Raw genomic sequence first — 128139 nt, 5'->3', positions numbered from 1 at the left:
AGAGAGAGAGAGATGGAGCAAGAGAGTCTTCAGTCATTCTTCAGAGTAATTCCAGACAGACTGGGTAGTTCATGTCAAAGCCCAGACCTTATACACACATGAGTGATCACACACACAATGTGAATGGAAGTGCTATTAGGAGCGCCGGCCCCCGGATGTTAGAAGGTGTTTATGTGTGGGGCTGCTGGACTGTGTGTGTGTGTGTGTGTGTGTGTGTGTGTGTGTGTGTGTGTGTGTGTGTGTGTGTGTGTGTGTGTGTGTGTGTGTGTGTGTGTGTGTGTGTGTGTGTGTGTGTGTGTGTGTGTGTGTGTGTGTGTAATGTCTGGGTGGGTGGTAGGGCTGCAGGAGTGTGTGTGTGTGTGTGTGTGTGTGTGTGTGTGTGTGTGTGTGTGTGTGTGTGTGTGTGTGTGTGTGTGTGTGTGTGTGTGTGTGTGTGTGTGTGTGTGTGTGTGTGTGTGTGTGTGTGTGTGTGTGTGTGTGTGTGTGTGTGTGTGTGTGTGTGTGTGTGTGTGTGTGTGTGTGTGTGTGTAATACCTGGGTGGTAGGGCTGCTGGTGTGGTGCTCTCCTTTGTTTGGCTTAGTGCTTCCTCTGTCCTGGAGATAATGGAGCCACTGTCTTAACATGTGAATATAAGTCACACCAGCATAGAGAGGGAGAGGGGGAGGAGGGGAGAGGGGGAGGAGGGGAGAGAGATGGGGAGAGAGGAAGATGAGGGGGAGAGAGGAGGATGAGGGGGAGGAGGGGAGAGAGAGGTGGAGAGGGAGAGGTGGAGAGAGGGGGAGGAGGGGGGAGAGATGGGGAGAGGGAGAAGGGAAGAGAGGAGGAGGGAGAAAGGGAGAGGAGGGGAGAGAGAAGGGGAGAGGGGTAGAGAGGGGGAGGAGGGGAGAGAGATGGGGAGAGGGAGAGGTGGAGAGAGGGGAGGAGGGGAGAGAGATGGGGAGGGGGAGAGAGGGGGAGGAAGGGAGAGAGATGGGGAGAGGAAGGGAGAGAGATGGTGAGAGGGAGAGGGGGAGAGAGGAGGAGGAGGGAGAAAGGGAGAGGAGGGGAGAGAGAAGGGGAGAGGGGTAGAGAGGGGGAGGAGGGGAGAGAGATGGGGAGAGGGAGAGGTGGAGAGAGGAGGAGGAGGGGGGGAGGAGGGGAGAGAGATGGGGAGAGGGAGAGGTGGAGAGAGGGGAGGAGGGGAGAGAGATGGGGAGGGGGGAGAGAGGGGGAGGAAGGGAGAGAGATGGGGAGAGGGAGAGATGGGGAGAGGGAGAGGGGGAGGAAAGGAGAGGGATGGGGAGATGGAGAGGGGGAGAGAGGGGGAGGAAGGGAGAGAGAGGGGGAGAGATTGTATTTCAAGTCATAGCTTCAAACTCGTGTGACATCATGGGAAATTAGCCAAGACCTCATAAAAAAAAATTGTAGACCTCCACAAGTCTGGTTCATTCTTGGGAGCAATTTCCAAACGCCTGAAGGTACCACGTTCATCTGTACAAACAATAGGACGCAAGTATAAACACCATGGGACCCCGCAGCCATCATACCGCTCAGGAAGGAGACGCGTTCTGTCTCCTAGAGATGAACGTACTTTAGTGCGAAAAGTGCAAATAAATCCCAGTACAACAGCAAAGGACCTTGTGAAGATGCTGGAGGAAACAGGTACAAAAGTATCTATTTCCACAGTAAAACGAGTCCTATATCGACATAACCTGAAAGGCCGCTCAGCAAGGAAGAAGCCACTGCTTCAAAACCGCTATAAAAAAAGCCAGACTACGGTTTGCAACTGCACATGGGGACACAATCGTACTTCTTGGAGAAATGTCCTCTGGTCTGATGAAACAAAAATATAACTGTTTGGCCATAATGACCATCGTTATGTTTGGATGATAAAGGGGGAGGCTTGCAAGCCAAAGAACACCATCCCAACCGTGAAGCACGGGGGTGGCAGCATCATGTTGTGGGGGTGCTTTGCTGCAGGAGGGACTGGTGCACTTCACAAAATAGATGGCATTATGAGAAAGGAAAATTATGTGGATATATTGAAGCAACATCTCAAGACATCAGTCAGGAAGTTAAAGCTTGGTCGATAATGGGTCTTCCAAATGGACAATGACCCCAAGCATACCTCCAAAGTTGTGGCAAAATGGCTTAAGGACAACAAAGTCAAGGTATTGGAGTGGCCATCACAAAGCCCTGACCTCAATCCCATTGAAAATTTGTGGGCAGAACTGAAAAAGCATGTGCGAGCAAGGAGGCCTACAAACCTGACTCAGTTACACCAGCTCTGTCAGGAGGAATGGGTCAAAATTCACCCCACTTATTTTGGGAAGCTTGTGGAAGGCTACCCGAAACGATTGACCCAAATTAAACAATTTAAAGGCAATGCTACTAAATACTAATTGAGTGTATGTAAACTTCTGACCCACTGGGAATGTGATGAAAGAAATAAAAGCTGAAATAAATCATTCTCTCTACTATTATTCTGACACTTCACATTCTTAAAATAAAGTGGTGATCCTAACTGACCTAAAACAGGGCCTTTTTACTAGGATTAAATGTCAGGAATTGTAACGGTTTTCTTCCTGGGATGAAGGAGAGGACCAAAACGCAGCGCGGCTAGTGTTCAACATGTTTAATAAAGAATATATTAGAACACTACAAACAACAAAACAAGAAATGTGAAAACCGAAAACAGTCCTATCTGGTGCAGAACACAAAGACAGAAGACAACCACCCACAATCCCCAACACAAAACAAGCCACCTATATATGATTCTCAATCAGGGACAATGATTGACAGCTGCCTCTGATTGAGAACCATATTAGGCTGAACACAGAAACAGACAAACTAGACACACAACATAGAATGCCCACCCAGCTCACGTCCTGACCAACACTAAAACAAGCAAAACACATAAGCACTATGGTCAGGACGTGACAGGAATTGTGAAAAACTGTGTTTAAATGTATTTGGCTAAGGTGTATGTAAACTTCCGACTTCAACTGTATTCACATTCCCTCAGTCCTAACTTTGTAGAAGCACCTTTGGCAGCGATTACAGCTGTGAGTCTTTCTGGGTAAGTCTCTAAGAGCTTTCCACACCTGGATTGCGCAACATTTGCCCATTATTCAAATTGGCTGTTGATCATTGCTATCTTCAGGTCTTGCTGTTGATTTTCAAGTAGATTTAAGTCATAGGTGCATATCGGCCACTCAGGTACATTCACTGTCTTCTTGGTAAGCAACTCCAGAGTAGATTTGGCCTTGTGTTTTAGGTTATTGTCCTGCTGAAAGGTGACTTCATCTCGCAGTGTCTGGTGGAAAGCAGACTGAACCAGGTTTTCCTCAAGGTACAGGCTTCCTTCTTTTCACTCTGTCATTTTGGTTAGTATTGAGAGAGTAACTACAATGTTGTTGGTCCATCCTCATTTACCTCCTGTCACAGCCATTAAACTCGGTGACTGTTTTAAAGTCACCATTGGCCTCATGGTGAAATCCCTGAGCGGTTCCTTCCTCTTCGGCAACTGAGTTAATAAGAAGGACGTCTGTATCTTTGTAGTGACTGGGTGTATTGATAAACCATCCAAAGTGTAATTAATAACTTCACCATGCTCAATGGGATATTCATTCATTTTTTTTACCCATCTACCAATAGATGCCCTTCTTTGTGAGTTATTGGAAAACCTCCTTGGTCTTTGTGGTTGAATCTGCGTTTGAAATTCACTGCTCGACTGAGGGATCTTACAGATAATTGTATGTGTGGGGTACAGAGATGAGGTAGTCATGTAAAAATCATGTTTAAACCCTATCATTGCACACGGAGTGAGTCCATGCAACTTATTATGTGACTTGTTAATAACATTTTTGTTCCTGAACTTATTTATTCTCCAACAAAGGGGTTGAATACTTACTGACATTTCATTTTTTCATTTTTTATAAATGTATACATTTTTGGAAAAACATAATTCCACTTTGACAATATGGGGTATTGTGTGTAGGCCATTGACCAAAAAATCTCAATTGAATACATTTTTTGATTCCACACTCAACCCCCCCCTCCCCCATTAAAACCCCAACCCTCTCTAGACAGTCCATACCAACCCCAACCCTCTCTAGACAATCCACACCAACCCTAACCCTCTCTAGACAATCCACACCAACCCCAACCCTCTCTAGACAATCCACACCAACCCCAACCCTCTCTAGACAATCCACACCAACCCCAATCCTCCCTAGACAGTCCACACCAACCCCAATCCTCTCTTAGACAGTCCAAACCAACCCCAACCCTCTCAAGAAAGTCCACACCAACCCCAACCCTCTCTAGACAGTCCACACCAACCCCAACCCTCTCTAGACAGTCCACACCAACCCCAACCCTCTCTTAGACAGTCCACACCAACCCCAACCCTCTCTAGACAGTCCACACCAACCCCAACCCTCTCTAGACAGTCCACACCAACCCTCTCTAGACAGTCCACACCAACCCCAACCCTCTCTAGACAGTCCACACCAACCCCAACCCTCTCTAGACAGTCCACACCAACCCCAACCCTCTCTAGACAGTCCACACCAACCCCAACCCTCTCTAGACAGTCCACACCAGCCCCAACCCTCGCTAGACAGTCCACACCAACCCCAACCCTCTCTAGACAGTCCACATCAACCCCAACCCTCTCTTGGACAGTCCACACCAACCCCAACCCTCCATAGACAGTCCACACCAACCCCAACCCTCTCTAGACAGTCCACACCAACCCCAACCCTCTCTTGGACAGTCCACACCAACCCCAACCCTCCATAGACAGTCCACACCAACCCCAACCCTCTCTAGACAGTCCACACCAACCCAAACCCTCTCTAGACAGTCTACACCAACCCCAACCCTCTCTAGACAGTCCACACCAACTCCAACCCTCTCTAGACAGTCCACACCAACCCCAAACCTCTCTAGACAGTCCACACCAACCCCAACCCTCTCTAGACAGTCCACACCAACCCAAACCCTCTCTAGACAGTCCACACCAACCCCAACCCTCTCTAGACAGTCCACACCAACCCCAACCCTCTCTAGACAGTCTACACCAACCCCAACCCTCTCTAGACAGTCCACACCAACCCAAACCCTCTCTAGACAGTCCACACCAACCCCAACCCTCTCTAGACAGTCCACACCAACCCCAACCCTCTAGACAGTCCACACCAACCCCAACCCTCTCTAGACAGTCCACACCAACCCCAACCCTCTCTAGACAGTCTACACCAACCCCAACCCTCTCTAGACAGTCCACACCAACCCCAACCCTCTAGACAGTCCACACCAACCCCAACCCTCTAGACAGTCCACACCAACCCCAACCCTCTCTCGACAGTCCACACCAACCCCAACCCTCTAGACAGTCCACACCAACCCCAACCCTCTCTAGACAGTCCACACCAATGCCAACCCACTCTAGACAGTCCACACCAACCCAAACCCTCTCTAGACAGTCCACACCAACCCCAACCCTCTCTAGACAGTCCACACCAACCCCAACCCTCTCTAGACAGTCCACACCAACCCCAACCCTCTCTAGACAGTCCACACCAACCCCAACCCTCTCTAGACAGTCCACACCAACCCCAACCCTCTCTAGACAGTCCACACCAACCCCAACCCTCTCTAGACAGTCCACACCAATCGCCCAACCCTCTCTAGACAGTCCACACCAACCCCAACCCTCTCTAGACAGTCCACACCAACCCCAACCCTCTCTAGACAGTCCACACCAACCCCAACCCTCTCTAGACAGTCCACACCAACCCCAACCCTCTCTAGACAGTCCACACCAACCCCAACCCTCTCTAGACAGTCCACACCAACCCCAACCCTCTCTAGACAGTCCACACCAACCCCAACCCTCTCTAGACAGTCCACACCAACCCCAACCCTCTCTAGACAGTCCACACCAACCCCAACCTCTCTAGACAGTCCACACCAACCCCAACCCTCTCTAGACAGTCCACACCAACCCCAACCCTCTCTAGACAGTCCACACCAACCCCAACCCTCTCTAGACAGTCCACACCAACCCCAACCCTCTCTAGACAGTCCACACCAACCCCAACCCTCTCTAGACAGTCCACACCAACCCCAACCCTCTCTAGACAGTCCACACCAACCCCAACCCTCTCTAGACAGTCCACACCAACCCCAACCCTCTCTAGACAGTCCACACCAACCCCAACCCTCTCTAGACAGTCCACACCAACCCCAACCCTCTCTAGACAGTCCACACCAACCCCAACCCTCTCTAGACAGTCCACACCAACCCCAACCCTCTCTAGACAGTCCACACCAACCCCAACCCTCTCTAGACAGTCCACACCAACCCCAACCCTCTCTAGACAGTCCACACCAACCCCAACCCTCTCTAGACAGTCCACACCAACCCCAACCCTCTCTAGACAGTCCACACCAACCCCAACCCTCTCTAGACAGTCCACACCAACCCCAACCCTCTCTAGACAGTCCACACCAACCCCAACCCTCTCTAGACAGTCCACACCAACCCCAACCCTCTCTAGACAGTCCACACCAACCCCAACCCTCTCTAGACAGTCCACACCAACCCCAACCCTCTCTAGACAGTCCACACCAACCCCAACCCTCTCTAGACAGTCCACACCAACCCCAACCCTCTCTAGACAGTCCACACCAACCCCAACCCTCTCTAGACAGTCCACACCAACCCCAACCCTCTCTAGACAGTCCACACCAACCCCAACCCTCTCTAGACAGTCCACACCAACCCCAACCCTCTCTAGACAGTCCACACCAACCCCAACCCTCTCTAGACAGTCCACACCAACCCCAACCCTCTCTAGACAGTCCACACCAACCCAAACCCTCTCTAGACAGTCCACACCAACCCCAACCCTCTCTAGACAGTCCACACCAACCCCAACCCTCTCTAGACAGTCCACACCAACCCAACCCTCTCTAGACAGTCCACACCAACCCCAACCCTCTCTAGACAGTCCACACCAACCCCAACCCTCTCTAGACAGTCCACACCAACCCCAACCCTCTCTAGACAGTCCACACCAACCCCAACCCTCTCTAGACAGTCCACACCAACCCCAACCCTCTCTAGACAGTCCACACCAACCCCAACCCTCTCTAGACAGTCCACACCAACCCCAACCCTCTCTAGACAGTCCACACCAACCCCAACCCTCTCTAGACAGTCCACACCAACCCCAACCCTCTCTAGACAGTCCACACCAACCCCAACCCTCTCTAGACAGTCCACACCAACCCCAACCCTCTCTAGACAGTCCACACCAACCCCAACCCTCTCTAGACAGTCCACACCAACCCAACCTCTCTAGACAGTCCACACCAACCCCAACCCTCTCTAGACAGTCCACACCAACCCCAACCCTCTCTAGACAGTCCACACCAACCCCAACCCTCTCTAGACAGTCCACACCAACCCCAACCCTCTCTAGACAGTCCACACCAACTCCAACCCTCTTCTAGACAGTCCACACCAACCCCAATCCTCTCTAGACAGTCCACACCAACCCCAACCCTCTCTAGACAGTCTACACCAACCCTCTCTAGACAGTCTACACCAACCCAAACCCTCTCTAGACAGTCCACACCAACCCCAACCCTCTCTAGACAGTCCACACCAACCCCAACCCTCTCTAGACAGTCCACACCAACCCAAACCCTCTCTAGACAGTCCACACCAACCCCAACCCTCTCTAGACAGTCCACACCAACCCAAACCCTCTCTAGACAGTCCACACCAACCCCAACCCTCTCTAGACAGTCCACACCAACCCCAACCCTCTCTAGACAGTCCACACTAACCCTCTATAGACAGTCCACACCAACCCCAACCCTCTCTAGACAGTCCACACCAACCCCAACCCTCTCTAGACAGTCTACACCAACCCCAACCCTCTCTAGACAGTCCACACCAACCCCAATCCTCTCTAGACAGTCCACACCAACCCCAACCCTCTCTAGACAGTCCACACCAACCCTATATAGACAGTCCACACCAACCCCAACCCTCTCTAGACAGTCCACACCAACCCCAACCCTCTCTAGACAGTCTACACCAACCCCAACCCTCTCTAGACAGTCCACACCAACCCCAACCCTCTCTAGACAGTCCACACCAACCCCAACCCTCTCTAGACAGTCTACACCAACCCCAACCCTCTCTAGACAGTCCACACCAACCCCAATCCTCTCTTAGACAGTCCACACCAACCCCAACCCTCTCTAGACAGTCCACACCAATCCCAACCCTCTCTAGACAGTCCACACCAACCCCAACCCTCTCTAGACAGTCCACACCAACCCCAACCCTCTCTAGACAGTCCACACCAACCCCAACCCTCTCTAGACAGGCCACACCAACCCCAACCCTCTCTAGACAGTCCACACCAACCCCAACCCTCTCTAGACAGTCCACACCAACCCCAACCCTCTCCTAGACAGTCCACACCAACCCCAATCCTCTCTTAGACAGTCCACACCAACCCTCTCTAGACAGTCCACACCAACCGCAACCCTCTCTAGACAGGCCACACCAACCCCAACCCTCTCTAGACAGTCCACACCAACCCCAATCCTCTCTTAGACAGTCCACACCAACCCCAATCCTCTCTTAGACAGTCCACACCAACCCCAACCCTCTCTAGACAGTCCACACCAACCCCAACCCTCTCTAGACAGTCCACACCAACCCCAATCCTCTCTTAGACAGTCCACACCAACCCTCTCTAGACAGTCCACACCAACCCCAACCCTCTCTAGACAGTCCACACCAACCCCAACCCTCTCTAGACAGTCCACACCAACCCCAACCCTCTCTAGACAGTCCACACCAACCCCAATCCTCTCTAGACAGTCCACACCAACCCCAACCCTCTCTACACAGTCCACACCAACCCCAACCCTCTCTAGACAGTCCACACCAACCCCAACCCTCTCTAGACAGTCCACACCAACCCAAACCCTCTCTAGACAGTCCACACCAACCCCAACCCTCTCTAGACAGTCCACACCAACCCTCTATAGACAGTCTACACCAACCCCAACCCTCTCTAGACTGTCCACACCAACCCCAATCCTCTCTAGACAGTCCACACCAACCCCAACCCTCTCTAGACAGTCCACACCAACCCTATATAGACAGTCCACACCAACCCCAACCCTCTCTAGACAGTCCACACCAACCCCAACCCTCTCTAGACAGTCTACACCAACCCCAACCCTCTCTAGACAGTCCACACCAACCCCAACCCTCTCTAGACAGTCCACACCAACCCCAACCCTCTCTAGACAGTCTACACCAACCCCAACCCTCTCTAGACAGTCCACACCAACCCCAATCCTCTCTAGACAGTCCACACCAACCCCAACCCTCTCTAGACAGTCCACACCAATCCCAACCCTCTCTAGACAGTCCACACCAACCCCAACCCTCTCTAGACAGTCCACACCAACCCCAACCCTCTCTAGACAGTCCACACCAACCCCAACCCTCTCTAGACAGGCCACACCAACCCCAACCCTCTCTAGACAGTCCACACCAACCCCAACCCTCTCTAGACAGTCCACACCAACCCCAACCCTCTCCTAGACAGTCCACACCAACCCCAATCCTCTCTTAGACAGTCCACACCAACCCTCTCTAGACAGTCCACACCAACCGCAACCCTCTCTAGACAGGCCACACCAACCCCAACCCTCTCTAGACAGTCCACACCAACCCCAATCCTCTCTTAGACAGTCCACACCAACCCCAATCCTCTCTTAGACAGTCCACACCAACCCCAACCCTCTCTAGACAGTCCACACCAACCCCAACCCTCTCTAGACAGTCCACACCAACCCCAATCCTCTCTTAGACAGTCCACACCAACCCTCTCTAGACAGTCCACACCAACCCCAACCCTCTCTAGACAGTCCACACCAACCCCAACCCTCTCTAGACAGTCCACACCAACCCCAACCCTCTCTAGACAGTCCACACCAACCCCAATCCTCTCTAGACAGTCCACACCAACCCCAACCCTCTCTACACAGTCCACACCAACCCCAACCCTCTCTAGACAGTCCACACCAACCCAAACCCTCTCTAGACAGTCCACACCAACCCCAACCCTCTCTAGACAGTCCACACCAACCCAAACCCTCTCTAGACAGTCCACACCAACCCCAACCCTCTCTAGACAGTCCACACCAACCCCAACCCTCTCTAGACAGTCCACACCAACCCCAACCCTCTCTAGACAGTCCACACCAACCCCAACCCTCTCTAGACAGTCCACACCAACCCCAACCCTCTCTAGACAGTCCACACCAACCCCAACCCTCTAGACAGTCCACACCAACCCCAACCCTCTCTAGACAGTCCACACCAACTCCAACCCTCTCTAGACAGTCCACACCAACCCCAACCCTCTCTAGACAGTCCACACCAACCCCAACCCTCTCTAGACAGTCCACACCAACCCCAACCCTCTCTAGACAGTCCACACCAACCCAAACCCTCTCTAGACAGTCCACACCAACCCCAACCCTCTCTAGACAGTCCACACCAACCCCAACCCTCTCTAGACAGTCCACACCAACCCACCTTCTAGACAGTCCACACCAACCCCAACCCTCTCTAGACAGTCCACACCAACCCCAACCCTCTCTAGACAGTCCACACCAGCCCCAACCCTCCCTAGACAGTCCACACCAACCCCAACCCTCTCTAGACAGTCCACACCAACCCCAACCCTCTCTAGACAGTCCACACCAACCCCAACCCTCTCTAGACAGTCCACACCAACCCCAACCCTCTCTAGACAGTCTACACCAACCCAAACCCTCTCTAGACAGTCTACACCAACCCCAACCCTCTCTAGACAGTCCACACCAACCCCAACCCTCTCTAGACAGTCCACACCAACCCCAACCCTCTCTAGACAGTCCACACCAACCCCAACCCTCTCTAGACAGTCTACACCAACCCAAACCCTCTCTAGACAGTCCACACCAACCCCAACCCTCTAGACAGTCCACACCAACCCCAACCCTCTCTAGACAGTCCACACCAACTCCAACCCTCTCTAGACAGTCCACACCAACCCCAACCCTCTCTAGACAGTCCACACCAACTCCAACCCTCTTCTAGACAGTCCACACCAACCCCAATCCTCTCTAGACAGTCCACACCAACCCCAACCCTCTCTAGACAGTCTACACCAACCCTCTCTAGACAGTCTACACCAACCCAAACCCTCTCTAGACAGTCCACACCAACCCCAACCCTCTCTAGACAGTCCACACCAACCCCAACCCTCTCTAGACAGTCCACACCAACCCAAACCCTCTCTAGACAGTCCACACCAACCCCAACCCTCTCTAGACAGTCCACACCAACCCAAACCCTCTCTAGACAGTCCACACCAACCCCAACCCTCTCTAGACAGTCCACACCAACCCCAACCCTCTCTAGACAGTCCACACCTAACCCTCTATAGACAGTCCACACCAACCCCAACCCTCTCTAGACAGTCCACACCAACCCCAACCCTCTCTAGACAGTCTACACCAACCCCAACCCTCTCTAGACAGTCCACACCAACCCCAATCCTCTCTAGACAGTCCACACCAACCCCAACCCTCTCTAGACAGTCCACACCAACCCTATATAGACAGTCCACACCAACCCCAACCCTCTCTAGACAGTCCACACCAACCCCAACCCTCTCTAGACAGTCTACACCAACCCCAACCCTCTCTAGACAGTCCACACCAACCCCAACCCTCTCTAGACAGTCCACACCAACCCCAACCCTCTCTAGACAGTCTACACCAACCCCAACCCTCTCTAGACAGTCCACACCAACCCCAATCCTCTCTAGACAGTCCACACCAACCCCAACCCTCTCTAGACAGTCCACACCAATCCCAACCCTCTCTAGACAGTCCACACCAACCCCAACCCTCTCTAGACAGTCCACACCAACCCCAACCCTCTCTAGACAGTCCACACCAACCCCAACCCTCTCTAGACAGGCCACACCAACCCCAACCCTCTCTAGACAGTCCACACCAACCCCAACCCTCTCTAGACAGTCCACACCAACCCCAACCCTCTCCTAGACAGTCCACACCAACCCCAATCCTCTCTTAGACAGTCCACACCAACCCTCTCTAGACAGTCCACACCAACCGCAACCCTCTCTAGACAGGCCACACCAACCCCAACCCTCTCTAGACAGTCCACACCAACCCCAATCCTCTCTTAGACAGTCCACACCAACCCCAATCCTCTCTTAGACAGTCCACACCAACCCCAACCCTCTCTAGACAGTCCACACCAACCCCAACCCTCTCTAGACAGTCCACACCAACCCCAATCCTCTCTTAGACAGTCCACACCAACCCTCTCTAGACAGTCCACACCAACCCCAACCCTCTCTAGACAGTCCACACCAACCCCAACCCTCTCTAGACAGTCCACACCAACCCCAACCCTCTCTAGACAGTCCACACCAACCCCAATCCTCTCTAGACAGTCCACACCAACCCCAACCCTCTCTAGACAGTCCACACCAACCCCAACCCTCTCTAGACAGTCCACACCAACCCCAACCCTCTCTAGACAGTCCACACCAACCCAAACCCTCTCTAGACAGTCCACACCAACCCCAACCCTCTCTAGACAGTCCACACCAACCCTCTATAGACAGTCTACACCAACCCCAACCCTCTCTAGACAGTCCACACCAACCCCAATCCTCTCTAGACAGTCCACACCAACCCCAACCCTCTCTAGACAGTCCACACCAACCCTATATAGACAGTCCACACCAACCCCAACCCTCTCTAGACAGTCCACACCAACCCCAACCCTCTCTAGACAGTCCACACCAACCCCAACCCTCTCTAGACAGTCCACACCAACCCCAACCCTCTCTAGACAGTCCACACCAACTCCAACCCTCTTCTAGACAGTCCACACCAACCCCAATCCTCTCTAGACAGTCCACACCAACCCCAACCCTCTCTAGACAGTCTACACCAACCCTCTCTAGACAGTCTACACCAACCCAAACCCTCTCTAGACAGTCCACACCAACCCCAACCCTCTCTAGACAGTCCACACCAACCCCAACCCTCTCTAGACAGTCCACACCAACCCAAACCCTCTCTAGACAGTCCACACCAACCCCAACCCTCTCTAGACAGTCCACACCAACCCAAACCCTCTCTAGACAGTCCACACCAACCCCAACCCTCTCTAGACAGTCCACACCAACCCCAACCCTCTCTAGACAGTCCACACTAACCCTCTATAGACAGTCCACACCAACCCCAACCCTCTCTAGACAGTCCACACCAACCCCAACCCTCTCTAGACAGTCTACACCAACCCCAACCCTCTCTAGACAGTCCACACCAACCCCAATCCTCTCTAGACAGTCCACACCAACCCCAACCCTCTCTAGACAGTCCACACCAACCCTATATAGACAGTCCACACCAACCCCAACCCTCTCTAGACAGTCCACACCAACCCCAACCCTCTCTAGACAGTCTACACCAACCCCAACCCTCTCTAGACAGTCCACACCAACCCCAACCCTCTCTAGACAGTCCACACCAACCCCAACCCTCTCTAGACAGTCTACACCAACCCCAACCCTCTCTAGACAGTCCACACCAACCCCAATCCTCTCTTAGACAGTCCACACCAACCCCAACCCTCTCTAGACAGTCCACACCAATCCCAACCCTCTCTAGACAGTCCACACCAACCCCAACCCTCTCTAGACAGTCCACACCAACCCCAACCCTCTCTAGACAGTCCACACCAACCCCAACCCTCTCTAGACAGGCCACACCAACCCCAACCCTCTCTAGACAGTCCACACCAACCCCAACCCTCTCTAGACAGTCCACACCAACCCCAACCCTCTCCTAGACAGTCCACACCAACCCCAATCCTCTCTTAGACAGTCCACACCAACCCTCTCTAGACAGTCCACACCAACCGCAACCCTCTCTAGACAGGCCACACCAACCCCAACCCTCTCTAGACAGTCCACACCAACCCCAATCCTCTCTTAGACAGTCCACACCAACCCCAATCCTCTCTTAGACAGTCCACACCAACCCCAACCCTCTCTAGACAGTCCACACCAACCCCAACCCTCTCTAGACAGTCCACACCAACCCCAATCCTCTCTTAGACAGTCCACACCAACCCTCTCTAGACAGTCCACACCAACCCCAACCCTCTCTAGACAGTCCACACCAACCCCAACCCTCTCTAGACAGTCCACACCAACCCCAACCCTCTCTAGACAGTCCACACCAACCCCAATCCTCTCTAGACAGTCCACACCAACCCCAACCCTCTCTACACAGTCCACACCAACCCCAACCCTCTCTAGACAGTCCACACCAACCCCAACCCTCTCTAGACAGTCCACACCAACCCAAACCCTCTCTAGACAGTCCACACCAACCCCAACCCTCTCTAGACAGTCCACACCAACCCTCTATAGACAGTCTACACCAACCCCAACCCTCTCTAGACTGTCCACACCAACCCCAATCCTCTCTAGACAGTCCACACCAACCCCAACCCTCTCTAGACAGTCCACACCAACCCTATATAGACAGTCCACACCAACCCCAACCCTCTCTAGACAGTCCACACCAACCCCAACCCTCTCTAGACAGTCTACACCAACCCCAACCCTCTCTAGACAGTCCACACCAACCCCAACCCTCTCTAGACAGTCCACACCAACCCCAACCCTCTCTAGACAGTCTACACCAACCCCAACCCTCTCTAGACAGTCCACACCAACCCCAATCCTCTCTTAGACAGTCCACACCAACCCCAACCCTCTCTAGACAGTCCACACCAATCCCAACCCTCTCTAGACAGTCCACACCAACCCCAACCCTCTCTAGACAGTCCACACCAACCCCAACCCTCTCTAGACAGTCCACACCAACCCCAACCCTCTCTAGACAGGCCACACCAACCCCAACCCTCTCTAGACAGTCCACACCAACCCCAACCCTCTCTAGACAGTCCACACCAACCCCAACCCTCTCCTAGACAGTCCACACCAACCCCAATCCTCTCTTAGACAGTCCACACCAACCCTCTCTAGACAGTCCACACCAACCGCAACCCTCTCTAGACAGGCCACACCAACCCCAACCCTCTCTAGACAGTCCACACCAACCCCAATCCTCTCTTAGACAGTCCACACCAACCCCAATCCTCTCTTAGACAGTCCACACCAACCCCAACCCTCTCTAGACAGTCCACACCAACCCCAACCCTCTCTAGACAGTCCACACCAACCCCAATCCTCTCTTAGACAGTCCACACCAACCCTCTCTAGACAGTCCACACCAACCCCAACCCTCTCTAGACAGTCCACACCAACCCCAACCCTCTCTAGACAGTCCACACCAACCCCAACCCTCTCTAGACAGTCCACACCAACCCCAATCCTCTCTAGACAGTCCACACCAACCCCAACCCTCTCTACACAGTCCACACCAACCCCAACCCTCTCTAGACAGTCCACACCAACCCAAACCCTCTCTAGACAGTCCACACCAACCCCAACCCTCTCTAGACAGTCCACACCAACCCAAACCCTCTCTAGACAGTCCACACCAACCCCAACCCTCTCTAGACAGTCCACACCAACCCCAACCCTCTCTAGACAGTCCACACCAATCCCAACCCTCTCTAGACAGTCCACACCAACCCCAACCCTCTCTAGACAGTCCACACCAACCCCAACCCTCTCTAGACAGTCCACACCAACCCCAACCCTCTCTAGACAGTCCACACCAACCCCAACCCTCTCTAGACAGTCCACACCAACCCCAACCCTCTCTAGACAGTCCACACCAACCCCAACCCTCTCTAGACAGTCCACACCAACCCCAACCCTCTCTAGACAGTCCACACCAACCCCAACCCTCTCTAGACAGTCCACACCAACCCCAACCCTCTCTAGACAGTCCACACCAACCCCAACCCTCTCTAGACAGTCCACACCAACCCCAACCCTCTCTAGACAGTCCACACCAACCCCAACCCTCTCTAGACAGTCCACACCAACCCCAACCCTCTCTAGACAGTCCACACCAACCCCCCTCTCTAGACAGTCCACACCAACCCCAACCCTCTCTAGACAGTCCACACCAACCCCAACCCTCTCTAGACAGTCCACACCAACCCCAACCCTCTCTAGACAGTCCACACCAACCCCAACCCTCTCTAGACAGTCCACACCAACTCCAACCCTCTTCTAGACAGTCCACACCAACCCCAATCCTCTCTAGACAGTCCACACCAACCCCAACCCTCTCTAGACAGTCTACACCAACCCTCTCTAGACAGTCTACACCAACCCAAACCCTCTCTAGACAGTCCACACCAACCCCAACCCTCTCTAGACAGTCCACACCAACCCCAACCCTCTCTAGACAGTCCACACCAACCCAAACCCTCTCTAGACAGTCCACACCAACCCCAACCCTCTCTAGACAGTCCACACCAACCCAAACCCTCTCTAGACAGTCCACACCAACCCCAACCCTCTCTAGACAGTCCACACCAACCCCAACCCTCTCTAGACAGTCCACACTAACCCTCTATAGACAGTCCACACCAACCCCAACCCTCTCTAGACAGTCCACACCAACCCCAACCCTCTCTAGACAGTCTACACCAACCCCAACCCTCTCTAGACAGTCCACACCAACCCCAATCCTCTCTAGACAGTCCACACCAACCCCAACCCTCTCTAGACAGTCCACACCAACCCTATATAGACAGTCCACACCAACCCCAACCCTCTCTAGACAGTCCACACCAACCCCAACCCTCTCTAGACAGTCTACACCAACCCCAACCCTCTCTAGACAGTCCACACCAACCCCAACCCTCTCTAGACAGTCCACACCAACCCCAACCCTCTCTAGACAGTCTACACCAACCCCAACCCTCTCTAGACAGTCCACACCAACCCCAATCCTCTCTTAGACAGTCCACACCAACCCCAACCCTCTCTAGACAGTCCACACCAATCCCAACCCTCTCTAGACAGTCCACACCAACCCCAACCCTCTCTAGACAGTCCACACCAACCCCAACCCTCTCTAGACAGTCCACACCAACCCCAACCCTCTCTAGACAGGCCACACCAACCCCAACCCTCTCTAGACAGTCCACACCAACCCCAACCCTCTATAGACAGTCCACACCAACCCCAACCCTCTCCTAGACAGTCCACACCAACCCCAATCCTCTCTTAGACAGTCCACACCAACCCTCTCTAGACAGTCCACACCAACCGCAACCCTCTCTAGACAGGCCACACCAACCCCAACCCTCTCTAGACAGTCCACACCAACCCCAATCCTCTCTTAGACAGTCCACACCAACCCCAATCCTCTCTTAGACAGTCCACACCAACCCCAACCCTCTCTAGACAGTCCACACCAACCCCAACCCTCTCTAGACAGTCCACACCAACCCCAATCCTCTCTTAGACAGTCCACACCAACCCTCTCTAGACAGTCCACACCAACCCCAACCCTCTCTAGACAGTCCACACCAACCCCAACCCTCTCTAGACAGTCCACACCAACCCCAACCCTCTCTAGACAGTCCACACCAACCCCAATCCTCTCTAGACAGTCCACACCAACCCCAACCCTCTCTACACAGTCCACACCAACCCCAACCCTCTCTAGACAGTCCACACCAACCCCAACCCTCTCTAGACAGTCCACACCAACCCAAACCCTCTCTAGACAGTCCACACCAACCCCAACCCTCTCTAGACAGTCCACACCAACCCTCTATAGACAGTCTACACCAACCCCAACCCTCTCTAGACTGTCCACACCAACCCCAATCCTCTCTAGACAGTCCACACCAACCCCAACCCTCTCTAGACAGTCCACACCAACCCTATATAGACAGTCCACACCAACCCCAACCCTCTCTAGACAGTCCACACCAACCCCAACCCTCTCTAGACAGTCTACACCAACCCCAACCCTCTCTAGACAGTCCACACCAACCCCAACCCTCTCTAGACAGTCCACACCAACCCCAACCCTCTCTAGACAGTCTACACCAACCCCAACCCTCTCTAGACAGTCCACACCAACCCCAACCCTCTCTAGACAGTCCACACCAACCCCAACCCTCTCTAGACAGTCCACACCAACCCCAACCCTCTCTAGACAGTCCACACCAATCCCAACCCTCTCTAGACAGTCCACACCAACCCCAACCCTCTCTAGACAGTCCACACCAACCCCAACCCTCTCTAGACAGTCCACACCAACCCCAACCCTCTCTAGACAGGCCACACCAACCCCAACCCTCTCTAGACAGTCCACACCAACCCCAACCCTCTCTAGACAGTCCACACCAACCCCAACCCTCTCCTAGACAGTCCACACCAACCCCAATCCTCTCTTAGACAGTCCACACCAACCCTCTCTAGACAGTCCACACCAACCGCAACCCTCTCTAGACAGGCCACACCAACCCCAACCCTCTCTAGACAGTCCACACCAACCCCAATCCTCTCTTAGACAGTCCACACCAACCCCAATCCTCTCTTAGACAGTCCACACCAACCCCAACCCTCTCTAGACAGTCCACACCAACCCCAACCCTCTCTAGACAGTCCACACCAACCCCAATCCTCTCTTAGACAGTCCACACCAACCCTCTCTAGACAGTCCACACCAACCCCAACCCTCTCTAGACAGTCCACACCAACCCCAACCCTCTCTAGACAGTCCACACCAACCCCAACCCTCTCTAGACAGTCCACACCAACCCCAATCCTCTCTAGACAGTCCACACCAACCCCAACCCTCTCTACACAGTCCACACCAACCCCAACCCTCTCTAGACAGTCCACACCAACCCAAACCCTCTCTAGACAGTCCACACCAACCCCAACCCTCTCTAGACAGTCCACACCAACCCAAACCCTCTCTAGACAGTCCACACCAACCCCAACCCTCTCTAGACAGTCCACACCAACCCCAACCCTCTCTAGACAGTCCACACCAACCCCAACCCTCTCTAGACAGTCCACACCAACCCCAACCCTCTCTAGACAGTCCACACCAACCCCAACCCTCTCTAGACAGTCCACACCAACCCCAACCCTCTCTAGACAGTCCACACCAACCCCAACCCTCTCTAGACAGTCCACACCAACCCCAACCCTCTCTAGACAGTCCACACCAACCCCAACCCTCTCTAGACAGTCCACACCAACCCCAACCCTCTCTAGACAGTCCACACCAACCCCAACCCTCTCTAGACAGTCCACACCAACCCCAACCCTCTCTAGACAGTCCACACCAAACCCAACCCTCTCTAGACAGTCCACACCAACTCCAACCCTCTTGTAGACAGTCCACACCAACCCCAATCCTCTCTAGACAGTCCACACCAACCCCAACCCTCTCTAGACAGTCCACACCAACCCCAACCCTCTCTAGACAGTCTACACCAACCCCAACCCTCTCTAGACAGTCCACACCAACCCCAACCCTCTCTAGACAGTCCACACCAACCCCAACCCTCTCTAGACAGTCCACACCAACCCCAACCCTCTCTAGACAGTCCACACCAACCCCAACCCTCTCTAGACAGTCCACACCAACCCCAACCCTCTCTAGACAGTCCACACCAACCCCAACCCTCTCTAGACAGTCCACACCAACCCCAACCCTCTCTAGACAGTCCACACCAACCCACTCTAGACAGTCCACACCAACCCCAACCCTCTCTAGACAGTCCACACCAACCCCAACCCTCTCTAGACAGTCCACACCAGCCCCAACCCTCCCTAGACAGTCCACACCAACCCCAACCCTCTCTAGACAGTCCACACCAACCCCAACCCTCTCTAGACAGTCCACACCAACCCCAACCCTCTCTAGACAGTCCACACCAACCCCAACCCTCTCTAGACAGTCCACACCAACCCAAACCCTCTCTAGACAGTCCACACCAACCCCAACCCTCTCTAGACAGTCCACACCAACCCCAACCCTCTCTAGACAGTCCACACCAACCCCAACCCTCTCTAGACAGTCCACACCAACCCCAACCCTCTCTAGACAGTCTACACCAACCCAAACCCTCTCTAGACAGTCCACACCAACCCCAACCCTCTAGACAGTCCACACCAACCCCAACCCTCTCTAGACAGTCCACACCAACTCCAACCCTCTCTAGACAGTCCACACCAACCCAAACCCTCTCTAGACAGTCCACACCAACCCCAACCCTCTCTAGACAGTCCACACCAACCCAAACCCTCTCTAGACAGTCCACACCAACCCCAACCCTCTCTAGACAGTCCACACCAACCCCAACCCTCTCTAGACAGTCCACACCAACCCACTCTAGACAGTCCACACCAACCCCAACCCTCTCTAGACAGTCCACACCAGCCCCAACCCTCCCTAGACAGTCCACACCAACCCCAACCCTCTCTAGACAGTCCACACCAACCCCAACCCTCTCTAGACAGTCCACACCAACCCCAACCCTCTCTAGACAGTCCACACCAACCCCAACCCTCTCTAGACAGTCTACACCAACCCCAACCCTCTCTAGACAGTCTACACCAACCCCAACCCTCTCTAGACAGTCCACACCAACCCCAACCCTCTCTAGACAGTCCACACCAACCCCAACCCTCTCTAGACAGTCCACACCAACCCCAACCCTCTCTAGACAGTCTACACCAACCCAAACCCTCTTTAGACAGTCCACACCAACCCCAACCCTCTAGACAGTCCACACCAACCCCAACCCTCTCTAGACAGTCCACACCAACTCCAACCCTCTCTAGACAGTCCACACCAACCCCAACCCTCTCTAGACAGTCCACACCAACTCCAACCCTCTTCTAGACAGTCCACACCAACCCCAATCCTCTCTAGACAGTCCACACCAACCCCAACCCTCTCTAGACAGTCTACACCAACCCTCTCTAGACAGTCTACACCAACCCAAACCCTCTCTAGACAGTCCACACCAACCCCAACCCTCTCTAGACAGTCCACACCAACCCCAACCCTCTCTAGACAGTCCACACCAACCCAAACCCTCTCTAGACAGTCCACACCAACCCCAACCCTCTCTAGACAGTCCACACCAACCCAAACCCTCTCTAGACAGTCCACACCAACCCCAACCCTCTCTAGACAGTCCACACCAACCCCAACCCTCTCTAGACAGTCCACACTAACCCTCTATAGACAGTCCACACCAACCCCAACCCTCTCTAGACAGTCCACACCAACCCCAACCCTCTCTAGACAGTCTACACCAACCCCAACCCTCTCTAGACAGTCCACACCAACCCCAATCCTCTCTAGACAGTCCAGACCAACCCCAACCCTCTCTAGACAGTCCACACCAACCCCAACCCTCTCTAGACAGTCCACACCAACCCATTCTAGACAGTCCACACCAACCCCAACCCTCTCTAGACAGTCCACACCAGCCCCAACCCTCCCTAGACAGTCCACACCAACCCCAACCCTCTCTAGACAGTCCACACCAACCCCAACCCTCTCTAGACAGTCCACACCAACCCCAACCCTCTCTAGACAGTCCACACCAACCCCAACCCTCTCTAGACAGTCTACACCAACCCCAACCCTCTCTAGACAGTCTACACCAACCCCAACCCTCTCTAGAGAGTCCACACCAACCCCAACCCTCTCTAGACAGTCCACACCAACCCCAACCCTCTCTAGACAGTCCACACCAACCCCAACCCTCTCTAGACAGTCTACACCAACCCAAACCCTCTTTAGACAGTCCACACCAACCCCAACCCTCTAGACAGTCCACACCAACCCCAACCCTCTCTAGACAGTCCACACCAACTCCAACCCTCTCTAGACAGTCCACACCAACCCCAACCCTCTCTAGACAGTCCACACCAACTCCAACCCTCTTCTAGACAGTCCACACCAACCCCAATCCTCTCTAGACAGTCCACACCAACCCCAACCCTCTCTAGACAGTCTACACCAACCCTCTCTAGACAGTCTACACCAACCCAAACCCTCTCTAGACAGTCCACACCAACCCCAACCCTCTCTAGACAGTCCACACCAACCCCAACCCTCTCTAGACAGTCCACACCAACCCAAACCCTCTCTAGACAGTCCACACCAACCCCAACCCTCTCTAGACAGTCCACACCAACCCAAACCCTCTCTAGACAGTCCACACCAACCCCAACCCTCTCTAGACAGTCCACACCAACCCCAACCCTCTCTAGACAGTCCACACTAACCCTCTATAGACAGTCCACACCAACCCCAACCCTCTCTAGACAGTCCACACCAACCCCAACCCTCTCTAGACAGTCTACACCAACCCCAACCCTCTCTAGACAGTCCACACCAACCCCAATCCTCTCTAGACAGTCCACACCAACCCCAACCCTCTCTAGACAGTCCACACCAACCCTATATAGACAGTCCACACCAACCCCAACCCTCTCTAGACAGTCCACACCAACCCCAACCCTCTCTAGACAGTCTACACCAACCCCAACCCTCTCTAGACAGTCCACACCAACCCCAACCCTCTCTAGACAGTCTACACCAACCCCAACCCTCTCTAGACAGTCCACACCAACCCCAATCCTCTCTTAGACAGTCCACACCAACCCCAACCCTCTCTAGACAGTCCACACCAATCCCAACCCTCTCTAGACAGTCCACACCAACCCCAACCCTCTCTAGACAGTCCACACCAACCCCAACCCTCTCTAGACAGTCCACACCAACCCCAACCCTCTCTAGACAGGCCACACCAACCCCAACCCTCTCTAGACAGTCCACACCAACCCCAACCCTCTCTAGACAGTCCACACCAACCCCAACCCTCTCCTAGACAGTCCACACCAACCCCAATCCTCTCTTAGACAGTCCACACCAACCCTCTCTAGACAGTCCACACCAACCGCAACCCTCTCTAGACAGGCCACACCAACCCCAACCCTCTCTAGACAGTCCACACCAACCCCAATCCTCTCTTAGACAGTCCACACCAACCCCAATCCTCTCTTAGACAGTCCACACCAACCCCAACCCTCTCTAGACAGTCCACACCAACCCCAACCCTCTCTAGACAGTCCACACCAACCCCAATCCTCTCTTAGACAGTCCACACCAACCCTCTCTAGACAGTCCACACCAACCCCAACCCTCTCTAGACAGTCCACACCAACCCCAACCCTCTCTAGACAGTCCACACCAACCCCAACCCTCTCTAGACAGTCCACACCAACCCCAATCCTCTCTAGACAGTCCACACCAACCCCAACCCTCTCTACACAGTCCACACCAACCCCAACCCTCTCTAGACAGTCCACACCAACCCAAACCCTCTCTAGACAGTCCACACCAACCCCAACCCTCTCTAGACAGTCCACACCAACCCAAACCCTCTCTAGACAGTCCACACCAACCCCAACCCTCTCTAGACAGTCCACACCAACCCTCTCTAGACAGTCTACACCAACCCCAACCCTCTCTAGACAGTCCACACCAACCCCAATCCTCTCTAGACAGTCCACACCAACCCCAACCCTCTCTAGACAGTCCACACCAACCCTATATAGACAGTCCACACCAACCCCAACCCTCTCTAGACAGTCCACACCAACCCCAACCCTCTCTAGACAGTCTACACCAACCCCAACCCTCTCTAGACAGTCCACACCAACCCCAACCCTCTCTAGACAGTCCACACCAACCCCAACCCTCTCTAGACAGTCTACACCAACCCCAACCCTCTCTAGACAGTCCACACCAACCCCAATCCTCTCTTAGACAGTCCACACCAACCCCAACCCTCTCTAGACAGTCCACACCAATCCCAACCCTCTCTAGACAGTCCACACCAACCCCAACCCTCTCTAGACAGTCCACACCAACCCCAACCCTCTCTAGACAGTCCACACCAACCCCAACCCTCTCTAGACAGGCCACACCAACCCCAACCCTCTCTAGACAGTCCACACCAACCCCAACCCTCTCTAGACAGTCCACACCAACCCCAACCCTCTCATAGACAGTCCACACCAACCCCAATCCTCTCTTAGACAGTCCACACCAACCCTCTCTAGACAGTCCACACCAACCGCAACCCTCTCTAGACAGGCCACACCAACCCCAACCCTCTCTAGACAGTCCACACCAACCCCAATCCTCTCTTAGACAGTCCACACCAACCCCAATCCTCTCTTAGACAGTCCACACCAACCCTAACCCTCTCTAGACAGTCCACACCAACCCCAACCCTCTCTAGACAGTCCACACCAACCCCAATCCTCTCTTAGACAGTCCACACCAACCCTCTCTAGACAGTCCACACCAACCCCAACCCTCTCTAGACAGTCCACACCAACCCCAACCCTCTCTAGACAGTCCACACCAACCCCAACCCTCTCTAGACAGTCCACACCAACCCCAATCCTCTCTAGACAGTCCACACCAACCCCAACCCTCTCTACACAGTCCACACCAACCCCAACCCTCTCTAGACAGTCCACACCAACCCAAACCCTCTCTAGACAGTCCACACCAACCCCAACCCTCTCTAGACAGTCCACACCAACCCAAACCCTCTCTAGACAGTCCACACCAACCCCAACCCTCTCTAGACAGTCCACACCAACCCCAACCCTCTCTAGACAGTCCACACCAACCCTCTATAGACAGTCCACACCAACCCCAACCCTCTCTAGACAGTCCACACCAACCCCAACCCTCTCTAGACAGTCCACACCAACCCAAACCCTCTCTAGACAGTCCACACCAACCCCAATCCTCTCTTAGACAGTCCACACCAACCCCAACCCTCTCTAGACAGTCCACACCAATCCCAACCCTCTCTAGACAGTCCACACCAACCCCAACCCTCTCTAGACAGTCCACACCAACCCCAACCCTCTCTAGACAGTCCACACCAACCCCAACCCTCTCTAGACAGGCCACACCAACCCCAACCCTCTCTAGACAGTCCACACCAACCCCAACCCTCTCTAGACAGTCCACACCAACCCCAACCCTCTCCTAGACAGTCCACACCAACCCCAATCCTCTCTTAGACAGTCCACACCAACCCTCTCTAGACAGTCCACACCAACCGCAACCCTCTCTAGACAGGCCACACCAACCCCAACCCTCTCTAGACAGTCCACACCAACCCCAATCCTCTCTTAGACAGTCCACACCAACCCCAATCCTCTCTTAGACAGTCCACACCAACCCCAACCCTCTCTAGACAGTCCACACCAACCCCAACCCTCTCTAGACAGTCCACACCAACCCCAATCCTCTCTTAGACAGTCCACACCAACCCTCTCTAGACAGTCCACACCAACCCCAACCCTCTCTAGACAGTCCACACCAACCCCAACCCTCTCTAGACAGTCCACACCAACCCCAACCCTCTCTAGACAGTCCACACCAACCCCAACCCTCTCTAGACAGTCCACACCAACCCCAACCCTCTCTAGACAGTCCACACCAACCCCAACCCTCTCTAGACAGTCCACACCAACCCCAACCCTCTCTAGACAGTCTACACCAACCCCAATCCTCTCTTAGACAGTCCACACCAACCCTCTCTAGACAGTCCACACCAACCCCAACCCTCTCTAGACAGTCTACACCAACCCCAACCCTCTCTAGACAGTCCACACCAACCCCAATCCTCTCTAGACAGTCCACACCAACCCCAACCCTCTCTAGACAGTCCACACCAACCCCAACCCTCTCTAGACAGTCCACACCAACCCCAACCCTCTCTAGACAGTCCACACCAACCCCAACCCTCTCTAGACAGTCCACACCAACCCCAATCCTCTCTAGACAGTCTACACCAACCCCAACCCTCTCTAGACAGTCCACACTGTTCCCACTAACTCCACCCCCCCCCCCCCCCCCCCCCCCCCAGACCATCCCACCAGTCTAAACACACCTGACTTGTAAATATTCTTTATTGCGTTCATAACGTAAACGCTCTCAGCGCTGAGCCCGGCCCAGGACTTTCCCACACTCCTCTCTGTCGAGACCAGACCCTAACACTGAGCCCTGTCGCCCCAGTCACTAGCACTGTAAACAACTAAACTGGGACTGGGGGGGGGAGGGAGGGAGGGAGGGAGGGAGGGAGGGAGGGAGGGAGGGATTATACAGTGCCTTGCAAAAGTGCCCTTGGCATTTTTCCTGTTTTGTTGCATTACAACCTGTAATTTAAATATATTATTATTTTGATTTCATGTAATGGACATACACAAAACAGTCCAAATTGGTGAAGTGAAATGAAAAAAAATTACTGTTTCAAAAAATTCAAAAAGGAAGTTGTGCGTGCATATGTATTCACCCCCTTTGCTATGAAGCCCCTAAATAAGATCTGGGGGAACCAATTACCTTCAGAAGTCATATAATTAGTAAAATTAAGTCCACCTGTGTGCAATCTAAGTGTCACATGATATGTCACATGATCTCAGTATATATATATACAGGTGTATATATACACCTGTTCTGAAAGGCCCCAGAGTCTGCAACACCACTAAGCAAGGGGCACCACCAAGCTAGCAGCACTATGAAGACCAAGGAGCTCTCCAAACAGGTCAGGGACAAAGTTGTGGAGATTTACAGATCAGGTTTGGGTTCTAAGAAAATATCAGAAACTTTGAACATCTCATGGAGCTCCAAAAAAGCCATTATTAAAGAATGGAAAGAAAATGTCACCACAACAAACCTGCCATGAGAGGGCCGCCCAACAAAACTCACGGACCAGACAAGGAGGGCATTAATCAGCGAGGCAACAAAGAGACCAAAGATAACCCTGAAGGAGCTGCAAAGCTCCACAGCGGAGATTGGAGTATCTGTCCATAGGACCACTTTAAGCCGTACACTCCACAGAGCTGGGCTTTACGGAAGAGTGGCCAGAAAATAATAAGCAAACATGTTTGGTGTTCGCCAAAAGGCATGTGGGAGACTCCCCAAACATATGGAAGAAGGTACTCTGGTCAGATGAGACTAAAATGTAGCTTTTTGGCCATCAAGGAAAATGCTATGTCTGGCGCAAACCCAACACCTCTCATCACCCCGAGAACATCGGCAGGGACTGGGAAACCGGTCAGAATTGAAGGAATGATGGATGGCACTAAATACAGGGACATTTTTGAGGAAACCTGTTTCAGTCTTCCAGAGATTTGCAACAGGGACGGAGGTTCACCTTTCAGCAGGACAATGATGCTAAGCATACTGCTAAAGCAACACTCAAGTGGTTTAAGGGGAAACGTTTAAATGTCTTGGATTGGATAGTCAAAGCCCAGACCTCAATCCAATTTAGAATCTGAGGTATGACATAAATATTGCTGTACACCAGCAGAACCCATCGAACTTGAAGATGCTGGAGCAGTTTTGCCTTGAAGAATGGGCAAAAATCCCAGTAGCTAGATGTGCCAAGCTTATAGAGACACACCCCAAGAGACTTGCAGCTGTAATTGCTGCAAAAGGTGGCTCTACAAAGTATTGACTTTGGAGGGGTGAATAGTTATGCACACTCAGGTTCAGTTTTTTTGTCAATAAAACATATTTTGCATCTTCAAAGTGGTAGACATGTTATGTAAATCAAATGATACAAACCCCCCCAAAAATCTATTTTAATTCCAGGGTGTGAGGCAACAAAATAAGAAAAATGTCAAAGGGGGTGAATACTTTCGAAAGACACTGTATTGACCAGAACCTGTACTGGCCATGGATCCACTCTAACAATGAAAATACATGTCTTCAAAGATGGAAGACAGTCAGGAGGACTGTGTGTAAGTGTATTTGTATTTATTATGGATCCCCATTCGATGGTGCCAAGGCAGCAGCTACTCTTCCTGGGGTTTATTATGGATCCCCATTCGATGGTGCCAAGGCAGCAGCTACTCTTCCTGGGGTTTATTATGGATCCCCATTCGATGGTGCCAAGGCAGCAGCTACTCTTCCTGGGGTTTATTATGGATCCCCATTCGATGGTGCCAAGGCAGCAGCTACTCTTCCTGGGGTTTATTATGGATCCCCATTCGATGATGCCAAGGCAGCAGCTACTCTTCCTGGGGTTTATTATGGATCCCCATTCGATGGTGCCAAGGCAGCAGCTACTCTTCCTGGGGTTTATTATGGATCCCCATTCGATGGTGCCAAGGCAGCAGCTACTCTTCCTGGGGTCCAACAAAATTAAGGCATTTATACAATTTAAAAAACATTAAACTACACTCACAGATTTTACAACACACTAAGTGTGTTCCCTCAGGCCCCTACTCCACTACCACATATCTACAGTACTAAATCCATGTGTACGTGTGTGTATAGTGGGTATGTTATCATGTGTGTGTATGCATGTGTGTGTGCCTATGTTTGTGTTGCTTCACAGTCCCCGCTGTTCCATAAGGTGTATTTTTATCTGTTTTTTACATCTAATTTTACTGCTTGCATCAGTTACCTGATGTGGAATAGAGTTCCATGTAGTCATGGCTCTATGTAGAACTGTGCGTCTCCCATAGTCTGTTCTGGACTTGGGGACTGTGAAGAGACCTCTGGTGGAACGTCTTGTGGGGTATGCATGGGTGTCTGAGCTGTGTGCTAGTAGTTCAAACAGACAGCTCGGTGCATTCAACATATCAATACCTCTCATAAAAACAAGTAGTGATGAAGTCAATCTCTCCTCTACTTTGAGCCGGAAGATAACATGCATATTATTAATGTTAACTCTCTGTGTACATCCAAGGGCCAGCCGTGCTGCCCTGTTCTGAGCCATTTGCAATTTTCCTAAGTCCCTCTGTGGCACCTGACCACACGACTAAACAGTAGTTTAGGTGAGACAAAACTAGAGCCTGTAGGACCTGCCTTGTTGATGGTGCTGTTAAGATAGTAGAGAAGCGCTTTATTATAGACAGACTTCTCCCCATCTTAGCTACTGTTGTATCAATATGTTATAACCATGACCGTTTACAATCCAGGGTTATTCCAAGCAGTTTAGACACCTCGACTTGCTCAATTACCACATTATTTATTACAAGATTTAGTTGAGGTTCAGTAAATGATTTGTCCTAAATACAATGCTTTTTTTTTTTTTTTTTATATTTAGGACTAATTTATTCCTTGCCACCCACTCTGAAACTAACTGCAGCTCTTTGTTAAGTGTTGCAGTCATTTCAGTCACTGTAGTAGCTGACGTGTATAGTGTTGAGTCATCCGCATACATAGACACACTGGCTTTACTCGTTAGTAAAGATTAAAAAGAGTAAGGGGCCTTGACAGCTGCCCTGGGGAACTCCTGATTCTACCTGGATTATGTTGGAGAGGCTTTCATTAAAGAACACCCTCTGTGTTGTGTTAGACAGCTAACTCTTTATCCATAATATAGCAGGGGGTGTAAAGCCATAAGACATATGCTTTTCCAGCAGCAGACTATTATCGATAATGTCAAAAGCCACACTGAAGTCAAACAAAACAATATTTGTATCCTCAAATTCTCTTAGCCAATCATCAGTCATTTGCGCTGTGATTGTTGAATGTCCTTCCCTATAAGCGTTCGGAATGTCTGTAGTCAATTTGTTTACTGTAAAATGACATTGTAAAACACCATTTTTTTCAAAACTTTACTAGGGGTTGGTAACAGGCTGATTGGTCTGCTATTTAAGACAGTAATTGGGGTTTTACTATTCTTAGGTAGCAGAATGACTTTTTCTTCCCTCCAGGCCTGAGGGCACACACTTTCTAGTAGGCTTATATTGAATATATGGCAAATAGGAGTGAAAATGATCTGCTATTATTCTCAGTCATTTCCCATCCAAGTTGTCAGACCCCGGTGGCTTGTCATTGTTGATAGGCAACAATAATTCTTTCACCTCTTCCACACTCACTTTACAGAATTCAAAATTACAATTCTTGTCTTTCATAATTTGGTCAGATATCCTTGGATGTGTAGTGTCAGCATTTCTGCCTGGCATGTTATGCCTAAGTTTGTTAATCTTGCCAATGAAAAAATCATTAAAGTAGTTGGCAATATCAGTCGGTTTTTGTAATGAATGAGCCGTCTGATTCAATGACTGACTGAGCTGAGTTTGCCTTTTTCCCCACATTTTATTGAAGGTGCTCCCAAGCTTTTTACTATCATTCTTTACGTCATTTATCTTTGTTTCATAGTGTTGTTTCTTCCTCTTTTTAATCCGTTTAGTCACATGATTTCTCAATTTGCAATACGTTTGCCAATCGGTTGTGCAGCCAGAGTTACAGTGCATTCGGGAAAATATTCAGACGCCTTGACTTTTTCACATTTTGTTACGTTAAAGCCTTATTCTAAAATGGATTTAATTGTTTTTTTTACATCATCAATATACACACAATACCCCATAATCACAAAGCAAAAACAGGAATTTAGCAAATTTATAAAAAATCTGAAATATCACTTTTACATAAGTACTTTGTTGAAGCACCTTTGGCAGCAATTACATCCTCGTGTCTTCTTGTGTATGACGCTACAAGCTTGGCACACCTGTATGTGGGGAGTTTCTAACATTCTTCTCTGCAGATCCTCTCAAGCTCTGTCAGGTTGGATGAGGAGCGTCGCTTCACAGCTATTTTCAGGTCTCTCCAGAGATGTTTCGATCGGGCTCTGAATACTTATGTAAATAAGGTATTTCAGTTTAAAAAAATATATACATTTGCAAAACATTCTAAAAACCTGTTTTTGCTTTGTCATTATGGGGTATTGTGATGTCATTATGGGGTATTGTGATGTCATTATGGGGTATTGGGTGTAGATTGATGATGGAAAAAGCAATTTGATCTATTTTAAAGTAAGACAGTAACATAACAAAATGTGCATAAAGTCAAGGGGTTTGAATACTGTATTTGCCATACCTTTTGCCTCATCCCTCTCAACCATTTAATTTTTCAATTCCTCATCAATCCACGGCGATTTAACAATTTGTACAGTCATTTTCTTAATGGGTGCATGCTTGTTAGTAACTGGGATAAGCAATTTCATAAATGTGTCAAGTGCAACGTCTGTTTGCTCCTCATTACACACCACGGACCAACAAATATTCTTAACAACAACATAGGAATCACTACAATAACGTATTGTATGACCTCTTATACACTATATTAGGCCCAGTCTTTGGATCTTTGGTTTTCCTAGATATGGCTCCTATATTGTGATCACTACATCCTATGGATCTGGATACTGCTTTCAAGCTCATTTCTGCAGCATTAGTAAAGATGTGATCAATACATGTTGATGATTTAATTCCTGTGCTGTTTGTAACTATCCTGGTATGTTGACTGATAACCTGAATCAGGTTGCAGACACTGGTTACAGTTTTAAGCTTTTTCTTGAGTGGGCAGCTTGATGAAAGCCAGTCAATATTTAAATAACCCAGAAAATATACCTCTCTGTTGATAATCACATTACCAAGCATTTCACAGATATTATCCAGATGCTGACTGTTAACACTTGGTGGTCTATAGCAGCTTCCCACCAGAATGGGCTTTAGGTGAGGCAGATGAACCTGTAGCCATATTACTTCTACAGTATTTAACATGAGATCCTCTCTAATCTTTACAGGAATGTGATTCAGAATATAAACAGCAACACCTCCACCATTGGCATTTCTGTCTTTTTTTGTAAATGTTATAACCTTGTATTCCTACCACTGTATCATCAACATGTGTTTGTCTAAGTGAGTTTCAGAGATAGTCAGCATATGAATGTCATCTGTTACTAGCAAGTTATTCATTTCATGAACCTTGTTTCTTAAGCGACATATGTTAACGTGGGCTATTTTGAGCACTTTTCTGGGATGCTTGCTTGTTTTCATTGCTTTACTGGGAAGCTTAGCAGAGGTAGACATGCTCAGGTTATTTATGTTAGTGCAGGGTGAGCTGCACACAGTGGACTTCCTACTAGGGCACACCGGCTTAGTGCTAACAGTATAACTCTGGTTCATAGGCACATGATTTCTGCATACATTAGCTGTAGGATCAGCAGAGGCATTCAGGCTCAGTTAGACGGACATAAATTAGCTTACTTACACTGTGTCTACCAATGCCCCTGGTATAATGTACATTTTCTAAAGCATTATGATGACTCAGCGACACAACGGTAGGGATTAACAGAGCTGGATTTGGGTCATTGATAAGTCATTGTCTCAACGCAGCCTTATAATGCTGTGAAAGGATCCAGAAATCCAAATGATTTGGGTGGAGTGTGTGAAGGAAGTTGATCTATGAAAGAGGAATAATCTGTGGACACAAAGCTGCATTCTGAGGCTGTTTCCCAGGAAACACTGCACAAGACTGCCCCCCCCCCAACACACACACACCACAACGTGCCAGTCTCTACCTCGCCTGGCTTCACAGCAGAGACGGCAGCAGGATACTGTAGATCCAGACTGGTGTTGTGTTGTTACCTTATTTTACCAGTGTAAGTTGACTGAGAACACATTGTCGTTTACAGCAACGACCTGGGGAATAGTTACAGGGGGGAGAAGAGAGGGGGATGAATGAACCAATTGGAAGCTGGGGATGATTAGGTTGCCATGGTGCATCTAGCTACAACAAAGTGTCACCAACAGACAGACAAGGGGTTCCCAGGGGCTTGATACTCTGCCGGGAACGATGAATGACCTTATTTGAGCCATGTCCTCCTGTGTAGAGACAAGAAACCCCTATATCAGCAGCAGGTACGTGGTCTACGAATAGGACAAAAAGCTCCATTTATCATGGCTGTATTCTGAGTCTATGGATCTCTTCTAAACAGATTTGCTGACCTGAAGATGACCTGTTATTTAACTGGGTCTCCAGACTTTTACCACAGGCTAGTTCGTGCTTCTACACCTGCATTGCTTGCTGTTTGGGGGTTTTAGGCTGGGTTTCTGTACAGCACTTTGAGATATCAGCTGATGTAGGAAGGGCTTTAGAAATACATTTGATTTCCACGCCCAGGTTAACACAGGAGAAATGTTCCTTATAGCAGGTTCTGTCCACTCCCAGGTTAACACAGGAGAAATGTTCCTTATAGCAGGTTCTGTCCACTCCCAGGTTAACACAGGAGAAATGTTCCTTATAGCAGGCAGGTTCTGTCCACTCCCAGGTTAACACAGGAGAAATGTTCCTTATAGCAGGTTCTGTCCACTCCCAGGTTAACACAGGAGAAATGTTCCTTATAGCAGGTTCTGTCCACTCCCAGGTTAACACAGGAGAAATGTTCCTTATAGCAGGTTCTGTCCACTCCCAGGTTAACACAGGAGAAATGTTCCTTATAGCAGGTTCTGTCCACTCCCAGGTTAACACAGGAGAAATGTTCCTTACAACAGGTTCTGTCCACTCCCAGGTTAACACAGGAGAAATGTTCCTTACAGCAGGTTCTGTCCACTCCCAGGTTAGCACAGGAGAAATGTCCCTTACAGCAGGTTCTGTCCACTCCCAGGTTAACACAGGAGAAATGTTCCTTACAACAGGTTCTGTCCACTCCCAGGTTAACACAGGAGAAATGTTCCTTACAACAGGTTCTGTCCACTCCCAGGTTAACACAGGAGAAATGTTCCTTACAGCAGGTTCTGTCCACTTCCAGGTTAACACAGGAGAAATGTCCCTTATAGCAGGCAGGTTCTGTCCACTCCCAGGTTAACACAGGAGAAATGTCCCTTACAGCAGGTTCTGTTCACTCCCAGGTTAACACAGGAGAAATGTTCCTCACAGTGTACAGAGGTCCTCTGTTGGTGTGGCACGTCATTCACTGTCTCCTTTTTGGTCTGTTTGCTACAATGTAAACTAGTCTTCAACTCTTCTCTCAAACAAATATGGCATTTTAAAAGTAACATGGTCAAAAAAAACATCCAAATAACTCAAGTAAACATCAACACTGCTGTGTCAAGTTTTATTTTAATATAACTTTCTGTCAATACAAGTCTGGGAATCAAAATAAAACGCAAGAAATAAACATATTCAACTAGAGGCAAGAATAGACTGACCCACAACAGGAAGTAGCGGGGCAGCAGGAGAAGAAGAATAGACTGACCCACAACAGGAAGTAGCGAGGCAACAGGAGAAGAAGAATAGACTGACCCACAACAGGAAGTAGCGGGGCAGCAGGAGAAGAAGAATAGACTGACCCACAACAGGAAGTAGCGAGGCAACAGGAGAAGAAGAATAGACTGACCCACAGCAGGAAGTAGCGGGGCAGCAGGAGAAGAAGAATAGACTGACCCACAACAGGAAGTAGCGGGGCAGCAGGAGAAGAAGAATAGACTGACCCACAACAGGAAGTAGCGAGGCAACAGGAGAAGAAGAATAGACTGACCCACAGCAGGAAGTAGCGGGGCAGCAGGAGAAGAAGAATAGACTGACCCACAACAGGAAGTAGCGGGGCAGCAGGAGAAGAAGAATAGACTGACCCACAGCAGGAAGTAGCGGGGCAGCAGGAGAAGAAGAATAGACTGACCCACAACAGGAAGTAGCGGGGCAGCAGGAGAAGAAGAATAGACTGACCCACAACAGGAAGTAGCGGGGCAGCAGGAGAAGAAGAATAGACTGACCCACAACAGGAAGTAGCGAGGCAACAGGAGAAGAAGAATAGACTGACCCACAACAGGAAGTAGCGGGGCAGCAGGAGAAGAAGAATAGACTGACCCACAACAGGAAGTAGCGGGGCAGCAGGAGAAGAAGAATAGACTGACCCACAACAGGAAGTAGCGGGGCAGCAGGAGAAGAAGAATAGACTGACCCACAACAGGAAGTAGCGGGGCAGCAGGAGAAGAAGAATAGACTGACCCACAGCAGGAAGTAGCGGGGCAGCAGGAGAAGAAGAATAGACTGACCCACAACAGGAAGTAGCGGGCAGCAGGAGAAGAAGAATAGACTGACCCACAACAGGAAGTAGCGGGGCAGCAGGAGAAGAAGAATAGACTGACCCACAACAGGAAGTAGCGGGGCAGCAGGAGAAGAAGAATAGACTGACCCACAACAGGAAGTAGCGAGGCAACAGGAGAAGAAGAATAGACTGACCCACAACAGGAAGTAGCGAGGCAACAGGAGAAGAAGAATAGACTGACCCACAACAGGAAGTAGCGGGGCAGCAGGAGAAGAAGAATAGACTGACCCACAACAGGAAGTAGCGGGGCAGCAGGAGAAGAAGAATAGACTGACCCACAACAGGAAGTAGCGGGGCAGCAGGAGAAGAAGAATAGACTGACCAACACAGGAAGTAGCGGGGCAGCAGGAGAAGAAGAAACCTTTGAGAAGACAGGTTAATGTTGTATTCACACTAAACACAAGGTCTGTCTTATTGGTGTGTGTGTGTGTGTGTGTGTGTGTGTGTGTGTCTTTCTTATTGGACAGAATGGTTATTTATCGTCTTGGTGTGTATTTTACAGCTCATAGGAGCGTCGTCCTTAAACTATCAACTCCTCGGTATCAAATATCACCTTTTTATTTTTTTTACAACACACATTGTTCTTCAAAGTCAAGTCCAAACAATCATAATAATAATATATAATTCATTCACTTTTTCCCCAAAAGCAAAAGGCTTTAAATATACTAGAAAGAAAAATATAACAGTTGATATACTTTAAATATGATCAAAACGTGTAACGGTCAAAAGCAAAATGTGAGCAACGTGATATTGCATCCAATATTTGCCTCCTCAGACAGTTGTATAGTACAGTAGAGGCCTGGGACTTTATTAAGGCAGGCAGCCAGTGGTTGGCCAGCTTGGTACGTGGCCACTGTGGTCATTTGGTCTGACTCTATTTGACCGACTGTATTTGGGGGTGTGTAACCTACAAAGCCACAGATGAGGCATCATGTTCCACATGTTTCTAAGGGGCGCTGATGGCCCCTTATTGAGCTGACTGTAGTTGGCTGACTGTTTTCTGGATCTGTGTAACCTAGTTGGCTGACTGTTTTGGGATCTGTGTAACCTAGTTGGCTGACTGTTTTCTGGATCTGCGTAACCTAGTTGGCTGACTGTTTTCGGATCTGCGTAACCTAGTTGGCTGACTGTTTTCGGATCTGCGTAACCTAGTTGGCTGACTGTTTTCGGATCTGCGTAACCTAGTTGGCTGACTGTTTTCGGATCTGTGTAACCTAGTTGGCTGACTGTTTTCGGATCTGTGTAACCTAGTTGTCTGACTGTTTTCGGATCTGTGTAACCTAGTTGGCTGACTGTTTTCAGATCTGCGTAACCTAGTTGGCTGACTGTTTTCGGATCTGTGTAACCTAGTTGTCTGACTGTTTTCGGATCTGTGTAACCTAGTTGGCTGACTGTTTTCTGGATCTGTGTAACCTAGTTGGCTGACTGTTTTCTGGATCTGTGTAACCTAGTTGGCTGACTGTTTTCTGGATCTGTGTAACCTAGTTGGCTGACTGTTTTCGGATCTGTGTAACCTAGTTGGCTGACTGTTTTCTGGATCTGCGTAACCTAGTTGGCTGACTGTTTTCGGATCTGCGTAACCTAGTTGGCTGACTGTTTTCGGATCTGCGTAACCTAGTTGGCTGACTGTTTTCGGATCTGCGTAACCTAGTTGGCTGACTGTTTTCGGATCTGTGTAACCTAGTTGGCTGACTGTTTTCGGATCTGTGTAACCTAGTTGGCTGACTGTTTTCGGATCTGTGTAACCTAGTTGGCTGACTGTTTTCGGATCTGTGTAACCTAGTTGGCTGACTGTTTTCATATCTGTGTAACCTAGTTGGCTGACTGTTTTCATATCTGTGTAACCTAGTTGACTGACTGTTTTCATATCTGCGTAACCTAGTTGACTGACTGTTTTCTGAATCTGTGTAACCTATATTCTCCAGCTGTTCTGTTTGTAACATTTCGACCAGGAACGAGGCTACCAGTTTGGATAAGGAGTGAGTGACCGTGCCTGTACTTCCTGTATTCCTGAAATCTGTCCAAGACCAAGGAGACCCTACTCAGAGCTCAGTCTTGCCCCCGACCGCACCACCTGGCCCAGCCCCAGCTCCAGCTCCTGCCCCTGTCCCATCTCCTGGCCCAGCCCCAGCTCCTGCCCCTGCCCCTGCCCCAGCCCCAGCTCCTGCCCCTGTCCCATCTCCTGCCCCAGCCCCAGCTCCGTTGCTGGGTGGGCTAGAGGCTGAGGCAGACTGGAAGCCCAGAGAGGCAGAGTTGATGCAGTATCGTTTCCCTGTGGGTCTGGGCCCGTCATCAAACAGGTGTCCGAGGTGAGAACCACACTGAAAACACACAGAAAGGACGGGTTACTCGGCAATATCCAAGCAACATTTTGTTGTGTTGTAAATATAAAAACTAAAATCTGGCACCCTACCAAGGAGAACCAATAATCTAGTCTCTACTTCTGCTCCACCAAACAGAGATCCTATCTCTGCTACTCTTCACCCTCTAGGTAGACCTCATATCTAACCAGGTCGTTATTGTAACAGAGAATTGGTTATCAATGACTTCAAATAAAGGTGAAATAAGGTGAACCAGTTTTACCTGACTACAGCTGGTCTCAACTCTGTGCATCCCGTAGGCGAAATCGTCTGTTACAGTGACTGACTCCTCCTTTACCAGGTCATAGAAGGAAGGCCAACCTGGAACACAGAAACAACACATCCTAATACTGAAACTGGAACACAGAAACAACACATCCTAATACTGAAACTGGAACACAGAAACAACACATCCTAATACTGGAACACAGAAACAACACATCCTATTACTGGAACACAGAAACAACACATCCTAATACTGGAACACAGAAACAACACATCCTATTACTGGAACACAGAAACAACACATCCTATTACTGGAACACAGAAACAACACATCCTGTTACTGGAACACAGAAACAACACATCCTGTTACTGGAACACAGAAACAACACATCCTGTTACTGGAACACAGAAACAACACATCCTGTTACTGGAACACAGAAACAACACATCCTGTTACTGGAACACAGAAACAACACATCCTATTACTGGAACACAGAAACACCACATCCTAATACTGGAACACAGAAACAACACATCCTAATACTGGAACACAGAAACAACACATCCTATTACTGGAACACAGAAACAACACATCCTGTTACTGGAACACAGAAACAACACATCCTAATACTGGAACACAGAAACAACACATCCTGTTACTGGAACACAGAAACAACACATCCTGTTACTGGAACACAGAAACAACACATCCTATTACTGGAACTGGAACACAGAAACAACACATCCTGTTACTGGAACACAGAAACACCACATCCTATTACTGGAACACAGAAACAACACATCCTGTTACTGGAACACAGAAACAACACATCCTAATACTGGAACTGGAACACAGAAACAACACATCCTGTTACTGGAACACAGAAACACCACATCCTATTACTGGAACACAGAAACAACACATCCTGGAACTGGAACACAGAAACAACACATCCTGTTACTGGAACACAGAAACACCACATCCTAATACTGGAACTGGAACACAGAAACAACACATCCTGTTACTGGAACACAGAAACACCACATCCTAATACTGGAACAGGAACACAGAAACAACACATCCTAATACTGGAACTGGAACACAGAAACAACACATCCTGTTACTGGAACACAGAAACACCACATCCTATTACTGGAACACAGAAACAACACATCCTGTTACTGGAACACAGAAACAACACATCCTAATACAGGAACACAGAAACAACACATCCTGTTACTGGAACACAGAAACACCACATCCTAATACTGGAACACAGAAACACCACATCCTGTTACTGGAACACAGAAACAACACATCCTAATACTGGAACACAGAAACAACACATCCTGTTACTGGAACACAGAAACAACACATCCTGTTACTGGAACACAGAAATACCACATCCTAATACAGGAACACAGAAACAACACATCCTGTTACTGGAACACAGAAACAACACATCCTGTTACTGGAACACAGAAACAACACATCCTGTTACTGGAACACAGAAACACCACATCCTAATACAGGAACACAGAAACAACACATCCTGTTACTGGAACACAGAAACAACACATCCTGTTACTGGAACACAGAAACAACACATCCTAATACTGGAACACAGAAACACCACATCCTGAAACTGGAACACAGAAACAACACATCCTATTACTGGAACACAGAAACAACACATCCTAATACTGGAACACAGAAACAACACATCCTAATACTGGAACACAGAAACAACACATCCTAATACTGGAACACAGAAACAACACATCCTGTTACTGGAACACAGAAACAACACATCCTGTTACTGGAACACAGAAACAACACATCCTAATACTGGAACTGGAACACAGAAACAACACATCCTAATACTGAAACTGGAACACAGAAACACCACATCCTGTTACAGGAACACAGAAACAACACATCCTGTTACAGGAACACAGAAACAACACATCCTGTTACAGGAACACAGAAACAACACATCCTGTTACAGGAACACAGAAACAACACATCCTGTTACTGGAACACAGAAACAACACATCCTGTTACAGGAACACAGAAACAACACATCCTGTTACAGGAACACAGAAACAACACATCCTGTTACTGGAACACAGAAACAACACATCCTGTTACAGGAACACAGAAACAACACATCCTGTTACAGGAACACAGAAACAACACATCCTGTTACAGGAACACAGAAACAACACATCCTGTTACTGGAACACAGAAACAACACATCCTGTTACTGGAACACAGAAACAACACATCCTATTACTGGAACACAGAAACAACACATCCTGTTACTGGAACACAGAAACAACACATCCTGTTACAGGAACACAGAAACAACACATCCTAATACTGGAACTGGAACACAGAAACAACACATCCTAATACTGAAACTGGAACACAGAAACAACACATCCTGTTACAGGAACACAGAAACAACACATCCTAATACTGGAACTGGAACACAGAAACAACACATCCTAATACTGAAACTGGAACACAGAAACAACACATCCTGTTACAGGAACACAGAAACAACACATCCTGTTACAGGAACACAGAAACAACACATCCTATTACTGGAACACAGAAACAACACATCCTGTTACTGGAACACAGAAACAACACATCCTATTACTGGAATTGGATCTACACGGTTGCCTTCGATACAGGGAAGATATCCAATAGGAGGAAGGTTATCTACACTGAGAGTGTACAAAACATTAAGAATACATTCTTAATATTGAGTTGCCCCCCCCCCCTCCTTTCCCTCAGAACAGCCTCAATTCGTCGGGACATGGACTCTACAATGTGTCGAAAGCGTTCCACAGGGATACTGGCCCATGTTGACTCCAATGCTTCCCACAGTTGTGACAATTTGTCTGGATGTCCTTTGGGTGGTGGACCATTCTTGACACACACAGGAAAACTGTTGAGTGTGAAATAACCAGCAGCTTTGCAGTTCTTGACACACAAACCGGTGCGCATGGCACCTACTGCCATACCCTGTTCAAAGGCACTTACATCTGTTGTCTTGCCCCTTTACAATCTTGAATGGCACACATACACAATCCATGTCTCAAATTGTCTCAAGCCTTAAAAATCCTTCTTTAAACCTGTCTCCTACCCTTCATCTACACTGATTGAAGTGGATTTAACAAGTGACATCAATAAGGGATCATAGCTTTCCCCTGGATTCACCTGGTCAGTCTATTCTATGTAATGGAAACAGTACTCAGTGTGCAACATATGTTAAATATAACTAAATAGTATTTACAATACAGTGTATAACATAGTATGTTATATAGAACTAAATAGTATTTACAATACAGTGTGTTATATAGAACTAAATAGTATTTACAATACAGTGTATAACATAGTATGTTATATAGAACTAAATAGTATTTACAATACAGTGTTTAATAACATAGTATGTTATATAGAACTAAATAGTATTTACAATACAGTATATAACATGGTATGTTATATAGAACTAAATAGTATTTACAATACAGTATATAACATGGTATGTTATATAGAACTAAATAGTATTTACAATACAGTGCATTCGGAAAGTATTCAGACCCTTTAACCTTTTCCACAATTGTTTTCGTTACAGCCTTATTCTAAAATGGATTAAATAAATATTTATCCTCCTCAATCTACACACAATACCCCATAATGACATCACAATACCCCATAATGACATCACAATACCCCATAATGACATCACAATACCCCATAATGACAAAGCAAAAACTAATTTTTTTAAATAAAAATTAAAACCCTTGAATGAGTAGGTGTGTCCAAACTTTAGACTGGTACTGTAAGTATTCAGACCTTTTGCTATGACACTCGAAAATGTATCTCAGGTACATCCTGTTTCCATTGATCATCCTTCAGGTGTTTCTACAACTTGATTGGAGTCCACCTGTGGTAAATTCAATTGATTGGACATATATTTGGAAAGGCACACACCTGTCTATATAAAGGTCCCACAGTTGACAGTGCATGTCAGAGCATAAACCAAGCCATGAGGACAAAGGAATTGTCCGTAGAGCTCCGAGACAGGATTGTGTCGAGGCACAGATCTGAGAAAGAACACCAACAAATGTCTGCAGCATTGAAGGTCCCCAAGAACACAGTGGCCTCCATCATTCTTAAATGGAAGAAGTTTGGAACCACCAAGACTCTTCCTAGAGCTGGCCGCCCGGCCAAACTGAGCAATCGGGGGAGAAGGGCCTTGGCCAGGAAGGTGACCAAGAACCCGATGGTCACTCTGAAGGAGCTCCAGCGTTCCTCTGTGGAGATGGGAGAACCTTCCAGAAGGACAACCATCTCTGCAGCACTCCACCAATCAGGCCTTTATGGTCGAGTAGCCAGACGGAAGCCACTCCTCAGTAAAAGGCACATGACAGACCGCTTGTAGTTTGCCAAAAGGCACCTAGACTGATGAAACCAAGATTGAACTCTTTGGCCTGAATGCCAAGCGTCAAGTCTGGAGGAAACCTGGCAGCATCCCTACGGTGAAGCATGGTGGTGGCAGCATCATGCTGTGGGGATGTTTTTCAGCAGCAGGGACGGGAAGACTAGTCAGGATTGAGGGAAAGATGAATGGAGCAAAGTACAGAGAGATCCTTGATGAAAACCTGCTCCAGAGTGCTCAGGAACTCAGAGGATCTGCAGAGAAGAATGGGAGAAACTCCCCAAATACAGGTGTGCCAAGCTTGTAGCGTCACACCCAAGAAGACTCAAGGCTGTAATCGCTGCCAAAGGTGCTTCAACAAAGTAAAGGGTCAGAATACTTATGTAAATGTTATTTCAGCTATTTATTTTTAATAACTTAGCAAAAATTTATAAAAACCAGTTTTTGCTTTGTTATTATGGGCTATTGTGTGTAGATTGATGAGGGGGGGGACAATTTAATCCATTTTAGAATAAGGCTGTAACGTAACAAAATGTGGAAAAAGTCAAGGGGTATGAATACTTTGAGTGAACTGTATCATGTTACTGGAGAGGTCTGGAATAAATATTTGAGCCTACATTCATCTGACAAAGCGGCTTTTTAGTCCAGGACATGTGTTTTGGTCCAACCAGGTTAGTAGGGACTAGTTAAAATGTCCAGACTGTCATAGTTCAGTCTGCCTCTCTACCTCGTAATGCTCAGCCTAGCCAATCAGCCCCAGCCAGCTCTACTGTACTAAGACTGCTCGGCTGGGTGGAAATGTGTTACAGAGCTATTTATAGACAGAATGCCTGCTGGCTCTTTGTGTTGCCAGTTTTAGAATGTATTACTGTCTGAGAACCTAATGTTGTTCAAAGTAGTGCAAAGTGTAACTGTGTGTGTGTGTGTGTGTGTGTGTGTGTGTGGAGCTCTAAATTACCAGAATAATATATATTTTTAATTGATTGAGAACTAGCCTACATTGGGGCCATATGGCTGCATTTAGACAGGCAGACTAATTCTGATCTATTTTTCTATTACATTGGTCTTTTCACATTAGATCTTTTTCAGAGCTGATCTGACAAAAATACCAATTAGTGGAACAAAAAAACTCTGAATTGTGCTGCCTGTCTAAATGCAGCCTTTGAATCCTACTGACTTTTGAAGCACATCACCTGTACAAGACTTTTCCTTTCTTTCTGTGCCATCAAGTGTTTTCATATGCTGCTAAAGTTACCAGGATGTTAGTACGGCTGCACCATATGGGAAAAAATATATAATTTCAATTTTTCAACAAAATATTACGATATAGATTGATTTTTATTTACCAGTTTTTATTTTATTTTTTTAAGTGAGGGCGATAACAAAATAAAAAGTCTGACTTATTTCCATTGTGGTTCCTTAGGTGCCTGGAGCAAAACAAACACATTTGAATGAAGACGGAGACTGAACGTCTCTAGATGACTTCAGTGTTTTGACCTGCCTGAGATCCAATCATCTGAACTGTTGGAATCATACAAACACAATGACTATTGTAATTCTATTGTTGGTGTTTACACCACAACAAATGGGAAAAAGCCAGGTAGGAGTTAATGACAGGGTAGGAACCAAAGTGTTGATCAGTTTCTCCCAGGGGACGTTGCACAAACAACGTACTGATCTATACACCACCACTGGTAACTACATGCATTAGAGCTAACGTTGGCTTTGCCCTAGATAGAGCATTTAGCTAAATGGCATTTTACTAGCCAGCTAGCGATTAGCGTTATTTAAGCACATGCCATCCTCCTAACTAACTAGCGTTTTGCAGAGAGCAAGATACATCAAACTAATAGTAGAAAAAGAGAAACATGTGGATTCATATTTTAGAAGCAACGTGGAAAGCAGCAGTGTTCTTTGTTCTGGAAGAATACGTTGAGTGCATGAATTGACAGCTTAGAGATTAAACAGCGTGGAGGAACGGTGGGCCGCAGGAGGTAGTCTGACTTGTTTGAGCAGCGTAGAGAAGAGTGTCAGGACTAAATATTGTTACGCAATTCATTTGTATAGTGTTTTCACACGGGTGCTCCCAAAACAAAAGTGCAGGTCGCACAGCTGTGTGTGTGTGTGTGCCTGCCCAGCATGCCTCCCTGCTTGCATTCGTGCACGCCTGTGTGTATCTTCCCAGTCAACCAGAGGATTCCCCATACTACCCCTTGGCTGGGTTCTCTCTCCCTTCTCCCCTCTCTCCTCCCCCCTTCTCTCCTTTCCCTCCTCCCTCCCTCCCTCCTCTCCTTTCCCTCCTCCCTCTCCTCCTCCTCTCCCTCCTCTCTCCTCTTTCCCTCCCTCCTTCCTCCTCCTCTCCTTTCCCTCTCCCCCTCCTTCCTCCTCCTCTCCTTTCCCTCCCCCCTCCTCTTCTTTCCCTCCCCCCTCCTCTTCTTTCCCTCCCTCCTCCTCTTCTTTCCCTCCCTCCTCCTCCCCCTCTCCAAATAGGTTTGTTTCAGGTTGTCATGAGGAACAGAGGATGGCGTCCTCTAATGGAAGTGTTGATGACATCAGTCTGAAATTAGAACCTGTTTCCATCCACTTCTTAAATGTAGGGCATTAGATCCCAATAGAACAGCTGTGAATTAACTTCTTCATATATATATAGAGAGAGAGGTAGGAATATTCTGAATCAACCTTTAACACTGAGCAGTAGGCTTGGTGCAGTTTCTGACCATCAAGCTAATTAAAGGAACACTCTCTCTCTCTCTCTCTCTCTCTCTCTCGTTGGTTTGTTCTGGAGGGTCGAGGCGCTGCAGTACTACAGGGCCTCCTCACAGGGTGGTCCACCCCGTTCAGGGATCCCTGGGCACTGTCTCAGTCTGTGACAGGAAGGGAGCTTTCACTCTGCCTGCCTGTTTCTCAGATCCAAGCCTACTCCAGTTTATTGAGTTATCGGGTTGAGTATTAGAGGGCGAGAGGAGGAGAGGGAGGGCAGGAAGGAAAAGGGGAGGGAGGGAGGGCAGGAAGGAAAAGGGGAGGGAGGGCAGGAAGGAAAAGGGGAGGGAGGGCAGGAGGGAAAAGGGGAGGGAGGGCAGGAGGGAAAAGGGGAGGGAGGGCAGGAGGGAAAAGGGGAGGGAGGGCAGGAGGGAAAAGGGGAGGGAGGGCAGGAGGGAAAAGGGGAGGGAGGGCAGGAGGGTAAAGGGGAGGGAGGGCAGGAGGGAAAAGGGGAGGGAGGGCAGGAGGGTAAAGGGGAGGGAGGGCAGGAGGGAAAAGGGAAGGGAGGGTGAAGGGAAGGGAGGGCAGGAGGGCGAAGGGGATGGAGGGAGAAGGGAAGGGAAGGGAGGGCAGGAAGGAGAGGGATAGAGGAGAGGAGGAGCAGCTGTGTATTAATATACACCGTGACAAGTGCTCCAACAGAAGACAGCATCAGATACTTGAGACTGATAGGTTTAGAGGTGAGGTTATGAAACCACTGGGGAGATCATACCTCTATCTGCGGTGGAAAACAGCAGTCACCATTGGATGTGACTAGAGTCATTGGGCGCAACCAAGCTTCCTGTATTACTACAAGCAGACCCCTCCCATTCCTCCACCCTGGACCCTCCATGAACCGTCAGCCCCCTACGGTACACCAACCAGATCCTACAGCCCTCCACCACCCCTCTCCACCCTGGACCCCACAGAGCTCTCTGTGGTACAACAACCAGACCCTAAACCTCCCATCCATCCTACACCACCCCTCTCCACCCTGGACCCCACAGAGCTCTCTGTAGTACAACAACCAGACCCTAAACCTCCCATCCATCCTCCACCATGCTCCTCAAGCCCCTAACCGTCTACCTCCTGGACCCATCAGCTCCCTTCCTACAACTCTCCCTGTGGTAGGTCATCAACAACCAGACTCTCCTCCCCATCCCTCCCTCCCTCTCCTTCCTACAACTCTCCCTCCTTTCATCTCCCTGTGGTAGGTCATCAACAACCACACTCTCCTCCCCATCCCTCCCTCCCTCTCCTTCCTACAACTCTCCCTCCTTTCATCTCCCTGTGGTACGTCATCAACAACCACACTCTCCTCCCCATCCCTCCCTCCCTCTCCTTCCTACAACTCTCCCTCCTTTCATCTCCCTGTGGTAGACCATCAACAACCACACTCTCCTCCCCATCCCTCCCTCCCTCTCCTTCCTACAACTCTCCCTTCTTCCTACAACTCTCCCTTCTTCCATCTCCATGTGGTAGGTCATCAACAACCAGACTCTATTCCATGTTCCTCCTCTTCGGGTCTTATCAGTCTACCCCTGGAGCCTCCTGCTCCCTGGAACAAGCCCCCCCCCCCCCGTCCATCACCCTGGACCACCAGCTACAGCTCCAAAACCATGGTCTCCCTGTGGTAGGTCATCAACAACCACACTCCCCCGTCCCCCTCAAGCTGTTAACCGTCTACCCCTGAGGAGTTAGGGGAGGGGACGGCTTTGGCCCACAACTACAAAGCCATGAAATTCCACAGCAACACAGGAAACACACTGGGGAATAGAGGAATCTATGAGTCAGAAGAGGAGAATCCCAAACTCCAACTCCACACACTGTGGAGTGTGTGTGTGTGTGTGTGTGTGTGTGTGTGTGTGTGTGTGTGTGTGTGTGTGTGTGTGTGTGTGTGTGTGTGTGTGTGTGTGTGTGTGTGTGTGTGTGTGTGTGTGTGTGTGTGTGATTACCACTGGTTAGAGCCTCAGTGAATGGAGCAGTGTAGCCTGTTAAGGGAACAGGGTAGCATTTAGTACACAGCCCTGGTTTGGACAACAGTAGTCCACTGTTAAGGGAATAGGGTAGCATTTAGTACACAGCCCTGGTTTGGACAACAGTAGTCCACTGTTAAGGGAATAGGGTAGCATTTAGTACACAGCCCTGGTTTGGACAACAGTAGTCTGCTGTTAAGGGAACAGGGTAGAATTTAGTACCCAACCCTGGTTTGGACCACAGCAGTCTGCTGTTAAGGGAACAGGGTAGAATTTAGTACACAGCCTGGTTTGGACAACAGTAGTCCACTTAAGGGAACAGGGTAGCGAGCTGAGCAGCACTTCTGTATTTCACCATCTGTTAAGATGTTGAAGGAAACGTTGATTTGAGGGACTTTAACATTTTGTAGAAAATTCTGCACATTTTTTTAGTGCTTGTGGACACACAACATGTCTCTCCATCTCCCAACCCACACCTCTCTGTCGCCCCCTATTGTTCATCTCAACGTCACCACTAGGCCACTGCTCCTCAGGACCTTGGTTAGCTGAAAACAGGTGTCTTCTAGTAGGGCTGGAGCAAAAGCCTGCCCACATAGCTTTCCAGAAGGAGGGTTGTTTCTGAGAATGTACCTCATTCAAAATAATTTCCCTGAAACCCTTTCGTAAAATAATCGTAACATTCATCACAGCTCCTCCTCGGTCTCCAGTGACACAGCGGCCGATCTCCCCTCTCAGGTATTTCCTAATTACAGCCTAAGACAAATCGCTGGTCAGAGAGAGAGAGAGAGAGACTGCAATTAAACCCAACAGGAATTCCTAAAGGATTAGCTATGATAGACTCCCAGATAGCTTTCATTTAAAAAACGCCTCTCTGGAAGTGTCTTAGACTGTGTCCTAAATTGTATCCTCTATGTAATGCACTGCTCTTACTTCTTGCCCTGTGTGCCGTTGTCTGTGCCCAATAATGTTGAGCTACCATGTTCTGTGTTGTCACCATGCTGTGTTGTCGCCATGCTGTGTTGTCGCCATGCTGTGTTGTCGCCATGCTGTGTTGTCGCCATGCTGTGTTGTCGCCATGCTGTGTTGTCGCCATGCTGTGCTGTCGCCATGCTGTGCTGTCGCCATGCTGTGCTGTCGCCATGCTGTGCTGCCGCCATGCTGTGCTGTCGCCATGCTGTGTTGTAAATAATATTTTTTTCTTAACTGACTTGCCTAGTAAAATAAAGGTAAAATAAATCAAATCTGTGTGAATTGCTTCTGGTCTAGATTCCCAGCTATCTGCGCTAATGCTGCTATTTTGTAGAAAGCAACAGCTAGATAACTACCTAGCAAGATTACGAAGACAATTTAATTCACTCTCCATAATCCCCTACTGCCAGTGCCAGAGCATAGACGTATGTTTAGCTAGCTAGCTAACCGTAGCTAGCACAACACAGCTAGTTAGCTAGCATTAGCATATTCTGAATTAAATTCACTCTTGATAATCCCATACTGCCAGGTGCCAGACCATAGCCGTATGTTTAGCTAGCTAGCTAACCTTAGCATATTCAGTAGATAGCTCAATACAGCTAGCTAGTTAAGGACACTGCACTAACCAAGCAGCTAACACAGGTCGCTGTTTCATGGAAACTAGCTAATCCATTGTGATTTAATTATAAATGTCAATACTAGCCACAGTGGCTAGCTAGCTTGGAGAAATTAGTGTTGTGTGCATTGCATCTGTGAATTTAGCTAGCTACCATCCCTTAGCCTACATTGCATATGAAGTGTGACTGGCTCATCCATGGCTGTACGGACATTAAAAAATATATATATAAAAAAAACAAAAAAAACTGACAAGCATTGCGATTCAGGTTCGTCGCTACCGGGTCGACATACAGCAGGTAGTACTTTTGTACTAGCTAGAGAAGGAAGGGCCTCCCACTCTGATAACGACCTATCGGCAGTGAGATGCTCAGTGTTCTAGCTAGAGAAGGAAGGGCCTCCCACTGTGATGACGACCTATCGGCAGTGAGATTCTCAGTGTTCTAGCTAGAGAAGGAAGGGCCTCCCACTGTGATAACGACCTATCAGCAGTGAGATGCTCAGTGTTCTAGCTAGAGAAGGAAGGGCCTCCCACTGTGATAACGACCTATCGGCAGTGAGATTCTCAGTGTTCTAGCTAGAGAAGGGCCTCCCACTGTGATAACGACCTATCGGCAGTGAGATGCTCAGTGTTCTAGCTAGAGAAGGAAGGGCCTCCCACTGTGATAACGACCTATCGGCAGTGAGATTCTCAGTGTTCTAGCTAGAGAAGGAAGGGCCTCCCACTGTGATAACGACCTATCGGCAGTGAGATTCTCAGTGTTCTAGCTAGAGAAGGAAGGGCCTCCCACTGTGATAACGACCTATCGGCAGTGAGATTCTCAGTGTTCTAGCTAGAGAAGGGCCTCCCACTGTGATAACGACCTATCAGCAGTGAGATGCTCAGTGTTCTAGCTAGTGAAGGAAGGGCCTCCCACTCTGATAACGACCTATCGGCAGTGAGATGCTCAGTGTTCTAGCTAGAGAAGGAAGGGCCTCCCACTGTGATAACGACCTATCAGCAGTGAGATTCTCAGTGTTCTAGCTAGAGAAGGAAGGGCCTCCCACTGTGATAACGACCTATCGACAGTGAGATTCTCAGTGTTCTAGCTAGCGAAGGGCCTCCCACTATGATAACGACCTATCGGCAGTGAGATGCTCAGTGTTCTAGCTAGAGAAGGAAGGGCCTCCCACTGTGATAACGACCTATCGGCAGTGAGATGCTCAGTGTTCTAGCTAGAGAAGGAAGGGCTTCCCACTGTGATAACGACCAATCAGCAGTGAGATGCTCAGTGTTCTAGCTAGAGAAGGAAGGGCCTCCCACTGTGATAACGACCTATCGGCAGTGAGATGCTCAGTGTTCTAGCTAGAGAAGGGCCTCCCACTGTGATAACGACCTATCGGCAGTGAGATGCTCAGTGTTCTAGCTAGAGAAGGAAGGGCCTCCCACTGTGATAACGACCTATCAGCAGTGAGATTCTCAGTGTTCTAGCTAGAGAAGGAAGGGCCTCCCACTGTGATAACGACCTATCGACAGTGAGATGCTCAGTGTTCTAGCTAGCGAAGGGCCTCCCACTGTGATAACGACCTATCGGCAGTGAGATGCTCAGTGTTCTAGCTAGAGAAGGAAGGGCCTCCCACTGTGATAACGACCTATCAGCAGTGAGATGCTCAGTGTTCTAGCTAGAGAAGGAAGGGCCTCCCACTGTGATAACGACCTATCAGCAGTGAGATGCTCAGTGTTCTAGCTAGAGAAGGAAGGGCCTCCCACTGTGATAACGACCTATCAGCAGTGAGATGCTCAGTGTTCTAGCTAGAGAAGGAAGGGCCTCCCACTGTGATAACAACCTATCGGCAGTGAGATGCTCAGTGTTCTAGCTAGAGAAGGGAGGGCCTCCCACTGTGATAACGACCTATCGGCAGTGAGATGCTCAGTGTTCTAGCTAGAGAAGGAAGGGCTTCCCACTGTGATAACGACCTATCAGCAGTGAGATGCTCAGTGTTCTAGCTAGAGAAGGAAGGGCCTCCCACTGTGATAACGACCTATCGGCAGTGAGATGCTCAGTGTTCTAGCTAGAGAAGGAAGGGCCTCCCACTGTGATAACGACCTATCAGCAGTGAGATGCTCAGTGTTCTAGCTAGAGAAGGAAGGGCTTCCCACTGTGATAACGACCTATCGGCAGTGAGATGCTCAGTGTTCTAGCTAGAGAAGGAAGGGCCTCCCACTGTGATAACGACCTATCGGCAGTGAGATGCTCAGTGTTCTAGCTAGAGAAGGAAGGGCCTCCCACTGTGATAACGACCTATCGGCAGTGAGATGCTCAGTGTTCTAGCTAGAGAAGGAAGAGCCTCCCACTGTGATAAGGACCTATCGGCAGTGAGATGCTCAGTGTTCTAGCTAGAGAAGGAAGGGCCTCCCACTGTGATAACGACCTATCGGCAGTGAGATGCTCAGTGTTCTAGCTAGAGAAGGAAGGGCCTCCCACTGTGATAACGACCTATCGGCAGTGAGATGCTCAGTGTTCTAGCTAGAGAAGGAAGGGCCTCCCACTGTGATAACGACCTATCGGCAGTGAGATGCTCAGTGTTCTAGCTAGAGAAGGGCCTCCCACTGTGATAACGACCTATCGGCAGTGAGATGCTCAGTGTTCTAGCTAGAGAAGGAAGGGCCTCCCACTGTGATAACGACCTATCGGCAGTGAGATGCTCAGTGTTCTAGCTAGAGAAGGAAGGGCCTCCCACTGTGATAACGACCTATCAGCAGTGAGATGCTCAGTGTTCTAGCTAGAGAAGGAAGGGCCTCCCACTGTGATAACGACCTATCGGCAGTGAGATGCTCAGTGTTCTAGCTAGAGAAGGAAGGGCCTCCCACTGTGATAACGACCTATCGGCAGTGAGATGCTCAGTGTTCTAGCTAGAGAAGGAAGGGCCTCCCACTGTGATAACGACCTATCGGCAGTGAGATGCTCAGTGTTCTAGCTAGAGAAGGGAGGGCCTCCCACTGTGATAACGACCTATCGGCAGTGAGATGCTCAGTGTTCTAGCTAGAGAAGGAAGGGCCTCCCACTGTGATAACGACCTATCGGCAGTGAGATGCTCAGTGTTCTAGCTAGAGAAGGAAGGGCCTCCCACTGTGATAACGACCTATCGGCAGTGAGATGCTCAGTGTTCTAGCTAGAGAAGGGCCTCCCACTGTGATAACGACCTATCGGCAGTGAGATGCTCAGTGTTCTAGCTAGAGAAGGAAGGGCCTCCCACTGTGATAACGACCTATCGGCAGTGAGATGCTCAGTGTTCTAGCTAGAGAAGGGAGGGCCTCCCACTGTGATAACGACCTATCGGCAGTGAGATGCTCAGTGTTCTAGCTAGAGAAGGGCCTCCCACTGTGATAACGACCTATCAGCAGTGAGATGCTCAGTGTTCTAGCTAGAGAAGGGCCTCCCACTGTGATAACGACCTATCAGCAGTGAGATGCTCAGTGTTCTAGCTAGAGAAGGGCCTCCCACTGTGATAACGACCTATCAGCAGTGAGATGCTCAGTGTTCTAGCTAGAGAAGGAAGGGCCTCCCACTGTGATAACGACCTATCGGCAGTGAGATGCTCAGTGTTCTAGCTAGAGAAGGAAGGGCCTCCCACTGTGATGACGACCTATCGGCAGTGAGATGCTCAGTGTTCTAGCTAGAGAAGGAAGGGCCTCCCACTGTGATAACGACCTATCAGCAGTGAGATGCTCAGTGTTCTAGCTAGAGAAGGAAGGGCCTCCCACTGTGATAACGACCTATCAGCAGTGAGATGCTCAGTGTTCTAGCTAGAGAAGGGAGGGCCTCCCACTGTGATAACGACCTATCGGCAGTGAGATGCTCAGTGTTCTAGCTAGAGAAGGGCCTCCCACTGTGATAACGACCTATCAGCAGTGAGATGCTCAGTGTTCTAGCTAGAGAAGGGCCTCCCACTGTGATAACGACCTATCAGCAGTGAGATGCTCAGTGTTCTAGCTAGAGAAGGGCCTCCCACTGTGATAACGACCTATCAGCAGTGAGATGCTCAGTGTTCTAGCTAGAGAAGGAAGGGCCTCCCACCGTGATAACGACCTATCAGCAGTGAGATGCTCAGTGTGTTTCAGTCTTTAAAATCACAAAAATTAATAACCTTGAAGAGTGTACACACACACCTAGACACACTGTCAGACTACACCTTCTCTTTACCAAGCACGTGACAAAACAGACACACACCCGCCTCGACACACACCCGCCTCGACACACACCCGCCTCGACACACACGTCATAGCCAGCAGGGTCAAGTCCTGGTCTAAAGTAGTGCACTACTTCTATGGGCCCTGGTCTAAAGTAGTGCACTACCCCTATGGGTCCTGGTCAAAAGTAGTGCACTACCCCTATGGGCCCTGGTCTAAAGTAGTGCACTACCCTATGGGCCCTGGTCTAAAGTAGTGCCCTACCCCTATGGGCCCTGGTCTAAAGTAGTGCACTAAATAGGGTGCCATTTGGGACTCATACAGGGTATATTCTACCATGTATTATGACATGAAGCAGGTGAAGTGAAACAAGACAACGTGACCCAGAGCTCCTCGGTGGTGCCTTGTGAGCGGGTTGGTCGGTGCCAGATGAAGCCATGGAATAACGTGTGAACGTCGCTGTATCAAACCTACCTGATCCAGAGTCAAACTTGGTCTCGGACCTGCAAAAAGGAGACAGAGGATTTTTAGACAATGTCTCTTTTCTCTCACCTAAAAAAAAATACTCCAATTTACAACAAGCAGCAGGCACTTCAAAAGTGCAACAAAAAAAAGACTAAATGAATAAATAAATAAAGATAAATGAAAATGGTGTTTTCTCCTCTCCTTGATATTCATGGGATAATCTTCCCAATCCGTCTCCAATGGGAACATAGGGTCTAAGCTATGAGGCTGTGTGTCTCTCTCTCTCTCTCTCTCTCTCTCTCTCTCTCTCTCTCTCTCTCTCTCTCTCTCTCTCTCTCTCTCTCTCTGTCTCTCTCTGTCTCTCTCTCTGTCTGTCTGTCTGTCTGTCTGTCTGTCTGTCTGTCTGTCTGTCTGTCTGTCTGTAAGGCTACCTAGCTGTAAATCCTGTCCGGTTGTCTTTAAAGCTCTGTGTGTTGCGGATGGAAACAGGCGACCTGGTAACGAGGCTCGGGGGATGACTCTGTCCGCAGCTACAGTTCACCTTTACTGGGTCAGGCAGGCCGCTGCCGGACAAGCCAGGGGCTCTTGAACTAATTAGAGAGAGACTAGGGACTAAGAGGAGGGACAGGGGCTCTTGAACTAATTAGAGAGAGACTAGGGACTAAGAGGAGGGACAGTGGCTCTTTAACCAATTAGAGAGAGAGGCTAGGGACTAAGAGGAGGGACAGTGGCTCTTTAACCAATTAGAGAGAGAGACTAGGGACTAAGAGGAGGGACAGTGGCTCTTTAACCAATTAGAGAGAGAGGCTAGGGACTAAGAGGAGGGACAGGGGCTCTTTAACCAATTAGAGAGAGAGACTAGGGACTAAGAGGAGGGACAGTGGCTCTTTAACCAATTAGAGAGAGAGACTAGGGACTAAGAGGAGGGACAGTGGCTCTTTAACCAATTAGAGAGAGAGACTAGGGACTAAGAGGAGGGACAGTGGCTCTTGAACTAATTAGAGAGAGACTAGGGACTAAGAGGAGGGACAGTGGCTCTTGAACCAAGTCAGAGAGAAACTAGAAGGGACTAAAACAGGGGGCATTGTCTTCTGAGGAGATGAAGGTTAGACCAGTCAGAAAGAGATGGGAAGTGGGGATACAGTAATGATGTCACCGACATTCTGAAACTTACTTGAACAGCGGGGCGCCGCAGACGACACAGGTGTAGGTCCCATCCTCTTTATATTCAGTGTATTCCCCTCTGAAGGCACTGTGGGGGGGGGGGGGGGATCAACACGCTAGTTACACTAGTACAGTCCAGGCAAGTCATTTATCCAGAGCGACTTACGGGTCAGTGCAGTCAACTTAAGACAACCACATAAATCACAGTCATAGTGAGCCAATGCTCCTCAATAAGTACATCATGTTCACGTTCCTGTCTGAATCACCTCTTGTATGTATCTCAACTCACACATGATTTCCCCTGGCTTCCAACCTAGCATTTAGTTTGGTACGGCGGGGGTTAATATAAGCATTTAGTTTGGTACGGCGGGGGTTAATATAAGCATTTAGTTTGGTACAGCGGGGGTTAATATAAACCTAGCATTTAGTTTGGTACAGCGGGGGTTAATATAAACCTAGCATTTAGTTTGGTACAGCGGGGGTTAATATAAACATTTAGTTTGGTACAGCGGGGGTTAATATAAGCATTTAGTTTGGTACAGCGGGGGTTAATATAAGCATTTAGTTTGGTACAGCGGGGGTTAATATAAGCATTTAGTTTGGTACAGCGGGGGTTAATATAAACCTAGCATTTAGTTTGGTACAGCGGGGGTTAATATAAGCATTTTGTTTGGTACAGCGGGGGTTAATATAAGCATTTAGTTTGGTACAGCGGGGGTTAATATAAGCATTTAGTTTGGTACAGCGGGGGTTAATATAAGCATTTAGTTTGGTACAGCGGGGGTTAATATAAACCTAGCATTTAGTTTGGTACAGCGGGGGTTAATATAAACCTAGCATTTAGTTTGGTACAGCGGGGGTTAATATAAACATTTAGTTTGGTACAGCGGGGGTTAATATAAGCATTTAGTTTGGTACAGCGGGGGTTAATATAAACATTTAGTTTGGTACAGCGGGGGTTAATATAAGCATTTAGTTTGGTACAGCGGGGGTTAATATAAACATTTAGTTTGGTACAGCGGGGGTTAATATAAACATTTAGTTTGGTACAGCGGGGGTTAATATAAACCTAGCATTTAGTTTGGTACAGCGGGGGTTAATATAAACCTAGCATTTAGTTTGGTACAGCGGGGTTAATATAAGCATTTAGTTTGGTACAGCGGGGGTTAATATAAACATTTAGTTTGGTACAGCGGGGGTTAATATAAACATTTAGTTTGGTACAGCGGGGGTTAATATAAACCTAGCATTTAGTTTGGTACAGCGGGGGTTAATATAAACCTAGCATTTAGTTTGGTACAGCGGGGTTAATATAAGCATTTAGTTTGGTACAGCGGGGGTTAATATAAGCATTTAGTTTGGTACAGCGGGGGTTAATATAAGCATTTAGTTTGGTACAGCGGGGGTTAATATAAGCATTTAGTTTGGTACAGCGGGGGTTAATATAAGCATTTAGTTTGGTACAGCGGGGGTTAATATAAGCATTTAGTTTGGTACAGCGGGGGTTAATATAAACATTTAGTTTGGTACAGCGGGGGTTAATATAAGCATTTAGTTTGGTACAGCGGGGGTTAATATAAACCTAGCATTTAGTTTGGTACAGCGGGGGTTAATATAAGCATTTAGTTTGGTACAGCGGGGGTTAATATAAGCATTTAGTTTGGTACAGCGGGGGTTAATATAAGCATTTAGTTTGGTACAGCGGGGGTTAATATAAGCATTTAGTTTGGTACAGCGGGGGTTAATATAAACATTTCGTTTGGTACAGCGGGGGTTAATATAAGCATTTAGTTTGGTACAGCGGGGGTTAATATAAGCATTTAGTTTGGTACAGCGGGGGTTAATATAAGCCTCGCAGTCTGCCAGTCCGACCGCGGAAACAATGTTTCCCTTTTGAATGTTGATCTCTGTAGTACCATACATATGAGTTAACCGTTAACCAGACTAGATGAGACAACTTTTTCTGAGCCAGTCGAAATCACGAATTTACGTCGTTATAGGTAGCCTAGTGGTTAGAGTGTAGGGGCCAGTAACCAAAAGGTTGCTGGATCGAATCCCTGAGCTGACATGGTAATAATCTGTCGTTCTGCCCCTGAACAAGGCAGTTAACCTACTGTTCCTCGGCCGTCATTGAAAATAAGAACTGATTTGCCAAGTTAAATAAAGATTTAAAAAAATAATAAGTGGACATATCCAAGTAAATACCAATAGAAAAAAAAATCTAAACGAAATTGTATCTTCTGTACTGTCATTCTAGGTTTGACGTGACTGATTTAGTTAGCTGAAGTTGGTCAGCTAGCTACTGTAGCTAGCAAGTCACAAAAAACGTTAACCAGCCTGCATAGCAACCATTTTGTTTAGAACAGAAGACCAGTCCTTTTGCATAAAATATTATTAATGACTGGGTCCTGTCTGTAGCAACATGAACCAAAATAACTAACAACCTGATTTCTGTCCAGACTATATCTTCTGGTGGAATAATTAAATTGTATGAATTAACTTATCAAAATAACATTTGAATGAACATATGTAATGAATTGTTATTTGAATATGTCGGTAACCGTTTTATAAAAGCAATGTGGCATGAGAGGCATACCACTGCTGGCTTGCTTCTGAAGCTAAGCAGGGTTGGTCCTGGTCAGTCCCTGGATGGGAGACCAGATGCTGCTGGAAGTGGTGTTGGAGGGCCAGTAGGAGGCACTCTTTCCTCTGGTCTAAAAAATATCCCAATGCCCCAGAGCAGTGATTGGGGACACTGCCCTATGTAGGGTGCCGTCTTTCGGATGGGATGTTAAACGGGTGTCCTGACTCTCTGAGGTCATTAAAGATCCCATGGCACTTATCGTAAGAGTAGGGGTGTTAACCCCGGTGTCCTGGCTAAATTCCAAATCTGGCCCTCAAATCATCACGGTCACCTAATAATCCCCAGCTTCCAATTGGCTCATTCATCCCCCTCCTCTCCCCTGTAACTATTCCCCAGGTCGTTGCTGCAAATGAGAACGTGTTCTCAGTCAACTTACCTGGTAAAATAACGGTAAAAAAAATAAAAAAAATAAAGAGGCAGTGTTGCATCGTGAAGACAGTCACAGGTAAATGGGTTCACTGCAAAACAAAGCCATTTACCTGTGACTGTAGTCATGATGCAGCAGCACCAGACTCTTGTGTCTTACTGATTAGTTATAGACCAGCTGTTTATAGGCATCTGTGCTACTAACAACAGATGTGTGTCTAAAACAGGGCTCTGGTCGTTTGGTTCGGGAGCCACAGAAATGGGGAAGTGTCTCGTGGTGGAGAGCCACAGACCAACAGTATATAAAGTATATAGGGCAGGGAGGGAGGGAGGGGGGCAGGGCAGGGAGGGAGGGGGGCAGGGCAGGGAGGGAGGGGACAGGGCAGGCAGGGAGGGGGGCAGGGAGGGAGGGAGGGGGGCAGGGAGGGAGGTGTAGAGACTAGTGTCACTGAGTTTCTTCTGTGTGTCCCAAATGACACCCTATTCCCTATATAGAGCACTGTTTCTGACTGGAGCCCATTATGGGAATATGGTCCCATTTGAGACATCCCCCTTATTTTCCAGCAAACAACTGTTCTGCTGCCGACTGACTAGACACGCTGCAGCATCTAAAGGCGGGTTAGTGCGGACCCAGCTAGGGTTAGTGCGGACCCAGCTAGGGTTAGTGCGGACCCAGCTAGGACCTTTAGAATAAACCAGCCAAGCTTTAATGTCGATGTGACACAGGAATGTTCTGGAATGTTGCGTTGGGAAAAAAAACGACGGCTCGTGAAATGTGACTGACCAATCAGAGCAGAAAAATAACAATGAACTGCAAAAAAACTAAATAAACGTATCAACTATAATTACGCAATAATTATTATTACACATCTTTTTCCTTGCATTGGTGTCTACAGAAATCCTTATTGTTATACACTTGTCTATATAACCCCCTTAAATGAACTGACTCGATGGTGCAGTAGCAGTACTATAGACATTTTGTGACAAGACTTTCATCCCTCTTCCAACTACTGGTGTAATTGGACTCTATACTGTAGGCTTTGGGGGTCCTGTAGGTAGGGCACTACTTTACTGTACAGTGGACTGTATACTGTAGGCTTTGGGGGTCCCTTTACTGTACAGTGGACTGTATACTGTGGGCTTTAGGGGTCCCTTTACTGTACAGTGGACTGTATACTGTAGGCTTTGGGGGTCCTGTAGGTAGGGCACTACTTTACTGTACAGTGGACTGTATACTGTAGGCTTTGGGGGTCCCTTTACTGTACAGTGGACTCTATACTGTAGGCTTTGGGGGTCCCTTTACTGTACAGTGCATTTGGTAAGTATTCAGACCCCTTGACTTTTTCTACATTTTGTTATGTTTCAGCCTTATTCTAAAATTGGATTCAATAAAACAATTTCCTCATCAATCTACACACAATAACCCATAATGACATCACAATACCCCATAATGACATCACAATACTCCATAATGACATCACAATACCCCATAATGACAAATCAAAACCAAGTTTTTAGAAATCTTTGCAAAAATAAAAACAGAAATACCTTATTTACATAAGTATTCAGACCCTTTGCTATGAGACTGTAAATTGAGTTCAGGTGCATCCTGTTTCCATTGATCATCCTTCAGATGTTTCTACAACTTGATTGGAGTCTACCTGTAGTAAATTCTATTGATTGGACGTAATTTGGAAAGGCACACACCTGTCTATTTAAAAGGTCCCACCGTTGACAGTGCATGTCACAAGCGAAAATCAAGCCATGAGCGAGCTCAGAGACAGGATTGTGTCGAGGCACAGATCTGGGGAAGGGTACCAAAACATTTCTGCAGCAGTGAAGGTACCCAAGAACACAGTAGCCTCCCTCGTTCTAAAATGGAAGAAGTTTGGAACCACCAAGACTCTTCCTAGAGCTGGCTGCCCGGCTAAACTGAGCAATCGGGGGAGAAGGGCCTTGGTTCCTCTGTGGACATGGGAGAATCTTCCAGAAGGACAACCATCTCTGCAGCACCTCAGTAAAAAGGCACATGACAGCCCGCTTGGAGTTTACCAAAAGGCACCTAAAGACTCTCAGACTATGAGAAACAAGATTCTCTTGTCTGACGAAACCAAGATTGAACTCTTTGGCCTGAATGCCAAGCGCCACGTTTGGAGGAAACCTGCCACCATCCCTATGGTGAAGAATTGTGGTGGCATCATCCCTATGGTGAAGCATGGTGGTGGCAGCATCCCTATGGTAAAGCATGGTGGTGGCATCATCCCTATGGTGAAGCATGGTGGTGGCATCATCCCTATGGTGAAGCATGGTGGTGGCATCATCCCTATGGTGAAGCATGGTGGTGGCATCATCCATATGGTGAAGCATGGTGGTGGCAGCATCCCTATGGTGAAGCATGGTGGTGGCAGCATCCCTATGGTGAAGCATGGTGGTGGCAGCATTCCTATGGTGAAGCATGGTGGTGGCAGCATTCCTATGGTGAAACATGGTGGTGGCAGCATTCCTATGGTGAAGCATGGTGGTGGCAGCATCATATTGGTGGGGATGTTTTTCCATCGGCAGGGATGGGGAGACCAGTCAGGATCGAGGGAAACATGAACGGAGCAGAGTACAGAGAGATTCTTGATGAAAACTTGCTCAGGACCTCAGAGGATCTGCAGAGAAGAATGGGAGAAACTCCCCAAATACAGGTGTGCCAAGCTTGTAGCATCATACCCAAGAAGACTTGAGGCTGTAATCGCTGCCAAAGGTGTTTCCCTATGGGTAAAGGGTCCGAATACTTATGTAAATATGATATTTCAGTTTATTTTTAATACATTTGCAAACATTTCTACAAACCTGTTTTTGCTTTGTCATTATGGGGTATTGTGTGTAGATTGATGAGGGAAAACAACTATTTAATCAATTTTAGAATAAGGCTGTAACATAACAAAATGTGGAAAATGTCCAGGGGTGTCCCTATACTGTAGACTATTGGGGTTTCTATACTGTAGGCTTTGGGGGTTTCTATGCTGTAGGCTTTGGGGGTCCCATACTGTAGGCTTTGGGGGTTTCAATACTGTAGGCTTTGGGGGTTTCTATACTGTAGGCTTTGGGGGTCCCATACTGTAGGCTTTGGGGTCCCATACTGTAGGCTTTGGGGGTTTCTATGCTGTAGGCTTTGGGGGTTTCTATACTGTAGGCTTTGGGGGTTTCTATACTGTAGGCTTTGGGGGTTTCTATACTGTAGGCTTTGGGGGTTTCTATACTGTAGGCTTTGGGGGTTTCTATACTGTAGGCTTTGGGGGTTTCTATACTGTAGGCTTTGGGGGTTTCTATACTGTAGGCTTTGGGGGTTTCTATACTGTAGGCTTTGGGGGTTTCTATGCTGTAGGCTTTGGGGGTTTCTATGCTGTAGGCTTTGGGGGTTTCTATACTGTAGGCTTTGGGGGTTTCTATACTGTAGGCTTTGGGGGTTTCTATACTGTAGGCTTTGGGGGTTTCTATACTGTAGGCTTTGGGGGTTTCTATGCTGTAGGCTTTGGGGGTTTCTATACTGTAGGCTTTGGGGGTCCCATACTGTAGGCTTTGGGGGTTTCTATGCTGTAGGCTTTGGGGGTTTCTATGCTGTAAGCTTTGGGGGTTTCTATGCTGTAAGCTTTGGGGGTTTCTATGCTGTAAGCTTTGGGGGTTTCTATGCTGTAGGCTTTGGGGGGTCCCATACTGTAGGCTTTGGGGGTTTCTATGTTGTAGACTTTGGGGGTTTCTATGCTGTAAGCTTTGGGGGTTTCTATACTGTAGGCTTTGGGGGTTTCTATGCTGTAGGCTTTGGGGGTTTCTATGCTGTAGGCTTTGGGGGTTTCTATACTGTAGGCTTTGGGGGTTTCTATACTGTAGGCTTTGGGGGTTTCTATACTGTAGGCTTTGGGGGTTTCTATACTGTAGGCTTTGGGGGGTCCTATACTGTAGGCTTTGGGGGGTCCCATACTGTAGGCTTTGGGGGGTCCCATACTGTAGGCTTTGGGGGGTCCCATACTGTAGGCTTTGGGGGTTTCTATACTGTAGGCTTTGGGGGTTTCTATACTGTAGGCTTTGGGGGGGGGGGGGGGGGGTCCCATACTGTAGGCTTTGGGGGTTTCTATACTGTAGGCTTTGGGGGTTTCTATACTGTAGGCTTTGGGGGTTTCTATACTGTAGGCTTTGGGGGGTCCCATACTGTAGACTTTGGGGGTTTCTATACTGTAGGCTTTGGGGGGTCCCATACTGTAGGCTTTGGGGGTTTCTATACTGTAGGCTTTGGGGGTTTCTATACTGTAGGCTTTGGGGGTTTCTATACTGTAGGCTTTGGGGGGTCCCATACTGTAGGCTTTGGGGGTTTCTATACTGTAGGCTTTGGGGGTTTCTATACTGTAGGCTTTGGGGGTTTCTATACTGTAGGCTTTGGGGGGTCCCATACTGTAGGCTTTGGGGGTTTCTATACTGTAGGCTTTGGGGGTTTCTATACTGTAGGCTTTGGGGGTTTCTATGCTGTAGGCTTTGGGGGTTTCTATACTGTAGGCTTTGGGGGTTTCTATACTGTAGGCTTTGGGGGTTTCTATGCTGTAGGCTTTGGGGGTTTCTATGCTGTAGGCTTTGGGGGTTTCTATACTGTAGGCTTTGGGGTGTCCCGTACTGTAGGCTTTGGGGGTCCCATACTGTAGGCTTTGGGGGTTTCTATACTGTAGGCTTTGGGGGTTTCTATACTGTAGGCTTACCTCTCTGTTCCTCTCTCCTGGGTGACATGGAACTGAATGGGGGAGAGACGTTTCTTCAGCTCCTCCTGAGAGAAGGACTTGGGCCATGTCTTCTTGGTCCGGCAGGTTCCTGTAGGAGGAGAGGGGAAGAGTTAAGGTCTCAGCACCACTACCGTGGTCAGGGGGAGGTCTCAGAACCACTGCCGTAGTCAGGGGGAGGTCTCAGAACCACTACCGTAGTCAGGGGGAGGGTCTCAGAACCACTACCGTAGTCAGGGGGAGGTCTCAGAACCACTACCGTAGTCAGGGGGAGGGTCTCAGAACCACTAACGTGGTCAGGTGGAAGGTCTGAGAACCACTACCGAGGTCAGGGGGAGGGTCTCAGAACCACTACCGTGGTCAGGGGGAGGGTCTCAGCTACTGAGGTCAGGGGGAGGGTCTCAGAACCACTACCGAGGTCAGGGGGAGGGTCTCAGAACCACTACCGTGGTCAGGGGGAGGGTCTCAGAACCACTACCGTGGTCAGGGGGAGGGTCTCAGAACCACTACCGTGGTCAGGGGGAGGTCTCAGAACCACTACCGAGGTCAGGGGGAGGGTCTCAGAACCACTACCGAGGTCAGGGGGAGGGTCTCAGAACCACTACCGTGGTCAGGGGGAGGGTCTCAGAACCACTACCGTGGTCAGGGGGAAGGTCTGAGAACCAATACCGTAGTCAGGGGGAGGGTCTCAGAACCACTACCGTAGTCAGGGGGAAGGTCTCAGAACCACTACCTGAGTCAGGGGGAAGGTCTCAGAACCACTACCTGAGTCAGGGGGAGGGTCTCAGCTACCTGAGTCAGGGGGAGGGTCTCAGCTACCGGAGTCAGGGGGAGGGTCTCAGCTACCGGAGTCAGGGGGAGGGTCTCAGCTACCGGAGTCAGGGGGAGGGTCTCAGCTACCGGAGTCAGGGGGAGGGTCTCAGCTACCGGAGTCAGGGGGAGGGTCTCAGCTACCGGAGTCAGGGGGAGGGTCTCAGCTACCGGAGTCAGGGGGAGGGTCTCAGCTACCGGAGTCAGGGGGAGGGTCTCAGCTACCGGAGTCAGGGGGAGGGTCTCAGCTACCGGAGTCAGGGGGAGGGTCTCAGCTACCGGAGTCAGGGGGAGGGTCTCAGCTACCGGAGTCAGGGGGAGGGTCTCAGCTACCGGAGTCAGGGGGAGGGTCTCAGCTACCGGAGTCAGGGGGAGGGTCTCAGCTACCGGAGTCAGGGGGAGGGTCTCAGCTACCGGAGTCAGGGGGAGGGTCTCAGCTACCGGAGTCAGGGGGAGGGTCTCAGCTACCGGAGTCAGGGGGAGGGTCTCAGCTACCGGAGTCAGGGGGAGGGTCTCAGCTACCGGAGTCAGGGGGAGGGTCTCAGCTACCGGAGTCAGGGGGAGGGTCTCAGCTACCGGAGTCAGGGGGAGGGTCTCAGCTACCGGAGTCAGGGGGAGGGTCTCAGCTACCGTAGTCAGGGGGAGGGTCTCAGAACCACTACCGTGGTCAGGGGGAGGGTCTCAGAACCACTACCGTGGTCAGGTGGAAGGTCTGAGAACCACTACCGAGGTCAGGGGGAGGGTCTCAGAACCACTACCGTGGTCAGGGGGAGGGTCTCAGCTACTGAGGTCAGGGGGAGGGTCTCAGAACCACTACCGAGGTCAGGGGGAGGGTCTCAGAACCACTACCGTGGTCAGGGGGAGGGTCTCAGAACCACTACCGTGGTCAGGGGGAGGGTCTCAGAACCACTACCGTGGTCAGGGGGAGGTCTCAGAACCACTACCGAGGTCAGGGGGAGGGTCTCAGAACAGCTACCGAGGTCAGGGGGAGGGTCTCAGAACCACTACCGTGGTCAGGGGGAGGGTCTCAGAACCACTACCGTGGTCAGGGGGAAGGTCTGAGAACCAATACCGTAGTCAGGGGGAGGGTCTCAGAACCACTACCGTAGTCAGGGGGAAGGTCTCAGAACCACTACCTGAGTCAGGGGGAAGGTCTCAGAACCACTACCTGAGTCAGGGGGAGGGTCTCAGCTACCGGAGTCAGGGGGAGGGTCTCAGCTACCGGAGTCAGGGGGAGGGTCTCAGCTACCGGAGTCAGGGGGAGGGTCTCAGCTACCGGAGTCAGGGGGAGGGTCTCAGCTACCGGAGTCAGGGGGAGGGTCTCAGCTACCGGAGTCAGGGGGAGGGTCTCAGCTACCGGAGTCAGGGGGAGGGTCTCAGCTACCGTAGTCAGGGGGAGGGTCTCAGCTACCGTAGTCAGGGGGAGGGTCTCAGCTACCGTAGTCAGGGGGAGGGTCTCAGCTACCGTAGTCAGGGGGAGGGTCTCAGCTACCGTAGTCAGGGGGAGGGTCTCAGCTACCGTAGTCAGGGGGAGGGTCTCAGCTACCGTAGTCAGGGGGAGGGTCTCAGCTACCGGAGTCAGGGGGAGGGTCTCAGCTACCGGAGTCAGGGGGAGGGTCTCAGCTACCGGAGTCAGGGGGAGGGTCTCAGCTACCGTAGTCAGGGGGAGGGTCTCAGCTACCGTAGTCAGGGGGAGGGTCTCAGCTACCGTAGTCAGGGGGAGGGTCTCAGCTACCGTAGTCAGGGGGAGGGTCTCAGCTACCGTAGTCAGGGGGAGGGTCTCAGCTACCGTAGTCAGGGGGAGGGTCTCAGCTACCGTAGTCAGGGGGAGGGTCTCAGCTACCGTAGTCAGGGGGAGGGTCTCAGCTACTGTAGTCAGGGGGAGGGTCTCAGCTACTGTAGTCAGGGGGAGGGTCTCAGAACCACTACCGTAGTCAGGGGGAGGGTCTCAGAACCACTACCATAGTCAGGGGGAGGGTCTCAGCTACTGTAGTCAGGGGGAGGGTCTCAGAACCACTACCGTAGTCAGGGGAAGGGTCTCAGCTACTGTAGTCAGGGGGAGGGTCTCAGAACCACTACCGTAGTCAGGGGGAGGGTCTCAGAACCACTACCGTAGTCAGGGGGAGGGTCTCAGCTACTGTAGTCAGGGGGAGGGTCTCAGAACCACTACCGTAGTCAGGGGGAGGGTCTCAGAACCACTACCGTAGTCAGGGGGAGGGTCTCAGAACCACTACCGTAGTCAGGGGGAGGGTCTCAGAACCACTACTGTAATCAGGGGGAGGGTCTCAGCTACTGTAATCAGGGGGAGGTTCTCAGAACCACTACCGTAGTCAGGGGGAGGGTCTCAGCTACTGTAGTCAGGGGGAGGGTCTCAGAACCACTACCGTAGTCAGGGGGAGGGTCTCAGCTACTGTAGTCAGGGGGAGGGTCTCAGAACCACTACCGTAGTCAGGGGGAGGGTCTCAGCTACTGTAGTCAGGGGGAAGGTCTCAGAACCACTACCGTAGTCAGGGGGAGGGTCTCAGAACCACTACCGTAGTCAGGGGGGGGGTCTCAGCTACTGTAGTCAGGGGGAAGGTCTCAGAACCACTACCGTAGTCAGGGGGGGGTCTCAGCTACCGTAGTCAGGGGAGGGTCTCAGCTACTGTAGTCAGGGGGAAGGTCTCAGAACCACTACCGTAGTCAGGGGGAGGGTCTCAGAACCACTACCGTAGTCAGGGGAGGGTCTCAGAACCACTACCGTAGTCAGGGGGGGGGTCTCAGCTACTGTAGTCAGGGGGAAGGTCTCAGAACCACTACCGTAGTCAGGGGGGGGTCTCAGCTACCGTAGTCAGGGGAGGGTCTCAGCTACTGTAGTCAGGGGGAAGGTCTCAGAACCACTACCGTAGTCAGGGGGAGGGTCTCAGAACCACTACCGTAGTCAGGGGAGGGTCTCAGAACCACTACCGTAGTCAGGGGGAGGGTCTCAGAACCACTACTGTAGTCAGGGGGAGGGAGGTGAGGGACGATGCATCTCCTCCATTCTGTCTCCCCCCTGACCCCCCTCTGCCTTTACTAGTCCCTCATCATTATTTATAAAATCATCATCACTAGGGCCAGGAGTTTTCCCCCCAGGTCAGTAGAAACTCAGGACCCTAGCTACTCATCACACTCTCTGTTATAACAAGATGCTCAGGCACTGCTCTCATATCACTCAGGTTCCAGGCAAGATGAGCCCACGGTCATCACTTCATCAATATTAAACTAAATGGCATACAATTCAGTATAGGGGACTGAGTAGAGAGGTTTGCATGGAAACTATGGTTTTAGATTGTAATTACTTGACTCTTGCCTGGAACTGACCATTATTCTCCACAGTTAGTGTGTGTGGGGGGGGGGGGGGGTGCTACAGCCAAAAGCATGTGCTGGAGCAGACCAGACTGAATCCACAAAGCTAACAACTCAAATATAGTCTCGGAAAAAATCTCTAGTGGACAGAATATGTAAACAATGTGACCCAAATTTAGTCGAGATTTCAGTTCTGGGTTAACTGAGATGAAGTCTAGGTGATTCTAGTGTAAAACATTAGGTTCAATGTTCGGCCATTTTGACAACATGCTAGAAAAACATGGAGAATATTCTCAAACACACACTGCTGCTGCTGCTTGGTAGGCAGTAGAACTAGTCAGTCTACAGTAAAGATGTCAGTGTCCATGGATGGTTATTTAGCCAAAAGCTATTACACTCCTTAAAGAAATACTTCAGGATTTTGATCTACTTCCCCAGAGTCAGATAAACTCGTCGATACCATTTTTAGATCTCTGTGTCCAGCATGAAGGAAGTTAGAGGTCATTTGACAAGCCAATGCTAACTAGCGTTAGCACAATGACTGGAAGTCTATGGTCTCTGCTAGCATCCCTTTAAGGCCGCTACACACACCCTCGCAAACAACGCAAACGCAGCGACGCAGTGGAGCGTGGCTCAAATGGAACGGAGCGTATACTATGCTCCGTTGGATAATACACCAGAATAGGGACCCTCAGTTGGTAGAGCATGGTGCTAATACACCAGAATAGGGACCCTCAGTTGGTAGAGCATGGTGCTAATACACCAGAATAGGGACCCTCAGTTGGTAGAGCAGGGTGCTAATACACCAGAATAGGGACCCTCAGTTGGTAGAGCGTGGTGCTAATACACCAGAATAGGGACCCTCAGTTGGTAGAGCGTGGTGCTAATACACCAGAATAGGGACCCTCAGTTGGTAGAGCATGGTGCTAATACACCAGAATAGGGACCCTCAGTTGGTAGAGCATGGTGCTAATACACCAGAATAGGGACCCTCAGTTGGTAGAGCATGGTGCTAATACACCAGAATAGGGACCCTCAGTTGGTAGAGCATGGTGCTAATAAACCAGAATAGGGACCCTCAGTTGGTAGAGCATGGTGCTAATACACCAGAATAGGGACCCTCAGTTGGTAGAGCAGGGTGCTAATACACCAGAATAGGGACCCTCAGTTGGTAGAGCATGGTGCTAATACACCAGAATAGGGACCCTCAGTTGGTAGAGCAGGGTGCTAATACACCAGAATAGGGACCCTCAGTTGGTAGAGCAGGGTGCTAATAAACCAGAATAGGGACCCTATTCCCTATATAGTGCACTACTTTAGACCAGGGCCCTATTCCCTACAAAGTGTACTATTTTTGACCAGAGCCTTAAGGCTTCCGTGTGCTTCGGCTGGCGCCCAACCAAACCAGTGTGCCTTACCTTACTTACCCATAACTCCCTTAAAAAGACCTTCGCTTGAAAAACGAGAAAAAAACGGCAATAGTATGGTTTGTCCATCTTGACACGCTGTAGCCAGTATACACTTCCTCAAAATAGTCAATTATTCTAACATACTTTTGTATATAGTGTATGTGGACAACCCTTCAAATGAGTGGATTTGGATATTTCAGCCACACCAGTTGCTGACAGGTGTATAAAAAAAATCGAGCACACAGCCATGCAATCTCCATGGACAAACATTGACAGTAGAATGTCCTTACTGAAGAGCTCAGTGACTTTCAATGTGGCACCTTCATAGGATGCCACCTTTCCACAAAGTCAGTTCGTCAAATTTCTGCCCTGCTAGAACTGCCCCGGTCAACTGTAAGTGCTGTTATCGTGAAGTGGAAACGTCTGGGAGCAACAACTGCTCAGTGGTAGGACACACAAGCTCACAGAACGGGACCGCCGAGTGCTGAAGTGCATAAAAATCATCTGTCCTCGGTTGCAACACTCACTACCGAGTTCCAAACTGCCTCTGGAAGCAACATCAGCACAATAACTGTTCGTCGGGAGCTTCATGAAATGGGTTTCCATGGCTGAGCAGCCGCACACAAGCCTAAGATCACCATGCGCAACGCCAAGCGTCAGCTGGAGTGGTGTAAAAGTCGCCGCCATTGGACTCTGGAGCAGAGGAAACGAGTTCTCCGGAGTGATGAGTCACGCTTCACCATCTGGCAGCGTCAGCTGGAGTGGTGTTAAAAAGTCGCCGCCATTGGACTCTGGAGCAGTGGAAATATATTCTCCGGAGTGATGAGTCACGCTTCACCATCTGGCAGTCCTACAGACAAATCTGGGTTTGACGGATACCAGGAGAGCTACCTGCCCCAATGCATAGTGTCAACTGTAAAGTTTGGTGGAAGAGGAATAATGGTCTGGGGCTGTTTTTCATGGTTCGGGCCCCTTAGTTCCAGTGAAGGGAAATCTTAACCCTACAGCATACAATGACATTCTAGACGATTCTGTGCTTCCAACTTTGTGGCAACATTTTGGGGAAGGTCCTTTCCTGTTTCAGCACAAAGCGAGGTCCATATAGAAATTATTTTTCCGAGATCGGTGTGGAAGTACTTGACTGGCCTACACAGAACCCTGACCTCAACCCCACCGAACACCTTTGGGATGATTTGGAACGCCGACTGCGAACCAGGCCTAAATCGTCCAACGTCATTGCCTGACCTCACTAATGCTCTTGTGGCTGAATGGAAGCAAGTCCCCACAGCAATGTTCCAACATCTAGTGGAAAGCCTTCCCAGAAGAGTGGAGGCTGTTATAGCAGCAATGTTCCAACATCTAGTGGAAAGCCGTCCCAGAAGAGTGGAGGCTGTTATAGCAGCAATGTTCCAACATCTAGTGGAAAGCCTTCCCAGAAGAGTGGAGGCTGTTATAGCAGCAAAATGGGGGGGACCAACTTCATATTAATGCCCATGATTTTGGATGAGATGTTGGACGAGCATGTGTCCACATACTTTTGGTCATGTAGAGTAACAAGAAATGTCATTCATTTTAACGAGGAGATCTTAGTCGCACAATTTTACATCTAAAACTGTTTGCTGCAGTATTTTCTCAAGTGAAAAAACAAATGAGCATGAAAACAATTAGTCTAATTGTTGAAAGACAAACACTTAATTGTAGAATCTGTTGACCAATGACATGACGAAGGGGTGGAGACTTCAGCTCCTGAACTTCCAAGAAGAAAAAAAATATGAAGTGTGAACGAACAGATCCTTGACGAAGACCAATACCAACAAAAAACGTCACACAGTCATTGTCGTAACAACAAACTTTCCTGAACTTTTTGGAATGGGAAGCATGATGACGCCTTTATGGGCACTACACAGGGATCAGTATGCCATTCTGAATGCAGCCTTCGTGTGCTGCCGGGCTTCGGTGACCATTATTGTTTCTTTAAGGAAGTAACTTTGTTTTTCCTTGTCTGGAACGTTGGGATTTTCCCAGTACGAAGTAGGAATCTGGCTGCCGGTGAGGTCGTGCCCGTTTCAGGTTTTGGGGAGGAGGTGTGTGTGTGGTTGGGGAGGAGGTGTGTGTGGTTGGGGAGGAGGTGTGTGTGTGTGGTTGGGGAGGAGGTGTGTGTGTGGTTGGGGAGGAGGTGTGTGTGTGGTTGGGGAGGAGGTGTGTGTGTGTGTGGGGTTGGGGAGGGGGGGAGGAGGTGTGTGTGTGGGGTTGGGGAGGGGGGGAGGAGGTGTGTGTGTGGGGTTGGGGAGGGGGGGAGGAGGTGTGTGTGTGGTTGGGGAGGAGGTGTGTGGGGTTGGGGAGGAGGTGTGTGTGTGGGGTTGGGGAGGGGGGGGGGAGGTGTGTGTGTGGGGTTGGGGAGGAGGTGTGTGTGGTTGGGGAGGAGGTGTGTGTGTGTGGGGTTGGGGAGGGGGGGAGGAGGTGTGTGTGTGTGGTTGGGGAGGAGGTGTGTGTGGTTGGGGAGGGGGGGAGGAGTTGTGTGTGTGTGGTTGGGGAGGAGGTGTGTGTGGTTGGGGAGGAGGTGTGTGTGTGTGGTTGGGGAGGAGGTGTGTGTGGTTGGGGAGGAGGTGTGTGTGTGTGGTTGGGGAGGAGGTGAGGAGGTGTGTGTGTGTGGTTGGGGAGGAGGTGTGTGTGGTTGGGGAGGAGGTGTGTGTGGTTGGGGAGGAGGTGTGTGTGGGGGGTTGGGGAGGAGGTGTGTGTGTGGGGTTGGGGAGGAGGTGTGTGTGTGGGGTTGGGGAGGGGGGGAGGAGGTGTGTGTGTGTGTGTGTGGTTGGGGAGGAGGTGTGTGTGTGTGTGTGGTTGGGGAGGAGGTGTGTGTGTGTGTGGTTGGGGAGGAGGTGTGTGTGTGGTTGGGGAGGTGTGTGTGTGTGTGTGTGGTTGGGGAGGGGGGGAGGAGGTGTGTGTGTGGGGTTGGGGAGGGGGGGGGGGTGTGTGTGTGGGGTTGGGGAGGGGGGGAGGAGGTGTGTGTGTGGGGTTGGGGAGGGGGGGAGGAGGTGTGTGTGTGTGTGGTTGGGGAGGAGGGGAGGAGGTGTGTGTGTGTGTGTGGTTGGGGAGGGGGGGAGGAGGTGTGTGTGTGTGGTTGGGGAGGAGGTGTGTGTGTGTGTGTGGTTGGGGAGGAGGTGTGTGTGTGGGGTTGGGGAGGGGGGGAGGAGGTGTGTGTGTGGGGTTGGGGAGGAGGTGTGTGTGGGGTTGGGGAGGAGGTGTGTGTGTGTGTGTGGTTGGGGAGGAGGTGTGTGTGTGTGTGGTTGGGGAGGAGGTGTGTGTGTGTGTGGTTGGGGAGGAGGGGAGGAGGTGTGTGTGTGTGGGGTTGGGGAGGGGGGGGGGTTCTTCTCTCTCTTCTCATGTGGACTATGTGGAGAATTCCTCCCTGTTAGATTGAAACCATATGAATGGAGAAAATACAGGGGACGTTAAAGGGCTGGGAAGTGAATGGAATCCATTGATGCCCCCGTTTCTATGTCCTGTGGGGGGAGAGTTACTTTTTACGCACGAGGGGGTGAACTACGAAGGGGGTTGGAGTGTGTGTGTGTGTGTGTGTGTGTGTGTGTGTGTGTGTGTGTGTGTGTGTGTGTGTGTGTGTGTAATGGTGGTTTAAACTGAAACAGGACTGCCTCCATGTTCTTCCACTACTGACTGACTGTGTGAGGTAAGGGGGGGGGGGATGGTATAGGGTACTCTCCTACTGACTGACTGTGTGGGGTAAGGGGGGGGGGGATGGTATAGGGTACTCTCCTACTGACTGACTGTGTGAGGTAAGGGGGGGGGTGGTATAGGGTACTCTCCTACTGACTGACTGTGTGGGGTAAGGGGGGGGATGGTATAGGGTACTCTCCTACTGACTGACTGTGTGAGGTAAGGGGGGGATGGTATAGGGTATAGGGTACTCTCCTACTGACTGACTGTGTGAGGTAAGGGGGGATGGTATAGGGTACTCTCCTACTGACTGACTGTGTGGGGTAAGGGGGGGATGGTATAGGGTATAGGGTACTCTCCTACTGACTGACTGTGTGAGGTAAGGGGGGGATGGTATAGGGTATAGGGTACTCTCCTACTGACTGACTGTGTGGGGTAAGGGGGGGATGGTATAGGGTATAGGGTACTCTCCTACTGACTGACTGTGTGGGGTAAGGGGGGGATGGTATAGGGTACTCTCCTACTGACTGACTGTGTGAGGTAAGGGGGGGATGGTATAGGGTACTCTCCTACTGACTGACTGTGTGGGGTAAGGGGGGATGGTATAGGGTATAGGGTACTCTCCTACTGACTGACTGTGTGGGGTAAGGGGGGGGGGGTGGTATAGGGTACTCTCCTACTGACTGACTGTGTGAGGTAAGGGGGGGGGGTGGTACTCTCCTACTGACTGACTGTGTGAGGTAAGGGGGGGATGGTGTAGGGTATAGGGTACTCTCCTACTGACTGTGTGGGGTAAGGGGGGGATGGTATAGGGTACTCTCCTACTGACTGACTGTGTGAGGTAAGGGGGGGATGGTGTAGGGTACTCTCCTACTGACTGACTGTGTGAGGTAAGGGGGGGATGGTGTAGGGTACTCTCCTACTGACTGACTGTGTGAGGTAAGGGGGGGATGGTATAGGGTACTCTCCTACTGACTGACTGTGTGAGGTAAGGGGGGGATGGTGTAGGGTACTCTCCTACTGACTGACTGTGTGGGGTAAGGGGGGGATGGTATAGGGTACTCTCCTACTGACTGACTGTGTGGGGTAAGGGGGGTGGTATAGGGTACTCTCCTACTGACTGACTGTGTGGGGTAAGGGGGGGGATGGTATAGGGTACTCTCCTACTGACTGACTGTGTGGGGTAAGGGGGGGTGGTATAGGGTACTCTCCTACTGACTGACTGTGTGGGGTAAGGGGGGGATGGTATAGGGTACTCTCCTACTGACTGACTGTGTGAGGTAAGGGGGGGATGGTGTAGGGTACTCTCCTACTGACTGACTGTGTGAGGTAAGGGGGGGATGGTGTAGGGTACTCTCCTACTGACTGACTGTGTGAGGTAAGGGGGGTGGTATAGGGTACTCTCCTACTGACTGACTGTGTGAGGTAAGGGGGGGATGGTGTAGGGTACTCTCCTACTGACTGACTGTGTGGGGTAAGGGGGGGGGTGGTATAGGGTACTCTCCTACTGACTGACTGTGTGGGGTAAGGGGGGGATGGTATAGGGTACTCTCCTACTGACTGACTGTGTGAGGTAAGGGGGGATGATATAGGGTACTCTCCTACTGACTGACTGTGTGGGGTAAGGGGGGTGGTATAGGGTACTCTCCTACTGACTGACTGTGTGAGGTAAGGGGGGGATGGTATAGGGTCCTCTCCTACTGACTGACTCTGTGGGGTAAGGGGGGGTGGTATAGGGTACTCTCCTACTGACTGACTGTGTGGGGTAAGGGGGGGATGGTATAGGGTACTCTCCTACTGACTGACTGTGTGAGGTAAGGGGGGGATGGTATAGGGTACTCTCCTACTGACTGACTGTGTGGGGTAAGGGGGGGATGGTATAGGGTACTCTCCTACTGACTGACTGTGTGAGGTAAGGGGGGGGGGGGGATGGTATAGGGTACTCTCCTACTGACTGACTGTGTGGGGTAAGGGGGGGATGGTATAGGGTATAGGGTACTCTCCTACTGACTGACTGTGTGGGGTAAGGGGGGGATGGTATAGGGTATAGGGTACTCTCCTACTGACTGACTGTGTGGGGTAAGGGGGGGGGGGATGGTATAGGGTACTCTCCTACTGACTGACTGTGTGAGGTAAGGGGGGGATGGTATAGGGTACTCTCCTACTGACTGACTGTGTGAGGTAAGGGGGGGGGGTGGTATAGGGTACTCTCCTACTGACTGACTGTGTGGGGTAAGGGGGGGATGGTATAGGGTATAGGGTACTCTCCTACTGACTGACTGTGTGGGGTAAGGGGGGGATGGTATAGGGTATAGGGTACTCTCCTACTGACTGACTGTGTGAGGTAAGGGGGGGATGGTATAGGGTACTCTCCTACTGACTGACTGTGTGAGGTAAGGGGGGGGGGTGGTATAGGGTACTCTCCTACTGACTGACTGTGTGAGGTAAGGGGGGGGGGTGGTATAGGGTACTCTCCTACTGACTGACTGTGTGAGGTAAGGGGGGGGGGTGGTATAGGGTACTCTCCTACTGACTGACTGTGTGGGGTAAGGGGGGGATGGTATAGGGTACTCTCCTACTGACTGACTGTGTGAGGTAAGGGGGGGGGGTGGTATAGGGTACTCTCCTACTGACTGACTGTGTGGGGTAAGGGGGGGATGGTATAGGGTATAGGGTACTCTCCTACTGACTGACTGTGTGGGGTAAGGGGGGGATGGTATAGGGTACTCTCCTACTGACTGACTGTGTGAGGTAAGGGGGGGGGGTGGTATAGGGTACTCTCCTACTGACTGACTGTGTGGGGTAAGGGGGGGATGGTATAGGGTACTCTCCTACTGACTGACTGTGTGAGGTAAGGGGGGGGGGTGGTATAGGGTACTCTCCTACTGACTGACTGTGTGGGGTAAGGGGGGGTGGTATAGGGTACTCTCCTACTGACTGACTGTGTGAGGTAAGGGGGGGGGGGTGGTATAGGGTACTCTCCTACTGACTGACTGTGTGAGGTAAGGGGGGGATGGTATAGGGTACTCTCCTACTGACTGACTGTGTGGGGTAAGGGGGGGATGGTATAGGGTACTCTCCTACTGACTGACTGTGTGGGGTAAGGGGGGGTGGTATAGGGTACTCTCCTACTGACTGACTGTGTGAGGTAAGGGGGGGATGGTATAGGGTATAGGGTACTCTCCTACTGACTGACTGTGTGGGGTAAGGGGGGGATGGTATAGGGTACTCTCCTACTGACTGACTGTGTGGGGTAAGGGGGGGGTGGTATAGGGTACTCTCCTACTGACTGACTGTGTGGGGTAAGGGGGGGATGGTATAGGGTACTCTCCTACTGACTGACTGTGTGAGGTAAGGGGGGGATGGTATAGGGTATAGGGTACTCTCCTACTGACTGACTGTGTGGGGTAAGGGGGGGATGGTATAGGGTACTCTCCTACTGACTGACTGTGTGGGGTAAGGGGGGATGGTATAGGGTATAGGGTACTCTCCTACTGACTGACTGTGTGGGGTAAGGGGGGGATGGTATAGGGTATAGGGTACTCTCCTACTGACTGACTGTGTGGGGTAAGGGGGGGATGGTATAGGGTATAGGGTACTCTCCTACTGACTGACTGTGTGGGGTAAGGGGGGTGGTATAGGGTACTCTCCTACTGACTGACTGTGTGGGGTAAGGGGGGGATGGTATAGGGTACTCTCCTACTGACTGACTGTGTGAGGTAAGGGGGGGATGGTATAGGGTATAGGGTACTCTCCTACTGACTGACTGTGTGAGGTAAGGGGGGGATGGTATAGGGTACTCTCCTACTGACTGACTGTGTGGGGTAAGGGGGGGATGGTATAGGGTACTCTCCTACTGACTGACTGTGTGGGGTAAGGGGGGGGTGGTATAGGGTACTCTCCTACTGACTGACTGTGTGGGGTAAGGGGGGGGGGTGGTATAGGGTACTCTCCTACTGACTGACTGTGTGGGGTAAGGGGGGATGGTATAGGGTATAGGGTACTCTCCTACTGACTGTGTGGGGTAAGGGGGGGATGGTATAGGGTATAGGGTACTCTCCTACTGACTGTGTGGGGTAAGGGGGGATGGTATAGGGTACTCTCCTACTGACTGACTGTGTGGGGTAAGGGGGGGATGGTATAGGGTACTCTCCTACTGACTGACTGTGTGGGGTAAGGGGGGAATGGTATAGGGTACTCTCCTACTGACTGACTGTGTGAGGTAAGGGGGGATGGTATAGGGTACTCTCCTACTGACTGACTGTGTGAGGTAAGGGGGGGATGGTATAGGGTACTCTCCTACTGACTGACTGTGTGAGGTAAGGGGGGGATGGTATAGGGTACTCTCCTACTGACTGACTGTGTGGGGTAAGGGGGGGTGGTATAGGGTACTCTCCTACTGACTGACTGTGTGAGGTAAGGGGGGGATGGTATAGGGTATAGGGTACTCTCCTACTGACTGACTGTGTGAGGTAAGGGGGGGAAGGGGTGTAGTGAATATTTTTTTTTAACCTTTATTTAACTTGGAAAGTCAGTTAAGAACAAATTGTTATTTTCAATGACGGCCGGGGAACAGTGGGTTAACTGGTCTAGGAACAGTGGGTTAACTGGTCTAGGAACAGTGGGTTAACTGGTCTAGGAACAGTGGGTTAACTGGTCTAGGAACAGTGGGTTAACTGGTCTAGGAACAGTGGGTTAACTGGTCTAGGAACAGTGGGTTAACTGGTCTAGGAACAGTGGGTTAACTGCCTCGGAACAGTGGGTTAACTGCCTTGTTCAGGGGCAGAACGACAGATTTTTACGGGGATTCGATCTAGCAACCTTTTGGTTACTGGCCCAACGCTCTAACCACTAGGCTACCTGCCGCCCCAAAGGACGAGGTCCTACCGAGATGAAAGTGAATGAGGGAAACTACCACTGTTTCCATGTGTCTTCTGAGAGCCAATAAAGAACTCGTCTTGGAATGTGGCCCCTAACGACCATAGCGCTCTGGTCAAACGTAGTGCACTATATAGGGAATAGGGTGCCATTAGGGAAGACCCATTGGAATGCGTCCCCTGTGACTGTAGCCTGGTCCATGCTCTGATGTAGCTGGGGGTCAAGACCCATTGGAATGCGTCCCCTGTGACTGTAGCCTGGTCCATGCTCTGATGTAGCTGGGGGTCAAGACCCATTGGAATGCGTCCCCTGTGACTGTAGCCTGGTCCATGCTCTGATGTAGCTGGGGGTCAAGACCCATTGGAATGCGTCCCCTGTGACTGTAGCCTGGTCCATGCTCTGATGTAGCTGGGGGTCAAGAGCCCTTGGAATGCGTCCCGTGACTGTAGCCTGGTCCATGCTCTGATGTAGCTGGGGGTCAAGACCCATTGGAATGCGTCCCCTGTGACTGTAGCCTGGTCCATGCTCTGATGTAGCTGGGGGTCAAGACCCATTGGAATGCGTCCCCTGTGACTGTAGCCTGGTCCATGCTCTGATGTAGCTGGGGGTCAAGACCCATTGGAATGCGTCCCCTGTGACTGTAGCCTGGTCCATGCTCTGATGTAGCTGGGGGTCAACCTTCCAAATTAGCACATTTCTCAGACATCCTGGCTGTTTAACCTCAAGTGTAAATATTGTTTCCTAATTGTAAGCAAGGTTTGTTCTCTGCTGCCCCCGCTTGCTTATTTTAACTTGTCAAACTTATGGCTTTTCATCCTCCACCTTCTTTTTTATCTCCTTCCCTCTTTCCCTCGCTCCCTCCCTCCCATCTCTCCCTCCCTCTGTCCGTCTGTCTGTCTCTCCCTCTTTTTCCACCATTTGTCTCTCTCTCTCTCTCTCTCCCTCCCTCCCTCCGTCTGTCTGTCTCTCTCTCTCTCTCTCCCCCTACCATCTCTCCCTCCCTCCGTCTGTCTGTCTGTCTGTCTCTCCCTCCTTTTCCACCATCTGTCTCTCTCTCCCTCCTTCCTTCCTTCCATCTCTCCCTCCCTCCGTCTGTCTGTCTCTCCCTCCTTTTCCACCATCTGTCTCTCTCTCTCTCCCCCTCCTTTCATCTCTCCCTCCGTCTGTCTGTCTGTCTGTCTCTCTCCCCCTCCTTTCATCTCTCCCTCCCTCTGTCTGTCTGTCTGTCTGTCTCTCTCCCCCTCCTTTCATCTCTCCCTCCCTCCGTCTGTCTGTCTCTCCCTCCTTTTCCACCATCTGTCTCTCTCTCTCCCCCACCTTCCATCTCTCCCTCCGTCTGTCTGTCTGTCTGTCTGTCTCTCTCCCCCTCCTTTCATCTCTCCCCCCCTCTAGGTGCTTCTCCCAACCAGTCTGTGTTGAGCCAGACCGAGCAGAGCTTCAGTGTGGTATTTCATCGATGACTGTGAGCAATCCTTTAAGGGTATTGTAGCCACAAAACAGTGAACTAAATGACGTCAGGTCAACGTCAGGTCACAGAGGAATTAACCAGGTAATTGGCTTCTGAAACATGTCTAATGTATAAACTAATAAACTAATAATGATAATCTAATAGCTCCAAATTAAACCCTCTGACATTAGACGAGAACAGGAGTGACGTGAAGAACGTAAGATGCTGCTTTTCTAGACGTCTAAAACCCAGATCTCTCCGGATAAAAGAAGTTGACATTAGTCAAGCAGAAACAGCATTCAAAAGAAGAACACACAGTGTGTTAGATGCTAAAACAGGAAGGCAAGCAGTGAGTTACTGGTTATTCCGTGACCAACTGAAAAGGCAGCGGGTTCGTAGCTGAGAAGAGACGGCAGAATGTGAGAAGGGTTGTTATTGCCTACTGCAGTAAAACACCACAATCACCAAGCTTTCAAATAAATTACTTTGTATCTCTATATTTTCATATTTCCAATGTATTTATTACATACGGCAAATAAACCTGCCAGCTGTAAACATCCTATGAAAAAAAGGACTTTAAAATGGTACAATAATTACAATAATGATAAATAATTAACTTAATAAATACTATTGTAGGTGGTGTTTTTTTCTGCAGGAGACAAAAAAAAATCATCAGAAAAACATCACATCTCAAGGAGATGAAAAGCCAGAAGAGGGCAGAGCAGACAGGCATGCCACGCCACGCCGCGCCACGCCACGCCACACCACGCCACACCACACAGCGCCCAGCTCAACCTGAAGGAAGCCCACATGGCTTCAGAGTAACAGGCTTGGCATTGGTGATCAGGTGTAGCAGATTGAACCCCGACATGGCTGCTTCTGATTGGCTGCTCCTGTCTGCTGATTGGAGGAGAGAGAGAGAGGACACACCCTGTCTAGGAGGGAGGGATGTAGGAAGGGATGGGGGGAGGGCTATGCTACTCAGGCTGAGAGAGAGGGGCAGGGAGGGAGAGAGGGAGAGAGAGAAACACATAGGTCAAAGGTCACAGTTCAATCACTGTACACTGTTAGACAGACAGACGGGTCTGATCCATCCACCGACCGACGTCCCCATTTTTCATGCAGGGCTGATGCTGTAGGACGATTGGTTAACAGGGCTGATGCTGTAGGACGATTGGTTAACAGGGCTGATGCTGTAGGACGATTGGTTAACAGGGCTGATGCTGTAGGACGATTGGTTAACAGGGCTGATGCTGTAGGACGATTGGTTAACAGGGCTGATGCTGTAGGACGATTGGTTAACAGGGCTGATGCTGTAGGACGATTGGTTAACAGACAAGAGGAGAATGGACAGACGGACAGAGAGAGCCTTGAAGGCCAGAGGCCATGTTGAAGACATTGATCCAGAATGCAGTATTCCCCTCCTGTTTAAGGCATTTGAAGTTGACCCAGGAGGTGAGGATGAGGCAGTTATAGGACGACATCAGAATGGGAGGGTTCATTATTACTACAGGATTATAGATACATGTCATTATTATTGGTAGATTATTTACAATAAGTAACATATAATGTACTGAGGCTGTCTTTACCCTCTGGACACTGCCTGGTTAAGTAACATATAATGTACTGAGGCTGTCTTTACCCTCTGGACACTGCCTGGTTAAGTAACATATAATGTACTGAGGCTGTCTTTACACTCTGGACACTGCCTGGTTAAGTAACATATAATGTACTGAGGCTGTCTTTACACTCTGGACACTGCCTGGTTAAGTAACATATAATGTACTGAGGCTGTCTTTACACTCTGGACACTGCCTGGTTAAGTAACATATAATGTACTGAGGCTGTCTTTACACTCTGGACACTGCCTGGTTAAGTAACATATAATGTACTGAGGCTGTCTTTACCCTCTGGACACTGCCTGGTTAAGTAACATATAATGTACTGAGACTGTCTTTACACTCTGGACACTGCCTGGTTAAGTAACATATAATGTACTGAGGCTGTCTTTACCCTCTGGACACTGCCTGGTTAAGTAACATATAATGTACTGAGGCTGTCTTTAACCTCTGGACACTGCCTGGTTAAGTAACATATAATGTACTGAGGCTGTCTTTACCCTCTGGACACTGCCTGGTTAAGTAACATATAATGTACTGAGGCTGTCTTTACCCTCTGGACACTGCCTGGTTAAGTAACATATAATGTACTGAGGCTGTCTTTAACCTCTGGACACTGCCTGGTTAAGTAACATATAATGTACTGAGGCTGTCTTTACACTCTGGACACTGCCTGGTTAAGTAACATATAATGTACTGAGGCTGTCTTTACACTCTGGACACTGCCTGGTTAAGTAACATATAATGTGATGCATGACTGTCTTCACCCTCTGGACACTGCCTGGTTAAGTAACATATAATGTACTGAGGCTGTCTTTAACCTCTGGACACTGCCTGGTTATAGAGGACTGCAGTATGAGTAATAATACCCAGAAAACCTAGAGGTCAAACAGGGAAATGGTTCCAATTGTTTTCCCACCATTCATTTTTCCCCCATCTGGGATCTTAGAAACCCTTAAAATAAGGGCTGTGTTTCGTGTAGCTTTACCCTGATGTGATGTTTTGATAACCATGTAAATCTCTCTCTCGGGCAATTACATTTTTCAAAACAATTGGAACCTTTTCCCTGTTTGACCGCTAGGATTTCTGGGTATTATGACTTTGTGTGGCTCTATTTGCGCTGGCTGTAGCACGGGGGGAGACTGCAGTGTGACGAGACGGACATCTAATCCTACTCCCATCCAGTCCCCCTAACCTGGGGTTATGACATAATCAGGTGGTGGTTACTCTACCTAGAAGAGTGGCTAGCAGCGGGGCCTTCTGGGGGGTCCTGGTCTGTCTCAGGGACAACTGTAGAGACACACGGCCCACACGCCTTAGCAGGACAGCCATGGCAGGGCAGGCACACAATCAGAGAAAGACAGACCAAGCTACAAGGAGAGAGAGAGAGAGAGAGGGGAGGGGTTGTGGCTGAGTAGGAGCGCGGTGTGTGATGTTGGACAGTGGCACACATTTCAGGACCCCACAGGCTACAAAGCAAGCTGTCGTGGCGATACAGAGAGATTGATAGTGTGTGTGTGTGTGAGGGTACAGTGAGTTAGTGTGTGGAGGGAGGGACATCTAGTGGTGAATCTGGAGATGTGATTCTTAAGCAAGGCTTTACCTGCTGTGTGTGTGTGTGTGTGTGTGTGTGTGTGTGTGTATGGTGTGTGGTGTGTGTTGTGTGGTGTGTATGTGTGTGTGGTGTGTGTTGTGTGGGGTGTGTATGTGGTGTGTGTATGTGTATGTGTATGTGTGGTGTGTGGTGTGTGGTGTGTGTGTGTGTGTGTGTATGTGTGTGGTGTGTGTATGTGGTGTGTGTTTATGTGTGTGTGTGTGTGGTGTGTGGTGTGTGGTGTGTGTGGGGTGTGTATGTGTGTGGTGTGTGTATGTGGTGTGTGTATATGTGTGTGTGTGTGTGTGGTGTGTGGTGTGTGGTGTGTGTGTGTGTGTGTGGTGTGTGTGTGACCGAGAGAGAGATATGCATAGATGGTTAGTACAAACCAAGCAGCCTTGACATGTTCAGGAACACTAGAGTTGTAGATGTGTTATTTTCGGTTTACATGTTGAATACTTCAGTATATTAGCCATGACTAAAAGGGCTTGCTGGTTTACTTTGAATTGTTGTTGCTCGGATAAGGTGATAACATTCCTAGGATGAACTCAGCCGTCTAACTGCAGTACCAACATCTACCACAGGGTGACAGTTGAACTCAGCCGTCAAAACTGAAGTACCAACATCTACCACAGGGTGGCAGTTGAACTCAGCAGTCTAACTGCAGTACCAACATCCACCACAGGGTGGCAGAATTAGAGAAGGAAACTAGACAACCTTTCAAAGGTTCACAGCATTATCGAAAGGTCCACAAAAGACGCTCGCTGACACTGGGTCAAAACATGAGACTGACATGTATATTTATTTATTTTAATTTTTTTTACATATAAAGCTGTCCTTAATTAATTAATTTTCAAACACATTTGCCGTCTTTAAATGTTCTGATTTAGGTGATTATACAGGGCCAGTGTTTCCCCAAACTCCGTCTTCAGGACCCCAAGAGGCGCACGTTTTGATTTTTGATGGTTTTTGATGATTAGTTGATTATTTGAATCAGCTGTGTAGTGCTGGGGCACAAACCAAAACGTGCACCCCTTGGGTTCCTGAGAACCAAGTATGGGGAAACCCTGACGTAGGCTAACAGGACCATCGTTGTTGAGACCAAAACAAGCCGAAATACCAGTTCAAAGACCGCACTGTAGCTGCAAACAACACTGAATGAGGCTGAACACCACAGAAATGTGTGAGGAGGTGGAACGTGATAAACACAAGTTAGCCTCGCTATCTGGCTTCTCCTGGAACTAATATAGAACTAGTATGGCCTCATATAGAGCTGAGGCTGAGCTCTGCGGCTGGACTAAAGCTGAGTGCTCTCTCTCTCTCTCTCTCCCTCATAAGAGAGAAGCAGTCCCAAGGGACCCAGAGAACCTTCAGCTCAGCAAACAGTGTATAATGCTCCCAGCACAGCAGCTCTACTGGCACAATAGAAAGACAAGCCTACTGGTACTATTAGACTGATAGAATACTGTAGTCTACTATTAGACTGATTGAATACTGTAGTCTACTATTAGACTGATAGAATACTGTAGTCTACTATTAGACTGATAGAATACTGTAGTCTACTATTAGACTGATAGAATACTGTAGTCTACTATTAGACTGATAGAATACTGTAGCCTACTATTAGACTGATAGAATACTGTAGCCTACTATTAGACTGATAGAATACTGTAGCCTACTATTAGACTGATAGAATACTGTAGCCTACTATTAGACTGATAGAATACTGTAGCCTACTATTAGACTGATAGAATACTGTAGCCTACTATTAGACTGATAGAATACTGTAGTCTACTATTAGACTGATAGAATACTGTAGTCTACTATTCTACTATTAGACTGATAGAATACTGTAGTCTACTATTAGACTGATAGAATACTGTAGTCTACTATTCTACTATTAGACTGATAGAATACTGTAGCCTACTATTAGACTGATAGAATACTGTAGTCTACTATTCTACTATTAGACTGATAGAATACTGTAGTCTACTATTAAACTGATAGAATACTGTAGTCTACTATTCTACTATTAGACTGATAGAATACTGTAGTCTACTATTCTACTATTAGACTGATAGAATACTGTAGTCTACTATTAGACTGATAGAATACTGTAGTCTACTATTCTACTATTAGACTGATAGAATACTGTATTCTACTATTCGACTGATAGAATACTGTAGTCTACTATTCTACTATTAGACTGATAGAATACTGTAGCCTACTATTAGACTGATAGAATACTGTAGTCTACTATTCTACTATTAGACTGATAGAATACTGTAGTCTACTATTAAACTGATAGAATACTGTAGTCTACTATTCTACTATTAGACTGATAGAATACTGTAGTCTACTATTCTACTATTAGACTGATAGAATACTGTAGTCTACTATTAGACTGATAGAATACTGTAGTCTACTATTCTACTATTAGACTAATAGAATACTGTAGTCTACTATTCGACTGATAGAATACTGTAGTCTACTATTCGACTGATAGAATACTGTAGTCTACTATTAGACTGATAGAATACTGTAGTCTACTATTCTACTATTAGACTAATAGAATACTGTAGTCTACTATTCGACTGATAGAATACTGTAGTCTACTATTCGACTGATAGAATACTGTAGTCTACTATTCGACTGATAGAATACTGTAGTCTACTATTCGACTGATAGAATACTGTAGTCTACTATTCGACTGATAGAATACTGTAGTCTACTATTCGACTGATAGAATACTGTAGTCTACTATTCGACTGATAGAATACTGTAGTCTACTATTCGACTGATAGAATACTGTAGTCTACTATTCGACTGATAGAATACTGTAGTCTACTATTCGACTGATAGAATACTGTAGTCTACTATTCGACTGATAGAATACTGTAGTCTACTATTCGACTGATAGAATACTGTAGTCTACTATTCGACTGATAGAATACTGTAGTCTACTATTCGACTGATAGAATACTGTAGTCTACTATTCGACTGATAGAATACTGTAGTCTACTATTCGACTGATAGAATACTGTAGTCTACTATTCGACTGATAGAATACTGTAGTCTACTATTCGACTGATAGAATACTGTAGTCTACTATTCGACTGATAGAATACTGTAGTCTACTATTCGACTGATAGAATACTGTAGTCTACTATTCGACTGATAGAATACTGTAGTCTACTATTCTACTATTAGACTGATAGAATACTGTAGTCTACTATTCTACTATTAGACTGATAGAATACTGTAGCCTACTATTAGACTGATAGAATACTGTAGTCTACTATTCTACTATTAGACTGATAGAATACTGTAGTCTACTATTAAACTGATAGAATACTGTAGTCTACTATTCTATTATTAGACTGATAGAATACTGTAGTCTACTATTAGACTGATAGAATACTGTAGTCTACTATTCTACTATTAGACTGATAGAATACTGTAGTCTACTATTAGACTGATAGAATACTGTAGTCTACTATTCTACTATTAGACTGATAGAATACTGTATTCTACTATTAGACTGATAGAATACTGTAGCCTACTATTAGACTGATAGAATACTGTAGTCTACTATTCTACTATTAGACTGATAGAATACTGTATTCTACTATTAGACTGATAGAATACTGTAGTCTACTATTCGACTGATAGAATACTGTAGTCTACTATTCGACTGATAGAATACTGTAGTCTACTATTAGACTGATAGAATACTGTAGTCTACTATTCTACTATTAGACTGATAGAATACTGTAGCCTACTATTAGACTGATAGAATACTGTAGTCTACTATTCTACTATTAGACTGATAGAATACTGTATTCTACTATTAGACTGATAGAATACTGTATTTTACTATTAGACTGATAGAATACTGTAGTCTACTATTCGACTGATAGAATACTGTAGTCTACTATTCGACTGATAGAATACTGTAGTCTACTATTAGACTGATAGAATACTGTAGTCTACTATTAGACTGATAGAATACTGTAGTCTACTATTAGACTGATAGAATACTGTAGTCTACTATTAGACTGATAGAATACTGTAGTCTACTATTAGACTGATAGAATACTGTAGCCTACTATTAGACTGATAGAATACTGTAGTCTACTATTCGACTGATAGAATACTGTAGTCTACTATTCTACTATTAGACTAATAGAATACTGTAGTCTACTATTCTACTATTCGACTAATAGAATACTGTAGTCTACTATTCGACTGATAGAATACTGTAGTCTACTATTCGACTGATAGAATACTGTAGTCTACTATTCGACTGATAGAATACTGTAGTCTACTATTCGACTGATAGAATACTGTAGTCTACTATTAGACTGATAGAATACTGTAGTCTACTATTCGACTGATAGAATACTGTAGTCTACTATTCGACTGATAGAATACTGTAGTCTACTATTCGACTGATAGAATACTGTAGTCTACTATTCGACTGATAGAATACTGTAGTCTACTATTCGACTGATAGAATACTGTAGTCTACTATTCGACTGATAGAATACTGTAGTCTACTATTCGACTGATAGAATACTGTAGTCTACTATTCGACTGATAGAATACTGTAGTCTACTATTCGACTGATAGAATACTGTAGTCTACTATTCGACTGATAGAATACTGTAGTCTACTATTCGACTGATAGAATACTGTAGTCTACTATTCGACTGATAGAATACTGTAGTCTACTATTCGACTGATAGAATACTGTAGTCTACTATTCGACTGATAGAATACTGTAGTCTACTATTCGACTGATAGAATACTGTAGTCTACTATTCGACTGATAGAATACTGTAGTCTACTATTCGACTGATAGAATACTGTAGTCTACTATTCGACTGATAGAATACTGTAGTCTACTATTAGACTGATAGAATACTGTAGTCTACTATTAGACTGATAGAATACTGTAGTCTACTATTAGACTGATAGAATACTGTAGTCTACTATTCGACTGATAGAATACTGTAGTCTACTATTCGACTGATAGAATACTGTAGTCTACTATTCGACTGATAGAATACTGTAGTCCACTATTAGACTGATAGAATACTGTAGTCTACTATTCTACTGATAGAATACTGTAGTCTACTATTAGACTGATAGAATACTGTAGTCTACTATTCTACTATTAGACTGATAGAATACTGTAGTCTACTATTCGACTGATAGAATACTGTAGTCTACTATTCTACTGATAGAATACTGTAGTCTACTATTAGACTGATAGAATACTGTAGTCTACTATTAGACTGATAGAATACTGTAGTCTACTATTAGACTGATAGAATACTGTAGTCTACTATTCGACTGATAGAATACTGTAGTCTACTATTCGACTGATAGAATACTGTAGTCTACTATTCTACTATTAGACTGATAGAATACTGTAGTCTACTATTCTACTATTAGACTGATAGAATACTGTAGTCTACTATTCTACTATTAGACTGATAGAATACTGTAGTCTACTATTCTACTATTAGACTGATAGAATACTGTAGTCTACTATTCTACTATTAGACTGATAGAATACTGTAGCCTAATGTTCTTATATTAGACTGATAGAGCTACAGCATGTCCACATGGCTAACGGCTACAGTATGTTAACACGGCTACAGTATGTCAACACGGCTACAGTATGTCCACATGTCCACATGGCTACAGTATGTCCACACGGCTAACGGCTACAGTATGTCGACACGGCTAACCGCTACAGTATGTCCACACGGCTAACGGCTACAGTATGTCCACACGACTAACAGTTACAGTATGTCCACACGGCTAATGGCTACAGTATGTCCACACAGCTACAGTATGTCCACACAGCTACAGTATGTCCACACAGCTAACGGCTACAGTATGTCCACACAGCTACAGTATGTCCACACAGCTAACGGCTACAGTATGTCGACACGGCTAACCGCTACAGTATGTCGACATGGCTAACGGCTACAGTATGTCAACATGGCTAACGGCTACAGTATGTTGACATGGCTAACGGCTACAGTATGTCGACATGGCTAACGGCTACAGTATGTCAACATGGCTAACGGCTACAGTTTGTTGATGCAGTAGCAGTATGGCAGCATTGGGACTGAGCACAGCAGGCAGGCAAGCAGTGATTATTGTGCTAAGTAGCCTTTGTTTTGGACACAATTTACAATAACTGCTTAAGGAGAGGGCCATCCTATCCAAACCCTCTAAATTAAGAAGCCCTGGGCTATCCAAGCTAACAATCCCAACCCTCTTAAGGAGGACTGGGCTATCCAAGCTAACAATCCCAACCCTCTAAATTAAGAAGCCCTGGGCTATCCAAGCTAACAATCCCAACCCTCTTAAGGAGGACTGGGCTATCCAAGCTAACAATCCCAACCCTCTTAAGGAGGACTGGGCTATCCAAGCTAACAATCCCAACCCTCTTAAGAAGGACTGGGCTATCCAAGCTAACAATCCCAACCCTCTTAAGAAGGACTGGGCTATCCAAGCTAACAATCCCAACCCTCTTAAGGAGGACTGGGCTATCCAAGCTAACAATCCCAACCCTTTTAAGAAAGACTGGGCTATCCAAGCTAACAATCCCAACCCTCTTAAGAAGGACTGGGCTATCCAAGCTAACAATCCCAACCCTCTTAAGAAGGCCTGGGCTATCCAAGCTAACAATCCCAACCCTCTTAAGAAGGACTGGGCTATCCTAGCTAACAATCCCAACCCTCTTAAGGACTAGGCTATCCAAGCTAACAATCCCAACCCTCTTAAGGACTGGGCTATCCAAGCTAACAATCCCAACCCTCTTAAGGACTGGGCTATCCAAGCTAACAATCCCAACCCTCTTAAGAAGGACTGGGCTAACCAAGCTAACAATCCCAACCCTCTTAAGAAGGACTGGGCTAACAATCCCAACCCTCTTAAGAAGGACTGGGCTATCCAAGCTAACAATCCCAACCCTCTTAAGAAGGACTGGGCTATCCAAGCTAACAATCCCAACCCTCTTAAGAAGGACTGGGCTATCCAAGCCCTCTAATGGGTAGGATGTGCTGCCAAATAATGACAGAGATGACAGACTACAGCCAAAGCCAACCAAACAGCAACCTTGTGTTAGTGGTGAATGATGCTGCACATTTTGTTAGTTGATTAGTGGTGATTTTATGATGTTTTAATGGTTTTGTTACTACTATATTCATGTAAATGAGTGACATTACAGACCGGTTAGAACTGGGTGGCCTAACGGGTAACTGGGTAGGTAGGCAACTGTGTATTCCATTCATGGACTCCAACTGCTTTAGCACCTAATGACGATAGTATCTTCTGGTCGGGGGATTTTTTACGAGCCCCGACGCTCGTTCTGTACGGTTAAACACCAGTCGGACTCCCGAGTGGCACTGGATCTTAGTGCAAGAGGCATCACTGCAGTACCTGGTTCAAATCCAGGCTGCATCACATCCGGCCGTGATTGGGAGTCCCATTGGGCGGCGGACAATTGGCCCAGCGTGGTTCGGGTTTGGCCGGTGTAGGCGTCATTGTAAATAAGAATTTACTCTTAACTGACTTGCCTCGTTAAATAAAGGTTAAATATTTTAAAAAATAAAACTTGCGGTACAGTTTTCTAAACTGGGAAAAATCGTTTGTTTTTGTTAATGGTTAAATTACTACACGCTTTTATAGGGTTAGGGTCAGTGTTCCCACACGGCCATTTATCCATGTTACAGCGCTTGTTTAGGGAAGACAGCGGTGACCACCTGAGATAATTAGCACGCTTTAAACACCTGTGCGTAAACTAACTGAGGAGGAAGTGCAGTCACCTGCAGACAGCATATGGATCTGGGCTACACTGCCACAGTAAGTAGATGTTACGCTGATATGAAAGATAAGGGGTATATTAGCATATGATTGGAAAAACGTTTCACAAGCAATGTTTACTGACGTTTCTAAATGTTAAAACACAGCGTGGAAATTATAGTTTCCACGCAGCCAACCTCTGAACACCCTACGGATAACCTAGTAACGTTAACTATGTAGGTCGGTAAGGTCGATCCTTATCAGACATCTCATGGATGGTCTGACCATAGAATAATTCTCATTCTAGAATTTGTGTGAATATTTATTATTATATTTGACTGGCATCCAACTCAAGGTGAACCACCACTTCTTACACATGATGAATTAACTCTCAGACAGTCAATAATACGATTAGAATACAGTAGTCGTATGTTCTAGATTCCGTTCTATTATGTTCCAGATTCCGTTCTATTATGTTCCAGATTCCGTTCTATTTTGTTCTAAATACCCATGCCATGGTGTATTACCAACTATGCTCATAACGGAGGCTGTAGTGAATGAACTGACATTAACCCTGATTCGAGCTATTCCTAGTAGCGTTTAGCCTTCATAAGCAAAGGCTGACAAGTGCGTCATGTTAAAAACGCGATCGGTTACAGTCATTATAGACTACAGTCAAGTGGTCAGCTCTTCTGTAACGTTTGGTCTAGTAACATAACTAGCTATGTTGCTAATGTATCCGGTAACACTGACGCTGGATACAACATTTGTTCACCTTTTTAATATAATGTATCCTAAAAAACTGTTGCCACGTTCAAGTGTCAATGTCTTTACAGCAAAGGTAACATTGTAGGCTACACGTGCATGACTGTGTATTAGAACTGAATAGGCTATTTCAGCAACTGGTGTCTCACTCAAAACTACCCTGTATTGTTAGCTATCAAATGACAAGGACATTGTTTGTTTGTTGTGGACGGTCAACAAGCGCCACTTTCCCGAGCAGAAAACTCTGGAAACAAAATGACATTTAAAAACAACACGACAATCTTTACACAGACTCCAATATTTATCATGCCATTGCAACAGTTAATAAATAAACTACGAATCGAAATGTCGTTCACATACCTGTAAAAAGTAGCAGGGACAACAAAGTAACGCAGATCGTCAACCCACTGGCAGACCTGCGGTCCGTCCCGTGTCCGTGCATCAGCTGTGAACACAACTCAGTGAGACTAGAGAAACGGAGAACACACCGCTGGCCTGTCTGAGGGGTTGTCACTATCTGGCCAAGCTGCAAAACCCGGAAGTTCTACAATTTATCTCCTTTAAAAATCGGATTTCAAAACTAACGCTAATATTAACCATACTCCTAAACGTGTGCCTGACCTACTCTTAAATGAAGAGCAAAAAGCGAATTGACGTCTTCATACATTATCACAATTTATGCCAATTTCGACTTTGCAGCTTGGCACTATAGTGGGAGCTGTCTACTGTGGACTTCTTAGTTAGGTAATGACTGGTGCATTGTGGGATAGATTCCAGCGCCACAGGCACATATCTCCAAATATGAACAAGAGCAAAATCAGATTACGCGAAATTGAGTCCATACAGTAGGATCAAGTCAAACTAGCTGTCTATTTAAATGAGTTATCTTACTACTGGCTCTCATTCCTGGAAACATGATGGACTATTACAATAGATTGTTACTACAGCAGATTGGAAAGCGAGTCCAATGAGAGAAATAGAATAGAATAGCATAGCACTGTTAGAATAGTGAGTTAGAACAGCATAGCACTGTTATAATAGTGAGTTAGAACAGCATAGCACTGTTAGAATAGTGAGTTAGAATAGCATAGCACTGTTAGAATAGTGAGTTAGAACAGCATAGCACTGTTAGAATAGTGAGTTAGAACAGCATAGCACTGTTAGAATAGTGAGTTAGAACAGCATAGCACTGTTAGAATAGTGAGTTAGAACAGCATAGCACTGTTAGAATAGTGAGTTAGAACAGCATAGCACTGTTAGAATAGTGAGTTAGAACAGCATAGCACTGTTAGAATAGTGAGTTAGAACAGCATAGCACTGTTAGAATAGTGAGTTAGAACAGCATAGCACTGTTAGAATAGAGTTAGAACAGCATAGCACTGTTAGAATAGTGAGTTAGAACAGCATAGCACTGTTAGAATAGTGAGTTAGAACAGCATAGCACTGTTAGAATAGCATAGCACTGTTAGAATAGTGAGTTAGAACAGCATAGCACTGTTAGAATAGAGTTAGAACAGCATAGCACTGTTAGAATAGCATAGCACTGTTAGAATAGTGAGTTAGAACAGCATCGCACTGTTAGAATAGTGAGTTAGAACAGCATAGCACTGTTAGAATAGTGAGTTAGAATAGCATAGCACTGTTAGAATAGTGAGTTAGAACAGCATAGCACTGTTAGAATAGTGAGTTAGAACAGAATAGCACTGTTAGAATAGTGAGTTAGAACAGCATAGCACTGTTAGAATAGTGAGTTAGAACAGCATAGCACTGTTAGAATAGAGTTAGAACAGCATAGCACTGTTAGAATGGTGAGTTAGAACAGCATAGCACTGTTAGAATAGAGTTAGAACAGCATAGCACTGTTAGAATAGAGTTAGAACAGAATAGCACTGTTAGAATAGAGTTAGAACAGCATAGCACTGTTAGAATAGTGAGTTAGAATAGCATAGCACTGTTAGAATAGCATAGCACTGTTAGAATAGAGTTAGAACAGCATAGCACTGTTAGAATAGAGTTAGAACAGCATAGCACTGTTAGAATAGCATAGCACTGTTAGAATAGAGTTAGAACAGCATAGCACTGTTAGAATAGAGTTAGAACAGCATAGCACTGTTAGAATAGTGAGTTAGAATAGCATAGCACTGTTAGAACAGAATAGCACTGTTAGAATAGAGTTAGAACAGCATAGCACTGTTAGAATAGAGTTAGAATAGCATAGCACTGTTAGAATAGTGAGTTAGAACAGCATAGCTCTGTTAGAATAGAATAGCACTGTTAGAATAGAGTTAGAACAGCATAGCACTGTTAGAACAGCATAGCACTGTTAGAATAGTGAGTTAGAACAGCATAGCACTGTTAGAATAGAGTTAGAACAGCATAGCACTGTTAGAATAGCATAGCACTGTTAGAATAGTGAGTTAGAATAGCATAGCACTGTTAGAATAGAGTTAGAACAGCATAGCACTGTTAGAATAGTGAGTTAGAACAGCATAGCACTGTTAGAATAGAGTTAGAACAGCATAGCACTGTTAGAATAGTGAGTTAGAATAGAATAGCACTGTTAGAATAGAGTTAGAATAGCATAGCACTGTTAGAATAGTGAGTTAGAACAGCATAGCACTGTTAGAATAGTGAGTTAGAACAGCATAGCACTGTTAGAATAGAGTTAGAAATGCATAGCACTGTTAGAATAGTGAGTTAGAACAGCATAGCACTGTTAGAATAGTGAGTTAGAACAGAATAGCACTGTTAGAATAGAGTTAGAATAGCATAGCACTGTTAGAATAGTGAGTTAGAATAGAATAGCACTGTTAGAATAGTGAGTTAGAACAGCATAGCACTGTTAGAATAGTGAGTTAGAACAGCATAGCACTGTTAGAATAGTGAGTTAGAACAGCATAGCACTGTTAGAATAGTGAGTTAGAACAGCATAGCACTGTTAGAATAGTGAGTTAGAACAGAATAGCACTGTTAGAATAGAGTTAGAACAGCATAGCACTGTTAGAATAGTGAGTTAGAACAGCATAGCACTGTTAGAATAGTGAGTTAGAATAGCATAGCACTGTTAGAATAGTGAGTTAGAATAGAATAGCACTGTTAGAATAGTTAGAATAGCATAGCACTGTTAGAATAGTGAGTTAGAACAGCATAGCACTGTTAGAATAGTGAGTTAGAACAGCATAGCACTGTTAGAATAGTGAGTTAGAACAGCATAGCACTGTTAGAATAGTGAGTTAGAACAGCATAGCACTGTTAGAATAGTGAGTTAGAACAGAATAGCACTGTTAGAATAGAGTTAGAATAGCATAGCACTGTTAGAATAGTGAGTTAGAACAGCATAGCACTGTTAGAATAGTGAGTTAGAACAGCATAGCACTGTTAGAATAGAGTTAGAACAGCATAGCACTGTTAGAATAGTGAGTTAGAACAGAATAGCACTGTTAGAATAGAATAGCACTGTTAGAATAGAGTTAGAACAGCATAGCACTGTTAGAATAGTGAGTTAGAACAGCATAGCACTGTTAGAATAGTGAGTTAGAACAGAATAGCACTGTTAGAATAGTGAGTTAGAACAGAATAGCACTGTTAGAATAGAGTTAGAACAGCATAGCACTGTTAGAATAGAGTTAGAATAGCATAGCACTGTTAGAATAGTGAGTTAGAACAGCATAGCTCTGTTAGAATAGAATAGCACTGTTAGAATAGAGTTAGAACAGCATAGCACTGTTAGAACAGCATAGCACTGTTAGAATAGTGAGTTAGAACAGCATAGCACTGTTAGAATAGTGAGTTAGAACAGAATAGCACTGTTAGAATAGTGAGTTAGAACAGCATAGCACTGTTAGAATAGTGAGTTAGAACAGCATAGCACTGTTAGAATAGTGAGTTAGAACAGCATAGCACTGTTAGAATAGAGTTAGAATAATCTCTGTTCCTACTGTTTGGTTCTGGAGGTGAAGAAGAGGCCCAATCCAATGACAATAGATTATCAATGTGTTCACCCCAACTCCTTGAATGACTGAAATGACAGCATACCGCAGTCGACTCATGTTGGACAGCATACTGCTGTAGACTCATCTCGGACAGCATACTGCTGTAGACTCATGTCGGACAGCATACTGCTGTAGACTCATGTCGGACAGCATACTGCTGTAGACTCATGTCGGACAGCATACTGCTGTAGACTCATGTCGGACAGCATACTGCTGTAGACTCATGTCGGACAGCATACTGCTGTAGACTCATGTCGGACAGCATACTGCTGTAGACTCATGTCGGACAGCATACTGCTGTAGACTCATGTCGGACAGCATACCTGTAGACTCATGTCGGACAGCATACTGCTGTAGACTCATGTCGGACAGCATACTGCTGTAGACTCATGTCGGACAGCATACTGCTGTAGACTCATGTTGGACAGCATACTGCTGTAGACTCATGTTGGACAGCCTGGTTCCTTCCCTGGTTCCTACATTGTCCATGCATCTCCACTCATTAGAGCAGTGGTTCCCAGACTGTGTGTCTGGACCCCCTATGGTTTGTGGTATTACACATCATTTCATTATTATACAGTACAATTCTTCAAATGGGTCACCGGAGCCCAGACTCAAATCTACATTTGAGTCTGGGCTCCGGTCAGTCTGTTTTTGAGGAACATTTTGGTCCGAGTTTTTTATTTTCTTCTTTCCCCACCACTTATGGTAGGTCGACTCAGATACCTCAATTGGTGGGGTCAGGAAGCATAGTGGACACAGGCACAGCTGCTGGACAGGTTCTGCACTGAGGGACACGTTGGGCTGAGGTAGAGACAGCGGAGGACACGTTGGGCTGAGGTAGAGACAGGCGAGGAGACGTTGGGCTGAGGTAGAGACAGGCGAGGACACGTTGGGCTGAGGTAGAGACAGGCGAGGACACGTTGGGCTGAGGTAGAGACAGGCGAGGACACGTTGGGCTGAGGTAGAGACAGGCGAGGACACGTTGGGCTGAGGTAGAGACAGGCGAGGACACGTTGGGCTGAGGTAGAGACAGGCGAGGACACGTTGGGCTGAGGTAGAGACAGGCGAGGACACGTTGGGCTGAGGTAGAGACAGGCGAGGACACGTTGGGCTGAGGTAGAGACAGCCGAGGACAAGTTCCATTTCCATATAGAGAGAAAGCTGTGGAACAATACTTCAACACCATCAGCAGTCTTCACTGCACAACTGATTATAAAACAAGTCTAATTATGTAGAGCAGTGATGAAAAAACAACTTTAATCAGAGCCATTTTTACAAGACAATTAAGTGACAAATTACATCTGAAACTTTTAAATATCTGGGCATTATTGGACAACTTTAGCTTCATCTGGCTTGAGGCGAGGACACGTTGGGGGGGGAGTCGTGATAGGTCAATCTGAATGTTACAATGCAATAGAAATTAAACGGCTTCTGCATATAATACATATTACAGGTATAAAATGTACAATGTTTACATAAAATACATTTTAAAAAATCAGAGAAAGAAACGTCATTTAGAGGGAGAAGCTGATAGTTGAAGCAGCAAGCGTCACCGTAAACCGTAGAGAAGAGCCACACAAGATAGGTTTAGAAAATTCTGGAAACTTTTTACCCAGATTCCCAGAAATGCCGGTTGGAAGATACCCGGAATTATGAGGGAATAAGCAGAAAATACCAAAATCCCTCCAACCGGCATTTCTAGAAAACGTTAGTGTTTTTTTTGTAAGCCGCACACAGACCAAACTAACATATACATTCACTCACTATATACAGTCTCATTTGTTTCTTATAATTAAAATAATTTCTTATAAGAAAAACAACCTTCGGTTACATCACTGGTATTCAACATCAGGTTGTTGACAATATTACAAAAATATAAAAAGAGTATCATTACCCATGATGCACCACGTAGGAAAGTACAGTCAGCAAAAAACAACTGGCTTCCATTTTGAACGTTGTTTATTTTGTACATATTCAGCTCTGTGCAGTGGAATACAATTGTTTAAAGTGAATGTAAAGGTCATTCTGTAAATGGGAAGGAGAGTAAGCACATAAAGTATCTAAACATTAAAATGACTACCCAAACAACAACATGACTTGAATTTTAAAAAAGAATACTGGCTAAATCCCAAATGGCACCCCATTCACCATAGGGCTCGAGTCAAAAGTAGGGCTCGAGTCAAAAGTAGTGCACCACATAGGGCTCGAGTCAAAAGTAGTGCACCACATAGGGCTCGAGTCAAAAGTAGTGCACTATATGGGGAATAGGGTGCCATGAGAGGACGGACTCTGGTGGGGGGGTGCAGGAAAGCATATTGTTGGACACAAACACCCCGTTCTCGGTGTCAACCGAAAAAAAAAAAATAACTTTCCAAGAAAACACAATTTGTAATAAAGCTCTTTCTTTCTGACCTCACGTTCCCTTTAAACAATGATTGTACCACTATAATAAACCCAAGACTTTCTTCAGTAATGCAGTGCCAGCTGTTTTTTTTTGTTTTAAAGCACAAAGTTAAGGCACAACCAGGTCAACAACTGCTGCAGGGGGACAGGACTGCACCACGGTAAAAACTTTTATTTTTTAAATGTGCATTGTTTTGTACAACTTACTGCACCCCCACTTTCAACTTCACACTCCATTTCCCCCCCCCCCCCCCAAAAAAAAACAACTAATGTTAATGGTGTGGAATCCTTTGATCGTGAAGCATCATGAACGTGTTAATAGGTCTAGCTCACATGCAATCATTCAGGACTTTACAGTCTCCATTTAGACACGAGAGGTGCTTGGAATACTTGGGGTGTGCAAGTATTGGCACCCTTTTCCCTAAATAGAGCACTACTTTGGGTTGAAAGAGGGTGGCGTTTGGCACCCTATTCCCTAAATAGTACACTACTTTGGGTTGAAAGAGGGTGTCGTTTGGGACACGGTCACATGGAGCTTGTACTTTAAACAAAAAAAACGTATATATATATATTTTTTAATCAGCTTATTTCTGCATCAACGTTAAACACCATTTTATTTCCGTTTTACATCTAAAAACAACGGGTTTGCATGTGTTCTCTTTCTCTCTCTGCATCATATCTGACACGACTATAATAATATTACATTAGGTCTGCGTTTATCAACAACAATGGCTGGATACAATTAAAGAACCACAATAAACAAAGAAGTCAAATGACTTTTCAACATGGCAAGAAAACGGTTTTGTTCGCATCCAAAAATGGAACCCTATTCCCTATTTAGTGCACTACTTTTGACCAGGGTCCTATAGGATTAGTGCACTATATATAGGGAATAAGGGGCCATTTTGGGGACACAGTTGATTTCTCTCTCACAAAGTAGTAATAAAACGGGTATAAACGTCCAATAAAGGGAATCTGGAGCGATGAAACCAGCTGAACTCTGTTCCTGTACACACAGGACCGGCTGCATCTGACATGACACGCACATCACTTTGTAGTGCACTACTTTAGACCAGGAACCATAGGGGAAGTGCACTACTTTAGACCAGGGCCCATAGGGCTAGTGCACTACTTTAGACCAGGGCCCATAGGGCTAGTGCACTACTTTAGACCAGGGCCCATAGGGCTAGTGCACTACTTTAGACCAGGGCCCATAGGGCTAGTGCACTGGCCCATAGGGCTAGTGCACTACTTTAGACCAGGACCCATAGGGCTAGTGCACTACTTTAGACCAGGGCCCATAGGGCTAGTGCACTACTTTAGACCAGGGCCCATAGGGCTAGTGCACTACTTTAGACCAGGGCCCATAGGGGTAGTGCACTACTTTAGACCAGGGCCCATAGGGCTAGTGCACTATGTAGGGAATAGTGTGCCATTTTAACACGCAGCAGAAACACAGGGCTGTATTGCAGGGATCATGGAACAGCTATACATTCACACACCTTCCATTCCATCTATACCTCCATGAATATATACAAAACGTATTAAACCAGTGTCTTACTGGGAATCCATTCACACACTCTGAATGGCACACACACACAATCCATGTCTCAAATCTCTTTCTTTAACCCGTCTCCTCCCCGTCATCTACATCCGTTTGAAGTGGATTTAGCGAGTGACATCAATAAGGGATCATAGCTTTTCACCTGGATTCACCTGGTCAGTCCATGCCATGGAAAGAGCAGGTGTTCCTAATGTTTTGTCCACGGACGTATCCTAAACGGGACCCTATATAGTGGGCTCTGGTCAAAAGCCGTGCACTACCCCTATGGGTCCTGTTCTAAAGTAGTGCACTACCCCTATGGGCCCTGGTCTAAAGTAGTGCACTACCCCTATGGGTTCTGGTCTAAAGTAGTGCACTACCCCTATGGGCCTTGGTCTAAAGTAGTGCACTAGAAATGAAATAGGGTGCTATTTGGGGTGCAGTAAAAAGGAAGCCTAGGTGTGTATAGAATCCCATGTTCCAGCAGAAGTCTATGCGGCGGGAACAATAAGAACATGAACCAGAATCAATCAAATAGTTGTTAATTAAAAACGGGAACTCAAAACAATATAATATTGGAATCTATTCTGACTGACGGGAGAAGCGCTTCCAGCTGCTTGAGGGAGGAAAGATACTTATAAGACGGCCACCAATATTGAGTTAAAAAGACAGAAAAGCAAAGAAGCCCAAAAAATACAAAATGGACGACTGACTGATCGCCCACGTTATTAGCCCCCCCCCCCCCCCCCCATCTTCTCTAAACTCCACAGCGAGGGAGTCTTTCTATCCAAGACGTAGGCCCGGGGACGGGGACGGGACGGGACGGGGGGGGGGGACGGGGGGGTGTGCACCAACACCACCTGCCAAAATCACTGTCTCGCAACAAGTTATCCTCCCAATCTCTCACAAACGCTTCCACTTCTGAATACAGAATCTGATGCCGTCCGTATGTTAAAGAGTATTGTAGCGGTGGGCAGGACAAGAATGACAGCTTATGGTTTTTGCTTTATGAATACGGATCATTCAAAAGGAAGCCACCGTCACCAGCCAACCAGTCAACATGTATTTCAGGCTGACAGCTAAGCACCCACTCCCACCCTTCAGTCGGCTAAATGTTTATGTCTGCCTTTCCTCCGCCGCTCGACTAAAAACTACAAAAGAAAGAAAAGGGATTACATTCTCCAGGAAATAAAAATCCAGATTACGTTATAAATTCAAAAGCTTAAATAGAGGCTTTAACTTTAACCAACACATGCAGCAATTTCAATGTAAAGCCCGACTCAACTCCTTGAAAAAAATCATGGAGCCAGTCTCATTAAAAAAAGGGATGGAGGGAGGAGAGGATGGGGAGACAAGAGAAAAGAAGGGGTTGTTTCTCTCTCATATCTGTTTTAAATATGCCATTAGAACGAAATGGAAGTTTTGTTTCCTTGTTAAATCCATAAAGTTTGTAATACAAAAAGAACAAAAATTAAATAGTGTTTGACGGCACCGGCGAATCACACATCTCCAGCTCGCTCAGACCACGCCCCCCTAGTCTCCAATCTCCCAGCCCATTGGTTGTTCAAGTGGTCTTCCAAAGTTTAGCTCGTCGTTTTGTTTTCAAAACTCTGATTGGTCTTTACGACAAAAAAACACAGCAGGACTGTCAGTCGGTCTCAAGCCTCCCACCACTCCTGTGGTCCAACCAACAGTCAGTCTAAAGCCTCCCACCACTCCTGTGGTCCAACCAACAGTCAGTCTCAAGCCTCCCACCACTCCTGTGGTCCAACCAACAGTCAGTCTCAAGCCTCCCACCACTCCTGTGGTCCAACCAACAGTCTGTCTAAAGCCTCCCACCACTCCTGTGGTCCAGACAGGTTGTGGACAACCAACAGTCAGTCCCATTTAAAAGAGAAAAAAAAGCCCTGTTTGTTGAGACGGTTCACCCAGCCCTGTGAGTCGAGACAGACAGTTCCACCCAGGCCTGTGAGTCAAGACAGACGTTCCACCCAGCCCTGTGAGTCGAGACAGACGGTTCACCCAGCCCTGTGAGTTGAGACAGACGTTCCACCCAGCCCTGTGAGTGGAGACAGACGTTCCACCCAGCCCTGTGAGTCGAGACAGACGGTTCACCCAGCCCTGTGAGTCGAGACAGACGGTTCACCCAGCCCTGTGAGTCGGACAGACGGTTCACCCAGCCCTGTGAGTCGAGACAGACGGTTCACCAAGCTGCCATCACCTCCAGTAGAGGCTTGTTAAGGGGAGACTGAAGGAAGGGGGCCTGTGTTGAGGTGAGACCGTGACACAGGGGTAAGAAGGAGCTGGTTGGGTTGGTAGCGGTAGTATCTGTGAGGGAGAGAGAGGAGGCTGGGGTAATCTGCCTCCCCCCTCAGGAGAAGCCTAGAGAGTTAGAGCTGCTATCAGGGCTGGTGTGGTGACGTAGTCTGGACACGGTGTTCATGTAGGTGTTAGAGGGCTTCAGGGAGGTGCTACAGCCCTGGGCCTGAGGAAAACGCTGGTGGTAGCGGTCCAGACGCAGGTACTTCACCGTCACCAGCTTACCTGGGAGGGGGGATGGTAGGTAGGGAGGGACGGTAGGTAGGGAGAGACGGTAGGTAGGGAGGGAGAGAGAGATGGTAGGTAGGGAGAGACGGTAGGTAGGGAGAGAGAGACGGGAGGGAGGGAGAGACGGGAGGGAGGGAGGGAGAGACGGGAGGGAGGGAGGGAGAGACGGGAGGGAGGGAGGGAGAGACGGGAGGGAGGGAGGGAGAGACGGGAGGGAGGGAGGGAGAGACGGGAGGGAGGGAGGGAGAGACGGGAGGGAGGGAGAGACGGGAGGGAGGGAGGGAGAGACGGGAGGGAGGGAGGGAGGGAGAGACGGGAGGGAGGGAGGGAGAGACGGGAGGGAGGGAGGGAGAGAGAGACGGGAGGGAGGGAGAGAGAGACGGGAGGGAGGGAGAGAGAGACGGGAGGGAGGGAGGGAGAGACGGGAGGGAGGGAGGGAGAGACGGGAGGGAGGGAGGGAGGGAGAGAGAGAGGAGAGGGAGGGAGGGAGAGAGAGAGGAGAGGGAGGGAGGGAGAGAGAGAGGAGAGGGAGGTAGGGGGGGACGGTAGGTAGGGAGAGACGGTAGGTAGGGAGGGAGAGAGAGACGGTAGGTAGGGAGAGACGGTAGGTAGGGAGGGACGGTAGGTAGGGAGGGAGAGAGAGACGGTAGGTAGGGGGGGCGGTAGGTAGGGAGAGACGGTAGGTAGGGAGGGAGAGAGAGACGGGAGGGAGAGAGACGGTAGGTAGGGAGAGAGACGGTAGGGAGAGAGACGGTAGGTAGGGAGAGAGACGGTAGGTAGGGAGAGAGACGGTAGGTAGGGAGGGAGACAGTAGAGAGGTAGGGGGGAGCGGTAGGTAGGGACAGACGGTAGGTAAGGAGAGAGAGACGGTAGGTAGGGAGAGAGAGACGGTAGGTAGGGAGAGAGAGACGGGAGGGAGAGAGAGAGACGGTAGGTAGGGAGAGAGACGGTAGGTAGGGAGAGAGACGGTAGGTAGGGAGAGAGACGGTAGGTAGGGAGAGAGACGGTAGGTAGGGAGAGAGACGGTAGGTAGGGAGAGAGACGGTAGGTAGGGAGAGAGACGGTAGGTAGGGAGAGAGACGGTAGGTAGGGAGAGAGACGGTAGGTAGGGAGAGAGACGGTAGGTAGGGAGAGAGACGGTAGGTAGGGAGGGAGAGAGAGAGAGACGGTAGGTAGGTAGGGGGGAGCGGTAGGTAGGGAGAGACGGTAGGTAGGGAGGGAGAGAGAGACGGTAGGTAGGGAGGGAGAGAGAGACGGTAGGTAGGGAGGGAGAGAGAGACGGTAGGTAGGGAGGGAGAGAGAGACGGTAGGTAGGGAGGGAGAGAGAGACGGTAGGTAGGGAGGGAGAGAGAGACGGTAGGTAGGGAGGGAGAGAGAGACGGTAGGTAGGTAGGGAGAGAGACGGTAGGTAGGTAGGGAGAGAGACGGTAGGTAGGTAGGGAGAGAGACGGTAGGTAGGTAGGGAGAGAGACGGTAGGTAGGTAGGGAGAGAGACGGTAGGTAGGTAGGGAGAGAGACGGTAGGTAGGTAGGGAGAGAGACGGTAGGTAGGTAGGGAGGGAGAGAGACGGTAGGTAGGTAGGGAGGGACGGGAGGGAGAGAGAGAGGTAGAGACGGTAGGTAGGGAGGGAGGGAGAGACGGTAGGTAGGGAGGGAGGGAGAGACGGTAGGTAGGGAGGGAGGGAGAGACGGTAGGTAGGGAGGGAGAGACGGTAGGTAGGTAGGGAGAGACGGTAGGTAGGTAGGGAGAGACGGTAGGTAGGTAGGGAGAGACGGTAGGTAGGGGGGGACGGTAGGGAGGGAGAGACGGTAGGGAGGGAGAGACGGTAGGGAGGGAGAGACAGGAGGGAGAGAGAGAAACAATGAAGACCAACCATGTGACTAAATCTCTTAAAATCCTTCCTATTTTATCCGGTATCAATGATCGTCTCAAAGTTAGCAAACAAGGGCTATTGGTTTTGTTCCAGTTGGTTAGATAAAAATGGTCAACAGTAGGGAAGTCAACAGGTAACAACAAGGTTCATTAGAGGATGGAAGGACAACGAAGGGCAAAGACAAGTGTGTTGTTGCTAAAGTGATTTACCATCGAACCAGGAGCCATGTAGCGCCTTGAAGGCTTTCCCCGAGTGTTCTGCTGACAGACACTTCACATAGACACAGCCCTGGAGAGAGAGAGGAGACGTTAACGAGCTCTTCTATCACAGGTTATAACACAGCCACATCAGTCTGTCTGTAGGGTGACTCACTGCAATATATAACCAGATGTTCCACCTGCTTAGTGGATATATAACCAGATGGCTGTTAAAGTGTTAAATCAAAAAACGTTATATTTGAGGCACCCTTTGCCTTGATGACAGCTTTGCACACTTGGCATTCTCTCAACCAGCTTCATGAGGTAGTCACCTGGAATGCTTTTCAATTAACAGGTGTGCCTTGTTAATTTGTGGAATTTCTTTCCTTCTTAGTGCGTTTGAGCCAATCAGTTGTGATCAGGTAGGGGTGGTATACAGAAGATAGCCCTATTTGGTAAAATAATAGGGAGCCACTTGGAACATAGCCAGTGTTTGATATAACAGCTGTGACAGACACTCACCTCTCTGGAGTTCTTGTCGACAGCGATGTGGACGATACCGTCGTTGTCACAACACTTCTCCAAGATGGCCTCGTGGATGGCCAGATGCCAGTTTTCACCAACCTCCCTGTTACACACACATGTAAAGGGGTCAGATGTCATCTAGAAGTCCTAACCCACCTCTAACCTGGTATTCAAGAACACACAAGTAGGATAGGACAGTACATGGTGGTACATACAGGTGTCATTCCACTGGAATAGGTGTTCCATCACTGGACTATATCACATGCAGACAGACACTTCCAGCCCAGGGAAAACACTTGATACAATGTACAGTCGTGGCCAAAAGTTTTGAGAATGACAAATATTAATTTTCACAAAGTCTGCTGCCTCAGTTTGTATGATGGCAATTTGCATATACTCCAGAATGTTATGAAGAGTGATCTGATGAAATGCAATTAATTTCAAAGTCCCTCTTTGCCATGCAAATGAACTGAATCCCCCCCGCCAAAGAATTCCACTGCATTTCAGCCCTGCCACAAAAGGACCAGCTGACATCATGTCAGTGATTATCTCGTTAACACAGGTGTGAGTGTTGACGAGGACAAGGCTGGAGATCACTCTGTCATGCTGATTGAGTTCGAATAACAAACTGGAAGCTTCAAAAGGAGGGTGGTACTTGGAATCATTGTTCTTCCTCTGTTAACCATGGTTACCTGCAAGGAAACACATGCCGTCATCATTGCTTTGCACAAAAAGGGCTTCACAGGCAAGGATATTGCTGCCAGTAAGATTGCACCTAAATCAACCATTTATCGGATCATCAAGAACTTCAAGGAGAGCGGTTCAATTGTTGTGAAGAAGGCTTCAGGGCGCCCAAGAAAGTCCGGGACCGTCTCCTAAAGTTGATTCAGCTGCGGGATCGGGGCACCACCAATACAGAGCTTGCTCAGCAATGGCAGCAGGCAGGTGTGAGTGCATCTGCATGCACAGTGAGGCAAAGACTTTTGGAGGATGGCCTGGTGTCTAGAAGAGCAGCAAAGAAGCCACTTCTCTCAAGGAAAAACATCAGGGACAGACTGGTATTCTGCAAAAGGTACAGGGATTGGACTGCTGAGGACTGGGGTTAAGTCATTTTCTCTGATGAATCCCCTTTCCGATTGTTTGGGGCATCCGGAAAAAAGCTTGTCCGGAGAAGACAAGGTGAGCGCTTCCATCAGTCCTGTGTCATACCAACAATAAAGCATCCTGAGACCATTCATGTGTGGGGTTGCTTCTCAGCCAAGAGTGGGCTCACTCACAATTCTGCCTAAGAACACAGCCATGAATAAAGAATTGTACCAACACATCCTCCGAGACCAACTTCTCCCAACCATCCAGGAACAGTTTGGTGACGAACAATGCCTTTTCCAGCATGATGGAGCACCTTGCAATAAGGTCAGGGAACAAAACATCGATATTTTGGGTCCATGGCCAGGAAACTCCCCAGACCTTAATCCCATTGAGAACTTGTGGTCAATCCTCAAGCGGCGGGTGGACAAACAAACCCCCACATATTCTGACAAACAAACCCCCACATATTCTGACAAACTCCAAACGTTGATTATGCAAGAATGGGCTGCCATCAGTCAGGATGTGGCCCAGAAGTTAATTGACAGCATGCCAGGGTGGATTGCAGAGGTCTTGAAAAAGAAGGGTCAACACTGCAAATATTGACTCTTTGCATCAACTTCATGTAATTGTCAATAAAAGCCTTTGACACTTATGAAATGCTTGTTACTATACTTCAGTATTCCATAGTAACATCTGACAAAAATATCTAAAGACACTGAAGCAGCAAACTTTGTGGAAATTAATGTGTCATTCTCAACTTTTGGCCACGACCGTACATCCACATCTAAGAGAGAGTCTGCCGACATCCACATCCACATCTATGCAGCTGCTGATACCGACATGCAAAGAGACTGTCTGCTGATACCGACATGCAAAGAGACTGTCTGCTGATACCGACATGCAAAGAGACTGTCTGCTGATACCGACATGCAAAGAGAACGTTTTAGTCCACTGACAAGTACATGCTCATCCCTAACTCCAAAAGAAGCCTACAGATTGCTGGTGAACACAGTGACTTAGTAATCCCCTCTGGTACTCACATGACTGGTGAACACAGTGACTTAGTAATCCCCTCTGGTACTCACATGACTGGTGAACACAGTGACTTAGTAATCCCCTCTGGTACTCACATGACTGGTGAACACAGTGACTTAGTAATCCCCTCTGGTACTCACATGACTGGTGAACACAGTGACTTAGTAATCCCCTCTGGTACTCACATGACTGGTGAACACAGTGACTTAGTAATCCCCTCTGGTACTCACATGACTGGTGAACACAGTGACTTAGTAATCCCCTCTGGTACTCACATGACTGGTGAACACAGTGACTTAGTAATCCCCTCTGGTACTCACATGACTGGTGAACACAGTGACTTAGTAATCCCCTCTGGTACTCACATGACTGGTGAACACAGTGACTTAGTAATCCCCTCTGGTACTCACATGACTGGTGAACACAGTGACTTAGTAATCCCGTCTGGTACTCACATGACTGGTGAACACAGTGACTTAGTAATCCCCTCTGGTACTCACATGACTGGTGAACACAGTGACTTAGTAATCCCCTCTGGTACTCACATGACTGGTGAACACAGTGACTTAGTAATCCCCTCTGGTACTCACATGACTGGTGAACACAGTGACTTAGTAATCCCCTCTGGTACTCACATGACTGGTGAACACAGTGACTTAGTAATCCCCTCTGGTACTCACATGACTGGTGAACACAGTGACTTAGTAATCCCCTCTGGTACTCACATGACTGGTGAACACAGTGACTTAGTAATCCCCTCTGGTACTCACATGACTGGTGAACACAGTGACTTAGTAATCCCCTCTGGTACTCACATGACTGGTGAACACAGTGACTTAGTAATCCCCTCTGGTACTCACATGACTGGTGAACACAGTGACTTAGTAATCCCCTCTGGTACTCACATGACTGGTGAACACAGTGACTTAGTAATCCCCTCTGGTACTCACATGACTGGTGAACACAGTGACTTAGTAATCCCCTCTGGTACTCACATGACTGGTGAACACAGTGACTTAGTAATCCCCTCTGGTACTCACATGACTGGTGAACACAGTGACTTAGTAATCCCCTCTGGTACTCACATGACTGGTGAACACAGTGACTTAGTAATCCCCTCTGGTACTCACATGACTGGTGAACACAGTGACTTAGTAATCCCCTCTGGTACTCACATGACTGGTGAACACAGTGACTTAGTAATCCCCTCTGGTACTCACATGACTGGTGAACACAGTGACTTAGTAATCCCCTCTGGTACTCACATGACTGGTGAACACAGTGACTTAGTAATCCCCTCTGGTACTCACATGACTGGTGAACACAGTGACTTAGTAATCCCCTCTGGTACTCACATGACTGGTGAACACAGTGACTTAGTAATCCCCTCTGGTACTCACATGACTGGTGAACACAGTGACTTAGTAATCCCCTCTGGTACTCACATGACTGGTGAACACAGTGATTTAGTAATCCCCTCTGGTACTCACATGACTGGATCAAACATGTTTCTGATCTTCAGACAGGGTGTTAAACTGTTGGGAGGAGAGTTCCTCCTGTCCAGAGGGAACGCTGGGAGGACAGACAGGAGAGAGACAGGAAATGTGTTAGATGGACAGAGACAGACAAGAGACGTTAGGTGGACAGAGACAGACAAGAGACGTTAAGTGGACAGTAACAGGAGGGATGAAACATTTTCTTATTTTTGACAAACTACCATGACCAAATGTATGTGGACACCTGCTCAGCCAACATCACGTTCTAAAATCATGAGCATTTATATGAAGTTGGTCCCTCCCTTTGCTGCTTTAACAGCCTCCACTCTTCTGGGAAGGCTTTCCACTAGATGTTGGAACATTGCTGCTATAACAGCCTCCACTCTTCTGGGAAGGCTTTCCACTAGATGTTGGAACATTGCTGCTATAACAGCCTCCACTCTTCTGGGAAGGCTTTCCACTAGATGTTGGAACATTGCTGCTGTAACAGCCTCCACTCTTCTGGGAAGGCTTTCCACTAGATGATGGAACATTGCTGCTGTAACAGCCTCCACTCTTCTGGGAAGGCTTTCCACTAGATGTTGGAACATTGCTGCTATAACAGCCTCCACTTTTCTGGGAAGGCTTTCCTCTAGATGTTGGAACATTGCTGCCGTAACAGCCTCCACTCTTCTGGGAAGGCTTTCCACTAGATGCTGGAACATTGCTGCTGTAACAGCCTCCACTCTTCTGGGAAGGCTTTCCACTAGATGTTGGAACACTGCTGCTATAACAGCCTCCACTCTTCTGGGAAGGCTTTCCACTAGATGTTGGAACATTGCTGCTGTAACAGCCTCCACTCTTCTGGGAAGGCTTTCCACTAGATGTTGGAACATCGCTGCAGGGGGGACTTGCTTCCATTCAGCCACAAGAGCATTAGTGAGGTCGGGCACTGATGTTGGGTGATTAGGCCTGGCTCGCAGTCAGTGTTCCAATTCATCCCAAAAGGTGTTTGATGGGGTTGAGGTCAGGGCTCTGGCCAGTCAAGTTCTTCCACACCGATCTCGACAAACCATTTCTGTACGGGCCTCACTTAGTGTCATGCTGAAACAGTAAAGGGCCTTCCCCAAACTGTTGCCACAAAGTAGGAAGCATAGAATCGTCTAGAATGTCGTTGTATGCTGTTAAGATTTCCCTTCGTGGGAACTAAGAAGCCCGAACCATGAAAAACAGCTCCAGACCATTATTCCTCCTCCACCAAACTTTACAGTTGGCACTATGCATTTGGGGTAGGTAGCGTTCTCTTGGCATCTGCCAAACCCAGATTAGTCTGTCGGACTGCCAGATGGTGAAGCGTGATTCATCACTCCAGAGAAAGCGTTCCCACTGCTCCAGAGTCCAATGGCTCGGCCTTGGAAACCCATTTCATGAAGCTCCCGACGAACAGTTCTGGTGCTGACGTTGCTTCCAGAGGCAGCTTGGAACTCGGTAGTGAGTGTTGCAACTGAGGACAGACATTTTTTTTTTTTTTTTACACGCTTCAGCACTCGGCAGTCCTGTTTTGTGAGCTTGTGTGGCCTACCAGTTCCCAGCTGAGCCGTTGTTGCTCCTAGACGTTTCCACTCCACAATAACAGCACTTACAGTTGACCGGGGCAGCTCCAGCAGGGCAGAAATTTGACGAACTGACTTGTTTGGAAAGGTGGCATCCTATGACTGTGCCACATTCTACTGCCAAAGTTTGTCTATGGAGATTGCATGGCTGTGTGCTCGCTTTTACACACCCGTCAGAAACGGGTATAGCCGAATCCACTAATTTGAAGGGATGTCCACATACTTTTGTATAATAAGTGTATTTGCATATTACAGTACATGTTGTTTGTTAGAGTCCAATGCATTGGTCTATTTAATACAATACACTTTGATATAGACCAAACTCCATGTACAACCTACATGCTGCACATAAAAGCAAGGTACATCCCACTCTTGGAATCCATAACCAACTCTTTACCAGTTAAGAGAGACTAGGCCTGCGTTTCCAAATGGCAGGGCTCAGGGGTCAAAGGTAGTGCCCTACATAGGGAACAGGGTACCATTTGGGAGCACGCTAGGAATGGGGACAGGTTAGTTACCTTTGCCCTGCCAGACTTTGGAGGGGATGAGTGAGATCTGGTCGCAGCTCAGAGAGGGCTGGAGCCACCTCCACACCAGGAAGTCAGCTCCGCCAATCCGCTGAGACTCTGTCCTGATACGGCTCTCATTGGCTGAGAGGAACGTCACGGCCCGGTCCCAAACCTTCTTCAGCTTCTTTCTGGAATGGAAGAATAGAAACTAACAGTTATTATTACTGTCTTGTCTCTCTGAATGGTAGAATAGAAACTAACATAGCTAGTCTCTCTGAATGGTAGAATAGAAACTAACAGCTAGTCTCTCTGAATGGTAGAAGAGAAACAAACAGCTGGTCTCTCTGAATGGTAGAATAGAAACTAACAGTTATTATTACTGTCTTGTCTCTCTGAATGGTAGAATAGAAACTAACATAGCTAGTCTCTCTGAATGGTAGAATAGAAACTAACATAGCTAGTCTCTCTGAATGGTAGAATAGAAACTAACATAGCTAGTCTCTCTGAATGGTAGAATAGAAACTAACATAGCTAGTCCCTCTGAATGGTAGAATAGAAACTAACATAGCTGGTCCCTCTGAATGGTAGAATAGAAACTAACATAGCTGGTCCCTCTTAATGGTAGAATAGAAACTAACATAGCGGGTCTCTCTGAATGGTAGAATAGAAACTAACATAGCTGGTCCCTCTTAATGGTAGAATAGAAACTAACATAGCTGGTCTCTCTGAATGGTAGAATATAAACTAACATAGCTGGTCTCTGAATGGTAGAATATAAACTAACATAGCTGGTCCCTCTGAATGGTAGAATAGAAACTAACATAGCTGGTCCCTCTGAATGGTAGAATAGAAACTAACATAGCTGGTCTCTCTGAAAGGTAGAATAGAAACTAACATAGCTAGTCTCTCTGAATGGTAGAATAGAAACTAACATAGCTGGTCTCTCTGAATGGTAGAATAGAAACTAACATAGCTGGTCTCTCTGACATTGCTCCTCGGGGGACTAAACAACAGAATCTGCCCTAAACACAACAAAGTAGTTTACTTTAAGAAGCCGTGGCCATTTTAAGTCTGAGATCCATACAGTTTAAATGGCCACGGCTTCTTAAAGTCCATGACATCCATAACAGTTTAGAGACTTCAAGAAGCCATGTCCATTTCTGTAACCACTTAGCGAATCGACACAAACAATGAAGTGTGGTGATAGTTCTGTTGGAAGTCGAAGGTGGTTCTGTACTGTAGGGCCCTATAAAATCTGGAAACTTTTGTTTCCTTCCCCAAATTCTATTTTGTTTCCTTCCCCAAATTCTATTTGTTCCGTTTAGTTTTCCCAGTGTTCTAAGATCACACTATTTATAGAAAAACAACAATATTGGATGTTCTAAGTCCAAAACAGTGCTTAAAAATCACACCAGGAGTCCATTTTTGAAGTCTGGGAAATGTAGATATTTTGGTGTAGTTACCCTTTAATTCACCTGTGAACCAGCCAGGGAACATTGTTTGGTCAGCGATGTTTCTGTAGCGCTCATGTGATGGCACAGTTTGCAAAACAAAATGGCCACTGGACTGATGCAAATAAATGATGATGTCATTCTGCCAGGAAGGCAATAGGCCACTTTGTAGTTAACATTTAATTGAGAAGAATTTTTTGTGAAAGCCTTTCCATCTACCAGAAGACTGTTGTCATTATTAGCATCATCGCTAACGGCTACACTTAGTGGTAGACAAACACGCGCACACACAGACAGGGTCATTCCTGTGCCGTTGCCTGAAAATACAAAACGTCACTGAGTACGGTTACAGGCACCCAATACAAGTATTGTGCATAGTCAGGTTAATATAGTAGTTTAAAAACATTTACATGCTTTGCAAGAAGGACGATTTCCCTAATAATCCTGTTTCCATGGACGCATCTGAAAATCAGACTTCCTGATGGGGACTTAAATAAATGCAGAACCAAATCAGAATTGTCGTTCTACCGCAGCGACCACGTTATTTTTGGAGAAGACTATCGGAGTTCGGACACAAAGTTGGTATGTGAAACCTATTTCTAACATGCATACGTTCAGTTGTTCCTAACTCGCTCCGCTCGCTCGTAAGAGAGAGGCTTGTCGTAACGCGGCTTGGCATATGATCAGATCAAATACACCGCTGGAACGCCGATGAAATGTCCTGATCATTTGAAAGATTGCTCTGAAAACCAGTTGGTTTAAAATCGGCGTATGCTTACCCGGACAGAGAGGATACGTTTTGATCTTAGGCCGATTACGATAAGCAGAGTTAGGTGTTTACATCACTGTTGCCATACTCGGTACTGCCATAAAATCAGTTTAATATGGAATTATTACTGCCATAAAATCAGTTTAATATGGAATTATTACTGCCATAAAATCAGTTTAATGTGGAATTATTACTGCCATAAAATCAGTTTAATATCGAATTGATCCATTTTGTTCACGTCTTATGATAAACTTGGGCAAATGTATGCATTCCCTACCGAGCCGGATACATTTAGTCCATTCCCTACCGAGTCGGATACATTTAGTCCATTCCCTACCGAGCCGGATACATTTAGTCCATTCCCTACCGAGCCGGATACATTTAGTCCATTCCCTACCGAGCCGGATACATTTAGTCGATTCCCTACCGAGCCGGATACATTTAGTCCATTCCCTACCGAGCCGGATACATTTAGTCCATTCCCTACCGAGCCGGATACATTTAGTCCATTCCCTACCGAGCCGGATACATTTAGTCGGTTCCCTACCGAGCCGGATACATTTAGTCGGTTCCCTACCGAGCCGGATACATTTAGTCGGTTCCCTACCGAGCCGGATACATTTAGTCGGTTCCCCACCGAGCCGGATACATTTAGTCGGTTCCCTTCTAAAGATCAATAGATTTTTGAATATTGTTGAATTCCATTTTAATGTCTGGATTCCATGATTCCATCCAACTTCTCCACAACGCAGATTTTATAGGGCCCTAGGACTGACCTGTCCCTGGGGTTGAACCAGGGAGTCTCTGACGTGAGGGATGGGCAGGTAGGAGGTTAGTACTGACCTGTCCTGGGGTTGGACCAGGAAGTCTCTGACGTGAGGGATGGGCAGGTAGGAGGTTAGTACTGACCTGTCCCGGGGTTGGACCAGGAAGTCTCTGACGTGAGGGATGGGCAGGTAGGAGGTTAGTACTGACCTGTCCTGGGGTTGGACCAGGGAGTCTCTGACGTGAGGGATGGGCAGGTAGGAGGTTAGTACTGACCTGTCCTGGGGTTGGACCAGGGAGTCTCTGACGTGAGGGATGGGCAGGTAGGGCTGGAGGTCATTGTTCTCCTGACACGATGCATTGTGGATCCTCAGAGCACCGATGATTCTCTCCACCATGTCATACATCTGCCTGGTCTCCTCCTCCTCTCTCCTCCAACGATACTTCATATAGTAGAATACACCCCACACCAGACCAATCACTGGAGAGAGAGAGACATTAGATTAGATACTTCATATAGTAGAATACACACCAGACCAATCACTAGAGAGAGAAGGTTAGATTAGATACTTCATATAGTAGAATACACCTCACACCAGACCTATCACTAGAGAGAGAGAAGGTTAGATTAGATACTTCATATAGTAGAATACACCTCACACCAGACCAATCACTAGAGAGAGGTTAGATTAGATACTTCATATAGTAGAATACACCTCACACCAGACCAATCACTAGAGAGAGAAGGTTAGATTAGATACTTCATATAGTAGAATACACCCCACACCAGACCAATCACTAGAGAGAGAAGGTTAGATTAGATACTTCATATAGTAGAATACACCTCACACCAGACCAATCACTAGAGAGAGGTTAGATTAGATACTTCATATAGTAGAATACACCTCACACCAGACCAATCACTAGAGAGAGGTTAGATTAGATACTTCATATAGTAGAATACACCTCACACCAGACCAATCACTAGAGAGAGGTTAGATTAGATACTTCATATAGTAGAATACACCCCACACCAGACCAATCACTAGAGAGAGGTTAGATTAGATACTTCATATAGTAGAATACACCTCACACCAGACCAATCACTAGAGAGAGGTTAGATTAGATACTTCATATAGTAGAATACACCTCACACCAGACCAATCACTAGAGAGAGGTTAGATTAGATACTTCATATAGTAGAATACACCTCACACCAGACCAATCACTAGAGAGAGGTTAGATTAGATACTTCATATAGTAGAATACACCTCACACCAGACCAATCACTAGAGAGAGGTTAGATTAGATACTTCATATAGTAGAATACACCTCACACCAGACCAATCACTGGAGAGAGAGAAGGTTAGATTAGATACTTCATATAGTAGAATACACCTCACACCAGACCAATCACTAGAGAGAGGTTAGATTAGATACTTCATATAGTAGAATACACCTCACACCAGACCAATCACTAGAGAGAGAAGGTTAGATTAGATACTTCATATAGTAGAATACACCCCACACCAGACCAATCACTGGAGAGAGAGAAGGTTAGATTAGATACTTCATATAGTAGAATACACCCCACACCAGACCAATCACTAGAGAGAGAGAAGGTTAGATTAGATACTTCATATAGTAGAATACACCCCACACCAGACCAATCACTAGAGAGAGAGAAGGTTAGATTAGATACTTCATATAGTAGAATACACCTCACACCAGACCAATCACTAGAGAGGTTAGATTAGATACTTCATATAGTAGAATACACCTCACACCAGACCAATCACTAGAGAGAGGTTAGATTAGATACTTCATATAGTAGAATACACCTCACACCAGACCAATCACTAGAGAGAGGTTAGATTAGATACTTCATATAGTAGAATACACCCCACACCAGACCAATCACTAGAGAGAGGTTAGATTAGATACTTCATATAATAGAATACACCCCACACCAGACCAATCACTGGAGAGAGAGAGAGAGAGAGGTTAGATTAGATACTTCATATAGTAGAATACACCCCACACCAGACCAATCACTAGAGAGAGAGAGACGTTAGATTAGATACTTCATATAATAGAATACACCCCACACCAGACCAATCACTGGAGAGAGAGAGAGAGAGAGGTTAGATTAGATACTTCATATAGTAGAATACACCTCACACCAGACCAATCACTAGAGAGAGAGAAGGTTAGATTAGATACTTCATATAGTAGAATACACCTCACACCAGACCAATCACTGGAGAGAGAGAAGGTTAGATTAGATACTTCATATAGTAGAATACACCTCACACCAGACCAATCACTAGAGAGAGAGAAGGTTAGATTAGATACTTCATATAGTAGAATACACCTCACACCAGACCAATCACTAGAGAGAGAAGGTTAGATTAGATACTTCATATAGTAGAATACACCCCACACCAGACCAATCACTAGAGAGAGAGAGACGTTAGATTAGATACTTCATATAATAGAATACACCCCACACCAGACCAATCACTAGAGAGAGAGAGGTTAGATTAGATACTTCATATAGTAGAATACACCCCACACCAGACCAATCACTGGAGAGAGAGAGACGTTAGATTAGATACTTCATATAATAGAATACACCCCACACCAGACCAATCACTAGAGAGAGAGAGAGAGAGGTTAGATTAGATACTTCATATAGTAGAATACACCTCACACCAGACCAATCACTAGAGAGAGAGAAGGTTAGATTAGATACTTCATATAGTAGAATACACCTCACACCAGACCAATCACTAGAGAGAGGTTAGATTAGATACTTCATATAGTAGAATACACCCCACACCAGACCAATCACTAGAGAGAGAAGGTTAGATTAGATACTTCATATAGTAGAATACACCTCACACCAGACCAATCACTAGAGAGAGGTTAGATTAGATACTTCATATAGTAGAATACACCCCACACCAGACCAATCACTAGAGAGAGAGAAGGTTAGATTAGATACTTCATATAGTAGAATACACCCCACACCAGACCAATCACTAGAGAGAGAGAAGGTTAGATTAGATACTTCATATAGTAGAATACACCCCACACCAGACCAATCACTGGAGAGAGAGAGAGACGTTAGATTAGATACTTCATATAGTAGAATACACCCCACACCAGACCAATCACTAGAGAGAGAGAGAGGTTAGATTAGATACTTCATATAGTAGAATACACCTCACACCAGACCTATCACTAGAGAGAGAAGGTTAGATTAGATACTTCATATAGTAGAATACACCTCACACCAGACCAATCACTAGAGAGAGAGAAGGTTAGATTAGATACTTCATATAGTAGAATACACCTCACACCAGACCAATCACTAGAGAGAGAGAAGGTTAGATTAGATACTTCATATAGTAGAATACACCCCACACCAGACCAATCACTAGAGAGAGGTTAGATTAGATACTTCATATAGTAGAATACACCTCACACCAGACCAATCACTAGAGAGAGGTTAGATTAGATACTTCATATAGTAGAATACACCCCACACCAGAGAGAGGAATACTTACAGGAAGAGATTAGCTGGTTGTCATTAAAAAAACTAAATACATTATTTTTTTAACTTTATTTATTTAACTAGGCAAGTCAGTGAAGAACAAATTCTAATTTTCAATGACGGCCTAGGAGCTGCCTTGTTCAGGGGCAGAACGACAGATTTTTACCTTGTCAGCTCGGGGATTCGATCTAGCAACCTTTCGGTTACTGGCCCAACGCTCTAACCACTAGGCTACCTGCCGCCCCTACACTCTAACCACTAGGCTACCTACCGCCCCTACACTCTAACCACTAGGCTACCTACCGCCCCTACACTCTAATCACTAGGCTACCTACCGCCCCTACACTCTAACCACTAGGCTACCTACCGCCCCTACACTCTAACCACTAGGCTACCTGCCGCCCCTACACTCTAACCACTAGGCTACCTGCCGCCCCTACACTCTAACCACTAGGCTACCTGCCGCCCCTACACTCTAACCACTAGGCTACCTACCACCCCTACACTCTAACCACTAGGCTACCTACCGCCCCTACACTCTAACCACTAGGCTACCTGCCGCCCCTACACTCTAACCACTAGGCTACCTACCGCCCCTACACTCTAACCACTAGGCTACCTGCCGCCCCTACACTCTAACCACTAGGCTACCTGCCGCCCCTACACTCTAACCACTAGGCTACCTACCACCCCTACACTCTAACCACTAGGCTACCTACCGCCCCTACACTCTAACCACTAGGCTACCTGCCACCCCTACACTCTAACCACTAGGCTACCTGCCGTCTCTACACTCTAACCACTGGGCTACCTGCCGCCCCTACACTCTAACCACTAGACTACCTGCCGCCCCTACACTCTAACCACTAGGCTACCTGCCGCCCCTACACTCTAACCACTAGACTACCTACCGCCCCTACACTCTAACCACTAGGATACCTGCCGCCCCTACATTCTAACCACTAGGCTACCTGCCGTCTCTACACTCTAACCACTGGGCTACCTGCCGCCCCTACACTCTAACCACTAGACTACCTGCCGCCCCTACACTCTAACCACTAGACTACCTACCGCCCCTACACTCTAACCACTAGACTACCTGCCGCCCCTACATTCTAACCACTAGGCTACCTGATGCCTCAAATACACCACATCTTTACTTTCAACAAGTCCCCTTTCTAGTTGATTCCTAAAGTGGAAGACATGTCTAACCTGTTAGGATGAGCAGCACCCTGTGGATGACTGTAAAGAGGAGGAGAGAAGACATGTCTAACCTGATAGGATTAGCAGCACCCTGTGGATGACTGTAAAGAAGGCTCTTCTGAAGCGGCAGGAGAAGGACATCTTGGGGTGGGTCGACTCCAGACGAGTCACCTCACTCACCTCCGCTACTGTCTCCTCTGGGTTATCCCCGATCAGCCTGGGAGAGAAGAAGAGAGGTGAGAAGACAAGGGGGGTGGAGAGGGAGAGAAGAGGAGAGGGAGGAGAGGGAGAGAAGAGAGGAGGGGCGAGGGCGAGAAGACAGGAGGGGGAGGAGAGGGAGAGAAGAGAGGAGGAGAGGGAGAGAAGAGAGGAGGGCGAGAAGACAGAAGGGGGAGGAGAGGGAGAGAAGAGAGGAGGGGGAGAGAGGAGGGGGGGAGCGAAAGGAAGGGGGGGTAGAGGAGAGAAGGGGGGGTAGAGGAGAGAAGAGGGGGGGAGCGGAAGGAAGGGGGAAGAGAGGAGAGAGGGGGGAGAGAGGAGGGGGGAGGGGGGAGAGATGAGGGGGAGCGAAAGGTGGGTGGGAGGGTCCATTAGTATGAGAATACATCATAGGGGTTGATAACAGGGTTAGGCACCAAACACAAGAACACAGACAAACAGGGAGGAACTACCTGGACAATATGAAATGTCTGTTTTCTGCTGCGTGTCCTAATGACCACGACCCGATATGCTCTTCACTTCAGAGAATCTGAGAAGAGAAACAATATTTACCGTATGCCAACATCCTCCCCTGTCCGTATGATCCACTCCAGAGAGAGGAGAACCCAGTCACGATACTGTTCATTCTGCTGCGCCAGATAGTCAGAGGCCTCCTTCAGAGACAGACTCCTGTTGGCCTGCTGCTGCTCCGGGTCTGTACAGTCATGTTGGCCTGATGGGGACAACATTAACGTGAGCTGCAGAGAAACCACCTATTATTAGACGGGCGGAGGCAGACGGACGGGCGGAGACAGACGGACGGGCGGAGGCAGACGGACGGGCGGAGACAGACAGACGGGCGGGCGGAGACAGACGGACGGGCGGAGACAGACGGACGGGCGGAGACAGACGGACGGGCGGAGACAGACAGACGGGCGGAGACAGACAGGCGGACGGGCGGAGACAGACAGACGGACGGGCGGAGACAGACAGACGGACGGGCGGAGACAGACAGACGGGCGGAGACAGACAGGCGGACGGAGACAGACAGGCGGACGGAGACAGACGGACGGGCGGAGGCAGACGGACGGGCGGAGACAGACGGACGGGCGGAGACAGACAGACGGGCGGAGACAGACGGGCGGACGGAGACAGACGGACGGGCGGAGACACAGACGGACGGGCGGAGACAGACGGACGGGCGGAGACAGACGGACGGAGACAGACGGACGGGCGGAGACAGACGGACGGGCGGAGACAGACGGACGGACGGAGACAGACGGACGGGCGGAGACAGACGGACGGGCGGAGACAGACGGACGGGCGGAGACAGACGGACGGGCGGAGACAGACAGGCGGAGACAGACGGACGGGCGGAGACAGACGGACGGACGGAGACAGACGGACGGGCGGAGACAGACGGACGGGCGGAGACAGACGGACGGGCGGAGACAGACGGACGGGCGGAGACAGACGGACGGGCGGAGACAGACGGACGGAGACAGACAGGCGGAGACACAGACGGACGGGCGGAGACAGACGGGGGCGGGCGGAGACAGACGGGGGCGGGCGGAGACAGACGGAGGCGGGCGGAGACAGACGGGCGGGCGGAGACAGACGGACGGGCGGAGACAGACGGACGGGCGGAGACAGACGGGGGCGGGCGGAGACAGACGGGGGCGGGCGGAGACAGACGGACGGAGACAGACGGACGGGCGGAGACAGACGGAGACACAGACGGACGGGCGGAGACACGGACGGACGGGCGGAGACAGACGGGGGCGGGCGGAGACAGACGGGGGCGGGCGGAGACAGACGGGCGGGCGGAGACAGACGGGCGGGCGGAGACAGACAGGCGGGCGGGCGGAGACAGACAGGCGGGCGGGCGGAGACAGACAGGCGGGCGGAGACAGACAGACAGGCGGGCGGAGACAGACAGGCGGGCGGAGACAGACAGGCGGGCGGAGACAGACAGGCGGGCGGAGACAGACAGACGGGCGGAGACAGACAGACAGACGGGCGGGCGGGCGGAGACAGACAGACGGGCGGGCGGAGACAGACAGACGGGCGGGCGGAGACAGACGGGCAGTGACAGACAGGCGGACAGACACCTCATTTCAACAGTAATCCACCGAGATTTCAAACTATCCTTGAGCAGTTAGTGTCATCATTACAGGTAAAAAAGGTGTTTGTCATTAGACAACACCCAGTGAGTGGACCAAACATTAAGAACGCCTTCCTAATAGTTAAACCCCCCCTTTTCCCTCAGAACAGCCTCAATTCGCCGGGTCATGGACTCTACAAGCTGTTGAAAGCGTTCCACAGGGATGCTGGTCCATGTTGACTCCAATGATTCCCACAGTTGTGTCAAGTTGGCTGGATGTCCTTTGGGTGTTGGACCATTCTTGACCCACACAGGAAAACTGTTGAGTGTGAAAAACCCAGCAGCGTTGCAGTTCTTGACACAAACCGGTGCGCCTGGCACCTACTACCATAACCCGTTCAAAGGCACTTAAAATCTTCTGTCTTACCCATGTCCTGTCCTCTTCTGGCTGTACCAGATAGAGATTATAAACCTAGAGAGGAACCAGGCTCCGAGAGGAGACCTGTCCTCTTCTGGCTGTATCAGGTAGAGATTATAAACCTAGAGAGGAACCAGGCTCCGAGAGGAGACCTGTCCTCTTCTGGCTGTATCAGGTAGAGATTATAAACCTAGAGAGGAACCAGGCTCCGAGAGGAGACCTGTCCTCTTCTGGCTGTATCAGGTAGAGATTATAAACCTAGAGAGGAACCAGGCTCCGAGAGGAGACCTGTCCTCTTCTGGCTGTATCAGGTAGAGATTATAAACCTAGAGAGGAACCAGGCTCCGAGAGGAGGCCTGTCCTCTTCTGGCTGTATCAGGTAGAGATTATAAACCTAGAGAGGAACCAGGCTCCGAGAGGAGACCTGTCCTCTTTTGGCTGTACCAGATAGAGATTATAAACCTAGAGAGGAACCAGGCTCTGAGAGGAGGCCTGTCCTCTCCTGTCTGTACCAGATAGAGATTATAAACCTAGAGAGAGGAACCAGGCTCTGAGAAGAGGCCTGTCCTCTTCTGGCTGTACCAGGTAGAGATTATAAACCTAGAGAGAGGAACCAGGCTCTGAGAAGAGGCCTGTCCTCTTCTGGCTGTACCAGGTAGAGATTATAAACCTAGAGAGGAACCAGGCTCTGAGAGGAGGCCTGTCCTCTTCTGGGTGTACCAGATAGAGATTATTAACCTAGAGAGAGGAACCAGGCTCTGAGAGGTGGCCTGTCCTCTTCTGGGTGTACCAGATCGAGATTATAAACCTAGAGAGGAACCAGGCTCTGAGAGGTGGCCTGTCCTCTTCTGGCTGTACCAGATCGAGATTATAAACCTAGAGAGGAACCAGGCTCTGAGAGGTGGCCTGTCCTCTTCTGGCTGTACCAGATAGAGATTATAAACCTAGAGAGAGGAACCAGGCTCTGAGAGGTGGCCTGTCCTCTTCTGGCTGTACCAGGTAGAGATTATAAATCTAGAGAGGAACCAGGCTCTGAGAGGTGGCCTGTCCTCTTCTGGCTGTACCAGGTAGAGATTATAAATCTAGAGAGGAACCAGGCTCTGAGAGGAGGCCTGTCCTCTTCTGGCTACCGAAAAGTTCCTTTCTTAAACGTACCAGCAATATGAGCCAGGTGGTCGTGAAGGTTGAGCAGCAGTTTCAGAATGGTGTCTTTCTCCGTCTTGTTCTGAAATCCAGAAAAATATCAAGTCAAGATTTTAGTCTCAGTAAACAGACATCTGTCAATACAATATGTAGTGCTAAAAAGTATTTTTATTCATTTAAATGTAACACAGATAATTAAATGTTCTTCAGGTAAATGCTCATGTGTGGCAGTATAAAAGACATCGTTTCATGTGGACTACTATATATAATCTATATATCTTTCAGTCTTTTACATTACAATATAATACCAGCCCCTCGTAGGAGGGCCTTTTGTCTTCTGGTAGGCCGTCATTATAAATAAGAATTTATTCTTAACTGACTTGTCTAGTTAAATAAAAGGTTAAATTAAAATAAACATTATCACTGTATTTGCTAGCAGGGCCTCAAACTAACTTTTTGGTCAACCAGTCTCTGTGGCAGGTAGATTTAAAACAAAATATCTACCAGCCACTCAAATTTTCTGCCAAAATTACAAACAAAAAACCCCAGATAAGCTTTCAAGTTCATTAAACAATAAATATATTACTAATCAGACAGTGGTGTGTTGCTTAATTTCATGAAATATTTTGTGACTTTACTAAAATATGATGTAACCTGCCCCTTTAAGGGTGGGAGGTTACCGCGGTAACGCCGCCATGTTTGTTGCCAGTGAGATTGAGAGTCTGACTAGCACCTTGTCTTGAAACTCAAACATAGAAAACAACAAGCTAAGCTTGTGAACAACACAAATGTAAAACAGACAAGAAATACGAGGACAAAGTTTGACTTAAGTAGACTTTAATTTTAAAGTTAATTTGACCGAATGCTACTGCAGCATTTTATTTAGCTATAAAATGTGATCATATTTTACTATTTATATTGTTTGCACTGTGAAGTCCTGACCCACCTGCCAACATGGCTGGTGAGAGACGACTTCTTACACCCCCCAACGCCAAAACCTAATCAATAATGTCTCTCTGCAGACCGCAGTTACTACACAACACGCCCACTACGCCTCACTTATTAAAATGCTGTGCCCACTGCCATTGAGGCTGTTAGCTCCCCCTCTGGCCCACACTCCAGCACAGCAGGTGGCGCTAATGCACCAACGTTGGATGCCAACCGCCGGGGGGGGAAAAACACTGAAGGAGGCTGCTAACGAGCTAGGCTAGGGGACACCGGTAAACAGGGTCCTTCGACCCCGCCTGCCGAGCACTGCTTTCCCACAGTGCTGTTAACTTTATGGGTTGGAAATTCAAAGAGGCACTCGCACACCTGAGCAATCTTTTTTGCAGGTGCCTGGTAACAGTTGAACAAGATGAAGGAACAAGGAAACTGCACACTGCTCTTGATAGTATCACTGCTCTTTAATGAACTGTGTGCGGTTTCCTTTTTCCCCTCAACTTTATGTGTTGGGAAGACACTAGCTAGTGTCGCCAACCCGACTCTTGCGTGGCCCTACCGGGTAGTGATTACCCTCGCCGTAATGTTAAAATAACTGGGGGAAAGCAGTGCTCCGCAGGCAGGGGCGAAGGACAGTGTGTGCCAGTGTCCTAGCTACCTAGCAGCCTCAATGTCAGTGGGTGTGGCGCGTAGTGGGAGGGAGCGGCGTGTAGTGGGAGGGAGCGCGGTGTAGTGGGAGGGAGCGCCGCGCAGTGGGAGGGAGCGGCGTGTAGTGGGAGGGAGCGCGGTGTAGTGGGAGGGAGCGCCGCGCAGTGGGAGGGAGCGCCGCGCAGTGGGAGGGAGCGCCGCGCAGTGGGAGGGAGCGCCGCGTAGTGGGAGGGAGCGCCGCGTAGTGGGAGGGAGCGCCGCGTAGTGGGAGGGAGCGCCGCGTAGTGGGAGGGAGCGCCGCGTAGTGGGAGGGAGCGCCGCGTAGTGGGAGGGAGCGCCGCGTAGTGGGAGGGAGCGGCGCGTAGTGGGAGGGAGCGGCGCGTAGTGGGAGGGAGCGGCGCGTAGTGGGAGGGAGCGGCGCGTAGTGGGAGGGAGCGGCGCGTAGTGGGAGGGAGCGCCGCGTAGTGGGAGGGAGCGCCGCGTAGTGGGAGGGAGCGCCGCGTAGTGGGAGGGAGCGCCGTGTAGTGGGAGGGAGCGAGGTGTAGTGGGAGGGAGCGCCGCGTAGTGGGAGGGAGCGCCGCGTAGTGGGAGGGAGCCCCGTGTAGTGGGAGGGGGCCCCGTGTAGTGGGAGGGGGCCCCGTGTAGTGGGAGGGGGCGCCGCGTAGTGGGAGGGGGCCCCGCGTAGTGGGAGGGGGCGCCGCGTAGCGGGAGGGGACGCCGCGTAGTGGGAGGGAGCCCCGTGTAGTGGGAGGGAGCCCCGTGTAGTGGGAGGGAGCGAGGTGTAGTGGGAGGGGGCGCCGTGTAGTGGGAGGGGGCGCCGTGTAGTGGGAGGGAGCCCCGTGTAGTGGGAGGGAGCGCCGTGTAGTGGGAGGGAGCGCCGTGTAGTGGGAGGGAGCGCCGTGTAGTGGGAGGGAGCGCCGTGTAGTGGGAGGGAGCCCCGTGTAGTGGGAGGGAGCGCCGTGTAGTGGGAGGGAGCACCGTGTAGTGGGAGGGAGCGCCGTGTAGTGGGAGGGAGCGCCGTGTAGTGGGAGGGAGCGCCGTGTAGAGGGAGGGGGCGCCGTGTAGTGGGAGGGAGCGAGGTGTAGTGGGAGGGAGCGCCGCGTAGTGGGAGGGGGCGCCGCGTAGTGGGAGGGAGCACCGTGTAGTGGGAGGGAGCGAGGTGTAGTGGGAGGGGGCGAGGTGTAGTGGGAGGGGGCGCCGCGTAGTGGGAGGGTGCACCGTGTAGTGGGAGGGAGCACCGTGTAGTGGGAGGGGGCGCCGCGTAGTGGGAGGGAGCACCGTGTAGTGGGAGGGAGCACCGTTTCGTAAGGTCCCAGAATGCAGTGGGCGGTCTGCAGATGTTCATGTTTGGTCCTGATTGCTAGACTGCGAAACAAACTCGGCCTTTAAACTAGGGCCAAAATTACGAGAAAATATACTTACATAAGAACTGTCAAACTCGCTGCCAAACGGGTGGTTCTTAACTGAGGAAAGAACAAAAATACAGACATTATAATCCAACCACGTCCCTTTAATCCAACCACGCCCCTTTAATCCAACATTTGAAACACGGGGGCCAGGGGGACAATAATGACAGACAGTAAATGAATACATCACAGAAATATGGTCTTTCATAACCTAGTGTAGTTACCCTAGTGTAGTTACCCTAGTGTAGTTACCCTAGTGTAGTTACCCTAGTGTAGGCCTCCATTGTAAATAAGAATTTGTTCTTAACTGACTTGCCTAGTTAAATAAAGGTTAAATAAAAAATAAAGAGTGAGGGTTGAGGAGAGGGAAGAGCAGACGGTCACAGTGAGGGTTGAGGAGAGAGAAGAGCAGACAGTCACAGTGAGGGTTGAGGAGAGCAGACGGTCACAGTGAGGGTTGAGGAGAGAGAAGAGCAGACGGTCACAGTGAGGGTTGAGGAGAGCAGACGGTCACAGTGAGGGATGAGGAGAGGGATGAGCAGACGGTCACAGTGAGGGATGAGGAGAGCAGACGGTCACAGTGAGGGTTGAGGAGTGAGAAGAGCAGACAGTCACAGTGAGCGTTGAGGAGAGCAGACGGTCACAGTGAGGGTTGAGGAGAGAGAAGAGCAGACGATCACAGTGAGGGTTGAGGAGTGAGAAGAGCAGACGGTCACAGTGAGGGTTGAGGAGAGAGAAGAGCAGACGGTCACAGTGAGGGTTGAGGAGTGAGAAGAGCAGACGGTCACAGTGAGGGTTGTGGAGAGGGATGAGCAGACGGTCACAGTGAGGGATGAGGAGAGCAGACGGTCACAGTGAGGGTTGAGGAGTGAGAAGAGCAGACAGTCACAGTGAGCGTTGAGGAGAGCAGACGGTCACAGTGAGGGTTGAGGAGAGAGAAGAGCAGACGATCACAGTGAGGGTTGAGGAGTGAGAAGAGCAGACGGTCACAGTGAGGGTTGAGGAGAGAGAAGAGCAGACGGTCACAGTGAGGGTTGAGGAGTGAGAAGAGCAGACGGTCACAGTGAGGGTTGTGGAGAGAGAAGAGCAGACGGTCACAGTGAGGGTTGAGGAGAGAGAAGAGCAGACGGTCACAGTGAGGGATGAGGAGAGAGAAGAGCAGACGGTCACAGTGAGGGTTGAGGAGAGCAGACGGTCACAGTGAGGGTTGAGGAGAGAGAAGAGCAGAAGGTCACAGTGAGGGTTGAGGAGAGAGAAGAGCAGACGGTCACAGTGAGGGATGAGGAGAGCAGACGGTCACAGTGAGGGTTGAGGAGTGAGAAGAGCAGACAGTCACAGTGAGCGTTGAGGAGAGCAGACGGTCACAGTGAGGGTTGAGGAGAGCAGACGGTCACAGTGAGGGTTGAGGAGAGAGAAGAGCAGAAGAGCAGAAGGTCACAGTGAGGGTTGAGGAGAGAGAAGAGCAGACGGTCACAGTGAGGGTTGAGAAGAGAGAAGAGCAGACGATCACAGTGAGGGTTGAGGAGTGAGAAGAGCAGACGGTCACAGTGAGGGTTGTGGAGAGAGAAGAGCAGACGGTCACAGTGAGGGATGAGGAGAGCAGACGGTCACAGTGAGGGTTGAGGAGAGAGAAGAGCAGACGGTCACAGTGAGGGTTGAGGAGAGAGAAGAGCAGACGGTCACAGTGAGGGTTGAGAAGAGCAGACGGTCACAGTGAGGGTTGAGGAGAGAGAAGAGCAGACGGTCTCAGTGAGGGTTGAGGAGAGAGAAGAGCAGACGGTCACAGTGAGGGTTGAGGAGAGCAGACAGTCACAGTGAGGGATGAGGAGAGAGAAGAGCAGACGGTCACAGTGAGGGTTGAGGAGAGCAGACGGTCACAGTGAGGGTTGAGGAGAGAGAAGAGCAGACGGTCACAGTGAGGGTTGAGGAGAGCAGACAGTCACAGTGAGGGTTGAGGAGAGAGAAGAGCAGACGGTCACAGTGAGGGTTGAGGAGAGAGAAGAGCAGCCGGTCACAGTGAGGGTTGAGGAGAGAGAAGAGCAGACGGTCACAGTGAGGGTTGAGGAGAGAGAAGAGCAGACGGTCACAGTGAGGGTTGAGGAGAGAGAAGAGCAGACGGTCACAGTGAGGGTTGAGGAGAGAGAAGAGCAGACGGTCACAGTGAGGGTTGAGGAGAGAGAAGAGCAGACGGTCACAGTGAGGGTTGAGGAGAGAGAAGAGCAGACGGCCACAGTGAGGGATAAGGAGAGAGAAGAGCAGACGGTCACAGTGAGGGTTGAGGAGAGAGAAGAGCAGACAGTCACAGTGAGGGTTGAGGAGAGCAGACGGTCACAGTGAGGGTTGAGGAGAGAGAAGAGCAGACGGTCACAGTGAGGGTTGAGGAGAGAGAAGAGCAGACAGTCACAGTGAGGGTTGAGGAGAGAGGAGAGCAGACGGTCACAGTGAGGGTTGAGGAGAGAGAAGAGCAGACAGTCACAGTGAGGGTTGAGGAGAGCAGACGGTCACAGTGAGGGTTGAGGAGAGAGAAGAGCAGACGGTCACAGTGAGGGTTGAGGAGAGCAGACGGTCACAGTGAGGGTTGAGGAGAGAGAAGAGCAGACGGTCACAGTGAGGGATGAGGAGAGAGAAGAGCAGACGGTCACAGTGAGGGTTGAGGAGAGAGAAGAGCAGACGGTCACAGTGAGGGTTGAGGAGAGAGAAGAGCAGACGGTCACAGTGAGGGTTGAGGAGAGCAGACGGTCACAGTGAGGGTTGAGGAGAGAGAAGAGCAGACGGTCACAGTGAGGGTTGAGGAGTGGGAAGAGCAGACGGTCACAGTGAGGGTTGAGGAGAGAGAAGAGCAGACGGTCGAGTCACACGTGAGTCACTGTCTGAACACGAGGCAGACCAACATTAGCAGGGCTGTGGTGAGCTAGTGAGTGTGAGCATTGTACACACACACACACACACACACACACACACACACACACACACACACACACACACACACACACACACACACACACACACACACACACAGAGAGGATGAGCTGCCTGCTTGGCACACAGCCACAGACGTATTATTATCTTAAAACATGAATTAAAGCAGTGGGTGTTACATTAATACAGTCTATGATTAACACATTAACAACGTTACAGACGGTGAACCAATGGCGTCTGTCCATAATGGCCTTCTATTCCCTACGTAGCGCACTACTTTAGAACAGGGCCCGTTGGGGACACGGCCCCCTATATGACTCATATGATTCATACATGAGTTCGACCCATTTAATTTCAAATGGGGTCAACTGAGAGCTCTGGGCGTCTGCAGTTCAAACACCATTTCGCAATTTGCATTGTGTTATATCTATTTACTTGGCAGTGCCCTTCACTCTGTGGATGATTTGCATGGCTTACAATACATTCATCAGCCGACTACCAGCAGCCTGGTCCGGTCTGCTGAAGTGAAGAGCTTCTATTTACCAGGCTGCAGGACACGGACAGGAACTGGAGGAACCTAGCTAGTGTCTAATCCAACAGGGACAGGAACTGGAGGAACCTAGCTAGTGTCTAATCCAACAGGGACAGGAGCTGGAGGAACCTACCTAGTGTCTAATCCAACAGGGACAGAGGGAGCTGGAGCAACCTAGCTAGTGTCTAATCCAACACGGACAGGAGCTGGAGCAACCTAGCTAGTGTCTAATCCAACAGAGACAGAGGGAGCTGGAGGAACCTAGCTAGTGTCTAATCCAACAGGGACAGGAGCTGGAGGAACCTAGCTAGTGTCTAATCCAACAGAGACAGAGGGAGGAACCTAGCTAGTGTCTAATCCAACAGGGACAGAGGGAGGAACCTAGCTAGTGTCTAATCCAACAGGGACAGAGGGAGGAACCTAGCTAGTGTCTAATCCAACAGGGACAGAGGGAGGAACCTAGCTAGTGTCTAATCCAACAGGGACAGAGGGAGCTGGAGCAACCTAGTGTCTAATCCAACAGGGACAGAGGGAGCTGGAGGAACCTAGCTAGTGTCTAATCCAACAGGGACAGAGGGAGCTGGAGCAACCTAGTGTCTAATCCAACAGGGACAGAGGGAGGAACCTAGCTAGTGTCTAATCCAACAGGGACAGGAGCTGGAGCAACCTAGTGTCTAATCCAACAGGGACAGGAGCTGGAGGGACCTAGCTAGTGTCTAATCCAACAGGGACAGGAGCTGGAGGAACCTAGCTAGTGTCTAATCCAACAGGGACAGGAGCTGGAGGAACCTAGCTAGTGTCTACCGCCTGCTGCACCTACTAACACAGCAGTAAGTGTTGTTGGGGTGTGTGTGTCCTATACAGGGAAATCACTGGTCACTCTGTACTCCCTGCTCTGCTCCTCATCTGCATCTAAAATGTATGTTTTATAAACATTTGAGTCATTTAGCAGACGTTCTTATCTAGAGAGACTTACAGGAGCATTTAGGGTTAATTGACTTACTCAAGGACACAGACAGATTTTCCACCTAGTTGGTTTGGGGATTCGAACCAGCGACCTTTCGCTTACTGGCCCAATACTCTTAACCGCTAGGCTACCTGCCGCTGGCACCCTATTCCCTATGTTAGACCAGGGCCTGTAGGGAATAGTGTGACATTTGGAAGCAATCCCAGCTCCCTGCTCTGGCCTGCCCCAGTCTCTGCTCCCCCCCCGGCCTGCCCCAGTCTCTGCTCCCCCCCGGCCTGCCCCAGTCTCTGCTCCCCCCCGGCCTGCCCCAGTCTCTGCTCCCCCCCGGCCTGCCCCAGTCTCTGCTCCCCCCCGGCCTGCCCCAGTCTCTGCTCCTCCCCCGGCCTGCCCCAGTCTCTGCTCCCCCCCCGGCCTGCCCCAGTCTCTGCTCCCCCCCGGCCTGCCCCAGTCTCTGCTCCCCCCCGGCCTGCCCCAGTCTCCGCTCCCCCCCGGCCTGCCCCAGTCTCCGCTCCCCCCCGGCCTGCCCCAGTCTCCGCTCCCCCCTCGGCCTGCCCCAGTCTCTGCTCCCCCCCGGCCTGCCCCAGTCTCTGCTCCCCCCCCGGCCTGCCCCAGTCTCTGCTCCTCCCCCGGCCTGCCCCAGTCTCTGCCCCCCCTCGGCCTGCCCCAGTCTCTGCTCCCCCCCGGCCTGCCCCAGGCTGTGACCTGACACCACCACTATCTGTCTCAGACACCTTCCATTATTCAACACTTCCTCACTTGCTCTCCCCACATGAAATGCTTCCTATACAGAGAGCCTGTAGTGAACGGTTTAACTTTAATGAATGAAAAGCTGTAGGCATGAATTTGTCTAAAACACACAATGGTCGGGGGGTATATATATATATGCATGTAGCCGATCCCTTCAAACCACAACAAGTCAGGACCCTATTTGTTTTATCTGAGAAGGTGAACTGAGAAACTAACTGCACTGTAAAATGCTTCTGAATGGGTTATTGAATATTTCATGT

At 48.6% G+C, this 128139-nt stretch overlaps 2 protein-coding genes across 8 annotated transcripts in view; both read right to left on the bottom strand.

Moving 5' to 3' along the window:
* Positions 1–36485: 36485 nt before the first annotated feature.
* On the bottom strand, positions 36486–90060 carry msrb3 (methionine sulfoxide reductase B3). Of its 7 annotated transcripts, none has more exons than XM_055905269.1 (9): positions 89668–89760; positions 80354–80491; positions 61942–62050; positions 54209–54286; positions 53044–53072; positions 37641–37738; positions 37223–37378; positions 36970–37150; positions 36486–36902 (listed from the first exon to the last, which is right to left on the bottom strand). In XM_055905269.1, exons 2-8 carry the CDS (start codon positions 80451–80453, stop codon positions 37100–37102), a joined length of 621 nt encoding a protein of 206 aa, XP_055761244.1. In that variant the 5' UTR covers positions 80454–80491; positions 89668–89760; the 3' UTR covers positions 36486–36902; positions 36970–37099. The 7 variants fall into 7 exon arrangements, with proteins under 7 accessions (XP_055761244.1, XP_055761246.1, XP_055761247.1 ...); XM_055905271.1 differs by lacking the exon at positions 80354–80491 and adding an exon at positions 78298–78488 and having other exon boundaries at positions 89668–89754; XM_055905272.1 differs by lacking the exon at positions 89668–89760 and adding an exon at positions 78298–78488 and having other exon boundaries at positions 80354–80436.
* A 7921-nt stretch (positions 90061–97981) lies between these two features.
* The window catches only part of lemd3 (LEM domain containing 3), a 32899-nt gene continuing 2741 nt past the window's right edge, over positions 97982–128139 (bottom strand). Inside the window, exons 2-11 of the mRNA XM_055906103.1 lie at positions 122731–122771; positions 119731–119800; positions 116627–116786; positions 115930–116075; positions 111373–111577; positions 108121–108299; positions 106005–106086; positions 102388–102493; positions 101878–101956; positions 97982–99792 (exon numbers count right to left, since the gene is read on the bottom strand). Coding sequence (XP_055762078.1) covers positions 99620–99792; positions 101878–101956; positions 102388–102493; positions 106005–106086; positions 108121–108299; positions 111373–111577; positions 115930–116075; positions 116627–116786; positions 119731–119800; positions 122731–122771 — 1241 coding nt within the window. The 3' untranslated portion in view covers positions 97982–99619. The remainder of the gene's footprint in view (positions 99793–101877; positions 101957–102387; positions 102494–106004; positions 106087–108120; positions 108300–111372; positions 111578–115929; positions 116076–116626; positions 116787–119730; positions 119801–122730; positions 122772–128139) is intronic.

The sequence above is a fragment of the Salvelinus fontinalis genome, chromosome 39 (assembly GCF_029448725.1).
Source record: "Salvelinus fontinalis isolate EN_2023a chromosome 39, ASM2944872v1, whole genome shotgun sequence".
NCBI classification, from domain to species: Eukaryota; Metazoa; Chordata; class Actinopteri; order Salmoniformes; family Salmonidae; genus Salvelinus; species Salvelinus fontinalis.
This window is presented reverse-complemented; position numbering and strand designations above follow the sequence as displayed.

Coding starts and splice junctions, on each gene's coding strand:
- msrb3 (XM_055905266.1), bottom strand. CDS start 80,453: ATGGCTGTCCTGCTAAGGCGTGTGGGCCGTGTGTCTCTACAGTTGTCC. Junction 54,287..61,941: donor CAGGAGAGAGGAACAGAGAG/GTAAGCCTACAG, acceptor CCCCCCCCACAG/TGCCTTCAGAGGGGAATACA. Junction 53,073..54,208: donor TGCGGCGCCCCGCTGTTCAA/GTAAGTTTCAGA, acceptor TCCTTTTTGCAG/GTCCGAGACCAAGTTTGACT.